Source organism: Eleutherodactylus coqui, chromosome 10 (assembly GCF_035609145.1).
Source record: "Eleutherodactylus coqui strain aEleCoq1 chromosome 10, aEleCoq1.hap1, whole genome shotgun sequence".
NCBI classification, from domain to species: Eukaryota; Metazoa; Chordata; class Amphibia; order Anura; family Eleutherodactylidae; genus Eleutherodactylus; species Eleutherodactylus coqui.
Window position 1 is genome coordinate 9,357,634 of NC_089846.1, and position 144,179 is coordinate 9,501,812.

Genomic DNA, 144,179 nt, shown 5'->3' on the forward strand with positions numbered 1-144,179 from the left:
TATTACTACTGTGGCCACTATGGGGGTCACTATTATTACTGGGATCACTAATGAGGGCACCATTACTACTACAGCTATTAAGGGGTCACTAAGGGACACTATTACTGTGAGGGGGGTCATTGAAGGGCACGATTATAGAGCACAGAGGGTGTGGCCTGTCATGACAATATGTCATGACATGCTACACTCCGCTATAGTTGTCCCTCTTTTCGTTGATCAAAAGTTGGGAGATATGGGGGAAGGGCTGATCTTTGGGGGGATGGAGTGTTGTGGGGTCACATGGTTGATTTTTATTGGAGGGGACTCTGCGGTCGTGACACGGCCCCTGTGGGGGGATCGAGGGTATCACAGCTATATTTTGGGGTAGTGTGATTGTTGGCCGCAATGGCCATAAAGAGATCATCGTGTTTTGGGGGGCGCTGTGGCTGCGTTGGGGAAGGGTTTGGCGGTCATTATCAGGACATTGTTTCTGGGGTTCTCGTCAGCGATATTTCACCCCGTCTATAATAAGATTGGGGAAGTGACTCCTGGTTGCTCAACATCCTGCTTCCACTTTACATGGCGGACACTGAGGATATGGTGAGGGGAGGAAGCCAGCCCCCTGGGAAAAGAGGAACTACAACTCCCATCCTCCAACACAAACTTACCGGACTGCGGCTAGAAGACACTCCGGTCCTCAGTGCATGTAAGGTCCTAACCCCCTAGTTCAAGCAGCTGCCCCCTCCAGGAATGATCCCCCACCCCCGACTTAAAGGGATTGTCCAGATTTGAAAAACATGGCTACTTTCTTCAAACAGAGCGCCACCCTTGTCCGTGGTTGTGCCTGGTATTGCAGTTCAGCTCCATTAAAGTGAATTAAAGCTGAGCTGCAATACCAAGCCATAAAGAAAGATGGCGCCGTGTTTGGAAGAAAGCAGACGAGCGCCGCACTAACCGCGGTACAATGGTCTTATTGATTATAATGGGAGTTCGCAGATTTTCGAGCGCTGGCTGTTCTATTTTTGCGTGTTTTTAACGCACCTCATCACCCACCACAATGACGGGGTGCGTTAAAAAGCACTGAAAACCTCTGTACAATACGTTCAATAGCGCCACGCGAAATCGCGGGAAAAATGCTGTGATTTCGCGCTGCGTTTTCTGAACACGCGTGACAGGCCTAAGGGTTTGCTACAATGTATCCAGTGCAGCAGCACAAATCTCTCTCATGCCCTTTGCTAGACTTTCCTTGGGCTGATCCTCCGTTATCGCCCGTCTTCTGCTCCAGTCACATCCAGAGCTGCATTCACTGTTAATGATGGGCTGCAGAATGTCACACTGATATAGACAGCTCGGCTTGCTGCAGTGCATTGTGGGAGATGTACTCTGTTAGTATGCCGTAACATTGTTACCTTTCAATCGCCATAATGCAAAGCATTGGAGTGCAGTGCATTGTGGGATGTTGGCTGAATTCTGACTGCAGCTGTGGATGTGATTGGAGTATAAGGGGCACATATAGTTTTGATCAGTGAAATATGCAGCGTTTTTTTAGACCAAAACCGCACACAATTACTGCGTATTTGGTCCGTTTAGTGCTTTTTGCGCACGTATTTTTTTTACAAATGTAAGATCCCTCCCACCTTCATGCGTTCTCGCTGCATATTTACGTGATCCGCTGACTTTAATTTTAATGGGTCATTTCTGTCCATATTACGTCCCAAAATAGGACATGATGCTTTTTTTTCATGTAAAGCGCAGATCTGAATGCGGTTTATCCCGCCTGCATTACCTGCGTAATACGGAGCGCAGATACACCCTTGTGAATGAGCCCTAAGGGGAGGCCAGAAGTAAACCCTGGATACAGCAGTGAAGTCTGGGACGACAGACGAGACTATTTCTATGAAGGTGGTCACGGCTCCGCCCCTACTTCTAGCATCACATTATGACCTGCACTGATTTAAAGGGGAATGCTGCAGAAATGACTAGAACTACAGGCCCCTCTGCAAAAATCTTCCGCTCTTTGCGTTATCTTATGTGGCCGCTGTTGGCACTATTATTTTGGTGTCAGTTTTCACTGCACTCTGGCATTGTATTCACGGACAATGTTACAGCACAGTGGTCCGCGGGATGGACCTGGTGACATCTGTGGTCGGGGCCCATGTTGTGGGATGATTCAGTCCGGTATCATTTCTGGAATGTTCCACCAGTAATGTATCGAGTGTAGAGTTTTCTGTTCTGGGTGTGACTTGTTACAGTTGCGGCTGCTGGTAAACTTACCGGCTGTGCCAGCGAGGGACAAGGGCACCGGCAGTCTAATCATTAGTGATGTGAGCCGGAACCCCCCCCCCCAACGCCAAATACAAGGGGGAGTGAAACCTGTGACCTTCTATTGTGCTCTCCTCACCCCTCGCCGGAATCTCCTCCTTCGATGGTCCGATTTCTGCGGAAGGCTTCCGACAGTCTAGCGTTTAGTTTTTTTAATGCGCGTAATTAAAAAAAAACAATGATCTCAGCTTGCTGTCAATGAATGGAAACATACGCTTCATTATAAGAGAGCATGCAGCACTATTATTTTGTCCAGGGGAATGCCGGGAGCCGGATGGACACCACTACAGTCAGTTCTGGTGTTTTTTCCATTTGGCTCTAAGGATGGCGCCCCAGATGCACATGTTAGCTGGACACGATTCAGCCTCTCTTTCACTGACAGCAAGCAGAGATCTTGAATGATCTGTTAGTTGCAATAAACAGAGCAGACGTGGAATAGTATAGACGACTCTTTACAAAATATACATTTTTACGATGTCGGAGAAGAACACAGACGAAAATAAAGAAACACATGAATGATGTCACGGAGTCACACACTGGTCCGGAGCCCCAAGAGCTGACACTCTAATGTGATCGGCAGCTGTACATTATAGAGAGCGATGATGGCTGGACAGTCCCTGCAATAAATAATGGCCGCTCTGCGGGCGCGTTGGAAGAGGTTTGGTCGATAGGAGAGAGATGAGGAAGAGGCGACGCCTGGCAATCCCTCTTAAGGCACGTTGCTGGTCGCAGATTTGGCGGCCGTTGGTTTACGGGAGGCTGCGGATATCTCTTTTGGGAGGTGGGCCCGCAGGTCTTGTGGGCGTTTCATTGGCTTTTCCTTCAAACATCAGGATCCTGGAAAGATGAAGAAAGGGTTAATGCTAGAAGTCCAAACATTTCGGATATTACAGATCCCCCCTCCGGGGGAATTACTTTTGGGTGCCAGATGCACTGCCCCCCCCCCCCCCCCCCCTATTATCTTGCATTGCTGGATTGGGGGCTACATGCCTGTACTCTGCAGCTACCATGGGACCTGGCTTAGACTCCCCATCCACAAAGGAATAGGGGAGGGGAACAAGCATCTGGGGCATAAACCAACAGGGGCAACTTCTGGAAATTTCTCATCACCCCCCTCTGCTCTATGGACCCCATATAATAGATCCAAAGGGGAGGGTTGGTACCATAGAGGCAGCTGCAATGGGACCCATCAGGACACGTCTCTCCATTCCCCAACAGGTGGAGAGAACTTTGCTTTTTCATAGGCTTTATGGGGATAGAAGCAAACCTGACCACTAGGTGGTGCCACCAACCTTCTGTCCTGGGTAGTGGGGCAGGAGGGCAAGCTCTAAATGGGAGGCACATGATGGCAGGGGCTCCACACCTCTGCGTGTAATCCTGTCTAGGGTACCAAGGGACCACCCAAATAAACATGGCCAATCTATTTGCCCCTTCTCGTATGCGATCATGCCAGCCTTCCTACCAGTGCCAGGGTGAGATGGGAATGTAAACCCCCCAACAGTCACATTAAAATTGGAAAACCCTCCTGAAAATGTCCCCTTTTACAGTAGATTATGGATGTACGTCTCATGGAAATATACTGGGCGTTGGATGAATAAAGTGACATTTTACACTTCGGGTTGTTATGGCGACACCAATTATATACAGAGCTTTTTTAAAATTATTTTTTCAACATCTAAATCCTTATGTAAGGGGAAAAAGTCCCCCCCCCCCCCCCTTCCCGCTGCAGGATGTAAACTTACTTCCTCTGAATGGCGCGGGTTTAGAAGCCAAGCTTGAGCCATCCACAGTAGGAGGCGGCTGTGACTGACAGCTAGCCTCTCGCTGCAACAGTGGGGATTGGTGAGAACACCAACCTATACTTTTAACCACTTATGTGCCATGATCAATGTTGATTGCAGAGTGAGGGTGCTCCCTCTGTAATGTCATCAGCCGTCCACCATGTAATGACGGAGCGCCTCATAGGTTTCCATGGCAACTGGCAGTCAAACAATGTTGTCCAGGTCTGCCTTTGCCTCTGATCACTATGAACAGCGATAAAGCATTGCAGTACAGTACTGCAGTGTATTATCAGATTGATCATAGGTTTAGAAGCCAAGCTTGAGCCATCCACAGTAGGAGGCGGCTGTGACTGACAGCTAGCCTCTCGCTGCAACAGTGGGGATTGGTGAGAACACCAACCTATACTTTTAACCACTTATGTGCCATGATCAATGTTGATTGCAGAGTGAGGGTGCTCCCTCTGTAATGTCATCAGCCGTCCACCATGTAATGACGGAGCGCCTCATAGGTTTCCATGGCAACTGGCAGTCAAACAATGTTGTCCAGGTCTGCCTTTGCCTCTGATCACTATGAACAGCGATAAAGCATTGCAGTACAGTACTGCAGTGTATTATCAGATTGATCATAGGATTGCAGGTTCTAATCCCCGCATGGACAAAAAAGATAAAAGAAACAAATACGGTAGTTAAAAAAAAACAAAAAAAACTTTTCTGTGCACTTCCCCTCTTTGTTTAAAAAAAAAAAAAAAAGCGGCCACATCACTAAGGGGTTAAACTTTTTTCTGTAAAAATGTTTAGATGCCAGAGTCAGCAATGACTGCAGCATCTGTAGGGTTAAACAGTATAGAGGACTGATTAGCTGAAAAAAATTCTCATAATTTCACTCCTTTTGTTACATCTGTGCGACGCATTAAGTATCATGCCTCAGCACGGACGTAAGAAGGTGTCCTAATAACTCCCAATGTATATGCATAGACCAATTTCACCACTCTAGGCAAAGATCGAAGAACACCTGCCCCTTACTAATCAGGGGAGGTGGGGCACCGCTGCTTAAAAGCAGGGTGATTGTCCCGATAAGGACGGCCCCACTGTCTTCATCTGAGACCCAGCTATCCCTGATTAGGAACCTGGAGAGATGCATAAAACACACAGGACACGACACTGCTCCCACACACTGAACACGACTGTTCATATAGCACATGTCTGGCCACCTGCACAGACATACTAGTCGCTGTTCACACCTACACACACGGTAATGCATACTACACAGAACAGGAATCCCACCCAGAACTCACATGCACACAGATAGAAAACCATAGCTAGTGCAAATGTCCTGACACCAAGGGGAAAGAGTCAGCCACCGTGCTGCCATAAAAGGAACAGTATCAGGAATCATCCATCTGACCATACGATACATCAGATGTCTGGAGGCCGCACCTGTCAAAGAGAGAGGGGGTCTGCATAAAATGAAGACGGGGACGACATGTGTCCAGACCATCCTCAGGCAGGGTGGGAGAAACACTACAGACCAACATGTATAACACCCAGCTCTGAAAGGGAATAACACAGGCTGCATAAAATAACCAGCATCCTCTAATCAGAGAAGCTGGTATTTATGTTTAGCAGACCAGACGGGATTGGCTGGCTGGAGAAACCCCACACCCAGCCAGCTCAATTATCCCTCACCTGTGAAGGTGTGCTCATGGAAACCTATCGAATTACAGGTCCGAGCTGCGCAACCTGACATTTTTTTTGGGAAAAAACCCATATGTGACAATCAGAGAGCAAATATGCTCTCTGATTGATGGGGGCATAATATGAACAAAAATTAATGTCACCCCTCTCCTGGGACAGGGAGAGAGACAAGAGGATCACAGAGCTTCTCTGTTACAGGCTTCACCCTCCTCTCCTCTACACACTAACTGAAAGTGATAGCTGTAAATTCAGCATTCCCGAACCCACTTCAAACGACTGCAGCTCCAATTCTGTAACGGCTACAAATATGCTGACTCTTAGCTTAAAAATGACACCAAAAGCCATGATAGAACCGGAGCTACAGCTCTGTTCATCCAAAACTGTAATGTCCTTTTCCTGCAGAACGAACAGCGTTCCTCCTAAACTGCTGGGGGGTAAACAAGTGCTGAGCCCCCTTATTGATGGATAGTGGTGGCAGGTTGGAGACCTCTACTTTGTGACCCCTTCACATGACGCAGCATGGGGTGGGATGCTGAGTGTGGTCTGTAATAAGTGTCTTATAGGGCAGAGCTGGAGCGGGCCATAATAACTGTATTACAGTGCAGTCCCAGTGCGGCCGCACTTCCTCTCATTTCCTTATTTATTTAGTGGACGTTTTTTTTTTTAAAAAAGAGGAACAAAAATCACAAACCCAAAGATGGTGCAATCCTGCGGTGATTGTCACCAGACCTCAGCCCTCTGGGTAAAAGAGAAGTAAATGTATCTGGCACTTGTGGTCAATAAAAGGGGAAATCCTAAACTAGTAACTAATATATATATATATATATATATATATATATATATATATATATTGTATATAGCCAACCACAGGTGACAGTGGTATATGTTACTGCACTACCACTGGTGACCATCAGATGGCACTGCAGCTCCACTCTGTTCTTTACTTTAACAATTTGCAGACACCTGTAGTGGAGAAGACAGTCATAAGCCAGGAAAGAGCTGAGTGTAATCTATTATCCACTGTTATCAGCCATTTCAGGCAGGGGAGAGGCTGACTGTAGTATTCTTCAAAGGGATGAATGACCAGAAATGTAGAAACCTGCCCCATACCACTACTACCATGTTTCCTTGAAAATAAGACCTACGCCGAAATAAACCATAGTGAGGGCTCCAACCCACTGGCGATAGGCTTTCTTGCGATGCGAGAGTGATGAAAATGCATGATTATGAAAGCAATGATTTTCAATGGTTTCATACTCATTCGCGTTGTGTGCACTGAAGCCTCGCAGCGTTAGGAAAAACCTGTGCTATCACCCATTGTCCTCAATGGGGCAGCGGCAGCAGTGCTGGGCCCATTTGAAAACATAGGGAGTACATCGCGTACCTCTGCTACAGCTGTGGCAGCTATGGCAGGGAATTCCTTCATCCCCGCGGGGATGAAGAATTCTCTTGCCACAGCTGTGGCAGAGGTCCGCAATGCTATCCCATTGCTTTCATTCCCATTGAATTCAATGAATGTCTGAGCGCTGCCTGTGATTGGCTGAGTGCTGTGACCTATCACAGGCAGCGCTCAGCTGTCATTCATGGAGGGCTGGGCGTTGCCTCTTATTGGTTACAGTGCTGAGCCAATCAGAGGCAGCGCTTCATAAAGGTGGGGATTTTTCAATCCCCGGCCTCCAGAAGACAGAAGACAATTGCCGGGGCCAGAGAGAAGAGCCCGGCAGTTTTTTTTTTACAGCTAGCCATGATTTTCAGGGAATGGCTTATATTTCAAGCCCTTCTCCAAAAATCATCACTGCGGGAGTTGCCTGCAATCCATTGTTTTCAATGGGGCGACAGCAACGCTGGCCCCATTGAAAGCAATGGAACAGCCTAATGGACCTCTGCCACAGTTGTGACAGCCATGGCAGGGGATTTCTTCATCCCCGCGGGGACAGCATGGATGAAGGAATTTCCTGCTTTAGCTGTGACAGCTGTGGCAGAGGTCCGCAATGTACTCCCTATGTTTTCAATGGGCCCAGCACTGCTGCCGCTGCCCCATTGAAGGCAATGGGTGATAGCGCAGGTTCTTCCTAACGCTGCGAGGCTTCAGTGCACACAACGAGTATGAAACCATTGAAAATCATTGCATTCATAATCATGCATCTTCACTCTCGCATCGCAAGAAAGCCTATCGCCAGTGGGTTGGAGCCCTTACAGTTAATTAAAAAAGTCCATTTAAATACGGTAGTGTCCAGACAGTTACATTTTTTGGAGCAAAAATTAATATTAGACCCGGTCTTGGAAACAAGGTATTTCTCACATATCTCCAATGCTGAACTGATATCAAGCGCTTTACTCATAACACTCCAGTACTGATATAACCTCCAGAGACATCAGATATGTGACTGATATCAGCCACTTCTATAACGCTCCAGTGCTGATATACGGTAACCTCCAGAGGCATCTTATATGTGACTGATATCAGCCGCTTCTCTTATAGCGCTCCAGTGCTGATATAACCTCCAGAGGCATCTTATATGTGACTGATATCAGCAGCTTCTCTTATACCGCTCCAGTGCTGATATAACCTCCACAGACATCTTATATGTGACTGATATCAGCCGCTTCTCTTATAACGCTACAGTACTCATATAGCCTCCAGAGACTGATTTTGTCCTGCAGTATACCCCAGAATTTCCCCTCATATTAGATGTTGCCCTTACAGTCTCTCTGCCCCTCGCACCGTCTCATTCTTCTGCCCCCCATGTAGACTCCACAGAGACTGCAGACAAGTGGTATGGAGGAGCTGGCAGCCCCCTCCCCGTGTCCCCTAGTCTCCTTCTCACGGAGCTCTCATTGGGGTCCCCATGGGAATGCACTGAAAGAGATTGTTCCTGCTCTAAAAAAAGCGACTTGGGGGGGGGGGGGGGGGGGGTTGCAGCAAGACACACAGAAAGCAGATTGTTGGGAGGTGGCAGTGTGCCACTATGAGAGGGTCTCAGCCGCCCCTGCTGGAGATAATGGCCGATAACAGAGAGGGATGGAGGGGGGGCGTCCTCACAAAGGGCCGCACTGTTCCCACACCGCACAGGACACAGAACCTGCTGTGTGACCCCTATAAATGGGGCTTTATCCTCGGAAAGGTGACGCGTTACCTGATCACAGTGGCCCGATGGACCGGCGATAAGAGCTGCACTGGAGAAAAAAATGATCCCACTGTAGACCTGATCCCCCTCCCCAATATCACAAGGTCACCTCTACTGAAGAGCGCACCCCTAAAATGTGACCCTCACCGGTCCTTGTCTAGTTACCGTCTATACATTCTTTGCTTCTGGTTAAGGTGGGTGACAACCAATGTGGCCGCCGTCGCACTTCCAGCTTTCAGTCTCCTGACATGTCAGACTTGCTGTTCAGGGCTGTAGGAAAGCTGTGTGGCAAGGCCTGCAGCTAAAATATCAGAGGCCTGATTGGTAGTCTCAGGCTAACCTGGGGCTGTTATGGGGTAGGGGCAACTTAGGGCAGATATTATAGACATTATTTGCGGGCACACATCAGGGCTGGCGCATGAGAGCTTCTGTGCTTTACTCATACATGCCCACTTTTGAGAATAATTTTCAAGGAGTCTTCACCTCAAGCAAGAGTTCAGGCCGCACCCCATAAGGAATGCCAAAGTGCCTCTATTAACAAAGCCATCAGTGTAGCCCAGGGGGCAGTAAATCTCCATCACACAGCCACAGATATGTGATAAGATCCTGACTACCTGCATACAGCTACTGTATACACAGCCACTAGGGGGAGCTCACTACATAGAGATCTATACAGCCACCACTAGGGGAGGCATATTTGGTATTTCAGCCGCACTTCAGTAGCGGTGAGCGATTCCAGCGACCTGATTGGTTGTTGGGTACACACACCCCTTTGGAGATGTGCACGAGTGCTACTTCACGAGACCAGCGGGGGGTTAGGTTTACAGTTTAGGGTTAGGGTTTGGGTTTAGGGTTGGGCTTAGTTGCCGACCCTCCTACGGCCATGCTGCTGCTTATTTAACGGGCCGGCCACTCGTGCACATCTCCAAAGGGGGTGTGTACCCAACAACCAATCAGGTCGCTGGAATCGCTCACCGCTACTGAAGTGTGGCTGAAATACCAAATATGCCTAGTGGAGCCCACTGCATAGAGATCTATACAGCCACCACTAGGGGAGCCCACTGCATATAGCTATATACAGCGACCACTAGAAGGAGCTCACTACATACAGATCTATACAGCTACCACTAGAGGGTGCTCACTACATAAAGAAATATATAGCCACCACTGGGGGAGCTCACTACATACAGATCTATTCAGCCACCACTAGGAGAGCTTACTACACACAGATATATACAGCCAGCACTAGGGGAGCTCATTCTATACAGATATATACAGCCACCACTAGAGGGAGCTCACTACATACAGATCTATACAGCTACCACTAGAGGGTGCTCACTACATAAAGAAATATATAGCCACCACTGGGGGAGCTCACTACATACAGATCTATTCAGCCACCACTAGGAGAGCTCACTACACACAGATATATACAGCCAGCACTAGGGGAGCTCATTCTATACAGATATATACAGCCACCACTAGAGGGAGCTCACTACATACAGATCTATACAGTTACCACTAGAAGGTGCTCACTACATACAGATCTATACAGCTACCACTAGAAGGTGCTCACTACATACAGATCTATACAGCCACCACTAGGGGAGCTCACTACACACAGATATATACAGCTACCAGTCTAGGGAGCTCACTGTATACAGCCACCACAAGGGGGAGCTCCCTAAGTACAAATTTATAAAGCAATCACAAGGGGGAGCTAATTACATACAGCCATCTATAGAGGTAATTCACTGCATACAGATTTATATGGCCACCACTAGGAGAAGATCACTATATAGATGTATACTGCCACCACTAAGGGGATCTCACTGTATGCAGCTTTATACTGCTACCAGTACGTGGAGCTCCCCACATACAACTGAAGGTCGGCTGCACACGAACGGGTCGGATTCCGTATGCGGAGCCGGCAGTGGAATCCGACCCTGTGCCCAGCCAGCTTGCGCGTACCTGCTTCTTGTGTTCTTTTCCTGTACTGCGGATGGTCCGCACGGCTCGCCATCGGACATGTTCAGTACAGTTTTTTAAACCGCTGCCTTTCCTGCGCCATCACTAGGCGATGTCATTGTGTAAGGGCCACGAGTTGGATGGTTTCCACTGAGTTCAATGGAAGCCATCTGTGCGGAACCCACACAAAAACAGAGCATAGTACAAATTTTCCTCCACTAGTGGAAAAATCGCAATTAATTTCTGCTTGTGTGCAGGAAAAAGCGCTTTTCCATAGCATGCTATAACCAGTATTTGCTGCGGAATCCAGAGGCAGAAGCCCGCTCCGGATTCTGCAATCTAAATCCGGCCGTGTGCAGGCGGCCTTATACTGCTGCCACTAGCATGAACTCACTGTGTGCAGATTTATACTGCCACCACTAGGGGGAGCTCACTGTATACAGATTTATACAGCTCCCAAGTCAATATCAGTTGTATGTAAAGGAGCTCCCCCTGGTGGTGAATATCAGCAGTTCTTGTGCAGACCTGCGGATTTTGATGCAAAATTAAAAATGGATTAAAGCCGGTGTGCAAATCCACATCCAAATCTGCAGTTAGACTTGTGGAGTTTGATGTTGTATTCTGCAGAGTTGTCTGTGTCCTGCGGTGTAATTCTATGCCGTGTGAAAGATTCCTTTCGGGGCCCAGGATAGTGGGGTGTGAAGGGGTTAATGATGCTATAGACGCTCCGTCCTATAGGGACAGTCTCCGCCCGCAGGTCTTTTCCATTGCTGCACCTGTAGAGCGCGGGAACACATCCTGCAGCGCTCCTTAGAGGAAACGTGACCTTATCTAATGACTTCTCCTCGAGTCTTAGATGTATTTAGATGTTGGCGCTGTTGTGTCTGCGCCCGAGTATTCCTCCGAGGGGCGACTAATTGTGCAGTGTCTTCTGTCAACAGCTGCGCTCCACCCTGCACATCAGCCCTGGAACGGGTGGAGTCCGGGGGCCTCTCCAAGCGAGTGCAAGGCGTGAGATTCCTGATACGCTGAGCCCAGCGCTGCCAATGTGCCGATTAACCCTTATCGGTGCCTGGGAAAGCTGGGTAGCAACTAATATGAATGCAATTACAGAGGTCGCCTGGGCGATCCAGCTTTCCTAGAGTCCTCCACAACGAGTCATAGTTACCGTTCAGGGGTTCGGAGAGTTGGGTGATGGCAGTCCTAAAACATTCGATGCTCTTATTTTTAGGTTTCTGTTTTCTTCAGTGCGACAAATGTTGCAAAAGTCATAACATTTAGCGCTGTGGGAGGGGATGTCGTCTGCAGCACCTGTTACCCACCCAACATCTCGGGGGAAGAGAGACAAAGACGTCGGTGTCGTCTCTTACAGACCCCTAGTGATGTCTCACATTTCCTGTCCCTGGCACAGATGCCTTACATGATAGCAGTTTTAGATGGTGAATCAGGGGGCGCTACTGCACGCACTGGGAGGCCAGACAGCGGTCACATAACCCTCAGCCCGAAGAGTCCTCTCAGGGTCACATGACCCTCCGCCCAAAGAGTCCTCTCAGGGTCACATGACCCTCCGCCCAAAGAGTCCTCTCAGGGTCACATGACCCTCCGCCCAAAGAGTCCTCTCAGGGTCACATGACCCTCCGCCCAAAGAGTCCTCTCAGGGTCACATGACCCTCCGCCCAAAGAGTCCTCTCAGGGTCACATGACCCTCCGCCCAAAGAGTCCTCTCAGGGTCACATGACCCTCTACCCTACTTGTTGGGCTGTATTCACATGGTGCAGTTGAAAGCCGTTATAGCGCGGTGACACTTTACTGTGATTTGCCGCGGTTCTGCGATACGGTTACTGGCCGCGCATTTTTGTATGGGTGAAACATGTGAAAGCAATGCCTGACTTAATGTGCGATACAGTCTGCTGTGTATATCAGCCTAATATGTATGATACCGGCTATTGAGTCACTGTATCTAATCCTATAATGTGTGATGCTATCTCCTGTGCTAGTGTATCTAATCCTATCATGTGCGATACTGTCTTCTGAGCTGTGTATCCAATCCTATTGTGTGTGATACAGTCTGCTGACCTATGTATTTAACGGAGAGCGTCCAAAGTGGCCATCAGGCTAACCAGGGTGAGGGATGGTGGCCCTCTGGGACCTCTGCTGCATGGAATTTACAGCAAAGGTCCTCCAGGAGTCGGGTCAGCTGCTTCTGGGGGAGACCCCGGACCTACCATTGAGGACTATCAGACACTGCGTCCCCTGGAGGAGGTAAACAGCTTTACCTCCAGGATCGCTGCAAGAACCCAGGAGTGCCGTGAGGCTGGTAGCACCATCAAAAGACTCCAGAGGAGTTACAGGCAGCCAGGTCCATGGCGAACGACTAAGGTTGAGCAAGGAGGCCCCAATACAACCAGGCCATCCAAGAGTTAAGGCCCATTTACACCAGCCGATGATGGCTCACAGATCGCTCAAATGACAGCTTGAGTGACCGCTTTGAGCGATCATTTTGCATAAACTATTAAGTAGCTACTCAGCTACTTAATAGCAATTAAGTGTGCAAATGAAGCCTTCACTGAATGCAGATAATAGCCTAAGGGCTCTTATCTGCGTTCAGATCCTTTGTTCTTCATGGGGAAACAATGCTATCGGCACTCCCCATGGAGAACTGCTGATAAGAGTGAACAACGATTTTTAGGTTGGACTTAATTTAACGATCATTGGCTGGTGTAAATGAGAGATCCTCATCCTGGTCGAGAGAAGGACGGCCAGCTTTAAAAAAGGGCATTCCAAAAAGGTGGTGGTGGGGGGATGTCATCCAGCATCGGGCGGCCCCCAAACTTTGATTGTAAGGCTGACAGGACCCAAACCAGGGCTGGAGGACCACAGGTATTGGCTATGGTTTTGTTATACAGTGTATGTATTTGGGCTGTGGGATATTGGTGTTATGGAGGTCATGTATCATTGTGTACGGTGTATATTATGTATTACACGTGGGTGGCCGGTATTATGTGTTAAGGGGAGTTGGTACATTCTGGAGGATGGGAGATGGAAGGGGAAAAGGGCACTTTGTACTTTAGTGTATGGCCTCAGGCATGCATGGATTCTGAGTGCAGAATCCCGCAGCGGATTCCTGACGTGCCCGCAGACCTGATCAAAAAATACATTTTACTCACCTGTCCGGACGCAGCGCAGGTCTCCTCCGTCGCGGTCGGATCTTCTTTCTTCTGCGTTTTTTCTTTTTTGAAATCTCCCGCTTTCCTGCGGACCCGTGGCACATCCGCAGTGTGTGCTGCAGGCGTGCCGCGGACCGGATGGCTTCCATTTACTTCAATGGAAGACGTCCCTGTGGGATCCGGCAAAAAAATGAAGCGTGCTGCATTTTTTTTCCCGTGTGCGTTCAGAAAAAAAAAAATGCTCAATGATAGTCTATGGGCATAATGAGCTGCGGATCATCCACAATTTAATTCTGCCCGTGGGCATGAGGCCTTATCTGTCTTTAGTTTATTCTTTGTGTATATTATAGATATGTTTGGTATCAGGTGTGGATATGCGTAGAGAGGTTTTGTTACTAATGTGTGTGTCTTATTTCCTTTCGGAGTGGGTCTGAGTCTGCGGCCTCGTGTGGCACAGAGGGTGAAGGCAGCAGTATGCCCGCATGGTACAGGTAGCCGGCCCAAGGTTTGCCTTCCATCCTTCCGAGGCCGGTAACATGAGCACCCAGTTTGGTGGGAGGTAATAATTACCTGAAAGCGCTGCGGAATAAGCTGGCGCCATACAAATAAGATGTATTTATTTACATAAATCAGGGGTTCTTGGGTATTTTTTTCTTTCAGAATTACATATTTTGTATAACTTAGTTGGTATAAATCGGGACCCGTATGAACGCTTATGCAGCCAGGCCAGTTGTTTTTTCATCGTGGTTATTCTGTGATATTTTGTAAGGCCTCATGTCCACGGGGAAAAGAACAATTAAAATCCGCAGCGGATCTGTGTCCCATAGGGATGCATTGACCACCCGTGGGTAGTTAAATACCCGCGGTTGGTCAATAAAAGTGAATTAAAAAATTTCTGGAGCATGAAAAAAAATGGACATGCTCCATGTAGGTGCAGGTGTCCTGCGGGGACGGCTCCCGCAGGCTTCTATTGAAGCCTATGGAAGCCGTCCGGATCTGCAGAAGACTCGTGCCTGAATTAAACTCACCTGCTGCGGGCGATGCGTGTCTTCCTTCCTTTGCGGCCGGATCTTCTTGCTTCGGCCCGGCGCATACGCGCGGCACGCAGCCAGCGTGCTGAGCACATCCGCGGGGCCGAAGAAATAAGCTCCGGCAGCGAAGAAGGGAAGACACGCATCGCCCGCAGCAGGTGAGTTTATTCTTATTTTACTGCCTCATGTCCGCGGGGCAGGAGGGACCCGATTCTCCATGGAGAATCCGTAGCGGGCCTGATTTTCCCCGTAGACATGAGGCCTAAATCTCCTGGTTTGTACTTTGACTATTGTAATTTTGATAATTTTTTGAGTTGGTGTATTAGGTTTGCAATTTTCCCGTTATTTTGTTAATATTATCCTTTAGTTTTTTTACTTTGATGATTAAAAGCTCTGCTGTATCTAATCCTACTGCGAGGTCCTGCCCGCTGAGCGGCTGTATCTAATCCTACTGCGAGGTCCTGCCCGCTGAGCGGCTGTATCTAATCCTACTGCGAGGTCCTGCCCGCTGAGCGGCTGTATCTAATCCTACTGCGAGGTCCTGCCCGCTGAGCGGCTGTATCTAATCCTACTGCGAGGTCCTGCCCGCTGAGCGGCTGTATCTAATCCTACTGCGAGGTCCTGCCCGCTGAGCGGCTGTATCTAATCCTACTGCGAGGTCCTGCCCGCTGAGCGGCTGTATCTAATCCTACTGCGAGGTCCTGCCCGCTGAGCGGCTGTATCTAATCCTACTGCGAGGTCCTGCCCGCTGAGCGGCTGTATCTAATCCTACTGCGAGGTCCTGCCCGCTGAGCGGCTGTATCTAATCCTACTGCGAGGTCCTGCCCGCTGAGCGGCTGTATCTAATCCTACTGCGAGGTCCTGCCCGCTGAGCGGCTGTATCTAATCCTACTGCGAAGTCCTGCCCGCTGAGCTGCTGTATCTAATCCTACTGCGAGGTCCTGCCCGCTGAGCGGCTGTATCTAATCCTACTGCGAGGTCCTGCCCGCTGAGCGGCTGTATGTAATCCTACTGCGAGGTCCTGCCCGCTGAGCGGCTGTATCTAATCCTACTGCGAGGTCCTGCCCGCTGAGCGGCTGTATCTAATCCTACTGCGAGGTCCTGCCCGCTGAGCGGCTGTATCTAATCCTACTGCGAGGTCCTGCCCGCTGAGCGGCTGTATCTAATCCTACTGCGAGGTCCTGCCCGCTGAGCGGCTGTATCTAATCCTACTGCGAGGTCCTGCCCGCTGAGCGGCTGTATCTAATCCTACTGCGAGGTCCTGCCCGCTGAGCGGCTGTATCTAATCCTATCGTGAGGTCCTGCCCGCTGAGCGGCTGTATCTAATCCTACTGCGAGGTCCTGCCCGCTGAGCGGCTGTATCTAATCCTACTGCGAGGTCCTGCCCGCTGAGCGGCTGTATCTAATCCTACTGCGAGGTCCTGCCCGCTGAGCGGCTGTATCTAATCCTATCGTGAGGTCCTGCCCGCTGAGCGGCTGTATCTAATCCTACTGCGAGGTCCTGCCCGCTGAGCGGCTGTATCTAATCCTATCGTGAGGTCCTGCCGGCTGAGCGGCTGTATCTAATCCTACTGCGAGGTCCTGCCCGCTGAGCGGCTGTATCTAATCCTACTGCGAGGTCCTGCCCGCTGAGCAGCTGTATCTAATCCTACTGCGAGGTCCTGCCCGCTGAGCGGCTGTATCTAATCCTACTGCGAGGTCCTGGCCTCTAAGCGGCTGTATCTAAGGGCCGGCTCACACCAGCGTAATTTCATTGCGTATTCCGCACCCATAATACGCGGTGAATGGAGTCAATAAAGGACACGGACTTTCATTGATCCATTCACACTTGCGTATATTCATTGCGTATAATAAAAGAACGCAGCGTGTTGTATTATGCGCGATGGAGCCCTATTATTCTATATGGGTGCGTAACAAAAGCTGTACATACGCAACTACATTGCATCTGTGCGATATTTATACTCGGGGCCACTAAGCGACAGAACAGGAAATTATAAACGAAAATGAAACAAGTCAGACGCCGCGTGGCTACAACACGTGGCGGTACAGCGGCTCACACCGTGCTGCACGCAGCATTTTACAGTCGCTGCAGTGTCGCTTGCAAGGTTGTGGCGGTGAAGTTCTGCGCTCGTCCTCCCTACGGACCTGGCAGCAGTTAAATGGCCCATTGTATATAAGGGTGCGGGCAGCGATTGGGGGTTGCTGTTCGCTATGACGCTATTGTTCTGTGCGGCGTGTGGGAGGCGGTGGATTGTTGCTGGCAACATTTCTGTGATTACCGCTGTATCTGCGCTATTCACCGTGTACCGCGAGTAGAACTGTTGGCGCTGCTGGCTGTGAACCAACATGGGGTATACAGTAATTGTGGGGATCGATCAGGGTGGCGCCATACAATGCAGTTTTTTGCAAGGGGGGGGTGATGCCAAGCTTCTATATACACATAGAGCCGGACATTACACAGCTCTCCTGTATACTACCTTATGTGCACGTGTATCTAACTGAGGCGGGTGGGGCTTGGATACCTCCTGTGAGGAGTCAGTAATTAGGTAAACATCTAAAATAGTTTCGCCTTGATGAGCCACAATTATCTTGTGTGCGATGTCACGGTCATTTATTACATCCTCAGCCCTGATTTGATAGCATCTTCTATTGGAATGAAAGAAAACCTTCAGGCTGCTTTTTCACGTGGCGGAATTGCAGCAGAAATTCTACAACACTGATTACGGCATGTAAGAGGTTAACAGCGGGGATCAGTGCTCTCACCAATCCCCGCTGTGGCTGCAGGAGGCCGGCTGTCTCCCGCTAGGAATGGTGTGCGCTCAGTTTTTGTGTCCATGCCATCCATCAGAGATAAGGGTCTGCCCACTTAAGGGTGCGTTCACATGGAGCTGATTTTTATGCAGATTTCCGTCAGTTTGCATTCAGTTGAAAGAGTGAAATCTGCATTAAATAAGCGACATGTGATCACACCCTAAGGGCTTATTCACACAAACGTATATCGGTTGGGTTTTCACGCCCGGCCGATATACAGGGAGTCTCTCTCTGCAGGGGGAGGTGGCTGGAAGAGCCGGGAGCTGCGCATTAAGCTCCCGACCCCTCTCCGCCCCTCGGGACTATTTGCAATGAGAGGCGGCGGGGCGGAGATAAGTCCCGGGACTTAGCTCCGCCCTTGTTTAGCCTCCTTCCATTGCAAATAGCGCTGAGGGGCAGAGAGGGGGCGGGAGCTCAGTGCACTGCTTCCGGCTCTTCCAGCCTCCTCCCCCTGCAGAGCGGGACGCCGTATATCGGCCAGCGTGAATACCCGGCCGATATATGGTCGTCTGAATAAGCTCTAAGGCTGGGTTCACACAGGGCGGATTTGCCGCAGAATTTCGTTGCGGCTGCTAATCCCGATATTAGCCAGCCATATGGACTAGATTTGTCAAAAATCTCATCCACACGGGGCGGATAATCTATCGCGGCAAAGCCAGCATTAGGTGGCGCTGTGGCGCAGATTCCAGAGATGCAGCATGTCAATTTTTTTTTTTTCCGTTGTGGCCTCGCACCTTTCTATAGGAGAGCCGTCCACAACGGAAAAGCATGTGGCAAAGCCGCTCTAAACGGTTTTGAAGCTGCACGTATCCCGCGGAAATCTCTGTGTGATCCCAGCCTAATAATGATTTTTACCACATACACAGGGGAGTTTATTTTTTTCCCCTTACCAAAAAGTAAGCAAAAACAGAACTTCTAAAACAAAGGGTTAATTTGATCCCACTGCTTTACGGAAAAGTATATGACGTTCTACTCTAGCCACAGTCAAAGCTCCACAGCAGAGATGGTCTCATATAGACAGTGAACGAACAGTGAGACGTGAGGTTGTACACCTAACAGGAAGGCCGCAGAACTGTCAGTGCAGCTTTGGATGTGACAGGAGTATAAGTCATGCTGTAACTTTTTTGGTTTTCTGCTCTGTGTGTGTGATCTCAGTGGTGGCGAGGAGGAGGTGGGCGCTGGTTCATTGTATGCGGCACTTCTACTCCACAGCTGGGTGTCACAACTAATGGCCTCGAGTTGCCTGGCACGGGTTTCTTGCTCGGTTGGCCCAGAAATCATCTGGTGGGTACATAAGAGTGGAGCCAGGCTGCTACCAGCTGCCTCCAGCTGCTCTGTAATATGAGAGTCACATGACCCAGCACATTCCAAGTGACCATCCGGGCATCCTACACGCTGGAGAGAAATGAGATGCCCACAATCCATAAACAGCAGCGGGCAGCACGTGCCAGGAATGAATGACATTAACCCCGGGTCACTGCTGTTCACGCCTCCACCCGCTCGGCCTCATTCTCTCCACGAATAAAGCCTCAATGCATATAACATTCAAATACTTTACTAACTTCGTACCGGTTATATCATGACTTCCACTCCAGCCACATTCAAAGCTGCGCCACAATTCTGCATTCAGGGATCTCTGTCAGAGCTCTTAAAGGGGTTTTCCAAGGAAATACTATTGATGACCTAGTTGATCAGCTGGGGTCTATCGCTTGGGACCCTGACCGATCAGCTGAGCGGGCGAATGTTGTCAGCACCACAATATACAGAGTTTGGAGCGGAAAACTCAGCGCCAAACTCTGTTTAGTGGCCGGCCTGTGTAACTGTAGGCACAGCTCCCATTGATTTCAATGAGAGCCGTACCGGCCACTACATGGGAGGTCAGCATGGAGACCAGCTCAAAATACACAGAGGTCGGAATGAAAGCCTCCATGCCAACATCCTTACAGTGGCCGGCGCTTGTAACTGCAGGCACGGCTCTCATTGAAATCAATGGGAGCCGTGCCTGCATTTACAACTACTATAATACTGCCCCCTATGTACAAGAATATAACTACTATAATACTGCTCCCTATGTAAGAATATAACTACTATAATACTGCCCCCTATGTACAAGAATATAACTACTATAATACTGCTACTATGTACAAGAATATAACTACTATAATACTGCTCCTATGTACAAGAATATAACTACTATAATACTGCCCCCTATGTACAAGAATATATCTACTATAATACTGCCCCCTATGTACAAGAATATATCTACTATAATACTGCCCCCTATGTACAAGAATCTAACTACTATAATACTGCCCCCTATGTACAAGAATATAACTACTATAATACTGCCCCTATGTACAAGAATATAACTACTATAATACTGCTCCCTATGTACAAGAATATAACTACTATAATACTGCCCCCTATGTACAAGAATATAACTACTATAATACTGCCCCCTATGTACAAGAATATAACTACTATAATACTGCCCCCTATGTACAAGAATATAACTACTATAATACTGTCCTCAATGTACAAGAGTATAACTACCATAATACTGCCCCCTATGTACAAGAATATACTAGAATATGGTCTCCTATGTACAAGAGTATAACTACCATAATACTGCCCCCTATGTACAAGAATATACTAGAATATGGTCTCCTATGTACAAGAGTATAACTACTATAATACTGCCCCCCTATGTACAAGAATATAACTACTATAATACTGCCCCCTATGTACAAGAATATAACTACTATAATACTGCCCCCTATGTACAAGAATATAACTACTATAATACTGCCCCCTATGTACAAGAATATAACCACTATAATACTGCCCCCTATGTACAAGAATATAACTACTATAATGCTGCCCCCCTATGTACAAGAATATAACTACTATAATACTGCCCCCTATGTACAAGATTATAACTACTATAATACTGCCCCCTATGTACAAGAATATAACTACTATAATACTGCCCCCTATGTACAAGAATATAACTACTATAATACTGCCCCCTATGTACAAGAATATAACTACTATAATACTGCCCCCTATGTACAAGAATATAACTACTATAATACTGCCCCCTATGTACAAGAATATAACTACTATAATACTACCTCCTATGTACAAGAATATAACTAGTATAATACAGCCCCCTATGTACAAGAATATAACTAGTATAATACAGCCCCCTATGTACAAGAATAAAACCACTATAATACTGCCCCCTGTGTACAAGAAAATAACTACTATAATACTGCCCCCTATGTACAAGAATATAACTACTATAATACTGCCCCCTATGTACAAGAATATAACTACTATAATACTGCCCCCTATGTACAAGAATATAACTACTATAATACTGCCCCCTATGTACAAGAATATAACTACTATAATACTGTCCCCTATGTACAAGAATATAACTACTATAATACTGCCCCCTATGTACAAGAATATAATTACTATAATACTGCCTCCTATGTACAAGAATATAACTACTATAATACTGCCCCCTATGTACAAGAATATAACTACTATAATACTGCTCCTATGTACAAGAATATAACTACTATAATACTGTCCCCTATGTACAAGAATATAACTACTATAATACTGCCCCCTATGTACAAGAATATAACTACTATAATACTGCCCCACATGTACAAGAATATAACTACTATAATACTGTCCCCCATGTACAAGAATATAACTACTATAATACTGCCCCCTATGTACAAGAATATAATTACTATAATACTGCCCCCTATGTACAAGAATCTAACTACTATAATACTGCCTCCTATGTACAAGAATATAACTACTATAATACTGTCCCCTATGTACAAGAATATAACTACTATAATACTGCTCCCTATGTACAAGAATATAACTACTATAATACTGCCCCCTATGTACAAGACTATAACTCCTATAATACTGTCCACTATGTACAAGAATATAACTACTATAATACTGCTCCCTATGTACAAGAATATAACTACTATAAAACTGCTCCCTATGTACAAGAATATAACTACTATAATACTGCCCCCTATGTTCAAGAATATAACTACTATAATACTGCCCCCTATGTACAAGAATATAACTACTATAATACTACCTCCTATGTACAAGAATATAACTAGTATAATACAGCCCCCTATGTACAAGAATAAAACTACTATAATACTGCCCCCTGTGTACAAGAAAATAACTACTATAATACTGCCTCCTATGTACAAGAATATAACTACTATAATACTGCCCCCTATGTACAAGAATATAACTACTATAATACTGCCCCCTATGTACAAGAATATAACTACTATAATACTGTCCCCCATGTACAAGAATATAACTACTATAATACTGCCCCCTATGTACAAGAATATAATTACTATAATACTGCCCCCTATGTACAAGAATCTAACTACTATAATACTGCCTCCTATGTACAAGAATATAACTACTATAATACTGCCCCCTATGTACAAGAATATAACTACTATAATACTGCCCCCTATGTACAAGAATATAACTACTATAATACTGTCCCCCATGTACAAGAATATAACTACTATAATACTGCCCCCTATGTACAAGAATATAATTACTATAATACTGCCCCCTATGTACAAGAATATAACTACTATAATACTGCCCCCTATGTACAAGAATATAACTACTATAATATTGCTCCCTATGTACAAGAATATAACTCCTATAATACTGCCCCCTATGTACAAGAATATAACTACTATAATACTGCTCCCTATGTACAAGAATATAACTACTATAATACTGCTCCCTATGTACAAGAATATAACTACTATAATACTGCTCCCTATGTACAAGAATATAACTACTATAATACTGCTCCCTATGTACAAGAATATAACTACTATAATACTGCCCCCTATGTACAAGAATATAACTACTATAATACTGCCTCCTATGTACAAGAATATAACTACTATAATACTGCTCCTATGTGCAAGAATATAACTACTATAATACTGCCCCCTATGTACAAGACTATAACTCCTATAATACTGCCTCCTATGTACAAGAATATAACTACTATAATACTGCTCCCTATGTACAAGAATATAACTCCTATAATACTGTCCCCTATGTACAAGAATATAACTACTATAATACTGCCCCCTACGTACAAGAATATAACTACTATAATACTGCCCTCTATGTACAAGAATATAACTACTATAATACTGCCCCCTATGTACAAGAATATAACTACTATAATACTGCCCCCCTATGTACAAGAATATAACTACTATAATACTGTCCTCTATGTACAAGAATATAACTACTATAATACTGCCCCCTATGTACAGGAATATAACTACTATAATACTGCCCCCTATGTACAGGAATATAACTACTATAATACAGCTCCCTATGTACAGGAATATAACTACTATAATACAGCTCCCTATGTACATGAATATAACTACTATAGTATTAGAGGGGTTTTCCATACTATTGATCGGCCAGGGTCTGTTGCTCGGGACCCCAACCGATCAGCTGGGCGGGCGCATGTTGTCAGCGTTGGAAATAAACAGAGGTTGGAGCGGAAGTCTCCACGCTGACATCTGTGTAGTGGCTGGCACTTGTAACTACAGCAGGCTCCCACTGATTTCAATGAGAGCTTTGCCTGCAGTTACCAGTATCGGCCACTACGTGGGAGGTCGGGTCAGAGACTTTCGCACCGACCTATGTGTATTTGGAGCAGAAGTCTTCGCGACGACCTTCTATGGAAGCCATGGCTGCTGTTACAAGCGACGGACCCCGGATGATCAACTATTGATGACCTATCCTGATGATAGGTCATCAATAGTATTTGCATGGAAAACCCCTTTAAATGGTTTGTCTAGGGTTAGAAATGCATGGTTGCTTTCTTCCAAACACAGCGCCACCCTTGTCCATAGAGTTATGCCTGATATTGCAGTTTAGCTCCATTGAAGTCAATGGGAATTGAGCTGCAATAACACACAATCTATGGACAAGTGTGGTGTTGTGTTTGGAAGAAAGGAGCCATGTTTTCCTAGCCCTGGGCAACCCTTTTAGGTCACATGTATGACAGTATAGTGAGGATGAACTAGAGTCTAAGGGGTGACTGCAAAAATGTGAATGCAGCTTTGGGTGTGACTAGAGTATAACATGTCATTCCTTCTGCAGACTTGCTGCTGCATCCAGTGTTTTATGGTTGTAGGCCCGAGGCTGCAGGGCCCATATTCTAGCATTTCTCCACCTAAATAGCTTTGTGCATCCTTTTTAAGGCAATGACTGCCATTTTGTTTAACTCTGTCTTGCCCAGGTATAGTTTAAGAAGTTCTCACCCGAAGTGCAGCTGACCGGCGGGCAGTCCTGGGGAGGATCACTCTGAGGGTGAGTAGTAAAAGTTTGTGAAGTTTACATGACACAGGCGGCTGCAATGAGACAAGTGTCATGCAGCAGATGTGCAGGCCATGATGTGACGCTGCAGAGCAGCTGCTGCCCTGCACCACCTGTCACCGCGGGGAAACTCTCTGATGATTTCCACCAAAATTCTCAACCCTGAACCCAGGAGTTGTGTTACCATCACCAAGTGTAAACAGCAGGTGCTGCCAGCTGCCCCCACACCCCAGAATACAGGGGAAAATAGGCTTGTGCTAATCTAATGCCAAGGGAAAGCATATGAGGTAGGTCACATGACATCTATAGGATGACAGTATTATAGTAGTCATATTCTTGTACATAGGGGGGCAGTATTATAGTAGTTATATTTTTGTACATAGGGGGGCAGTATTATAGTAGTTATATTCTTGTACATAGGGGGCAGTATTATAGTAGTTATATTCTTGTACATAGGGGGTAGTATTATAGTAGTTATATTCTTGTACATAGGAGGCGGTATTATAGTAGTTATATTCTTGTACATAGGGGGCAGTATTATAGTAGTTATATTCTTGTACATAGGGAGCAGTATTATAGTAGTTATATTCTTGTACATAGGGGGCAGTATTATAGTAGTTATATTCTTGTACATAGGGGGCAGTATTATAGTAGTTATATTCTTGTACATAGGGGGCAGTATTATAGTAGTTATATTCTTGTACATAGGGGGCAGTATTATAGTAGTTATATTCTTGTACATAGGGGGCAGTATTATAGTAGTTATATTCTTGTACATAGGGGCAGTATTATAGTAGTTATATTCTTGTACATAGGGGGCAATATTATAGTAGTTATATTCTTGTACATAGGGGGCAGTATTATAGTAGTTATATTCTTGTATATAGGAGGAGTATTATAGTAGTTATATTCTTGTATATAGGAGGCAGTATTATAGTAGTTATATTCGTGTACATAGGGGGCAGTATTATAGAAGTTATATTCTTTTACATAGGAGGCAGTATTATAGAAGTTATATTCTTGTACATAGGAGGCAGTATTATAGTAGTTATATTCTTGTACATAGGGGGCAGTATTATAGTAGTTATATTCTTGTACATAGGGGGCAGTATTATAGTAGTTATATTCTAGTACATAGGGGGCAGTATTATAGTAGTTATATTCTTGTACATAGGGGGCAGTATTATAGTAGTTATATTCTTGTACATAGGGGGCAGTATTATAGTAGTTATATTCTTGTACATAGGGGGCAGTATTATAGTAGTTATATTCTTGTACATAGGGGCTGTATTATAGTAGTTATATTCCTGTACATAGGGGGCAGTATTATAGTAGTTATATTATCCTGGTCTACAGTTTTCAGATCAGTTCTATACTGGTGTTAAATTAGGGTCACTTACATCCTAAATATTGAGTTTCTTTTTCCCAGCAACATCTTGATGAAGTCTCGATAGCCGATGGCGTCGCTGCACCCTCCGTTCACTTCATCTATCATCTTTTTTACTTCGAGATGTGTTTTGGGAACTCCGAGCTTCTCCATCATCATCTTGAGTCCCATTATGTCTGGAAGATTTGTCAGTAGATTAGTAGGGAGCAGTGCTGTAACCTCACACAACAATACACACAGATCCAAGCAGACTGTTGGTTGTAATTTGGGGGATGTGGGCAGAGAATTTCCTAGTCACATGATGCAGCTTCCCATTGTGTTACTACTTGGACCACTAAGACATTTTGGAGTCCTCTGTGCTATGAACACCTGAGAAACATTGTATCAATCTTCTGTAAATGGAAAGGACATGTAACGGGTAACAGTCATCAATATATTTATGGGGGCAAACATTCTCTGACGTTTGGCAAGATTCAATTCTCTTTCTGGAAAAGCTGAATGAAAACCAGTAAGGTCCCCATGGCGGCTCCCACCCGGGCTTAGGGCTCATTCAAATGTATGCAGTTCTGGACCGTGAAACTGCTCGTATTTACTGCATATTTGGTCCCTTCTGCTTTCCTTTTTTTTTGTATATGTTTTCGCTGTGTTTTTTATGTAAACCCCGCAGGAAGGACCATTGGATTTCTCTTCTGTAAACATGCAGTGCCTACGCACGTATCATATATATATATATATATATACATACTGCATATTTCTAACGCTCCCATAGACTTGCATGGGTGATTTTGGTCTGCTGCTATTTTTTTCCACCTGCATAAAATACATACGTGAAAAACATATGTTTGCATACCCCTATAGAATTCTATGGGTTTATGCTGTCCGTATTACATGCGTATAAAATATAGATGGCAAATATGCCCATGTGAGTGAGCCCTTGGCGTTCAGGAATGCACACGTATCACTGTGTACAATGTATAGGGACACCTATTATTCAGGGGTTTGGGGAGTCTGGGTAACATGGCATGTGGGATCAGTGATGGCGGTCGTTGTTGTTGGGGAATAGGCCGGTTATGGCGTCACTTACCGATCTCTCCTTGATCGTTTAAGTCAAATTCCATAAATTTTTCTAGAAGAAAGAACAGTTGATGATGATAATTAGTACACAATGAATCAACTGGTAAACATTGTTACATTGTTTCCTGTTAGGTCACATTTCTTGCGATCGGCTCCTCCCCTCCACACATTCTCGCCCTTATAGCTCCGCATTCCCTGGTTGATACACTGTAGCAAGTCTCTCCAGAACAATGTAAATGACTCCATAATCCTTGATGTGACAAGTATATAAGCAATTAGTACGGGAAAAGCTTGTTATGGTCGCCGTACGAAACTGTCGGGAGCAATGAATCAGTGTGGACGCGCCTATACCACAGACGGCATCAGCACATAGATATGTCAACTGGTGTGTGCGCTATAATCTAGATCTGCGCTTCCTGATCGCTACTTGTCATCCACATTGAGTCAATATATCGAGGGTGGCGGATGCGACACAGGTTACGGGAATACGATGCAGAACATGGAGGTGCAAAAATAGGAACCAATGACCAATGAACTGAATAGGAACAGGGGCAAGCAATTTAGGAAAAGAGTTCGGGCGAGAATAAACCGCCGCGGTACCATAAATAATCCTTAGTCTTAACTAAGGCTAGTAATGGCTGCTGCATGTTTACCTTAGGATAACAATATTTTATGCTTCACATAGAACAGTTTCCATGTTGGCATTACACAACCGTAATAAAGCAGATTAAACTTCTACGCAACGTGTGTGCCACCCCGAGGCCCGCGGGCCGAGTCCGGCCCACCATGTCATTTTATGTGGCCCACGACAAAGTCCAGATGCAGAAGGAGCGGCCCTCTACTTTCAAGAAACCAATGTAATCTTGTAGATATGATGCCTTTTAATGGCTAACAAAAATACATGATGTTACAGCGAGCTTTCAAACCTCTCAGGGTCCTTCCTCAGGTGTAATGGAACAAATCTAAAGACTTCGTTATATTAAAAATGTGTATATGATTTAGTATAACTACATCTTTAGATTTGCTCCATTATGCCTGAGGAAGAACTCTGAGAGGTTCGAAAGCTCGCTATAACATCATGTATTTTTGTTAGTCATTAAAACGTATATCTACAAGATTACTTGGTTTTTCTTACCGAGAACAATCACATTTAGGGCACATTCACACGGACGGATGCATTTACGGTCCATGAAAAACTGAAGCTGTGTGTAATCACTGTGTATTTAGACCTACTTGCTTATTTATTTGCAGGTGCGCAAAAAAACACAAATAATTCAATATAAATCAATGAGGATTATGCTGTCCATGTTATGTTGACTGTGAAAATGCGCTTGACACCCCTGGTCTACACAGAACAGTCTGTTGCAATCTAGCGCACACGATTTGTAAATAACAGAAGACTTCCCACACTCGGCGCAATCCTGTTGCAAGATGCAGATACTCAGAAATTGTCAGGCTCCATATAAGAGGAAGCCCCAGTCTGGAGCTCGCTATTTATTATTTGAGCCTTCCTAATCTGCCCCCAATAGCCAGCGTTGTCTCGCTACCCTACTAGCAGGCCTGCTAATCCTTCAAAGTCAGGCTCTGATCAGCTTTTAGCCCCTTTACACCCCAGAGTCTACATTTACATCCTGGGTGTGCTGGGTTGGTATTAAACAGGGCCAGGAGCCGATCCCGCTCCATATACGGTGGGTGCCGGATGTCTTTTAAGAGATAACACTCGCCCACAACAACCGCAATCTGCATGAACGCTGATCGTGACTGTTAACCCTTTAAATGCCACTGTCAATTCTGACAGTGGCATTTAAATGTCCTGATCGGTAAGCAGACCTCCATGATGAGATTGTGAGGTGACGTTCGGCTGCCATGGCACCCTGGGGCTTTCTGAAGCCCTACCTCTGACGTGGTATAATGCAATACTATGGCCGCCTGCAGACAGCCGGGTCGGATCCGGCTGCGAGAATTCTCGCAGCGGGCCCCGACCCGAGTGCCTGCAGAGAGCAGCGGGGGCACTCATCTTTCCCGCGGCCGGTGAGTGAAGTTTCTGTGCGGGGCTCTGCCAGCCCCGCACAGAAATAGAGCATGCCGCGGTTTGTTTGCCGCGCGAGATTTCGCGCGGCCAAACCGCGGCCGTCTGCATAGGATTGCGTTTGTTAACGCAATCCTATGCAAGCTTCCAGCGGCGGAAATCCCGCCGCAGACTTTCCGCCCGTCTGCAGGCGGCCTATGGTATTATGTTATACTGCAGGAGCAATCAAAATATCACAAGTTCAGCTCCCCTATGGGGACTAAGAAAGCAAGAAAATGTAAAATAAAAAATAAAAAGAAAATACAATGTAATAAAAGTTAAAAAACACCTTTTTTCTCATATTCATAATAAAAATCAAACAAAAAAAACCCCATTGTTATTGCTGCATCCGTGAAAGTCCGATCTATCAAAGTAACGCATTACTTACCCCGTACTGTGAACGCTGTCAGAAAAAATATACACAAGGCTGGAATTGCTTTTTTTGGTTGCTCCGTCTCTAAGAAACTTTTATATAAAACGCAATCAAAAAGTCATATATACTCCAAAATGGTACCAAAAGAAACTAGAGAACATCTTGCAAAAAAAAAAACAAGCCTCCACACAACTACCGGTATACTGACCGAAAAAAAGTTATGGCGGTCGGGGGATGGTGGCGGAAAATAATCAGACTTTTTCCAAAGACATTTTATGTTTTAAAAGTAGTACAGCAAGAAAAAAAAACGATATAAGTTTGGTATCGTCGTAATCGTACTGACCCACAGAATACGGATACGTCATGTATGCCCTTTCAACACCTTCACAATCAATCATGTGACCCTGCCACTCCCTACAGCTCCACCCTCAGACACAGCTGGGACCAATCCACCTGCTTCATGGCAGATGTGCCAGATTGGGAAAGGAGTAGAGTCTAAGGGAGGACCTTTCAAATGTAACCAGGGGTGCCCCAGGTGTGAAATGGCATCCACCGCTCCCCCCCCCCCCCAAAAAAAACATCCCCACTCATTTTACCAAACACATATCTGAACCACTACCACTGAGACTTGTATGAAGTGACAAAGTAATAGTGCCCCCAGTAGTAATAGTGTCCTGCATAATCTACCTCTAGTTGGGCAGCGACCAACAATCACTCACCCCGTTGCTCTTGATCGGAAGTGGTTGCTACTAGGATGATCAGTGTGTGACCCCTGACCTCTCTGACCAGAGTCTGTGCTGAGTTCAGGCCGGAATCTACATGCAGGAACGCAGATGCAGGGGGGTGTAGATGCTAGGAGTCACACTTTGATCACCATAGTGGCACCCGCCAGATAGGAACAATTGGCCGAGTAATTTGAATGCTTGTTGGGTTGTTACCTGGCGGACTCGCAGGCGCTTCTGTCAATTTTTTTTAAACAGCCATTAACATGGCTGGTAAAAAATAATTACTGGCTGCGTGGCAACCCAACACCACCCCTCTGAGATCCTGCAGACCACTGGCCTAACTATAGAGGATGCAGGGGATGCGGTTGCACCCGGGCCCAGGTGCCTTAGGGGGCCCATAAGGCCCAGTACTATGAAAAAAGCATTATAGTTGGGGGCCCTGTTACAGGTTTTGCACTGGGGCCCAGGAGCTCCAAGTTACGCCTCTGCTGCAGACTGAGGTAGCGGGCTCAGGTCACCTCGTGATAGGGGCTCCCCTGCGTGTAACAGAAGTGTTTTGCAACATGCAACGGAATTTGATGCTATAGAAATCCGCACACGTCTGACTGCAGATTGTGATGCAGAATTTTCTGCATGACTGCAAATTCCGCTGTTCCATGTATAAGCCAGAGTGCAGTTGTTTCAATCACATGATGCTTGTCTGGGACTGTGATGTGGAACAATGGTGGTCACTACCAAAGATGACCAGTATTTTCAGATGGCGCTGTGGTCATATGACTGTCAGGGAAGCGGCAGAACAGAACATCTTTCCCCCTGAGAGGTCAGCCCTAGGTAAGTAGTGCAGACGTTGCTTTACATACCACAGAAGGTTTACCTGGAAAACCCCTTTAATGACTGTTAAAGGGAAAGTGCAGTTGAGGTTCTCATATTTCCCATTTCTCTCTTTCTTTCATTGTCGGCTGCCTTTTATACGCAGTGTGCACTCGCAGGTGCGAATGGAAGAATGAAAGTCCATAGTCTTTCATTGCCTCCATTCATCATGTATTACGCAGGGGGGAAAAAAACGTACATAATACGCGGTGACAATCCGCCCGTGTGAATGAGCCGTTAAACCCAGGATTTTTACGATGTGATGCATTTTGCAAGAAAATCACATCCTAGTTCATGCGAATTCACATTCAATAGAAAAAACTTTTCATCGCACTCATGTGAAACTGTCAAGTACTTCCGAGTGCGATGCAATGTTTAACTTGTCCATAGCCTATAATGCGCAAGTTTTCTGCAATATCACAGAAAAGTAGGGCATGCTTCAGTTTTTCTGTCTCGCACTATTAGTGCAAGCGAAAAAATGCCCGTGTCAATTAACCCCTTACTACAATGCACAAGTTCTGTTTTTGTTGCCCAGCATATACATGTTCCCTGAGGGGTATTAGGAGCTGGACACATTACCCTGCTGGGACTGTGAATGAGGGTCCTCTGTGAGGCGTGAGTGGCGATGCGGGCACATGCCCCAGGAACATCCAGTCATGTTATTCCAATGGAATAGTCTTGTATTCTACACTGAAGCGCACAAACAATGGCTGGCATCCCCCGCCGTCCTCTTCAGGCCGTTTCCAGTCCTTGTGAATAATTTGGCGTTTGTTCCCCGTGAGCCGGTGCTGTGAGGTCATGGGGAGAATGAGGGGAACGCTCTTATGTCGGGCCAAGAAACTGGAGATGTGGGCAAGAAAAAGCATACTGAAAAGGATGGGGATTCTTTGGAGTGCTTAAAGGGATACAAACCTGAAAAATGATCCACTCTGACCATTATTTCCTCCAGTCACGTGATCCAGCTCTGCCAATGTAGCGTGTCCTGGATGGGAATTAGTTTGGCGCGGGGTGCCGGCTGCTTTAGTTCCAGCTGAGAAGGAATCTTCCCTTACTATTTTGCCTGCAAAGGAATCCTATAGTCCCCACGCCTAATTAAACCCCGCCCCCGCTTATTTTTATTTTACTTTTTACTCCGTTTTTCGTTTTTTTAAATATTTGTGCCGGTTGTTCTCCGCCTCAGTGGTAATCAGGCGTCATTAAATATGAAAATAACAGCATTATAAACCTGAAGGTGCGGGCGCTGCGGACAGCGAGCTGATAATATCCGCACGACTGGAGACATGCGAAGATCACTACTGACCACGGGCAGCCAAATAATAATCCTCTCCATAGCCTGGCATCTGAAATGCATGGAGAGGTCAATCACACATAGGCTTAGATACAGTAGCTCAGCAGACTGTATCACACATGGTGGGATTTGATACAACAGCTCAGCAGATGGTATCACACATGATAGGATTAAATACAGAGCTCAGCAGACACCATCACACAATAAGCTTAGATACACAGTCAGTATCACACAAGCCAGATGTAGATACAGCAGACAGTAACACCTATGGTAGAATTGGCTACAATAGCTCAGTTGACAGTATCACACATGATCAGATTAGATACAGCAGCTGAGTAGACTGTATCACATATGATAGGCTTAGATACATTGGCTCAGTAGACTGTATCACACATGATCGGATTAGATACAATGGTTCAGCAGACCGTATCAAACATAATATGATTAGATACAACAGCTGAGGAGACAGTATCACATATGATAGGATTAGATACATCGACTCAGCAGATAGTATCACACACAGGCTTAGATACATCAGCTCAGCAGACACTATCAGTATCCCATATAATAGTGTATCGTCACTTAGATACATTCGCTGCTAGTACGGCACTTTGCTTGTTACTGGTGATCTTAAAGTGACCCTCTGGGCCTGGACTAACAAGGATGGCGACGCGGCTTCTCTGACTACCTGATGCACACCTGAGAACACCTGAGAAAAGGTTTAAGTAAACTCTGTCTGCCAGTAAGTGGGTGATGCCTTCCAAGAAAGCAGAACTGGGCAGCGCTCAGCAATTCCTTGAAGGGAAGTCTGGCTCTGCTATAAGAATCAGCAGAAAATGAAAACTTCTGTAACTTCCTCAGTTCATCTCCATCCTCTGCTGGCTGTCAGTGAAGGAAACCTCCTTGTTTATAAGCCATCCTGACATGATGCTTCTCACAGCTGGGGGTTTGGTAGTGTTCATTCTCACGTTATGGGTGCTTAGCAGTGGATTTCATGATTACATCCTCATCAGATCCGCTATCATTTCACATCCACAGCAATGCACAACACATTAAATCTCATCGGCGAGCGGTATGAGCTCGTTCTTCTCACTAATTCCACGCACGAAAATTGCAAATAAACACTGTTGAATTCGGCTAATCTCATGTGGCTCTGCTGGCACATGTTAGTTTTCTGCCACAGACCCACATGTACGTGGGATTGTCACGTCTGCTCACCTTACTATGTATCCAGCCTAGACAATCCCCTGTGGACTGCAGAGTGCTACATGTTCCCTGCACTGATACATTGTAGCAGTTATCAGCACAGATTCAGGGGATTCCTGGACTGATGCATTGTAACAGTTATTGGCACAGGTGCTGGGGATTCCTGCACTGATACATTGTAGCAATTATTGGCACAGGTACTGGGGATTCCTGCACTGATACATTGTAGCAGTTTTCAGCACAGGTTCAGGGGATTCCTGCACTGATATATTGTAGCAGTTATTAGCACAGGTCTTGGGGATTCCTGCACTGATACATTGTAGCAGTTTTCAGCACAGGTCTTGGGGATTCCTGCACTGATGCATTATAGCAGTTATTAGCACAGGTCCTGGGGATTCCTGCACTGATACATTGTAGCAGTTCTCCGCACAGATCCTGGGTATTCCTGCACTGAAAAATTGTAGCGGTTATCAGCATAGGTCCTGGGGATTGATACATTGTAGCAGTTATCGGCACAGGTTCAGGGGATTCCTGGACTGATACATTGTAGCAGTTATTGGCACAGGTGTTGGGGATTCCTGCACTGATACATTGTAGCAGTTAACAGCACAGGTCCTGGGGATTCCTGCACTGATACATTGTAGCAGGTATTGGCACAGGTGCTTGGGATTCCTGCACTGATACATTGTAGCAGTTATTGGCACAGGTGTTGGGGATTCCTGCACTGATACATTGTAGCAATTATTGGCACAGGTATTGGGGATTCCTGCACTGATACATTGTAGCAATTATTGGCACAGGTGTTGGGGATTCCTGCACTGATACATTGTAGCAGTTATTGGCACAGGTGTTGGGGATTCCTGCACTGATACATTGTAGCAGTTAACAGCACAGGTCCTGGGGATTCCTGCACTGATACATTGTAGCAGGTATTGGCACAGGTGCTTGGGATTCCTGCACTGATACATTGTAGCAGTTAACAGCACAGGTCCTGGGGATTCCTGCACTAATACATTGTAGCAGGTATTGGCACAGGTGTTGGGGATTCCTGCACTGATACATTGTAGCAATTATTGGCACAGGTGTTGGGGATTCCTGCACTGATACATTGTAGCAGTTATTGGCACAGGTGTTGGGGATTCCTGCACTGATACATTGTAGCAGTTATTGGCACAGGTGTTGGGGATTCCTGCACTGATACATTGTAGCAGTTTTCAGCACAGGTCTTTGGGGATTCCTGCACTGATGCATTGTAGCAGTTATTAGCACATGTCCTGGGGATTCCTGCACTGATACATTGTAGCAGTTCTCCGCACAGATCCTGGGTATTCCTGCACTGAAAAATTGTAGTGGTTATCAGCATAGGTCCTGGGGATTGATACATTGTAGCAGTTATCGGCACAGGTGTTGGGGATTCCTGCACTGATACATTGTAGCTGGTATTGGCACAGGTGCTGGGGATTCCTGCACTGATACATTGTAGCAGTTATTAGCACAGGCGCTGGGGACTCCTGCAGTGATACATTGTAGCAGTTATCAGCGTAGGTTTTAGGGATTCCTGCACTGATGCATTGTAGCAGTTATTGGCACAGGTGCTTGGGATTCCTGCACTGATACATTGTAGCAGGTATTGGCACAGGTGCTGGGGATTCCTGCACTGATACATTGTAGCAGGTATTGGCACAGGTCCTGGGGATTCCTGCACTGATACATTGTAGCAGATATTGGCACAGGTGCTGGGGATTCCTGCACTGATACATTGTAGCAGTTTTTAGCACAAGTCCTGGGGATTCCCGCCCCACACTACTGCTCCCATCCTCCAGTAACCGGCTTTGTCACAGTGCAAGATTTTGACAGTGGATTCTGATGAACAGTGACATCTGCCATTTTTTACAAGCAGTTTGCCTGTGGATACAGTGTCAGCAGTCAGCCGGAGTAATGAGCGAGCGGCCGCACACTGCTCCGGGCAGCACCGCGACAAAGATGCTGTTCATGTAAATTAATAGCACATCAGTCAATGTCCTTCATAAACCGGATGCATAGAGCGCGGTTAACCTATGGTATTCCAATATCTCAGCAGTCCATCTATATCAGGGTGTCAAACTCCTTTTCACTGAGGGGTATGCTAGCCTTACGGGCCAATTATAATGATATAGTAAGAGCTCGTTTACGTGAGCGTATTTGCACAGCGTATTACGCGTTCAATTTATATGCACTTATTACGTAGTGAATTGAACCCATTGATTTCAATAGGTTTGTTCACATGAGCGTGTTTTTTGCACATGATTGTGTGAAAAAATACATGGCATGACCGATTTTGGTGTGTTCTACAAAAAGCCATTAAAGTGAATATACGAGCGCAAATACACAGGAAGCCTGTATATTAACTGTGTATTAGCGCACAATTTCAATGGGCCTAGCTGTTCTTTATTGCGTGCACAAATGCGCAGTGAAATTGTGCAAATAAAAACACACACCCGACCACCCGAAAACACGGGCATAAGCGGTGTTCAGTTGTATAAGGCTGCTTTCACACGATTTTGTAGACCACACTATAAGGATGGATTTAGACGAGAGTATATCGGCTTGGTTTTCACGCCGAGCCTATATACGGTGTCCTCATCTGCGGGGGGGGGAAGGATGGAAGAGCCAGGGGCAGGAACTGAGCTCCTGCCCCGTCTCTGCCTCCTCTCTGCCCCTCTGCACTATTTGCAATGAAGGGAGGCGGGGCAAAGTTGTGAGAATTAGTCCCGCCCCCATCCCGCCTCTCCCCATTGCAAATAGTGCAGAGGGGCGGAGAGAAGGCAGAGAGGGGGCAGGAGCTCAGAGCACTGCTCCTGGCTCTTCCAGGCCCCCCCCCCCTGCAGAGAGAGACGACGTATATCAGCTGGGCGTGAAAACCGAGCCGATATATGGTGGTCTGAATGCACCCTAAAACACATGTATGTGAAGTCATTGCTTTCCAATGGGTTCTTTCACATGAGCGATGTTTTGTAGGCCGCTACATTGCGAGAATACACAATCGCAGCATGCTTTATACAGCCGCGATGCACAATTATTTTTGGTAGCCCATGTTTTCCTATGGAACCTCTTTATTTATCGCATTGCACAAACTTGCGCTTTTCGTGCGATGTCATTTTAACATTAGAAACTTTTAACTTTCTCCTGACAAAATCGCGCAAGAAATCCCGAGTAGCCGCGGCATGATGCTTTCTTCTTGGGAAAAACGTAGCATCACTGATGCTACAAAATTGCTTTTACATACCAGCGACATGGCAGCGATTTTTTTTTTTTTAAATTTTTTTTAGCAGCGATATGGCTGTGGCCCGTGTGAAAGAGGCCTAAATGTAACTCCACATGCAGTCTAGAAGCTGGAAGCACAGCGGCGGCTCTTGAATCTTCATTCATTTCAGTGACGGGTACAGAGCAGTCATAATATTATATTAGGACGTGCAATTTTAAATAAAATATTGTAATAGTGCGCCGGGGGGCGGCAAGAATCACAGAACTAATAACTGGAGATCTGCTGCGTCGTATCTTTCATTTTCAGACCTTCTTGCTTTTGTAATCAGCGATCTGAGAATTCGCCCCAAGATGTGGTTTGTAGCCCTGTATCAGAATGGGGGGGGGGGGGGGTAAATCTTCATTTTTTGCTGGATTCATGATTTCAGAGTTGATAAGTTTTGCAGCAAGTTCAGTTCTGCTATAGGAAGCACTTTGTCACCTCTGCACACCCAGGAAACACAACTGAGCCGAGAGAGTTTGTGCGTCTGAGGTGGGAAAATCTGCTATGGGGAGTAACCTGATGTGACTCCCTTCCTTCGCCCGGACCCTCATGTCTCAGTGCTGCTCTGTAAGGGCTCCTGGCATAGGTTATAGTAAAGTTGTCAGGTAGTGGACAATGGTAAAAGCAGCGTAAAAATGTGTATAGTTTTTGAACAATTCTGGCAAATTCAACATGCATCAGAATACTGGGGTGAAGTCCTGCTAAGTTCCCCTGAGGGGGTCTAAAAGCTGCAATGTGACCCCAACGTGTAAATACTGTACACACCAAGACTTACTTATCTCTTCTACTGTAATATTTAGTCCAGGTGTTCTAAAAATGTACCAGATTTTTCACAGCGGCCTATTGGTTGGCTTAACCCCTTGGTGATGCGGTCTATTTCGGACCCAGGGACACAATGATTTTTGGGGATTTTCATCTCCACTTTTCAAATGCCAGACCTTTTTTTACTATGAGGGCTTGTTTTTGCGTGGTGAGCTGTAGATTTTACTGATACCATTTTTGGGTTCCATATAATGTATTGTATAACTTTTTTAAAATGTATTTTTATTTTTTGAGGGCAGGGAGAAAAAACACATACATTTTGCCATTGCCTTTTTGCGGTATAATTACATGTAATCACACTAACCTGCACACAAAATAAATTTTACAGGTTGTTACGGATGAGACAATACCAAACGTGTCTTGAAAATTTTTTACGCAAAACGGGGAAAGGGAGTAGAAAGGTATTTTTTTGCTATGTTTAAATAATTTTGTTTTTGATCATTTTAATTTTTTTTTTTACATTCCTGGAGCAAAGTTTAACCTGTGATCTCAAGATTACTCAGATAATACACTGCAGTACTTCTGTGCAGCAGTGTATTATCACTATTCCTGCCTATGACAAGCAGACACAGACACCATTGACTAGAGTCCAGTTGCCACGACCCTCTGTGATTTTATGGTGGAGGACCAACAACATCACAGAGGGATGTTAACATCATGCATGCTGCAGTCAACATTGATTGCGGCATATTAGGGGTTAACAGCTTATATTAATGTTCTCACTGATCCCCGCTGTTGAAGTGGGAGGCCAGCTGTCAGTCACAGCCAGCTCCTGTTCTGGATGGCGTGGGCTTGGCTCCTGAGCCTGTTTAATCCATATGACATAACCATATATGTCATTAAAAAAAAACAAAACATTCCTACCGTGGGGAGGGAAGGGTTTGAACCACGTCCAGGTCATTTGCTACTATAGGGGGTGGAACTATGACAATCAGTTAAAAAGGTTTTCCAGGGTTAGAAAAACATGGCTGCTTTCTTCCAAACACAGCGCCACCTTTGTCCATAGGGTTGTGTGTGGTATTGCAGCTCAGGTCTATTGAAGTGAATGGGGCCTGAAATACCAACAACAACTCTATGGACAAAGGTGGCGCTGTGTTTGGAAAAAAGCAGCCATGTTTAACTAACCCTGGACAACCCTTTTCAGGATTTTCATGAGCAAGAGACTAGTTGCCACCATTGCAACCGTCCTTCCTACCCTGCTGAGTACTGGTCTATCGGTAGGGTATGTCACTAAATATTGCTACATGTTACCTGCACCGCTACATTTTAACAAACTATCTGGAATGCATATTAATTTGTAACAAACCCTCAGCTGTGAAAAAAGAAGTGTTAGGTCAGGACAAGTATAGTCCTATTCACTGAAAGCAAGCAGAGATCTTGAAAATGGTAAGGAATTAAAAAACCCACAGTCTATTATAAAGTTGTAGAGGTTTTCCTCTTTGCAGAACAATCAAGATTTGGTTACATAAAAATGAACCGGTTCAGTGGAAAAAGGGGCTATTGGGCTGTGCCCCGTTCTGCCCCGGATAAATGAGGGGATACTGTGATGTTCCTCCACATGAAGACCTCTGTGGAGTAGATTATGTACCGCCCCTTTAATTCCTTATTACTACATAAGCCAGTTCATTGGCTGGGATGATGTCACTACATTAGGCATGATGATGTCACCGTTGCCAGTTTGAGCCCCCTTCCCTCTCAGACGTGGCTGGAAACAGTCTGTAATAGTGATCTAAAAAAAAAATATGTGAACCCCCAGGGAACAGCATCATGTGACGGGACCTCACAACAAGAGAATAGCACAGGGACCAGCGGCAGATGTGAAACAACACTCTCATTGTGCTGCTGGACCTCATGCCTGCCTCATGTCCGGCTTCTCTCGTCCCTTCCCCAGTGGATGCAGAAGACTCCGGGCCTTGACCTGCCCGATCCAGCATTGCAGCCCCAGAAGACGGAGCAGCTGAGAGTTCCACTGTGGGTCATCGGAGTCCGCACAATAAGGGTCTTGTGGAACCGCACTCAGAAATCTTGAGAAAAGGCAGCACTAGTCAAAGCATCCAGTGTGTGATGGCGCCAAACTCCCCACCTACAGTCATAATGTTACAAGAGCTGCAAACACACTAAACCAAACTGGTCCTGGAGCAGAAAAAGGCCGTAATAACGTGTATCAGCTTACATACACAGGATGCAGTCAAAAAGCCAGACCCGGCGCTATATCTCAGACCTGGTGTCCTGTAGTGAAATAACAGTAGTATACTTAAATGGGAAGACAAGGATGCGCTACACAATGGGATGGCTCATGGGTGACCGGGGGCCCCGGAACATGGATTCGTATTTTGTAGTGTGGTTCCTGTAAGAGAGAAAGAGTAATACCCAATTGCAAACTTGAAGAGTAGCATATGAGAAGCAGAAATGGACTTCCCGTGTATCTCCAGGTGCCGTTGGGCCGCTGCTAGGACAGCAGTAAGGAAAGTGTACTGGAAGCCGCCGCCTCCTGCTACGATAAGGGGAGATCATCCAGGAACTCGTCCACCATCATCTGCAGGGGATTCTGATACCGATTTGTGCTGAGAATCCCTGGAGTGAACACAGGTCCAACGAGGTAATTGCGCCAAATTCTACCCCGCATGTTCACGCTGAAATCTGCATTGTCTTCTGCTTAGGTCGGCTCTTACTAGTAACTTGCATCGCATCTGCACTGAATGACCTTCACTAATACGGTCCCGCTATGATAGGGTCGGCCCTGGACTGCACTGTCCAGCGGCTCCATGCCTGGATCATAGCAGAAGGAGGCCACTTCCAGTGCACTTTACTGCAGTCCTAGCAGCGGTCCCACCGGACTTAGAAGTCTTGTTCAGATGAACGGAATTTTGTCGCAGCTAGCCTGAAGCAGCACATTTACACGGTTTTTCCACACACAAGACGCAAACGTTTTGCATGGCTATTGGTGCACGAAAATCACGTCCCTCTAAATGAGGCCAGAGAGACTTGCAAAGCAGATTTCTGCCTCTCACATGCTGCTCTTCTACCATGCAGTTGGGTTTTACTCTTTACTTCCTACAGGAGCTTCAATAAAAAATTCAAATCGATGTTCCGGCCCCCCAGCGGCCTGCGCACCGTACCTCTGTGTAGAGCATCTGTGCCATCCTGTTCAGGTCTGCTATTCATATATTACTATAGGACACCAGTATTGAGAAATAGTGCTGGATACGGTTTATTGACTACACCTTGTCAACAGAAGATGCCCAGGTTTTACAAGCTCTACATATATAATTATATACAGCAGATCCCCAGGTTATACCAGCATGGTCCATATTACTATATACAGGAGATGTATAACTTATACCAGCTGTACATATATAATTATATACAGGAGATACCCGGGTATACCAGCATGCTCTATATCACTATATACAGGAGATACCCAGGTTATACCAGTATGGTCCATATCACTATATACAGGAGATGTATAACTTATACCAGCTGTACATATATAATTATATAGAGGAGATACCCAGGTTATACCAGCGTGCTCCATATCACTATATACAGGGAGATGTATAACTGATACCAGCTGTACATGTATAATTATATACAGGAGATACCCAGGTTATACCAGTATGCTCCATATTACTATATACAGGGGATGTATAACTTATACCAGCTGTACATATATAATTATATACAGGAGATACCCAGGTTATACCAGCATGCTCCATATCACTATATACAGCATGTATAACTTATACCAGCTGTACATATATAATTATATACTGGGGATACCCAGGTTATACCCACATGGTCCATATCACTATATACAGGAGATGCATAACTGATACCAGTTGTACATATATAATTATATACAGGAGATACCCGGGTATACCAGCATGCTCTATATCAGTATATACAGCAGATACCCAGGTTATACCAGTATGATCCATATCACTATATACAGGAGATGTATAACTTATACCAGCTGTACATATATAATTATATAGAGGAGATACCCAGGTTATACCAGCATGCTCCATATCACTATATACAGGAGATGTATAACTTATACCAGCTGTACATATATAATTATATAGAGGAGATACCCAGGTTATACCAGCGTGCTCCATATCACTATATACAGGGAGATGTATAACTGATACCAGCTGTACATGTATAATTATATACAGGAGATACCCAGGTTATACCAGTATGCTCCATATTACTATATACAGGGGATGTATAACTTATACCAGCTGTATATATATAATTATATACAGGAGATACCCAGGTTATACCAGCATGCTCCATATCACTATATACAGCATGTATAACTTATACCAGCTGTACATATATAATTATATACTGGGGATACCCAGGTTATACCCACATGGTCCATATCACTATATACAGGAGATGTATAACTTATACCAGCTGTACATGTATAATTATATACAGGAGATGCCCAGGTTATACCAGCATGCTCCATATCACTATATACAGGAGATGTATAACTTATACCAGCTGTACATGTATAATTATATACAGGAGATGCCCAGGTTATACCAGCATGCTCCATATCACTATATACAGGAGATGTATAACTTATACCAGCTGTACATATATAATTATATACAGGAGATACCCAGGTTATACCAGCATGCTCCATATCACTATATACAGGTGATGTATAACTTATACCTGTAGTACATATATAATTATATACAGGAGATACCCAGGTTATACCAGCATGCTCCATATCACTACATACAAGATGTATAAGTTGTACCAGCTGTACATCTATGATTATATACAGAAGATACCCAGGTTATACCAGCATGCTCCATATCACTATATACAAGAGATGTATAACCATACCAGCTGTACATCTATGATTATATACAGAAGATACCCAGGTTATACCAGCAGGTATAGGTTATCTGCTACGTAATAAACAATATGTATTATAAACAAGCTCAGTAGGAACCAGTATGTGGGGAAATAATTCCCATTCTATGGCCACCTGCACACGAGCGGAAATCCCGCCGCGGGATTTCCGCCGCTGAAAGTTTGCATAGGAGTGCATTAAAATACGCACTCCTATGCAGACGGCCGCGGTTTGGCCGCGCGAAATCTCGCGCGGCAAACAAACCGCGGCATGTCCTAATTTTCTGCGGGGCACGCACTCACCCGGCCGCCGGCTCCGGTCTGCGCATGCGCCGGCTGCACGGCAGCCGGCACATGAAAGAGCCGGGGCCGCCAGGCGCGGGTGATTACGCGCTCATCCCTGCAGGCGCTCGGGTCGGATCGCGCGGCGAGAATTCTCGCTGCCGGATCCGACCCGCTCGTCTGCAGGCAGCCTAACAAGGAGAGACTATAAGTAAGGCCTCCTTCACACGGGCTACAAAACACGTGCTTTTTTTTTCCCAGCGATGTGGCAGCGCTACAAAACGCATGTTTGTGAAACCCCCCGTGCTTTTCAATGGTTTCCTTCACATTAGCGATGCTTTCACTGATGCTATGTTGCGAGGAAAAAAAAGCACGGCCTGCTCTATCTTTTTTTTATATCTCCCATGTTTCTCTATGGAGCCTCCTTGTTTATCGCATGAATGTGCAGTTTTCGTGTGATGTGATTTTAACATTAGAAACTCCTATTGACTTTCGCGATAAAAAAAAAAAATCGCTCAATTCTATTGCGGGCAGCGAAGATGCGAGATTATTCTCAAGAAAAAGCATCACTGACGCTACAAAATTGTGGGAACGGAGCTGTGACATCGCCGTGATTTTAAAGCGGAAATATCACTATCACCTGTGTGAAACAGGCCTAAATGAACCCGCTGCGTGGGAAGTATTTGGGGGCGGAGCCTATATAGTGCCTTCTCACCTGACTACCATTAATTGTAGGGTGATACTTGCACTTACTCTTATACGATGCCATTTTTTCCTCAAAGTCCTCCACATCTGCGTACTTTTCATCTGCAAGGAATTCCTGGGGAATAGAAAAAATAATTACATTTCCTCTATGAATCCTTGAGCCTTCAAGATACATTATAATAATTGCTTTGTTACAGACTGTGCGCAGCTCTTGTCTCCAGAGTAACAAGTAGTCCTGAGGATATTTGATATTAAATATTACAGTCTCTGTCACCTGCTGTGCCTCTTTGCACCACTTTGTCAGTAAGAACTTTTTTTCCAATGGAACCCCATGCAACAGCGCCCCCCTTCTATGGACTAGTAATTGCATTGATTTTCAAATTGCTATAAAGTTGGAACGAAGCGTCACTGGGAAATATCAGACACCTCATCATAATTAGCAGGAAGAAATCTATAATGAGTTCTTCATAAGCAGATAGAGTGTGCTGTCCCTTTAATAGTCACATATAAGCCTGCTGTTTCCTAATGGGGGCTCTAGTAATTCATTAAACCTGAGTGTACAGAGATAAGGACTTTGTTCTGCTTCCTTCTTTTTGATGTGAGATCCTCTTATAACTTCACTTTAATCAGCAGTAAAGAGAATCAAAACAATAAAAACAAAAAACCCTTTAATCCACGTGATGTGGAAGCGAGGGATTAACTCCGACAACAAATGGACTGAGCATTAAAAAAAATCTATAACTAGAAGTTCTGGACCCAACTTCTGCTAATGAGCGGTGATTTACCTGATTTGGTCTTTTCTTAGTTATATGCTATTCAGTACTTCCAACGTCTTGACAATGAAGAGGGGCAATTTATTATACCAAGCCCCACAGTGAACCCCTCACAGTAATCCGGTAGTGCCCCACAGTGAACCCCTCACAGTAATCCGGTAGTGCCCCACAGTGAACCCCTCACAGTAATACAGTAGTGCCCCAAAGTGAGCCCCTCACAGTAATACGGTAGTGCCCTACAGTGAACCCCTCACAGTAATACGGTAGTGCCCCACAGTGAACCCCTCACAGTAATACGGTAGTGCCCCACAGTGAACCCCTCACAGTAATCCGGTAGTGCCCCACAGTGAACCCCTCACAGTAATACGGTAGTGCCCCACACTGAACCCCTCACAGTAATACGGTAGTGCCCCACAGTGAGCCCCTCATAGTAATACGGTAGTGCCCCCACAGTGAACCCCTCACAGTAATACGGTAGTGCCCCACAGTGAACCCCTCACAGTAATATGGTAGTGCCCCACAGTGAACTCCTCACAGTAATACGGTAGTGCCCACAGTGAACCCCTCACAGTAATACGGTAGTTCCCCACAGTGAACCCCTCACAGTAATACGGTAGTTCCCCACAGTGAACCCCTCACAGTAATCCGGTAGTGCCCCACAGTGAACCCCTCACCATAATACGGTAGTGCCCACAGTGAACCCCTCACAGTAATACAGTAGTGCCCCAAAGTGAGCCCCTCACAGTAATACGGTAGTGCCCCACAGTGAGCCCCTCACAGTAATACGGTAGTGCCCCAAAGTGAGCCCCTCACAGTAATACGGTAGTGCCCCACAGTGAACCCCTCACAGTGAACCCCTCACCATAATACAGTAGTGCCCCACAGTGAACCCCTCACAGTAATACGGTACTGGCGGCCCCAGCTCTTTCATGTGCCGCTTGCGGCGCAGCTGGCGCATGCGCAGACCGGAGCCGGCGGCCAGGTGAGTGCATGCCCCGCACAAAAATAGGACATGCCGAGATTTCGCGCGGCCAAACCACGGCCGTCTGCATAGGAGTGCGTATTGTAATGCACTCCTATGCAAACTTTCAGTGGCGGAAATCCCGCGGGCAATACCGCCGCGGGATTTCCGCCCGTGTGCAGGCGGCCTTAGTAACCCTCAGAGATTCTCTCACAGTAGCAGTGCCCCTCAGGTACGCTCTCACAGTTATAAGACCCCTCAGTAACCCTTTCATAGTAACAGTGACCCCCTCACCGTAATGGTGCCCCTCAGTGACCTCCTCACAATAATAGTGCCTTCAGTGACCCCCTCATAGCAATAGTGCCCCTTAATGACCCCCTCACAGTAAGTGTATTGCTCAGTGACTTCCTCAGTAATAATGCCGCCATATGCCTCCCACATGTCGTCTCTCAATAACAATACCCCTGCTCAGTTCGACACCCCACATGCTCCTTAATAATGCTGCCTCAATAATAATGCCCCCTTTTATGCAGTTAAATAATAAAACCGCCTATACTCGCCCTTTTTCTTTCTCCGCTATTCCGCTCCTCAACTAATTTCCAGGTAGCATGATCACATGATCTCTGCGGCCAATCCCGGCCTCAGCATTAGTATAGCTGAGACCAATGAATGGCTGCAGTGATCACACTGCCCAGAAGTAAGTAGCAGACTGGAGCGGTGTGGACCAAGTAGTGGGGAGAGCGGAACGGTTGAGTTTAGGCTACTTTCAGTTTACTTCTGCCTCTGCAGGACGACTCCCAACATCCTCAGAGTAATAGTGCTCAACAGTGCCGTTCTCAGAGTAATAGTGCCTCGGCTTGATAATAATGCCCACCCCTGCCCCCGCTCAGTATTATTGTCCAGCTCAATAATGCACACCTTTATACAGTAAAATAAAAGAAAACTGCCTATACTCACCTGTTTGACTCCTCCCATTGCGCAGGTATATACCCATCTTGTCTCCTGCTCACTTCAGGGTAGCGCAATTACATTCTAGTCGACATATGATCACACTATTTGTTCCATTCTGCACCTGCAGGACACGTCCGCTGTCTCCTAGAACAAGTGGGACTGCCCTCAAAATCCGGGACTGTCCCACCGAATCTGGGATGGGTGGGAGACATGCTGTTTCTGGGAAATCTGCCTGATAACCAATCTGGCCGCCATTACAGCTCTGCAACGGTTCCCCTACTTCTCAATGGCAAATTTGGCAAGGTAGTGTTGTCATTCAGGAAGCTCTTCTAAAGGGGCCTCACCCAACTTTTCTGGACTGCTGAGTGGCAAAGCTGCCTAACTATAGTATGTAACCAACTTCCATCTAGGGCTCTAGAAAACTTGGGTTACTACCTATGCAAGCTGTAATGGACACCATATTTAGAGCCACCCAGCTTTCCCAGGAGAAGAAAGGGGCTTGAATTTTTACAACTTGGCAGAAGAGGACGAGTCAAGAACTAATACTTAAGATTTTGTGATTTGTTATGGCTGATACTGCGGAACATCACCACGTCTGTGGTCCATCTCAGTGGGGTGTGAAGGGGTTAACTGTAAAGACTCTGTCTCTTGGGCTATTCTCATTGTGGCTGGCATACATTAATGCGCACGGCGGTCTCTCGGACACGGTCGTATCATTGTCTCCTCCTGCTATTCACAGTCCCTATTCTTGCATGGTGGCGGCTGCTGGCGGGGGTCTACAGCGAGACTGTGGGAACGTTCGATGTCCTTAGATCCATGCACAAACTTCCCTGTATATAAACCCCTTCCCTGTTCTTTCCTGTACAGCCAGCAATGTGACCCTAGGCTGGTATAAATCACTGTGCCATGTTGGTCAGTGGGCATAGAGGTGATCGTGGTGCCAAAAAATTAGGGTTGGAGTTGTAGCTCTATTTATGCTGAACTTCTTGGTCCATGAATAGAATGCAAGAAGTGCAGTGAAGACTGACACAGGCAGAGCAGTAGGGGGCAGGATGTAATGCTAATAATAATGCTGATGTATATGTCATATAGAATGTGCGGGCAGGTAGGCGACCACCACCACGGCGGCCATTAGCGATTGTCGCACAGAATCTGTTACTGGATGGCTATTTTGATGTTCAGAGGTTATCGGTTGCGCCACCTAAAAACCACAGCATGTTTCCTGAGACCTTCATATTTCATCTATGTCTAAAAATAAGAACCTTTAATTCAGCGTGAAGTAAAAATAGAATTTATCTGACAGCGGTTTCCTTATAAGCGCAAGATTGGCGCGTTCTGGGCCTTCGCAGATTACCGGATTGCCTGGTTCTCCTCCACAAACAACAGCACGGATAAGCCCAATATTCTATCTCGCCACCAAAGATGCGAATTAAGATTCCTTGCTGATAACATTTTGCGGCCCTAAATATGTCTGCCGACTAAGAGGATAACCACCAAAAGCCCCCGATAATGAATCCCCAATGTGGGGGGTAAGGAGCCATAGTTGGCTCAGGTCTGCCGCTATGGACTCGGGCAAATAACAAAGAACGCCAGAGAAATGGCGCAATTAAGCAGATAACTATACTGAACGGAGTGTACCCTGTTTTTAATGCATTTCAACACTTTGTGACAGTTTTGACTAGGTTTTGGAAGAGGTATGATGGCCGACCACCATATTGGGATATTTGTCGGACATAGGGTTGACACCTTCATCACAAAAAAATACCGTCCAAGGTAAAAGGGGGGAAGGGCATAGTTTAGGGGTGTGGCTTGTCACAACATAAGCTTTTACCTCCATTATTCCAGTGGTCCCAGTAGTATCATGTTTCCCCGAAAATAAGACAGTGTCTTATATTATTTTTTGTTCAAAAAGGTTTACCTTTTTTACATGTATAGCTGCCTGGACACTATTTAAATTGACTTTTTAAATTAACTGTCAGCAGGGCTTAATTTTGGACTAGGGCTTATATTTCAAGCATCCTCAAAAAGCCTGAAAAATCATTTTGCATTCTCAAAAATTCTGGAAAATCATGCTATGTCTTATTTTCAGGGTATGTCTTATTTTTAGGGAAACATGGTATTAGTGTCCCATTTAGTGGCCCCAGTAGTAACAGTGCTCCCTCTTGCTAGTCCAAGTAGTATTAGTGCCCCCTTTAGTGACCCCAGTAATATGGCTCCTCTCAGTGCCCTCCTCTCACCATGGGCTATTACTTACTTGCACTGGTTTTAATATATAAGACTACAACCAATCAGGAACCAACTCCTATTTATTCATCCTAACTTAGAAAATGAAAGCCATGATCTGATTGGTTGCTGTGGGTTTTCACCAAACGAGCCCCCTATCCCCTCACCCTGCTTTCTCCTCAAGCAGGGATATGGCCATTTTCCATATAAGGAACCGGGAGCTCGTATCCTCCTGGGATTCAGCTCCTTTCTCTGGCTGGAATCCCAAATATTCCGACTTCACAAAAGAATCTCTTCCTGAGAGAAGCCGCCAGAATAACGGCGTCAATCACCTCTCAAAGCCATTAACTGTGTATTTTATAATTACCCATATTTACAGTATAATATGATGTACTCTTTGTCAAAAACACTCCCGCCCCTAGATGAGTTGTCATTTTGCTGCATGCGGTTCCATCTCAGACAGATCTGTAAATGATGAGAGTTGTGGTGATTAGATGAACTGTCTTGTCACCGGAGGCCCTAAAAGTGCCCCCCCCCCCCGGCCTATAAGAGGCTCTCGGAGGCTCCTTGTGTGTAGTGACCTCTTCTTCCACTTGTAGAGCTTGTTGGCCACTAGACGCCTCTACGACGCAGAGAAGAGATTTCACCCCGTTACCAGAGGGGGGCGCATTATTGGGGTGGGAGAAGCTGGATGGTCGTATCCATGAATTGTCCCCCACCGGGCCATTCTGACCAGACTGTTAGGGGGTGTTGGGACCAGTGGATGGGGGCATACAAGGTGACTGGGCTCAGGACCCCCCTACAGACCACCAGTAGAGAGGAGTGTCTGACCAGACTGTTAGGAGGTGTTGGGACCAATGGATGTGTGAGGGCACACAAGGTGACCGGGCTCAGGACGCCCCCTACAGACCACCAGTAGAGAGGAGCATCTGACCAGATTGTTAGGAGGTGTTGGGACCAGTGGATGTGTGAGGGCACACAAGGCGACCAGGCTCAGGACCCCCCGACAGACCACCAGTAGAGATGAGCATCTGACCAGACTGTTAGGGGGTGTTGGGACCCGTGGATGGGGAACACACAAGGTGACTGGGCTCAGGACGCCCCCTACAGACCACCAGTAGAGAGGAGCGTCTGATCGTCAGACAAGCACCAGCAGCTCCAACAGTTTCGATGTCTGCCATCCAGAGACAGGGGGCGCCATCGTTACATTGGTGTCTGTCGGAACCATTTCCAGGCACTTGGCTGAAGGTCATTTGGTCTCACGGCCCCCATTACATGTACGGCCTCTGACACCCACCGTCACCTCTGTTTGCAGGGATGTTGTGAATGATGAAACTGGATGCTACGGAGTACAGGTTTAGTTTGGGCGCTGAGGGCGGCCGTGTTTGTGTCTGGAGACCTTGCGGTGATCGTCCTTTGCTGTGGGGTGGCACACTGCCCCCTGCTGGTGTGATGCTCTGGGGGGCCATCGCATACGACAGTCGGTCCCCCCTAGTAGTGGTACAAGGGACAATGACAGCTCAGGGATATGTTCAGGACATCCTGCAGCCACATGTGTTCCTCAGCAGGATAATGCTCGGCCGCACACACAAGGGGGTCACAGGAGCCCCCAGAATATTGTGACACTTCTGTGGCCGCCCGGTCACCAGATGTATCACCAGTAGAACATGTATGGGACCATCTGGGGCTCCAACTTCTACAGCCTACGAGTTTGCACGACCTAGAGGCTCAGTTACAGAAAATGTGGAACCTCTATTCCCATCGATATCACATCTTGTATCCAAGCTAGAGGTGGTACAACAGGGTACTAGAGCCTCCATGTCTGCTAGCATCACATCTTCTATCCAAGCTAGAGGTAGTACAACAGGGTACTAGAGCCTCCATGCCCCCCGTATCACATCTTGTATCCAAGCTAGAGGCAGTACAACAGGGTACTAGAGCCTCCATGCCCACCCGTATCACATCTTGTATCCAAGCTAGAGGCAGTACAACAGGGTACTAAAGCTTCCATGCCCGCTCGTATCACATCTTGTATCCAAGTTAGAGATGGTACAACAGGGTACTAGAGCCTCCATGCCCACCATATCACATCTTGTATCCAAGTTAGAGATGGTACAACAGGGTACTAGAGCCTCCATGCCCACCCATATTACAACTTGTATCCAAGCTAGAGGCGGTACAACAGGGGACAACCAATATGGCCACCATTGGTTTCCACAGTGATTCCCCCTATTTTTGCAGTCCTGAGTCCGCCGCACTCACAGGGCTGCACATTTCAGCCATTCAGGGATACAGAGGAAACTCCCCTTGATCACATCATTTTTTTTTACACTTTTGTCTTTGTGCGGTTTTATAAAACTTTCTTTGAGAATCTGATAATCCAAAGCTTGGTAATGATGCCAGAAGAATGGAATTTTACTGTATTCCGCAGGGTGATCCCAGGCTGGATGGGAGGGATGTGTTAATAATTAATGGCATGGCGGAGCCCGATCATTATAGAGCGCAGCTCTGGGGAAGGTGCAGTCAGTGAGCTGTGGCTTCATGGGCACCAAGCGCTTTTTGCTATAATTAGTAGTAGTAATAATGTGTAATTAGACATTGTAGCTCTATGGTTGACTTTATTAATATACTGTATATGGTTTATTATAAGACATGTCTCCTGATGAATCACTGGGGGGTCTGATAATCCATTCGGCGGAGTTATATTAGTCGCTTATAATGGGTGACCCTCTCAGTGCTTGCACCCAGCTTTCTATAGACTCTAAAGGATCTATAAATCTACAGTATATTATTATGTGAATTGAATCCTCATCCACTCCATGTCAGTCTTCACTATAGTTCTGAAATTTAATTCAAGGAAGCTCAGGATGATCATGGAGAGCACTGGTTTGCAGGGCCTACAATACAGTGAATATACACTGAAAGGCCCCTTTATTACAGCCCCCTGCCCTTTCCTGATTGGTGCTTCCCTATATGGTAATTCTCCCCGTGACCCCGCAGTGCGGCATAAAATCACATAACAAGTTTTCCGTGGATCAGTTTCAGTGTGAATTCACATTAGATGGGAAAATCCAGCGATCGGAGAGACTTCCAACCAGGCTGGTCATTGGTGATGGACTAGACGGGGTCTCACTGCCAAGCACATAGGGTTCTCTCATGTAACTGTGTGGGGAGTATACGGAGAATGGTGTGATGGAGGAAAAACATCCAGCAGAAGGGGATTCTGTGGATGGAAACAACTCATCACTGAAAGGGGTCGGAGGAGGATGTCAGGAATCGTTCTGACCAACAGGCTGCACAGTCAACCGAATACAATGCTGGTGCTCCGACTAATGTGCCTGAACACACAACTCGCTGTTCCTTCGCATGCATGGGTTATAACAGCAGATGACTAGTTCCAGTGGCATTGTGTGCAAGAAAAACAGAAATGCCAGACGACGGGGAAAAGGGGCACAAAACTTGTATCACTCAGAAGCGGAAAAACATCTCCTGGTCAGATGGATCCAGATTTCTGTGCTGATGAGAGATCAGAATTTGCTACAAGCAGCAGGAATTGGTGACCCCTTCCTGTCAGCTGATCAGAACATGTCAGCACCGCCATCTAATCCGCAGCAACTACAAGAAGCTTCCTGTCCGCAGGGGCCGATATTCCTGCAGAGTCACTTATGTCCTAGTCAGTCTTTTTCTAGTCACATCTGTGACTGGGTGACGAGGAATGCGGCCCCATTCCACTATACAGCTACATAGTACACTGTATTATTTATATACTGTATAACCCTCCTTTACATGAATGGCATTCTGCGAGGTTGTGGGCGGGGCAAGTAGGTTTCAGCGGTATGAGTAAGTCAATAATTAAAAGCTATTATGCCAGAATTAACCGCTGGTGGAGGTATAATTAGTTTATAAGATGATTACGATCATTCATAGCTTATACAGTACCACAGGCATTGTAAGGCAGAATGTCATTCCATAAAACTCCATCAGACACCAGTGAGCGGAGCGATCGGCCAGCAGACCGGTGACAGATGCCCCTTATATACAGGGTTACACAAACATCTACCGATGACGGCCAATTAACCCAATGTTATGTACATATAGTCTTTTTTATTATTAAATGAAGTTCTGCAACTTACATTTTCTTTGAAGATCTCTGCTTGCTGTCAGTGGATGGGGTCATTCTTGTTTACATTCAAAGGCTGAAAACATGATCTCATACTTCTCACAGATGAGGGTTTGTTACAGTTGTATCCAGTCTACATGATCCTCTGCCATGAATTTGCCGGCGAATCACGTAGGCTGGAGCGGGCTGAAGCTTTCCATAGCGTTGCTATGGAAAGCGCCGGCTCCGTGTCCACGAGCGGAGAGTCATTGTGATTCTCCGCTCGCGGTGGGCAATTCGCAGCATGCTGCGAATCGCTCAGATTCTCCGCGGGCAGCGGCTCCTGCGGCGGAGATTCTCTATACTGGATACAATTGTAACAAAACCTCAGTTGTGAGATGTAGTAGGCCAGGACAGGTTTTAGCTTCTGGATATAAATAAAAAATGTTTCAATTCAGTGACAGCAAGCAGATAGAGGAAATGAAACAAGAAGTCGATTAGAAAGTTGCAGAAGTTTTCATTATGGATTGATTAGACGTATTCCCAGTTATTAGAACCCCAAGTCATGTGACCACACAGCTGATGGCGTACACAGTCACATTACGCAGATGTCACAGTTTGTATAATGCAGTCATACGACGGATGGAGTAATCTTTTGAGGTGTGTGCCTGGTAGAACAGCGGGAACAGAACCTTCTGCCTGTGGGCAGGTGCGCTTCCCTGCAGCATTCCTCTGGTTAGTGCTCATCCTGCCATGTACTAACACTGTGACCTTGAGCAAAGCGCTCCTTATCCCTGTACTCCAAGTTAACCGCTTCACTGCCTCTTATCTGCAAAGTCTCTCTCTATTGGTCACCAGCAATGTACATGTGACCTATTGTCCGCATTGGAAAATCTGCAACAATTCCGTGTTAAATACGTGCATTTTCTGCAGATTTTATCCTCTCATTTAGAGTTGTAGCATTAATTAATTAACCCGCCGCAGGTTTACAATCCGCACCGGAGATCAGTTCACACTTCAGATTTTGTCTGCAGCGTATTGATGAGCTTTCTCGCCAACTCACCCACTTGGTTTGTACTGTAGTACATTGTGTATTTTCTGCATGCAAATCCGTGGTGGAAAATGTGCAGCGTATACGCCGTTCAAGAACATAACCTAAAAGTCGTTATAACCCAAACGATATTAAAGGGCCGGGCCTCTGCACACGGAAAAGTTCTGCAACTTTTTAATATACTTTGGGGGGCATTTATCTAAAACCAGTGTTTACACGCCGGGCTTAGATAAGTGTTGGCACAGTAAGACGTGCCAAATCTAGTAAAAAGTCAAAGCCTCGGATTAGATTTGGTGCATCCTTTGCCGGCCGTGCGCCACTTTCTAAAAATCTACGGCAAATAAAACCTGCTGTAGATTTACATTATAATTTACACCAATTTCTGGCGTTAATTATAGCGCATTTAATGGGCTGCGGCCGGCTCTGCCGTTCCCATCAAGCCCCACTAACTTTTTACAAACGTGGCGTAAAAAGCCGAAAAGTTGTACAAATTTGCAACTTTTCTTCGCCAGAATAAACATGTTTATGAATTCCCTCCTTTGTGTTTCAATTTCTTAAAATTTTCGAGATTTCTGCTCGCTGACACAGAATGAAATATTGTTTTATTATTGACCTAGTCCTGTTCACACAGCTGAAGGTTTGTTACTATTGTATCCAGTTTAGCCAGTCCTCTGTGCCCTCCACACTGATACATGGTGACTTCACTGATACATTGTAACTAAATATTAGGACAGGAGAAAGATTTATTTTGTTGCTGTAGATCACAGAAGATTGTCTGGGCTGATACACTGTAACGAACCCTCAGCTGTGAGATGTATTAGATCTGTATGGATTTTCAGCATCTAGATTTTATCAAGAATGTCGTGGTTCTGACAGTGAATAGACATGGTGAAAACAGTGAGGAACTGAAACACAGAATCTACCAGCTATTTGCAGAAGTTTTCATTATCCGCTGCTTCTCGCCCGCTCTCCCATACAGGGTTGTGTGCGCTCCCTCCGCCGGGTGCAGGAAATCTCTGCGCAGTCCTCATGAATACATTCATGGCTGACACTGCGCCTGGCTGGTATCATCTGACAGGTCCAGGGCTTCAGCTGCTATTGTATTATGCAGGTGAAATCTTTGGCGCGGGTCATGTACGCGGGGCAGGACGTTCGGAGATGGGATGAGTGTGAGAAGGTATAGATGCACCAGAGGTGATGCTGATGTAGGCTGAGCGAGAGCTCGTTAACCTGTCACGTCGCTTGGTTTTTAGCAGAACTATCGGCGATTTTTGGAGTGACTCCTGTTTGGGCCCAACGTCCACAGGCGGATTTTTTCTGCGGCATCTGTAGCGGTCGTTGCGCTCCGGATTCCGCAGTAATAATCCTACATAGCATGCTATGGAAAAATGATTTTTCATGTACCCGAGCGGAAACCGATTGCCGTTTCTGCTTGCGGATGAAAAATGGCAGTATGCTCTATTTTACTGCGGTTCCGGCATGGCTTGCATTGAGGTCAGTAGAAGCCATCCGATCCGCGGCCCGCCCGTAGTGACATTGCGGCTGTAACGATCCTGGCCCGCTCTGCTTCTGTTCACTGAATGACTATGGCTTCTGTGTAAAGCACATAAGAGATACTTGGGCGGCAGTCCGTGGGACGGCCGTCTGCCGCTCATGTAGCCGGTAGTCGTCCCGTGTGAAGTCATGTTGTATATTTAGCGCCACGTGATGTAAATGACCCATCCGTAACTTGTGGTTCAGGGATGTGGACCGTCACAATCAGCAGCGTATTCCACACATAACCTTACGTGTTTTCAGCAGTGTCTCCCGCGGACGCAGAAGGGGGTGGACCGAGGCCATGGCCTTGGACTCCATGCGTTGGGAAGGATTGGTACCTCATAAGTCACCTCTTCCGGCTATCAGGCCGCACGGCGGCACCTCGGCCCTCGTCCTTGTTAGGATGTAAAGATGTTTGGTAGCGAATATGACCGTATTATACTGAATTATATCACATCATATACAGGGCGGCCGCGGAAATGGAGGCCGGCACCACACTATTGTCTAAAAGAAAATCTGTCTGTGTTGCCCCTAGCAACCAATCGCAGCGCAGCTTTTATGTTACCTCAGCAGTATAAGAAATAACAACCAATCACAGCGCAGCTTTTATGTTACCTCAGCAGTATAAGAAATAACAACCAATCACAGCGAAGCTTTTATGTTACCTCAGCAGTATAAGAAATAACAACCAATCACAGCGCAGCTTTTATGTTACCTCAGCAGTATAAGAAATAACAACCAATCACAACGCAGCTTTCATTTTACCTCAGCAGTGTAAGAAATAACAACCAATCACATGGTTGTTATTTCTTATACTGCTGAGGTAACATGAAAGCTGCGCTGTGATTGGGTGTTATATATTTTACTGCTGGGGTAAAATGAAAGCTGCGCTGTGATTGGTTGCTATTTCTTATACTGCTGAGGTAACATAAAAGCTGCGCTGTGATTGGTTGCTATTTCTTATACTGCTGAGGTAACATAAAAGCTGCGCTGTGATTGGTTGCTACTTCTTATACTGCTGAGGTAACATAAAAGCTGCACTGTGATTGGTTGTTATATATTATACCGCTGAGGTAACATGAAAGCTGCGCTGTGATTGGTTGTTATATATTATACTGCTGAGGTAAAATGAAAGCTGCGCTGTGATTGGTTGCTATTTCTTATACTGCTGAGGTAACATAAAAGCTGCGCTGTGATTGGTTGCTATTTCTTATACTGCTGAGGTAACATAAAAGCTGCGCTGTGATTGGTTGTTATTTCTTAAATTGCTGAGGTAAAATGAAAGCTGCGCTGTGATTGGTTGCTACTTTTTATACTGCTGAGGTAACATGAAAGCTGCGTTGTGATTGGTTGTTATATATTATACTGCTGAGGTAAAATGAAAGCTGTGCTGTGAGTGGTTGCTATTTCTTATACTATTGAGGTTACATGAAAGCTGGGCTGTGATTGGTTGCTACTTATACTACTGAGTTTATATGAAAGCTGTGCTGTGATTGGTTGTTATTTCTCTTACTGCCGAGGTAACATGAAAGCTACACTGTGATTGGTTGCTATCGGCAGGTGCCATTAGAGTGTGGTGCCGGCCTACATTTATGTGACCCAGCCTGTGTTATATTATGCACTGCATCATACAATATCCCTTCATAGCATATTATGTCGTACGGGTGCCGTGGTGTAGCTATAGGGGTCAATGGTAACCCGGCCCCCCTCGCCACAGTAAGTGATGCAAGGAGTTCGGAAGGGGACGCTGTGATCTGATAGGCTGCAACAGTCACCTGACCTCCAATGGCAGAGGATGGGGACGGGGCAGCGGAGATGGTTAGCGGTGACTAAGGGGGCCAAAACAAGTGACTATGTGCCATTGTATTGATCCAGTATGGTTGAAGATAGCGGGGTATTTGTGTTCCTTGGTGACTCGTAAGTCTATAGGGAGTAGCGTTGGGTGTTGGGGGGCCCAGAGCTGAATTTCTGCACCCTGGCCCATGAGCGTTTATCTACGCCCCTGTCAGGGTGGCTCTACAATTTCTGCGCCTGACAGCCCTCCCTACGCCTATTGCTCACGTGCTTTTACACAGAGGCGATAGCGGTTCAGTGAATAGAGGCAGAGCGGGCCGGAGACCTCTTCCACCTCCATCCACTATGAACAGGCAGCCCTTCATCTTTGAATGACTGCCTGTTCATACTGAGAGAGAAGTCGCTCACTGGTCACTTTGTATCTGATAGCTGAAACGACTAGCGACTACGGGCTCCGTACCCTGTCAGGTCCGTATTTACATGGGACTACTACTGCTGAAAATCGCTCATTGGAGCAATGATAGTTGTACCATGTAAAGCCGCCGCCATACACAACATACATGTCATACTGTATTATATCACACACTACATTACAGCCTCACAGAGAAAACGCCATGACGATCTGGTTGCAGCATTAGGCTGGCTGCACACGAACAGGTGGGAGCCCGCAGCAGACTCCGACCCTGTGCTCGGCCGGCTTCCATGCATACCTGCTTCCAATCTTCTTTTCCTGTACTGCGGATGGTCCACGTGGTTCGCCATTGGACATGCACAGTCTAGTTTTTGTTTTAAATCCCTACTTTTCCGTGTCGTCACTAGGTAACGTGACGCAGGTAACCGCGACCTTACCACAATGTCAATTGCGGAGGAGCTTCAGGTCGGACAGCTTCCATTGACTTCAATCGTCTGCGCGGAATTCGTGCAAAAATGGAACATGCTGCGATTTTTCCGTGAGTAGAAATTGTAATGATTTCCGCTCGTCTGCAGGAAGAAGCGCTTTTCCACAGCAGGTTATGAACGTATTTACTGCACATCCGCGGTGCGGAAGCCCGACGCAGGTTCCACAATGCAAATCCATTCGTACGCAGCCGGCGTTATACAGTTTTCAGGGTGCGTCCAGCAAAACAAGTTGATAAATTCATGCAGTTTCGGCCTAATCACGTGATCTGGGGCATGAAAAACCAATCCACCCACTTGGGCACAATGTCGCGCCCAGGGAAACTGCTTTGTGGCATTGTTTTTTGTGTCTGGATAGAGATAAAGGAGTGAAGACGCCTCTCGGGGAGGCGCACACATAGCAGAGAACTCCAAAGCATTTGCCGGGCTCACATGGGCGGACCGGATTCCACATGCGGGAGGCCCGCAGTAGATTCTGGGTGTGAGCCCGGCCAGCGACCCTGCGTACCTCCTATTTCTGTATTGCATATGACATTTTTCCCAATGTTTGTATTTCCCGCGCTATTGCTTAGCGATGACGCCGGTACCCGCCGCCCATATGCCATGTTAATTGCGTGCGGGCTGCAGGTCGGACGGCATCCCTTGACTTCAAAGGAGGTCGTCCGCGGCAAAATAGATCATGCTATGATTTTTCTTCTGCTCACGAAAAACGTAATTTTTATCCACAAGTGTGAACGAAAAAGGGCAAGTACATGCCTTTCAATGTTTGCGTTTTGCAGCGGATCCTCTGTGCGGCACCGATCGAGGATCCCACAATTGGAACCCGCCTGTGTGAGTCTGGCCTAATCCACAGTATTTCCACATCAAAAACCCTATAAAAATTCACACCATTAATGCGGATTTTGACTCAAAAATCAGACGCGCGCTTCTCTCCTCCCATTACTTTGCGCTGCTGTAACCAAAGCGCAGCGCACACCGGCAACTGCTGCTTAACCCACTGTGGAGAGCCACTTCATCAAGTGGATGAGTTCAGTCAAGGCTTCTTCGTGGAGCTCCGTGCAACTGGTTGCTGTTTCCAACATTTGCAGCAGAAACTCATCGGGAAACCACAACTGTGGGTGGAATTTGAAGACTGTGGTCAGCAGACCGAAATGTGCATTGTTGTAGCGGAACTGGAGCCCTGACATGAAGGTCAGCGCACACATCACTATCACTATCACTACTGAGGTTACTGGGGCCACTCTGCACATGGCAGCATCAAGCTGACATGGGCCTCATGTCCACGGGGAAAAGAAGAATTAAAATCCGTGGCGGATCACCCGCATGTGGATCTGCGCCCCATAGGAATGCATTGACCACCCGCGGGTAGATAAATGCTCCATTTTCGTGCAGGTCTCCCGCGGGGACGGCTCCTGCAGGCTTCTATTGAAGCCTATGGAAGCCGTCCGGATCCGCGGGAGACCCTTACCAGAATTAGACTCACCTGCTCCGGACGATGCGGCTCCCTTCTTCGCAGCCGGATCTTCTTTCTTCGGCCCGGCGGATGTGCCCGGCGCATTTCCGAGCACATCCGAAGAAAGAAGATCCGGCCGCAAAGGAAGGAAGATCCGCATCGTCCGGAGCAGGTGAGTGTATTCTGATTTTTAGGCTTCATGTCCGCGGGGCAGGAGTGACCCGCTACGGATTCTACAGGAAGAATCCGCGGAGGGCCTGATTTTCCCCGTGGACAGGAGGCCAAAATCCGTACCATGGTGTGGATTTTGATTTTAAATCAGCCGCATATCTACAGCTGATTTCATACTACTACCCTCGCCTCCTCCGAAGGCTTGCCGCAGTCATCACTCCCCGACTTCTGGTTCCCAGCGGCCTGATCAGGTGAGGCCACTACAGGCTGCTGGGAACCGGAAGCCAAGGAGCGCTGACACCAGGACGCCCTCGGAGGAGGTGAGGGGAGCGCTGCATATATGAAATTAGCTGCGGATACGCGGCTCATTTACACTCAAAATCTGCAGCAATGATACGGATTTTGACTGTTTTTTGGATGCAGATATGCTGCGGAATTTGCTCTCTGTCGTTTTTTTGAAACGGCGCTGTACTTTTTATAACTATGGAGGTAAAATCACACGTCGGGATAAGCTCCACCCCCTGACCACACCCCTTTGTCCTGCTTTGACTCTGGGAAAATCTGGTCACCTTGGTTAACGATTGTATTGCCCAACATGGTGGCCCCATTACTTACTGATCATCCCATTTATCGGGGCGGCAGGAGACGTGGAATTGTTGGAAATTAAAATTAATTGTTTAGAACTTAATTCTCTATCTGTGTGTTGAGTTTCGTCGCATTTTGAGCATCTCTCTGTGAGGCAGTGTGCTGTATATACACTACATTCTATATTGTATATACTGCATCATACTATGCCATACTGCTTGTATCAACCAAACATACTATATTAAACCCTCCTGTATTATATTTTGTGATATACAATATAAGACACACTATATCACATCATACTATAATATGCCTTTCTGCATTATAACATATCCTATCATATCATGATACTGTATCATACCAAAGCATATTATACATCACACTATCCCATATCATATCTTACCATACTATGTCATATCACACAATATGATACTATACCACACCATACAATTATTAGAGAAGTTCTCTGGGACTTTTACTACTGATGACCTGTCCTCTAGGTAGGTTATCAAGCATTCACTGGCAGGGGCCTGACAATCAGCTGATCCCCAGGCCCACTGTCAGTGCTGAAAGCAGATAGTGCTGTCAACATTGCTGCAGCCTGGCTTGATATTGCATTGAATTCAATGGGAGCTGTGTCTGCAGTACCAAACCCGGCCGCTGCACCACGGACAGCACTATCTGCTTCCAGGACTGTCCACAGTGCTAGTGAACCAGGGATCAGCTGATCAGCGGGAATCCCAAGCAGTGGACCCCAGCTGATCAAATATTGATGACCTGTCCTGAGAGAGCTCAGTAAAAGTCACAGACATCCGCTTTAAGAAAAACAGGCAACGAAACTGTATCTCCCAAACCTGTTAGGGAAATGTCAGATCACCTCACCCCGTCATACTATACCATATCATACCTTACTACACCAGTTGGTATAACATTATATATCATTCTGTACTATTTTATACATCCTATACAATAGCATATCCTACCACACCATTGCTTACTACTCCACACGTACCATATTTTATCATTTCATACCACAATCCACCGTACATTACAGCCTCATATCATACAATCACATGATATCATACCAAATCATGTCATATCATCACATATCACCCTATCATCTCCTACAGGTACTAAGCAAAGTCACTCATATCCCCAAACTTTAATAGCATTAGAAGCCTTGTAGTACCCGGCAGTCCCAGAACCAACATAGGTGAGAGGTCTAGGACCAAAAGTAGAACTTGTACCCAGCACAGTGCCCTCATCAGACACTTTACAGAAAGTCACAAAAAGTTTTCCCAAACCCCATCACAGTGCCACCCAGTGTGCCCACCACCACCTCACCTTGTTCACCTCCTCTAACCTCTTCTCTTGCTGCGCTTTAAGGAGGCCAAAGGCTTTCCCACCTGTGTGCAAGGAACAAGAGGGAGAATAAGGGAATCAGACACAGCACTTCTCAGCCCAGGACGTTTGTGTGTCTGGACCCAGTCATTGATTTCTTAGGACACTTTGCAGAGTTGCTTTTACCTTGGGTCCTGTTGTTGTTGTTGGACGTCATACTGAGCGTGTGCAGGGACTTCCTTCAAGACTGGATTATGATCTTCTGAGCCGCTTGATGCAGATGCTTCAGACTCCTTCACTCTGGAGCAGATGGCTACAGGAACCCGCTAAACCTTGGTTGTTGTATGCAGCCCTGCCCAGCCCGGCTAACTCAACCCTCATGCTTTCTTACTCATCCTCAGAGCTTCTTTTCCCACTGCATTAACATACCACCTCCTGCTGGTAAAAGTACAGATTGCAACCAAATACCTAGAATTCTATTCACTGACACAAATTATAATTGTGATTAATATTCAAGGTGACCTTTTATTCTTTGCCGGCTCTGCACATTTTTGTGGGCACTCATGGATACCTTAACATGGCTGCTTTGTGCCCTTTTTCTCCATGGGTTGTGAGTTGAGCTGCAATATCGGAAATAACTCATGAACAAGAGCGGCACAGTTTCTGGAGGAATGTAGCCATGTTTTTCCCCCTTGGGTTCTGTCTTGTGGGGTTAGACAACTGATGACCAAACAAATAGCATTCCCTCAGATGGTCCTGTCTTCCATGTGTGTCTCCTCACCTCTCATTTGTCTATTCATCTTTGCTGCCACTGTCTTCTGCCATCTTGGCACCAGTTTTCTTCACTCTTTTTGCTTTGATGAGCAAATGGACTTTTCTTATGACCGGCGGTGGCTCATCGTAACAAAGATTTTTAAAGAACTGAACATTTGGCTTGCGCCTGGTGTTAGACCCCATTACAGTCCCCTAAAGTTAACTTGAGGCTGCCATTTCCAAGAACCACGTTACTCCACTGTGAGGCCACAGCCAGTACATGATCACCAAGTGACAAGTTCATGCTCCACCCAAGAGTCTACATAGGACCAGGGGCGTAACTATAGAGGGTGCAGGGGATGCAGTTGCACCCGGGTCCAGGAGCCTTAGGGGGCCCATAAGGCCTCTCCTCTCCATATAGGGAGCCCAGTACAATGTTAAAGCATTATAGTTGGGGGCCCTGTTACAGGTTTTGCATTGGGGCCCAGAAGCTTCAAGTTATGCCTCTGTGCAGCATGGTTTAGGTATGGGTACGGGTACAGATACAGATAGAGGGGGGGCCCCAGCTCACCTTTTGCATCAGGGCCCCTGAGCCTTTAGTTACACCCCTGCATAGGACATTACCTGCTTGACAGTGCAAGGAATGTTTATTTCAGATTCCCGGGAGGCTCATTATAAGGTTGCACATTGGTCATGGAACTAAGACAAACCTAGCTCTAGCTTCACTGCCATTACAATCAATGGGCACTGAAGCAGCGATTACACTTTTGAACCTTTCTGCCTCCGACACCAGGGATGGGTATGGAGCTGTGATAACTGCTTCAGCTTCCATTGATTTCAATGGCAGTGTAGCCAACAATTCCACTTCCGGTTCTATATCCTATGAAGCACTGACAACTGGGCTGGGCAATCAGATCATCGCCGAGGTCCCCAGCGATTAACTATTGATGAACTATCCTGAGGATAGGTCATCAATAGTTTTTGCCTGAAAAACACTTTTAATGCCTTCGAATACCCAAGTTACAGTTAAAGTTACCCCATGAATTATTTGCATACCAAAAGTGTTCTAAAGAAATTTATAGTGTTTATAGTGTTTAAAAATACCTTTTTTTCTGTTTGCTTCCATATCTCCACGTTGGTGGCGGTGCTGCTGCTAGTCTGTGTTGCTTGACAGAATCAGTCTCCTTTCACCTCTGGCAGTTGATATAGTCTTTTCTTGCTTCCAATGCAGGAGTCTTTACAGCTGTACGGCCATATACTGCAAAACCTGCTCCTATCTGACAACCAGAAATCTATTTCTATTGCATGCCTTGCAGTGAACAGAGGATTACTGGGCAGAGAACTGATTGTGGGGAGAGTGACTGAGCATGTGTATCCTCCAGCACTGCACTCATCAGATCAATGTGCACTGTCAACACCAGGGGGGCCTGTACTATGTAAGTAGATATCAGAATTCTGCACTGGATGGAACAGCATGAAAGTGGCAAACATTGTTATTTTTTATGAGTCACTGTGTACATACATTACTTATCCGCTACTGATCCTGAGTTACATCCTGTATTGTACTCCAGAGCTGCACTTACTATTCTGCTGGTGGAGTCACTGTGTACATACATTACTTATCCTGTATTATACTCCAGAGCTGTGCTCACTATTCTGCTGGTGGAGTCACTGTGTACATAGATTACGTATCCTGTACTGATCCTGAGTTACATCCTGTATTATACCCCAGAGCTGCACTCACTATTCTGCTGGTGGAGTCACTGTGTACATACATTACTTATGCTGTACTGATCCAGAGCTATATCCTGTATTGTACTCCAGAGCTGCACTCACTATTCTGCTGGTGGAGTCACTGTGTACATACATTACTTATCCTGTACTGATCCTGAGTTACATCCTGTATTATACTCCAGAGCTGCACTCACTATTCTGTTGGTGGAGTCACTGTGTACATACATTACTTATCCTGTACTGATCCTGAGTTACATCCTGTATTATACCCCAGAGCTGCACTCACTATTCTGCTGGTGGAGTCACTGTGTACATACATTACTTATCCTGTACTGATCCTGAGTTACATCCTGTATTATACTCCAGAGCTGCACTCACTATTCTGCTGGTGGAGTCACTGTGTACATACATTACTTATACTTACTTTATAACAGTGTAGAGGTATATAAGGTAGAGGAATGGATATCACACAACTGAAAGAAGCAGTGCAAAACCGAAAAACATGGAGGGAGCCCGCCTTTAGGGTCGCCAAGGGCCGTGAACAACTAAACGGCTAACAGCAAGAGGTATATATGTTATTCGGGGTATGTGAGAAGCTTAATGACGCCTCCTGTTGGCAGCTTACTGGTTTTACCCGGCATGTATTTGGTGAATTCATGTGCTCCATTTACAGTAAGCCGGGATAGCTGATAGTAACAGTCGCGGGGTGCGGGTTGGGATCTGTGCGTCTGAATCCCCCCATGTCAGCGACTTCGTTGTTTTTTTCATGGATGCAGCACAATGTCCATGAACAACTGAGTGTCCGGAAGTTTCTGTAATCTACATTCCGCCAGGAGCATTCATGAATCAGGTGTGACTCACAGATCCATCACTGACTCCCCACAGCTGACTCCTCATCTGCACTGGAGATGACAATGAGCCGTCCTGGCCGCACGTTTAATCTGACACTTTTTGGATTAGTGAGCATCTGTTTGCATATATTTTGGCGCCCGGCCGAGAGCAGTTCTTGGAGTTTGAGCAGAGGGCGCAGAATATTGTTTGCTGGAGGCGCTTTAATCGGGGCTGCAGTATAGATTGTCAGAGCTGTCCTCTCTTTATCCTCAGTGCAGGGATTAGAGCCTTGCGTGATCTCCCACGCCTGCAGCGGAAGGGGGGTGACAAGGACGAGGGCACCCGACACAAGTTTCTTCTAGGACACTTGGTACACGAACACTTCTTCATCTGTGTTGTTTATAAAGTATATATACAAACGCCAACAGGTTTCAGACATTAAAAAAGCAAAACTCTTAGATTCCAGCATGTCAAAAAGTTTTTATGCTTTGCCTTGTTGAGGGGTGTAACGTAAGGCCCCTGGGCCCTCATGCAAGATCTAGGACGTGGTCCTCTAAGTTTCACCATCTATGTACAATAGCTGTTGGGCTCACTGAGGCTCCAGGGCCTGCATGCAACTGCAAACTGAGCGGCCATGGAACCTAGCATCTTCTTAACCCCTTAGTGACCACAATACGCCTTTCTACTGACCTCTCTAATGGGCTTTAAACTTGCACATACATTTTTTAAGGTGGTGGCTCAGCTGACTACTGACAGCCAGGCTCCTGCTCTAACAGCCAGGAATGCAGAAACCTCAAATCCTGGTAGTTTAACCCCTTACACGCCACAATCAATAGCAACTGCAGCATTTAGGCCTCCTGTCCACGGGCGATATTTCACTGGGTTACCCACAGCGATAAACCGCATGTCGATAACGCAATGAACACTTTACATAGGATAACTATGGAAAGCGCAGCCCGACGTAGACGAGCGGAAAATCGCTGCGATCTTTAGATTTAGGTTCATCGTGGAAAATCGTGGTGACTTTAGTTCTCCCCTGGCGCTATATCGAAACGCCCGTGGACAGCGGGCCTTAAGCAGATGACGGGGGAGGGGGTTCTTTCTGTCACCCATCAACATTCTGTGTGATCTCAAAGTAACAATGGGTACCCATGGCAGCCAGAAGCCTGACGAAGGAATCCATGTCTGCCATATAACTGAGTCTATTAGGCCCCCCCTCTGGTAAAGTCTAATAGGCTGCTGTCATAGGCTTAGTAAAATACATTATATAAGTATTGCGATGTACTATCCAAGTGATCCGAAGATTGCATCTTCAAGTGGCCTTGAGGGACTAAAAAAATAGTGTCAAAGTTCAATAAAGTTTAATTCAAAGAAAAAACATCCAGTTTAAAAAAAATACACATTTTTTCCTCACAAAAACTTGATTTAAATGGGTAAATTACAAAAAGAAAATGTTAAAATATGTATTATCGCGTTCGTAACAAACCAGACAACGAAAATGTTTTATTATTTATCCTGCACGGCGAACGCTGTAATAATAATTTTAAAAAGTAATGCCAGAATTGCTATTTTTCTTTTATTTACCTCCAAAAAAACCTAACAAAACGCAATCCAAAAGTCACACGGACCTCAAAATGGTAAAAACTGACCAATCAGTGCCTGTCTGTATAGATTTATTCTGGTTCCTCCTCATCAAGGACGCTGGTTATACTTTTAGTCTGAAGGTTTTTCTAGTGCTGTCCTATTACACTGTCAGATAAGTTTATGTTAAGACTGTTTGGGGTGTCATAACATCTATCATAGCGGCTTGTTTTACATCCGTACCATATATATTGTTGTAAACTAAATTCAGGGTCGCCCAAGTTCATGACGTGGGGTTGTCTTCATCAGGGCGACTGCTCCGCTTTTAGTTAGGGTCTCATCTCATTAGTAGGTTAGGGTCAGATTTCCCATTCTCCCACTTCTTGCGTCCATTACAAATGTTTTGCGTTCTCCGTGTTAGGACATTGCGTGTACACTCGTTCTTTTGGACACTAAATTATGTCCCATTCGGATGGGATGTTTTGCGTCGAGCTCTGACGTAACACACGGCTTTATTTGGATTGAATTAAAATCCCTTCAGGAAATACATAACAGATGCGTCTGACGCGTTTCAGGCTAGAATATAGCCCTTAAGGTCTCTTTACAAGGGACAACTGTTGGGGTATAAGCACCAGACAGCTGTCCCAGGGGCCACGCCTGCTTTACACGGGAGAGCTAGTCGTTTAATGAATGGAGGTGAAGCAGCTGGTGATCATACCGGCCCGTCCGCATCCATTCACAATAAACAGGAGGTGCTCAAAGTTTGAGGGAATCCTGTTTACGTGGGCTGACAGGTGCTTTGTTTATAGTTTTGCTAAAAACCACGCAACTCCAACGGATAAGCGATTTCTCGTTTGGCCCTGTTGTACCATCTCTAGCTTGGATACAAGATGTGATACAGGCAGGCATGGAGGCTCTAGTACCCTGTTGTACCGCCTTTAGCTTGGATACAAGATGTGATACAGGCAGGCATGGAGGCTCTAGTACCCTGTTGTACCGCCTGTAGCTTGGATACAAGAGGTGATACAGGCAGGCTTGAAGGCTCTAGTACCCTGCTGTACCACCTGTAGCTTGGATACAAGATGTGATACGGGCGGGCATGGAGGCTCTAGTACCCTGTTGTACCGCCTGTAGCTTGGATACTAGATGTGATACGGGCGGTCATGGAGGCTCTAGTACCCTGTTGTACCGCCTGTAGCTTGGATACTAGATGTGATACGGGCGGTCATGGAGGTATACAGGTTCTGTATGGTATCCTGAGGCATATCGCTCCACATTTGCTGTAACTGAGCCTCTAGATCGTGTAAACTCGTAGGCTGTGGAATTTGGCGTCCCAGATGGTCCCATACATCTTCTATTGGAGATAAATCTGGCGACCGGGCAGCCCCGAAGTGTGACCATGTTGTGGGGGCTCCTGTGACCCCCTTGTGTGTGCGGCCGAGCATTATCCTGCTGGCATGAGAGGAACAACTGTGGCTACAGAATGTCCTGAACATATTGCTGAGCTGTCATTGTCCCTCGGACTACTACTAGAGTTGACCGACTGTCTATGTGATGAACCCCAGACCATCATACCAGCAGGGGGCAGTGTGTCACTCTACAGCAAAGGCAGGATTGAGGCGCTCACCCCGAGGTCTCCAGACACAAACACGGCCGTCGTCAGTGGCCAAACTAAACCCGGATACATCGCTGAAGACAGCCCGGTTCCACTCCGTAGCATCCAGTTTCATCGCTCACAACATCCCTGCAAATGGGGGAGATGGTGGGTGTCAGAGGCCGTACATGTAATGGTGTGTCAAGGGTGTCCTGAGCCTGATCGACTTGGCAAAACAGCCCAGGTGGGGGCAATTCGTCGATACAACAATCCAGCTTCTCACATCCCAATAATGCGCCCCTCTCAGACTCTGTTAACGGGGGTATATCTCTTCTCTACGTCGTAGAGGCGTTTAGTGGTCAACAAGTTCACAAGCGGAAGAAGAGGTCGACTAACTTTATAGGCCAAGGGTGGAACAACCTTTCGGGCCTCAGGAAGCAAGGCCGTTCATCTAATCCCCACAACTGTCATCATCTACATATCTGCCTGAGATAGAATGCATGGCCAGTTTTGCAGCAAAATGACAACTCATCTAGGGGCGGCATTGTTTTTTTGACAAAGAGTGCTCAAGTGATTAAGTAATTAACATACGTGGTATAGTAATTAATATATTGCTTAATACTGAAGTTATTACCGGTAAGACAAGATGCATTTGGAAACAGTCATAACTGAACAACAGATATATCTAGAATGACCACATCGATATAAACCTGAACAGGACAAACCGGTGGCTGTGGGCTTAAAGGGGTTGTCCAGTGGTGAAACTATTGAGGGCATTTCCACAGAATGACACTAATCTACCATTGATGACCTGTTTTAAGGATAGGCCATCAGTAAATTAAAAGTGGACAACAGATACACTTATGTGTTTGAGTTCCTGGGATAGCGGTATGTACATGATGATAAAGTGGTGTTACCCCAGGTGATGCTCGGGAGCGCCCCCATCTGGATAAGTTGTGATTTGTTATCTCGTGAATGTGGTTGGACACTGAACAGTGTCCTCATAGCAAGGTGACATTAGTTGTCGTAGTTGGAATGAGGCGCGATAGTGGGCGCTAGATGGATGAAATGTTCCATTTCTGAAGTTGTATGGACATTTGATATTCCTCCATCCACAGTGTCACGTGTACCGAGAATACGTCATCAAGGCCTTACCATCCACAGTGGACAGCTCCGCTCCACTCATGGGTGCTTACTGATTGCAAGCGGTGGCATCTGTCTAGAATTGTCCGTGTGAATTCCGGCAGAAATCACATCCACATTTGGTGCAGGAGGCCCCACATGTATATCCCACAGGTCAGCGTTCTTTAGCTTCCATGGGATCACAAGACCCACCAGAGCGCCTCTGTTATCACCACAACACCAGACGCAGCGCCTCACCTAGGCTCATTAGGTTGTATCCAGACTCTAGGGGACTGACGATACATGGAGTGGTCCAATGAGTCACGAATTGTGTCGGGTTCATGGTAGGGTTCGTGTGTGGTGCCGACCCCATGAAACTCAGTTGTCAACAAGACGCTGTGCAGGCTGGTAGGGGCTCTATATTGGTGTGAATGTGTTCTCATGGCATGGGTTGGGTCTACTTGTCCTTCACGTCATTGACCAGTGGCCACTATGTGTCATTGGTGACCATCTATAACCCTTCATGTCCCTTCCACAATGATGGAATAAACAAGAAGAATAATGCAGCTTGCCATCAGACCCAAGTTGTCCAGAATTGGTTGGAGCAGCATTCCGGAAAGTCCCTATGAATGTTGCGGCCTGTGCGTTCATCCAACAAGAGCCCAAGTGAGCATTTATGTGATGTGGTGGAATACCCCGGGGCAATCCAGATGGCTCAACATCCACCCAGATATCTTCCACTTACTTGTGGAATCGATGTCATGTTGAGTTGCTACACTTCCCCGGGCTAGAGGGGGGTCTTACATTATATTAGTTTCTGTCCCATGACTCCTGGAGATGGTACATGGTCAGAGCCCTTTTTGCAAGTCACTTCCAATTACTTTAGATGGAATAAAACACTGAATCGACACATATTATCTGGATGTCCTTATTCTTTACTATCTTACAGATTTCAGTATACGAGCTCGCATTCATAGCTGTCAGCCATAGAAAAAACAATCAAGGGATCTTGTTTCTTTGTACCAACAGGGAACGCCGAAAGTTACTCGAAGCGATCTGTATTGGAAGCAAAAGTCCTAGCCCTGTTTAATATCCATGACGGAAAATTGGGCTTAGTGACTCGATCAATAGTTTTATTGCTTTCATTCATAAACGTCTTTGGACATGAGCAAATCCATTTAAATCGAAGGACTTTGCCAACAGGAACGCTCTGGATAGTGTGTAACGGATGGCAGGAGGAAGCATGCAGCACCGCATAACCAGCCGCGTCTTACGGTAAGTTGTGTTAACTCATCGATGGCCAATAACTGCTGTTAATGATAAATCTAAGATATATCTAATAATCTAAGAATGGAATGAAAAAACAAACGAGTCCAAAAGGATTATTAACCCCTTCACACCCCAGGACACACATATATATATATACATCCTTGGTGGGAAGGGGTTTCCTCAAAATGTATTTATTTCACATGGATGGTGCATTGGGAGCCAGCTGTGATTGACACATCATGGGTAGACAATGTCCATCTAGTTCAGCCTTCAGTCTTTTTGGGTAGGTGTCTACCAGCATGGCGCATCTTGACTTGGCAATCTTTGTCCACTCTTCCTTGCAAGAATGCTCCAAATCTGTTAGATTGCGAGCGCATCTCGTGTGTAGTGCCATCTTCAGGTCAACTCTCAGATCTTCAATGGGATTCAGGTCCGAACTCTCGCTGGGCCATTCTAAAACTTTAAGCTTCTTCTGGTGAAGCAATGATTTGGGTTGTTGTTGTTCATAGTTTCCTCCACCTTGACTAATGCCCCAGTTCCAGCAGTAGAACAGCCCCCCACATAATGCTGCCCCTACCATCTTCACTGCGGGTCTGGTGGTCTTCTGGTGATGGCCGGGTTGACTTTACACCAAACATACCTTTTGGAATTATAGGCAAAAATTCCCCCCTCAGTCTCATCAAGCATAACATGTTCTCCACAGACTTCTGGCAGACTTGATGGCGGTTTTGGCAAAATGTAGCGGGCTTGGATGTTGTTCTTAGTTAAAAAAGGCTTCTGTTTTGCGCCCACCCCCTCATCCACAGCCCAGACATATCAAGAACACAGGAGTCATGTCATATGACTACACAACAAATATTGCCAGAAACTCCTGCAGCTCCTTTAATGTTGCTGTTGGCCTTTTGCAAGCCTCCCGGACCAATTTTCTTCTGGTCTTTTCATCAGTTTTTGAGAGACGTCCAGTTCTTGGTGATGTCACTGTTGTGACGGATTAACCCCTTAGTGACAGCCCTATTGCCTTTTTACGTCCTGCTTAAGTGGGCTTTAATCCTCAGGGACGTAAAAACATGCTTCTCCTGAGGATCAAAGCCCTGTGGGCTGAGGATGTGACGGGTCCATGCTGTCGGCTCCCGGAGGTAGCCGACAACCTGGAGCTGTCATGGGGGGGCCGCGGGAAGCCCCCAGCGGTTATGCGATCAACACTATATAATGGATAGGAGGATGGGAGGATGAAATTACATACCTAAAGCCTCGAATTTATCCACGTACCTTAGCCCCGCCTCTGCGCATGCGCCTGTCGCTGAGATGGCAGACGTATGCGCAAAAGCCGCGTAATGCCTGGGTAATTAAAAAACTTCTTCCTGCTCCTGGCTACCAAACATAGCCGAGAGCCTGGGGATTTCGCGGGGTGCTGCTATACGTGGTTCCTTGTGACGTGATCGCTGCTATCCAATGGATAATGGGGATCATGTAAAAGTAAAAAAAAGGTAAAATTTTACCTCAGGTCACGGATTTGATGCATGAGGAAAAGTGAAATTAATTACCTAAGGCCTCCGGCGATGTCCTCCCGACAGGATCTTTATCCGCAGACCATTCCCCAACTTTGGCGCATGCGCCCATTGGCAAACTGGCGGACGCAAGTGCAGAAGCTGGGGAGGGCCTGGGAAATTTAAAATCTATTTGCTCCTCGCTTCTAAAGGTAGCCAAGAGCCTGAAGCAGTGACTGAGGGCCGTGGTGAGCGGTTCTCGGTCACATGATTGCCATTATCCAATGGATAATGGCGAACACGTAAAAGGTAAAAACAGTTGAACTTCAATGCTCCTTTGTTTGGGCTCGGTTTGGGCTCCGTTGTGCATACAGACATAGGGCCACAATGTGTATGTTTCTGAACACAGGACAAACTGGGGTATCCATTTTGGGGTGTAAATCCTCATTTTCATGTGCACTATGTTAAATTTGTACATCTCCTAAATGGTTGAAAAAAAAAAAACAACGTTTTTCCAACGTGCGCCCAGAATAGAGTAAACAGATGGAAATACATATAGATGTGTACAGAGTGTTTGCACATATTTCAGATATTACAGTTGAAAATGAGAAAAAAAAAGATCGAAAATTATCCCAGTTTTGGCACTTTTAATAAATATACACAAATTCTATCAGTCTATTTTTACCACCTAAATGAAGTATAATATGTGATGGAAAAACAATGTCAGAATCCCTGGGATATGAAGAACCTTTACGGAGTTATGCTATGTTAATTTGAAACATGTCAAATTCCAAAATTTGACTCCGTCACTAAGGCGCAAACAGGCTTCGTCACTAAGGGGTTAAATCCACTTCTTGCTGACGTCTTCACTGTGCTCCATGGTAGATGAAATGCCTCGGACATGTTTTTGTCTCCTCCTGACTGATAACTTCCAACAATCAGACCTCTTTGATGTACTTTAAGCTCTTTACGGACCAACTAAGAAAATTTCAGGAAAATCCTCCTAGAAGAGCCGAACTTTATATGGGGGGGGAATGAGAATCCCTGTAAATAATGGCAGCGGAGCACTGACTACTGCTTATCAGGAGGGTACATGTGATCGGCTAATGCTGAACATGACAGCATCCCCAAAGAGGGTGTTTTGAGGGGCATTTCTTGACCTCAGTGGCGCTCTGTGAACCTTCGCACCTCCTCAGACTCGTACATTTGCTGAGGTGCGTCGGTCCCACACAGAAAGCGCTCAGCAAGCTGCTCCTGGAACTGGAAATTACGTTGGCATTACAGGTAGCAATCTAAATAAGGCTGGGCTCACACGGTTGTATGCGGAGGCCTAGAGCGGATTCCAGCTGTGAGTCCGGCCGTGACCCTGCGTAATGTACTGAATATGATCATGTACTTACGCAGGCGGTCTGGCGCAATACATTTTTTTTGGTTTTGTTTATATTTTCCCCTCCGTCGCTTAGCAATAGCCCGGGTACCCACAGCCCATGCGCAATGTAATTGCATATGGGCTGTGGGTATAGCCACGGTCATAGAGAACAATGGGCTCTATATCGCGGATATCCGTGGTAAAATAGAACATGCTGCATTCCATTTTCTGCGATCGAAATACGCAATTAAGACCCGCTACTGTGAGCGGACTTATCCAGTGCATTTGATTGGTCCATGTATTACAAACACTCAGGGAATCCGCAATTCCTATCCGGTCATGTGAGACCAGCCTAAGGTAGATGACTACCTTTTTATGCTATTAGATAATGGCAATTATGGGGCCGGGGACTGCTCAAGGGGGCCTTTGATCACTGCTCCAGGCTCTCTGCTACCTTTGGTAGCTGAAAGCAAGAGGATTTTAAATATTCCTTTTAAATAAGGCCTTCCCGGGCTTCTGCGGATGCATCCACCTTTTTGCTGGCAGGCGCATGTGCATAAGAGAGGGAAGGTCCGTGGAGGATAATCGCGTCAAGAGACAAATCCGGGGGCCTCTGGTAAGAAGTTACATTTTTTTTTAACTTTTATGTAATCACCGTTATCCATTGGACCGGGACCGCTCACCATGGTCCCCGGTGACATCTCCTGGCTCTCAGCTACCTTTGGTGGCAGGTAGCAAGGGTATTTTAAATTAGCAGGACTATCCCCAGCTTCTTTGCCGGTTGGCACATGTGAAGAAGTCAGGGAAAGGTTCTTGCAGGACGAAATCGTCAGGGACCTCACGGAGGCCTTAGGTGAGATGAAACTTTAATGCTGAAAACTTTTTTAAAACTCCGATAGCTGGGAGCTGTCACACTTTCAGACCATGGGGCTTTATTCTACAGGGCCAGAGACCACATGTACAGTATGGGTGGTCACTAAGGGGTATAAGTATAGAGACTGTGTAGGCCATTCCATTCTTTCAATCCTACTGGCTTCTTCTTGTCTTTTTAAGTAGTTCTGACATTACCTAGAAGTATGTTTTGGATCATTGTCTTGCTGTAATATAAACCCCTGACCAACTAGGTGCACACCAGAGGGTATTGTATGGTGAATCAAAATGCTGTGTTGGCCCTTTATGTCCAATGTGCAAGTTGTCAACTCCAAACCCAACAAAAGAGCCCAAACCATCATGTTCGAGAGTTGGTGTCACACACTCACTATTGCTACTGGGGCCATTATAGGGACACTATTAGGGCTTGTTTACATGGGCGTAAGCGCATATTGGCTGCGCAAATATGAACTGTATTTGCACAACCAAAGAAGAGTGTAGACTGCCCCATTGAATTGGTGCTTAAATACGCAGTGAATACGCAGCTTTCTTGCGTATTTGCGCTGGACCATTAACTTCAATGGCTTATTGCGGTGCGTCATATGTACCAAAATAGGTCTGTTGCGTATTTTTTCATTCAAAACGCATATTGTGTACAAGAATACGCTCATGTGAATGAACCTATTGAAATCTATGGGTTCTTTTCACTGCATATTACATGCGCAAAAATTGCTCATGTAATGTATTTCACCAATACACTCGTGTGAATGAGCCCTTAGTATGCAGTCTTATAATTACAATGGGACCTTTGAAGGCAGCCATAAGGCTGATGTCAGTCTCAGTGCAAATGAGTTTGACACCCCTGCCATATAGAAAGTGTTCCCAATGTGCACCCATACAGAAATAGTGCGGCTTTTGGCCTGTATGTAGATATAGTGCCCACATATAGAAACTATCCCTATTGTGCTGCCATGTAGAAATAGTGCCCCCATTGTGCCCCCTATATTGAAAGCATTCTTGTTATACCTCCATATAGAAAATGTCCCGGTTGTGCTCCCTTAGTGAAATTAGTGCACCTGCTGCCTCATATTGAAATAGTGCTCCCATTGTACTGCCATGCAGAAATAGTGTCCCCAGGGCACCCCCATATAAAAAGTGTCCATATAGTGCACCCATAAAGATATAGTGCCCCCATTGTACTCTGTATTGTGGACACCATATATAGGGTCCCCATTGTGCCCCATATAAAAAGAGTATCCCCACTGTACCCTCTATATAGACAGTGTCATTCTTGTGCCCCTATATAGGTATAGTGCAGTGGTATGTCCCCATAGTGTCCTCATTGTACCACCATACAGAAACGTAAAAAAAGTGTGAAGCCCACCTATCCGTGTTCCTACGACAAGCAGACTGAAGGCCGTTGTAGGCGCCATGATGCACTGATGTCACTGCGCTCCCTGCGTCTCCCAGACGCCAGACAGTTCTTAAGTCCCATCCATGTAAGTGGCCGACTCTCTCCATCATTATGTTCTGACAATACAGATTCAGCTGTTATCCATACACAGGGATATATACTGCTTGGAAATGCCCTTTAAGAAAGCGACTCCGCTCTCAGTACAAACAGTGAGGCTGTGAAGAGCCAGAGAGTTCAGGCAGGCATCCAGAAAGTGAGGCGATCACCCAGGGGGCTCCAGCTGATCCGAGCTCCTCTCCACCCAACAGATGTTTAAACAAGGCGTCAAGGACCTTAAAGTGTTGTGCGTTTGCGAGCTAACACGTCCCCTGCGCCAGTAAACAGCCGCACAGCCTCCAGCTATTCATTCCCTCTCACTTACATCCACCCTGAAGACATGAGAAATGACCTCAAATAGGGAGTGAACACAAAACAAGGGCGTAAAGTATAAAAACGCACCGAGGTGAGAAATGGCCAATGCCGTTAGAAATTCCGAGCACGAAGCACAAAACACTGCGAAGTAGAGAATAAAGAGATGCGAGGCTGAGAGCGCCTCAAATATTTACCAGGAATCACAGTCAGGCTCCAAAGTAGACGATGCCCGCACAGAAAGCAACAGGCGCCGCCAGAAGTCCTACAGTAACAACTGGATGCGGGGACTTTGAGAAGAATCGATTATGGGCTTCGCCCACAGAAGACATGGCGTCAACTCAAGGGGATCGAGCCTTTACATACTATACAGGTGAAGAGTTTATGGGGTCACCAATGTATACTTACCAGCTGTCCGGCCATTATATGGGGCATGGTATATGCACATTTATTTTAAAGGGAAATTCATGGCAGTTTGGGGCTGTTCCCTAGTGTTAGTATAATGCCTATGGGATCAGTAGGCTCCATTATGTATGTCTGAATGGGCCCCATTGTGACATAAAGGGCCCTATTTGCTCAATATGGTAGCAGCACAAATCACTCACTTGCTCTGGAACTTTTTCAAATACATTAAAGGCGTTGTGCCAAGATAGTATCCTCCTTTTCCGATGCCATTTGAGGCCAGATTCCCTATTCTATGACCGGAATGGAGAGCTAATCCATAAGAGCGTCTCCCATCTAGGTGGAATGTGTGCCGTCCTTATACACTGACGTGCCAAAAGTCATGGGACAGGAACTAATATTAGATAGGACTCCCTCTAGCGTGGTAAAGTTTTGTAACTGGACGTGGCATCGATTCCACAAGTGGACGGAAGACGTCTGAATGGATGTTGAGCCATCTAGATAGCCAACCACAGCTCTGAGGTATTTGTAGGATCTCAGGTATAAATGGATCTCTCCATCACTTCTCATAAATGCCTACTTTGGCTCATGTTGGGGGGACATGCAGGCCACATAATTCATAGGAACTCTCCAAAATGCTCCTCCAACCAATTCTGGACACCTTAGGCCTGCTTGCAAGGTGCATTATTCTGCTGGAATATCCATCACTGTGGAGTACATGAAGTCCATGAAGGGCTGGAAATGGTCACCAAACAGTAACACATGGTGGGCACCGGTAAATGACATGTTTAGGCGGACCAGTGAACCCAACCTATGCCATGAGAATGCCACACACCAGTAAGGAACCACCTCACAGCGCCTTGTTGACAGCTGACGTTTATGGCTTCATGGGGTGTGCGCCACACACGAAACCCACCATCAGCCCGAAACAATTGGTACCATGACTCATCGGACTGCGCCACATGTTGCCAGTCTTCTAGGGTCCAGTTAGTAACTTCAGGAACCCAGCTGAGGTGCTGTGTCCAGTGTCATGGTGATAACAGAGGCGTTCTGGTGGTCTTCTGCCCCCAGGTCCCATGGAAGGTAAAGAACTCTGACCTGCGGGATATATATGTATGGGGTCTCCAGTCCTGAATGTGGATGTGATTTCTGCTGCAGTCGCTTGTCTGTTCACACAGGCAATTCTAGCCAGACCCTGGCGGCCACGATCAGTAGGCACCTGTTGGCAGTCACTGTGCTGTCCACTGTGGCCGGTAATGCCTTCTATGACATATTCCCGGTACACGTGAAACTGTAGATCGGGGAATGTTAAATGTCCACACAAATTGAGAAATGGAACATCTCAACTGTCTGGCACCCCCTACCGTGTCTGGTTCAAACTCCAATAACTCATTTCGCCTTGCCATGAGGACGCTGTTCAGTCTTCATCCTCACTCACAAGATAATGCCTCACAGCTCAGGTGTAGGAGCTCCCAAGCATCACCTTGGGTAATGCCACTTTATCATCAACAATCAATGAAAACAGCCATATACTTACCGATACAGGAGGCCAAATAGGTGCACCGCCTCAACATGCAGGCTGCCAAACTATCAAATGAGGGAGCCAGATACACCTGTGGAGGATGCTGATGAGATAGCCACTCACACAACCTCCTATATAGAGGGGGGTGGCTACTTGGTTAATATTCCTTCACAGAGTAGATACAAAGTGTCAGACCATTCTGATACATGTGGTGCATCATGCAGACTAGCAACCTATTAATGACACCATAATAGTTCGGCGGGCTGGCCTGCATCTCAAAAAGTGAACCATACTGTCACCCTGGGCTCCTCCAGCCTTTAAAAGCCACACTGCATGTGAATAATACATAATAAATGTGAGGTATTAGTTGGATTTTGGCCAAAATACCTGAGCTCACAAACCAGTCATCAAGGCTCCTCGCGTTTTGTGAGTCCCTACACTAATATAAATGTATCACAGAAAGGGAAATATAAAAACAATCACTGAAAATGGCCATATACTTAAAGGGGTTGTCCCGCGGCAGCAAGTGGGTCTATACACTTCTGTATGGCCATATTAATGCACTTTGTAATGTACATTGTGCATTAATTATGAGCCATACAGAAGTTATAAAAAGTTTTTTACTTACCTGCTCCGTTGCTAGCGTCCTCGTTCCCATGGAGCCGACTAATTTTCGCCCTCCGATGGCCAAATTAGCCACGCTTGCGCAGTCCGGGTCTTCTGCTCTCTTCAATGGAGCCGCTCGTGCAGAATGCCGGCTCCGTGTAGCTCCGCCCCGTCACGTGCCGATTCCAGCCAATCAGGAGGCTGGAATCGGCAATGGACCGCACAGAAGAGCTGCGGTCCACGGAGGGAGCAGACCCCGGCGGCCATCTTCAGCAGGTAAGTATGAAGACACCGGACCGCCGGGATTCAGGTAAGCGCTGAGCGGTTTGTTTTTTTAACCCCTGCATCGGGGTTGTCTCGCGCCGAACGGGGGGGGGTTAAAAAAAAACAAAAAAAAAACCCGTTTCGGCGCGGGACAACCCCTTTAATGATACAGGAGGGCAAATAGGTGCACCACCTCAACATGTAGGCCGCCAAATTACCAAATGAGAGAGCCAGATACACCTGTGGAGGACGCCGATGAGACAGCCACTCACACAACCTCCTAATATAGAGGGGGGTGGCTGCTTGGTGTATACTCATTCATAGAGTATTAGAATGGTCTGACAGTATCTACTCTGTGAAGGAGTATACACCAAGCAGCCATCCCCCTCTATATTAGGAGGTTGTGTGAGTGGCTGTCTCATGGGCGTCCTCCACAGGTGTATCTGGCTCCCTCATTTGGCAGTATGTCTACCTGCATGTTGAGGTGGTGCACCTATTTGCCCTCCTGTATTAGTATGTATATGGCCTTTTTAGTGATTGTTTGTTTTTATATTTCCCTTTCTGTGATACACCACCTTATCATCGATGTGCACACCGCTATCCTAGGACTTCTGGCATGTGAGTGTGACACTAGAGTATCTCCCTCTGGCAAAATCACTGCATGCTGGAGGGTGCTGAGAGCGGGACCAGCCGATTTTTCCAGGCCCTACATTCTCAGAGAGATCGTTCATGTTGATAGAACCCCGGTTGTAGGAGTTATGTAAACGGCATCTTACACGGTCCCCAATGGTGTAAAATAACAAAGCAGCTTATACATCACTGTTCCCTACTGGTGCTCTACCGGCCGCTCCGAGTCTCTGCTGTTCTGTTTGTCTACAGGCTGCAGTCATCCAGTGACGTCCCATAAACCTGCTGCTGTAGCCAATAACAGATAGCTGCAGTAGCTTGTTTGGAGACAGGTCAGGCTGACTGCAGCCTGTACAGATGATGTTAGCATGGAGACTGGAGGCCATAGGGAACGAGTGGGGGGCGTTGAGAATGAGCTGCTTTGCTATTTTAAATTACGGGGGAGCCCTCAAGATGCTGCTTACAACCCCTTTGAGTTTTATTTCTTCACAATTTTCAAGACCTGTGCTTGCTGCCAGTGAATGAGAAGATTCTTGAATCTCTGAAAATCCATGCCGACATAATACTTCTCACAACTGAGAATTTGTTACAGTTGTATCCAGTCTGGACATCCTCTGGAAACTTAATACATCAGTAGCACAAATCTCAGTTTGTTACAATATATCACTGCAGGTGAAACGTATCATTCTGGAGTCATAGAAGATTGGATGAAGTCTAACAAACCCTCAGCTGTCAGAAGTATTATAGTTAAAGGGGTTCTCCAGTTGTAAACTATTGATGGTCTATCAGCAGGATAGGTCATCGATAGTAGATCGATGAGGGTCCTTTGCCAAGGTCCTCAAGCAATAAGCTCTTCTCTGGGGCTGTGTACTTGTGCACTGAGCTGATTTCTGCAGAAATAGGGTTTGCCATTTGGGACCCCTGCTGATCACTTGTATGCTGGGTACTTGTGTTCCTATAATGACATTATTTCTGCAGGAAGTAGACAGCTCTGTTCTCACTGCAGTGGCCAATCTTGGTAGTGCAGGCCCAGCTTGCATTGAAATAAATGCAATCTTGACCTGCAGTAACAAGCTCGCCTACTGCAGTGGAAACTGAGCTGTTTGCTTCCTGCAGAAATTGACTCATTGTATCAGAACAAAGGCCCAGCTTACAACTGATCAGCAAGGGTCGCAGTTGGCGACCTCCATGATCTATAAAAGATGATCTATCCTGCTGATAAGCTATCAATAGTTTACAACTGAACAGCCCCTTCAATAAAGATAGTGAGGAACTGAAACACAGACTGTTTTAGAAAGTAGCAGAAATGTTTCCGGACCCAAGGAGAGGCAATATATTAGCAACGTTTTTGCAACTGTCAGTACCCCCGTATTCTGCTTAATTTAGGGGTTGTGGCGTTTTTTTAGGTGGAGCGCATATGGGCCATCAATAGCAAGTCCACATAAACGTCATTAGTGATGTAGCAATTGATGTGAATAGGGATTAGATTTTAGGAGTATCCCTATAACAACTCTGAACTAAACAAAGCACAGAACAGAAAAGTTTTGTCATGAGGACACAGGAGATTTTCCACAATATTTTTTTGTAATTACCGCTATGAAAGCCTTACTGAAATACGATGGCTGAACAGCGCGCATGTGGTCCTGCAGGGACATTCGCAGTGACGGTAAAATGCAGAACCACAGAGACTACATGAGAATATACAAATATCTGGACTCCAAATTGTGAATCTCCAGCTGTTGGCAAACTACAAATCCCAACATGTCTGACAGTCGGTCAGAAGCTCCCAAGTCATGCTGGGTAAAGCTTCATTATTGAATGCTGTGTTCCAGACAAGAACGTGGGATGAAAGCTTGTGAAATGCGTCGACAGCAGAAATCTCTCTTGGTTTTCATTGTCACCCACATGCTGTGTTTTTTTTAGCTTTATTCAGGTCACTCATTTTCCATCTTTCAGTATCTACAATAGCCAAATACACCTTAAGTACAAATGTTCGATGTCTGCACCACGCGAGGCGCTGCTAATCTGTATAATGACACTATTATCCCCGGATTGCAGAGCTGGCCTCTCTGCCTGCTAACTAGATTTAGGATTTAGTGTCAGCTCTCATGAGATGCAGGGATGCTGAGACAAGACACCTCTCCATGGAGAAGGGGGGAAGAGGTGTCACCACCTGTTCAGTCTGAGAGCTGCTTTTCCAGTCTGCAGAGACAACTACACATGGAGTAATTACCCAACACTCACAGACTAATGACTGTTCATACCTTACAGAAGTTGGCAGTGGAGAACCACTACATGTAGTGTACAAGCAAGACAAAAACATAATACTGCCCATGTGTGTCCCTATGTACAAGAAAATACTACAATACTGCCCCTTAGTAAAAAGAATATCAACTATAATACTGCCCCCTATGTACAAGAATGTAACTACTATAATACTGCCCTCTATGTACAAGAATATAACTACTATAATACTGCCCTCTATGTACAAGAATATAACTACTATAATACTGCCCCCTATGTACAAGAATATAACTACTATAATACTGCCCTCTATGTACAAGAATATAACTACTATAATACTACCCCCTATGTACAAGAATATAACTACTATAATACTGCCCTCTATGTACAAGAATATAACTACTATAATACTGCCCTCTATGTACAAGAGTATAACTACTATAATACTGCCCTCTATGTACAAGAATATAACTACTATAATACTGCCCTCTATGTACAAGAATATAACTACTATAATACTGCTCCTGTGTACAAGAATATAACTGCTATAATACTGCCCTCTATGTACAAGAATATAACTACTATAATACTGCCTCTATGATCAAGAATATAACTACTATAATACTGCCTCATAGGTACAAGCATATACCTACTATAATACTGCCCCTTATGTGCAAGAAGAGAACTACTATGATACTGACATCCTATGTACATGAACAAAATTACTGTAATACTGCTCTCTATGTACAAGAATATAACTATTATTATACTGAACACCTTATGTATAAGAACAGAACTACTATAATACTGCCCACTATGTACAAGCATATAACTACTATACTACTACCCCCCATGTACAAGAATAGAACTACTATAATACTGCCCCCTATGTCCTAAAGTATAACTATGTTCTGCTCCTTTATATAATTACTATAATACTGACCTTCTATGTACAAGAACAGAATTACTGTAATAATGCCCCCTATGTGCAAGAATATAACTACTATACTACTGACTCATTTGTACAAGAATATAACTACTATGATACTGCCCCCTATGTGCAAAAATAGAACAAATATAATACTGCTTTTATGTACAATAACAGAACTACTAGAATACTGCCCCCTATGTACAAGTATATAACTACTAAATTACTGCCCCCTATCTACAAAAATATAACTAGTATTATAATGTCTCCTACTATAATACTGCCCCCTATGTACAAGAACATAACTACTATAATACTGCCTTCCTATGTACAAGAATATAACTGCTATAATACTGCCCCCTATGTACAGGAATATAACTGCAACAATACTGCCCCCTATGTACAAGAATATTACTACTATAATACTGCCCCTATGTAGAAGAATATAACTACTATGATATTGACCCCTATTTACAAGAATATACCTACTATAATACTGCCCACTATGTACAAGAATATAATTGCTATAATACTGCCCCCTATGTACAAGAATATAATTGCTATAATACTGCCCCCTATGTACAAGAATATAACTGCTATAATACTGCCCCCTATGTACAAGAATATAACTGCTATAATACTGCCCCCTATGTACAAGAATATAACTGCTATAATACTGCCACCTATGTACAAGAATAAAACTGCTATAATACTGCCCCCTATGTACAAGAATATAACTGCTATAATACTGCCCCCTATGTACAAGAATAAAACTGCTATAATACTGCCCCCTATGTACAAGAATAAAACTGGTATAATACTGCCCCCTATGTACAAGAATAAAACTGCTATAATACTGCTCCCTATGTACAAGAATATAACTGCTATAATACTGCCTCCTATGTACAAAAATATAACTGCTATAATACTGCCTCCTATGTACAAGAATATAACCACTATAATACTGCCTCCTATGTATAAGAATATGACTACTATAATACTGCCCCCTATGTACAAGAATATGACTACTATAATACTGCCCCCTATGTACAAGAATATGCATACTATAATACTGCCCCCTATGTACAAGAATTTAACTACTATACTACTGCCCCCTATGTACAAGAATATAACTACTATACTACTGCCCCTATGTACAAGAATATAACTACTATAATACTGCCCCCTATGTCCAAGAATATAACTACTATAATACTGCCCCCTATGTACAAGAATATAACTACTATAATACTGCCCCCTATGTACAAGCATATAACTACTATAATACTGCTCCTATGTACAAGAATATAACTACTATAATACAGCCCCCTATGTACATGAATATAACTACTATAATACTGCCCCCTATGTACAAGAATATGCATACTATAATACTGCCCCCTATGTACAAGAATTTAACTACTATACTACTGCCCCCTATGTACAAGAATATAACTACTATAATACTGCCCCCTATGTACAAGAATATAACTACTATAATACTGCCCCTATGTACAAGAAAATAACTACTACAATACTGCCCCCTATGTACAAGAATATAACTACTATAATACTGCCCCTATGTACATGAATATAACTACTATAATACTGCCCCTATGTACATGAATATAACTACTATAATACTGCCCCTATGTACATGAATATAACTACTATAATACTGCCCCCTATGTACATGAATATAACTACTATAATACTGCCCCCTAAGTACATGAATATAACTACTATAATACTGCCCCCTAAGTACATGAATATAACTACTATAATACTGCCCCTATGTACATGAATATAACTACTATAATACTGTCCCCTATGTACAAGAATATAACTACTATAATACTGCCCCCTATGTACAAGAATATAACTACTATAATACTGCTTCCTTATGTACACGAATATACCTACTATAATACTGCTTCCTATGTACAAGAATATAACTACTATAATACTGCCCTCTATGTACAAGAATATAACTGCTATAATACTGCCTCCTATGTACAAGAATATAGCTACTGTAATATTGCCTCCTATGTACAAGAATATAACTACCTTTAATACTGCCTCCTATGTACAAGAATATAACTTCTATATTACTGCCCCCTATGTACAAGAATATAACTACTATAATACTGCTCCCTATGTACAAAAATATAACTACTATAATAGTGCCCCCTATGTACAATATAACTACTATAATACTGCCCCCTATGTACAATGTAACTGCTATAATAACCCCCCTATATACAAGAATATTACTACTATAATACTACCTCCTATGTACAAGAATATAACTACTATAATACTGCCCCCTATGTACAATAATATAACTGCTATAATACTGCTCCCTATGTACAAGAATATAACTACTATAATACTGCCCCTATGTACAAGAATATAACTACTATAATGCTGCTCCCTATGTACAAGAATATAACTATTATAATACTGCCCTCTATGTACAAGAATATAACTACTGTAATACTGCCCCCTATGTACAAGAATATAACTACTATAATACTGCCCCCTATGTACAAGAATATAACTACTATAATACTGCCCCCTTTGTACAAGAATAAAACTACTATAATACTGCCTCCCTATGTACAAGAATATAACTACTATAATACTGCCTCCTATGTACAAGAATATAACTACTATAATGCTGCTCCCTATGTACAAGAATATAACTATTATAATACTGCCTCCTATGTACAAGAATATAACTACTATAATACTGCCCCCTATGTACAAGAATATAACTGCTATAATACTGACCCCTATGTACAAGAATATAACTACTATATTACTGCCTCCTATTTACAAGAATATAACTACTATAATACTGCCTCCTATGTACAAGAATATGACTACTATAATACTGCCCCCCTATGTACAAGAATATAACTGCTATAATACTGCTTCCTATGTACATGAATATAACTACTATAATACTGCTCCCTATGTACAAGAATATAACTACTATAATACTGCCCCCTATGTACAAGAATATAACTACTATAATACTGCCCCTATGTACAAGAATATAACTACTATAATACTGCCTCCTATGTACAAGAATATAACTACTATAATACTGCCTCCTATGTACAAGAATATAACTACTATAATACTGCCTCCTATGTACAAGAATATAACTACTATAATACTGCCCCCTATGTACAAGAATATAACTACTATAATACTGCCCCTATGTACAAGAATATAACTACTATAATACTGCCTCCTATGTACAAGAATATAACTACTATAATACTGCCCCTATGTACAAGAATATAACTACTATAATACTGCCTCCTATGTACAAGAATATAACTACTATATTACTGCTGCCTATCTATAAGAATATAACTACTATAATACTGCCCCCTATGTACAATAATATAACTACTATAATACTGCTCCTATGTACAAGAATATAACTACTATAATACAGCCCCCTATGTACATGAATATAACTACTATAATACTGCCCCCTATGTACAAGAATATGCATACTATAATACTGCCCCCTATGTACAAGAATTTAACTACTATACTACTGCCCCCTATGTACAAGAATATAACTACTATAATACTGCCCCCTATGTACAAGAATATAACTACTATAATACTGCCCCTATGTACAAGAAAATAACTACTACAATACTGCCCCCTATGTACAAGAATATAACTACTATAATACTGCCCCTATGTACATGAATATAACTACTATAATACTGCCCCTATGTACATGAATATAACTACTATAATACTGCCCCTATGTACATGAATATAACTACTATAATACTGCCCCCTATGTACATGAATATAACTACTATAATACTGCCCCCTAAGTACATGAATATAACTACTATAATACTGCCCCCTAAGTACATGAATATAACTACTATAATACTGCCCCTATGTACATGAATATAACTACTATAATACTGTCCCCTATGTACAAGAATATAACTACTATAATACTGCCCCCTATGTACAAGAATATAACTACTATAATACTGCTTCCTTATGTACACGAATATACCTACTATAATACTGCTTCCTATGTACAAGAATATAACTACTATAATACTGCCCTCTATGTACAAGAATATAACTGCTATAATACTGCCTCCTATGTACAAGAATATAGCTACTGTAATATTGCCTCCTATGTACAAGAATATAACTACCTTTAATACTGCCTCCTATGTACAAGAATATAACTTCTATATTACTGCCCCCTATGTACAAGAATATAACTACTATAATAGTGCCCCCTATGTACAATATAACTACTATAATACTGCCCCCTATGTACAATGTAACTGCTATAATAACCCCCCTATATACAAGAATATTACTACTATAATACTACCTCCTATGTACAAGAATATAACTACTATAATACTGCCCCCTATGTACAATAATATAACTGCTATAATACTGCTCCCTATGTACAAGAATATAACTACTATAATACTGCCCCTATGTACAAGAATATAACTACTATAATGCTGCTCCCTATGTACAAGAATATAACTATTATAATACTGCCCTCTATGTACAAGAATATAACTACTGTAATACTGCCCCCTATGTACAAGAATATAACTACTATAATACTGCCCCCTATGTACAAGAATATAACTACTATAATACTGCCCCCTTTGTACAAGAATAAAACTACTATAATACTGCCTCCCTATGTACAAGAATATAACTACTATAATACTGCCTCCTATGTACAAGAATATAACTACTATAATGCTGCTCCCTATGTACAAGAATATAACTATTATAATACTGCCTCCTATGTACAAGAATATAACTACTATAATACTGCCCCCTATGTACAAGAATATAACTGCTATAATACTGACCCCTATGTACAAGAATATAACTACTATATTACTGCCTCCTATTTACAAGAATATAACTACTATAATACTGCCTCCTATGTACAAGAATATGACTACTATAATACTGCCCCCCTATGTACAAGAATATAACTGCTATAATACTGCTTCCTATGTACATGAATATAACTACTATAATACTGCTCCCTATGTACAAGAATATAACTACTATAATACTGCCCCCTATGTACAAGAATATAACTACTATAATACTGCCCCTATGTACAAGAATATAACTACTATAATACTGCCTCCTATGTACAAGAATATAACTACTATAATACTGCCTCCTATGTACAAGAATATAACTACTATAATACTGCCTCCTATGTACAAGAATATAACTACTATAATACTGCCCCCTATGTACAAGAATATAACTACTATAATACTGCCCCTATGTACAAGAATATAACTACTATAATACTGCCTCCTATGTACAAGAATATAACTACTATAATACTGCCCCTATGTACAAGAATATAACTACTATAATACTGCCTCCTATGTACAAGAATATAACTACTATATTACTGCTGCCTATCTATAAGAATATAACTACTATAATACTGCCGGCTCTGAATAAACGCAAAACAATCTAATTGCAGGAATACAGCTTATTGTGGAAAAACTTGCTTTTTATTTTCTTTTTGGTGCTTGAATGATACAGAGAACGCGTTTCGGTTATGAAACCTTGTTCACCTCTGACTAACAAAGCCATTATACAAACCTTAAAAAGGTTTAGTGAAAATAAGTGAATTAAAAACACATGTGCAATTAACCCATGGCAGTCTATTATTTCAATTACCAAAACCTGTCCATCCTGCAGGAACTTGTCTTGGATGTTATATATATGCATAATATATTAAATGATATATAGAAACGAACATACATGTATTATATGCTCCACTCAATAACATAAAATGTGAAATCTATACATCATCATTGCAGAAGCAAAAATAAAAATAAAAATAAGAATAAGAATAAGAATAAACCTTCTGACAGCAACATAGAAATAAAACACAAATTATTGGTATATAGTAATGCAGGCAGCAACACATTATAATTAATGACAGTACATCATACATTACTGATAAAGTGGAATTATGTTGGAATTAATATCCATTTTTTGATGAACAATATTTACTGCAACTAATAAATGTATAAAAGGTCTGTTTTATAATTCATTCCTTTCGGGAATCTTGTGTTTAAGTTTAATGTCCAAAACGCTTCCCTTTTAAACACTTTATCCGGGTTAATTGTTCCTTTCTTTTTGTTTATGACTTTTTCAATACCACAGAATGAGAAACTATTTAAATTTCCTTTGTGTTTCTCACAAAAGTGTTTTACCGCACCTGAACTATTCACATTATCCTTTTTAATATCACGGATATGTTCGTTGATTCGCGTCTTCAACTTTCGTGTAGTGCAACCTATGTAGTTCAAATTACACTCTCTGCAATGAATCATATAAACTACATTAATAGTGTTGCAGTTAATAAAATTGTAAATTTTCAGAGCCAGAAGTAACCGGATGGCAACAGCTTGTGAGTATACTTGCTTGCGGAACTGAGGCTTGCAGCACATGAAGATAAGGTGGGACTTTTGTTTTTTGTTTCCTATAATACTGCCCCCTATGTACCAGAATATAACTACTATAATACTGCCCCCCTATGTACAAGAATATAACTACTATAATACTGCCCCCTATGTACAAGAATATAACTACTATAATACTGCCCCCTATGTACAAGAATATACCTACTATAATACTGCCCTCTATGTACATGAATATAACTATTATAATACTGCCCCCTATGTACAAGAATATAACTACTATAATACTGCCCCCTATGTACAAGAATATAACTACTATAATACTGCCCCCTATGTACAAGAATATAACTACTATAATACTGCCCTCTATGTACATGAATATAACTATTATAATACTGCCCTCTATGTACAAGAATATAACTACTATAATACTGCCCCCTATGTACAAGAATATAACTACTATAATACTGCCCCCTATGTACAAGAATATAACTACTATAATACTGCCTCCTATGTACAAGAATATAACTACTATAATACTGCCTCCTATGTACAAGAATATAACTACTATAATACTGCTCCCTATGTACAAGAATATAACTACTGTAATACTGCCTCCTATGTACAAGAATATAACTACTATAATACTGCCCCCTATGTACAAGAATATAACTACTATAATACTGCCCTCTATGTACAAGAATATAACTACTATAATACTGCCCCCTATGTACAAGAATATAACTACTATAATACTGCCCCCTATGTACAAGAATATAACTACTATAATACTGCCTCCTATGTACAAGAATATAACTACTATAATACTGCTCCCTATGTACAAGAATATAACTACTGTAATACTGCCTCCTATGTACAAGAATATAACTACTATAATACTGCCCCCTATGTACAAGAATATAACTACTATAATACTGCCCCCTATGTACAAGAATATAACTACTATAATACCGCCCCCTATGTACAAGAATATAACTACTATAATACTGCCCCCTATGTACAAGAATATAACTACTATAATGCTGCTCCCTATGTACAAGAATAGAACTACTATATTACTGCTGCCTATCTATAAAAATATAACTACTCCATGCTTCCAGGTCCTTCACAGACCAGCACCAGGTCTACATAGACCTCAGGCCCCACGGGCCTCAATGGATCTAAGCTCCACAGGCTTCAAGGACCCCGAGTTTGTGAAAGAGGGGAAATTTAATCTGTGTAGCTGCACCCTTGCAGGTGCAGGTTAACTAAATCAAACACAGTGACTGTGCTCAGAGGCCCTCTACAGGCCACTCTTGCTACTGCACTGTCATATATCCCTCTCCCCATGACAAAGACCATCAGTCTTTTCATAAGCAACTTAGACCCAGGATCAAATACTTGCTGAGCTCCAACAAGGGGCCTATGCTGTCCCTCAACATTTTATTTTATTTGTCTGATAAGCTGTCTTTTCTTGTCTTCAGCCTTAGCACGTATCTGCACATCTCTCTCAAACTGCGCCCTCACAGCTTGTGGGTTAACTTCCCATTGCCACTTGGCATTCCCTGGGATTCAAACCGGATCTTCAGTTTTCCAGCACCATACTGGTCAACCATTTCTCTCTCCAGCTGCTGCAGGAGTTAAGACTTTTCTGCATCTTCAGCAGAGATGGCTTTCTTCTTCATCATCTGACAGCCATCACTCACAAGTTGCCAGCCCTCTCTGTTATATTGCTCCCTAATCTCTTCCCCTGGCTTAGGCAGGGCCTCACCGGCTTGAATGGTGGCAGCTTCAGCAGCTCTCTTACAGACATACTTCTTTATTCCTTCAGCAGCTTTTACACCTTCTTGTGACCTCATATGATAAAGGGAGAAGGTTAGCTGAATGGAAGCATAAGTACTTCTGCTGTTGTCCAGGCATGGAACACGTTTCCTCCAACATGCGACTTTCTATAGTCACACTTAGCTCTTGGAGAAGTATTCTGCACAACTTTCTTGAAGTCTTTTCACTCTCTGCAGAGGATACATTCATTTCATTCTCAATCAGTCCCTTCAGCCACTGTTGATATTTCTGATCAGTTGATGAATGGCCCGAGAACCCTTCAATGGCCTCTTCCTCACCTTCCCTGTATATGTTCAGGAACTCTTGCTGTGTCTTCAGGCCATGTTCACACTCCTTCATTGAGAGTGCATCTTGCACAGCTTCTGTGTTCGCTATACAGAGAACTGTTCCCCTCTGAATGGTCTCCGCATATGAGATAGTGAGAACCGCTAACACTCTCCCAGTTATTCCATCTTCCTCTCATTGTGCCGTACTGGATTCTAACCATCCCTTTTCCACCACAACTAGAGCATCTTTACTTCTGCCACTTGCAGTCCCACCAGCGAGTTGATCTCTCTCCTGTTGAGCTTGTCTTCTGGCTCATTCTTCCGGTGCAAGCTCTTCCTGCATCTGGGTCATCTCTATTCCATCTGCTGGTTGGCTACCATCAGGTCTGTCAGTTTTCTCTGCAACCTCTGGACTTCAGCCTCTTTACACTTCATCAAACCCTGAGACTCTGCAAACCGTTCACTTGCTTCTTGCCAGGTCTCTTTCCACTGATTCTGCTGCCGCCTCTCCTGCTCCAGAAGACGACATACTTCATGTAACTCTCTCTTCAACTCTTCAGTGTCAAAAAGTTTCTCCTTGAATACCCCGATCTCCATTTCCTTTTTCTGCATTGCATCTGTGAACATCTCACTCAATGTTCTGGATTCTTCTAGAACACGGTCTCCATACTTTTGGACCGAACACATACTCTGAGTAAAGGCTGCAAGCCTTTCTAGATTTTGATTTAATTTGTCTTGGAAGTCAACGAACAGACCCCTTAAGACCTTTGTTTTCTTGTTGTAGAGCCTGTATGTCCTGCTGCAAATTCTCTATTTGTTTCATCTGCTTCTGTTTAAGCTCCTAGACTTGAGCTTCATGTATTTTAGCTTCCTCATATAAGCGCTTTTGTAGCTGGCATACCTCATCCAGCCATTGGAGTTTCACTTTATTTTCGGCTTCCTGCCTGGCGTTCTCAGACACTGCCGCCATAGCTTTGACGTTCTCCATCTCTGGTTGTACCTGTGACAGCTGGAGTTTCACCTGATCTATGCCTACTTGCAATGCTTGAATAATAGCACACTGTCCCTTTAAGTCCTCTGACTTTCTCTCAAGTTCATCCTGAAGCCTCTCTTGCTTCTGTTCCTCCATACTCAGTCTTGAAGACAACTCTTGCTCATGACTACTTTTCAGCAGCACAACTTCAGCTACCCATCTCTGCTTTAGCCCAGCAGTCTGCTGCTCCCAGGTTTTTCTGGAATTTTCCATAAGTTTCTGCCATACCGCATTCACACGAACAACCTCTTGTCCTAAGCGACTGTCTTTATCATTCAATTCTTCCTCCAACCAGCTGATGCATTCTCTTGCATTTCCTTCCACCATGTTGGATTCCTGTTTCTCCACCAATAACTCCCGCCTGAGTTGACTACACTGACCTTTCAATATTGCAATTTCGTTTCTAGCAGTAGAAAGGTACTTTACTTCTTCCTGCAGCTGAACTGAAGTGTCAGGACCTGAGGGGCTAATCTCTAACTCTAGGTGTGCCACACAGCACCTTTTCATGGTTGTTATCTAGTCTTACCATGCCGGAGCAATTCCCCACATATACATTTTTAGACACCCGTTCACATTGTGCAGACTTCCCTTCATTACCATAAACATTTCTACTAGACATATGTTCATATTGTGCAGATTTCCCTGCACCAACCTGCAGCAAAAACATTAGGTACTTCATACGACTTTGCATTATCAGAATCTTCCAGTCCATTTGACCCCCTTTCATCAGTCATCGGGGTGCTCTCCTCACTCCCCCAAGTTGATGTGTGGCACTGCAGCTGCTCCTCTGGGCACACTGGTGACAGTCTTTGAGCGCTGTCCACACCTGCAGTTTTTGTATGAGACTGCAGTGAATCCTTTCCCTTCCACAGAAAAAAAATGGGGAAAGTCCATGCCCAACACAAACTCCATTTGCAGACTCACATTTAGTCAAGTCCCAGGTCACAGTGCCACATGGAGTCTCAAAGGTTAGACTTATCACTTTGTCAGTCTTTGGACCGCAATGAAGAAATGGCAAGATGTCTGGGATAACTGCTGACCTGTCCTGCTATGGATCCAATTCCACCAACAGTGGGATCCCACCCACTATTAGCTGGCAGGTTCTCACCTCCACTTGCACTGGCCTCCTGGCCACTGGATTCTCTGGTGTACTACCATCCATCTGTCTCTTGGCAATCGCCGTCTTTTGCCCATGGCTCTTTAGCTGCACACACAAAACTTTACTTTAAATTGGCCTCACTGGTGTAAAAATTCACTGCCTGCATCCAAACACCATATGTGGTAAGTTGGGGATACTTGCCCGTGATTTCCTGCTTACTTTCCCCCTGCCCAGGGGTGGCAGAACCACAATGATGTCCAGGAACACAACGTAAAGTCCAAATGCAGGTTCCTATAGTGTTTATTTTAGCCTAGCAACGTATTCGGTATACATACAGTCCAGCATGTCATATGCAACTTCACACTGTTGTCCATCACAGTGCACACAGCAACGCAAACCGCTTCTACAAGCGGACCTTCCAGGAAGGTGACTTCGCCCCGACAGGCAATGAGCGAGGGGCCCCTCACAGACCAGCACCAGGTCTACATAGACCTCAGGCTTAAATAGATATAAGCTCCACAGGCTTCAATGTGTAGCCGCACCCTTGCAAGTGCATGTTAACTAAATCAAACATAGTGACTGTGCTCAGAGGCCCTCTACAGGCCACTCTTGCAACTGCACTGTAACACTACTATAATACTGTCCCCTATGTACAAGGCTATAACTACTATAATACTGCCCCCTATGTACAAGAATACAATTACTATAATACTGCATTCTACATACAAGAATATAACTACTATAATACTGCCCCCTAGGTACAATAATATAACTACTATAATACTGCCCCCTATGTACAAGAATATATCTACTATAATACTGCTCCTATGTACAAGAATATAACTACTATAAAACTGCCCCCTATGTATTAGAATATAACTACTATAATACTGCCCCCTATGTACAAGAATATAACTACTATAATACTGCCCGCTATGTACAAGAATATAACTACTATAATACTGCCCCCTATGTACAAGAATTTAAACACTATAATACTGCCCCCTATGTACAAGAATATAAACACTATAATACTGTCCCTATGTACAAGAATATAAACACTATAATACTGTCCCCTATGTACAAGAATATAACTTTTATAAAACTGCTCCCCTATGTACAAGAATAAAACTACTATAATACTGCCCCCTATGTACAAGAATATAACTACTATAATACTGCCCCCTATGTATAAGAATATAACTACTATAATACTGCCCCCTATGTACAAGAATATAACTACTATAATACTGCCCCCTATGTACAAGAATAAAACTACTATAATACTGCCCCCTATATACAAGAATATAACTACTATAATACTGACCCCTATGTACAAGAATATAACTACTATAATACTGCCCCGTATGTACAAGAACATAACTACTATAATACTGCTCTTATATACAAGTATATAACTACTATAATACTGCCCCCTATGTACAAGAATATAACTACTATAATACTGCTCCCTATGTGGAAGAATATACCTACTATAATACTGCCCCCTATGTACAAGAATATAACTACTCTAATACTGCCCCCTATGTGCAAGAATATAACTACTATAATACTGCTCTTATATACAAGAATATAACTACTATAATACTGCCTCCTATGTACAAGAATATAACTACTATAATACTGCTCCCTATGTGCAAGAATATACCTACTATAATACTGCCCCCTATGTACAAGAATATAACTACTATAATACTGCCCCCTATGTACAAGAATATAACTACTATAATACTGCTCTTATATACAAGAATATAACTACTATAATACTGCCTCCTATGTACAAGAATATAACTACTATAATACTGCCTCCTATGTACAAGAATATAACTACTATAATACTGCTCCCTATGTACAAGAATACAACTACTATAATACTGCTCCATATGTGCAAGAATATAACTACTATAATACTGCCCCCTATGTACAAGAATATAACTTCTATAATACTGCTCCCTATGTACAAGAATATACCTAGTGTAATACTGCATCCTACATACAAGAATATAACTACTATAATACTGCCCCCTATGTACAAGAATATAACTACTATAATACTGCACCCTATGTACAAGAATATACCTACTATAATACTGCCCCCTATGTACAAGAATATAACTACTATAATACTGCCTCCTATGTACAAGAATATGACTATTATAATACTGCCCCCTATATATAAGAATATGACTACTATAATACTGCCCCCTATGTACAATAATATAACTACTATAATACTGCCCCCTATGTACAAGAATATATCTACTATAATACTGCTCCTATGTACAAGAATATAACTACTATAATACTGCCCCCTATGTATTAGAATATAACTACTATAATACTGCCCCCTATGTACAAGAATATAACTACTATAATACTGCCCGCTATGTACAAGAATATAACTACTATAATACTGCCCCCTATGTACAAGAATTTAAACACTATAATACTGCCCCCTATGTACAAGAATATAAACACTATAATACTGTCCCTATGTACAAGAATATAAACACTATAATACTGTCCCCTATGTACAAGAATATAACTTTTATAAAACTGCTCCCCTATGTACAAGAATAAAACTACTATAATACTGCCCCCTATGTACAAGAATATAACTACTATAATACTGCCCCCTATGTATAAGAATCTAACTACTATAATACTGCCCCCTATGTACAAGAATATAACTACTATAATACTGCCCCCCTATGTACAAGAATATAACTACTATAATACTGCCCCCGATGTACAAGAATATATCTACTATAATACTGCTCCTATGTACAAGAATATAACTACTATAATACTGCCCCCTATGTATTAGAATATAACTACTATAATACTGCCCCCTATGTACAAGAATATAACTACTATAATACTGCCCGCTATGTACAAGAATATAACTACTATAATACTGCCCCCTATGTACAAGAATTTAAACACTATAATACTGTCCCTATGTACAAGAATATAAACACTATAATACTGTCCCCTAAGTACAAGAATATAACTTCTATAATACTGCTCCCCTATGTACAAGAATAAAACTACTATAATACTGCCCCCTATATACAAGAATATAACTACTATAATACTGACCCCTATGTACAAGAATATAACTACTATAATACTGCCCCGTATGTACAAGAACATAACTACTATAATACTGCTCTTATATACAAGTATATAACTACTATAATACTGCCCCCTATGTACAAGAATATAACTACTATAATACTGCTCCCTATGTGCAAGAATATACCTACTATAATACTGCCCCCTATGTACAAGAATATAACTACTCTAATACTGCCCCCTATGTACAAGAATATAACTACTATAATACTGCTCTTATATACAAGAATATAACTACTATAATACTGCCTCCTATGTACAAGAATATAACTACTATAATACTGCTCCCTATGTGCAAGAATATACCTACTATAATACTGCCCCCTATGTACAAGAATATAACTACTATAATACTGCCCCCTATGTACAAGAATATAACTACTATAATACTGCTCTTATATACAAGAATATAACTACTATAATACTGCCTCCTATGTACAAGAATATAACTACTATAATACTGCCTCCTATGTACAAGAATATAACTACTATAATACTGCTCCCTATGTACAAGAATACAACTACTATAATACTGCTCCATATGTGCAAGAATATAACTACTATAATACTGCCCCCTATGTACAAGAATATAACTACTATAATACTGCACCCTATGTACAAGAATATACCTACTATAATACTGCCTCCTATGTACAAGAATATGACTACTATAATACTGCCCCCTTTATATAAGAATATGACTACTATAATACTGCCCCCTATGTACAAGAATATAACTACTATAATACTGCTCCATATGTACAAGAATATAACTACTATATTACTGCCCCTATGTACAAGAATATAACTACAATAATACTGCCCCTTATGTTCAAGAATATACCTAGTGTAATACTGCATCCTACATACAAGAATATAACTACTATAATACTGCCCCCTATGTACAAAAATATAACTACTATAATACTGCTCCCTATGTACAAGAATATAAACACTATAATATTGTCCCCTAAGTACAAGAATATAACTTCTATAGTACTGCCCCTATGTACAAGAATAAAACTACCATAACACTGCTCCCCTATGTACAAGAATATAACTACTATAATACTGCCTCCTATGTACAAGAATATAACTACTATAATACTGCCTCCCATGTACAAGAATATAACTACTAGAATACTGCTTCCTATGTACAAGAATATACCTACTATAATACTGCCCCTATGTACAAGAATATAACTACTATAATACTGCCCCTATGTACAAGAATATAACTACTATAATACTGCCCCCTATGTACAAGAATATAACTACTATAATTCTGCCCTCTATGTACAAGAATATAACTACTAAAGTACTGCTCCTATATACAAGAATATAACTACTATAATACTGCCTCCTATGTACACGAATATAACTACTATAATACTGCTCCTATGTACAAGAATATAACTAGCATAATACTGCTCCTATGTACAAGAATATAACTACTATAATACTGTCCCCTATGTACAGCTACTATAATACTGCCCCCTATGTACAAGAATATAACTTCTATAATACTGCTCCCTATGTACAAGAATATAACTACTATAATACTGCCCCCTATGTACAAGAATATAACTACTATAATGCTGCCCCCTATGTACAAGAATATAACTACTATAATACTGTCCCCTTTGTACAACTACTATAATACTGCCCCCTATGTACAAGAATATAACTTTTATAATACTGCTCTCTATGTACAAGAATATAACTACTATAAGGCCTTAGACAGACGGGCGATTTTTCGCGCGATTTGCGGATCGCATGACGGATGCGCATTCGCAAATCGCGTGACCGGTGCGCGCAAGTCGCCCGCAAATCGCCCGAAAATCTGCTCCTAGCCGCGTTTCATTAGAAACGGGCCGGAGCTGTCCAGCGCATTGCATTCAATGGAGACGGCAATACAGCCGTCTCCATTGAAAGCAATGCGCTGCGGGCGAGCCCAGGATGAATTGTCGGTAAGGGCTTAAATATATAAGCCCTTCCCTGCAATCCATCCTAAAATAAAAAAAAATTGTATACTCACCTTCTCCCTTCAGCCGGAGCTCCGCGTGGCCGTCCTGCAGTGGGTGTGAAGGGGGTGTGAGTCAGACCTGCCCCCTGATTGGCTCAGCGCTGAGCCAATCAGAGGCATGCCTCACTCACACCCATTCATGAATTCATGAATGGATGTGAGTCAGACCTGCCCCTGATTGGCTCAGCGCTGAGAGGCAGCAGTCACTCACCCATTCATGAATTCATGAATGGGTGTGTGAGTGTTTTCAGCCTCTGATTGGTCAGGGCTGTGACCAATCAGAGGCAGATCATTCAGCAGGCGGGGATTTTAAAGCCCCGCCGGCTGAATAGTGCCAAGGAGCAGTTCAGGAGAACTGACAGCGGCCCCGGCTGGACTCCGGCTGCAGCGGAAAGGTGAGTATACATTTTTTTTTTATTATAACACATTTTAGAATAAATTGCAGGGAAGGGTTTATATATTTAACCCCTTCCCGACAATTCACCCCGCGCACGCCGGCAGCCCATTGCTTTCAATGGAGCGGCTGTATTGCTGCTCCATTGAATTCAATGGGCAAACATCGTTCTTCTCTGTCACAGCCGGCCCCATTGAGCGCATATAGAGAAGAGAACAGGAATCGCAGATCGCAGATAGGTGCGATCTGCGATTTTTTGTTCTATAATTTATCGGACGAGCGCATAAAAAGTGCTCATGTGTCCGATACCATTGCAAAGCAATGGTTTTATAAAATCGCCGGACGCATGCGCAAATCGCACGAAAAATCGCCCGTCTGACTAAGGCCTAATACTGCCTCCTATGTACAAGAATATAACTACTATAATACTGCCCCCTATGTACAAGAATATAACAACTATAATACTGCCTCCTATGTACAAGAATATAACTACTATAATACTGCCCCCTATGTACAAGAATATAACTACTATAATACTGCCCCCTATGTACAAGAATATAACTACTATAATACTGCCTCCTATGTACAAGAATATAACTTCTATAATACTGCTCCTATGTACAAGAATATAACTACTATAATACTGCCTCCCATGTATAAGAATATAACTACTATAATACTGCCCCCTATGTACAAGAATATAACTACTATAATACTGCCACTATGTACAAGAATATAACTACTATAATACTGCCCCCTATGTACAAGAATATAACTACTATAATACTGCCCCCTATGTGCAATAATATAACTACTATAATACTGCCCCCTATGTACAAGAATATAACTACTATAATACTGCCACTATGTACAAGAATATAACTACTATAATACTGCCTCCTATGTACAAGAATATAACTACTATAATACTGCCCCCTATGTACAAGAATTTAACAACTATAATACTGCCTCCTATGTACAAGAATATAACTACTATAATACTGCCCCCTGTGTGCAAGAATATAACTACTATAATACTGCCCCCTATGTACAAGAATATAACTACTATAATACTGCCCCCTATGTACAAGAATATAACTACTATAATACTGCTCCTATGTACAAGAATATAACTACTATAATACTGCCCCCTATGTACAAGAATATAACTACTATAATACTGGCCCCTATGTACAAGAATATAACTACTATAATACTGCCCCCTATGTACAAGTATATAACTACTATAATACTGCCTCCCATGTATAAGAATATAACTACTATAATACTGCCTCCTATGTACAAGAATATAACTACTATAATACTGCCCCCTATATCCTGAAGTATAACTATGTTCTGCTCCTTTGTACATAGTACGATATGACGGTGCTTGTGTTATTCGGTGCCTGCGCTGTGTTCTGTTGGTCAGGTGATGTCAGGGTAGATTCAAACATCACATCTATTTAGCTAGAACAAGAACCCTCTGACACAATCGGCATATGGAGCAGTGAGATTCATGGTCAGTGTCAGCAGGTAGCAGCTGGGGTCTATATCTCTTTCTGAAGCCCTACCTGTTATTTATGGGCCTTTTTTGAGCCGCGAGGTATGGGTAATGTGGTCTTCCAGACTAGCAGAGGGGTCGGCCACCGTTCGGCTGTGCGTTCTTTATTAATCTTAGTCAAAGCGTCACTTTGAGTAATGGCAATCTCAGTTTTACCACCCAGCTGCAGTATTTCCATGTCAGGAGTCGGACCTGATCCCATATATTTGACATAGGGCCACGGATGGAATTTCTCCGGATGGCAGAACCTCCTTGGTGGAATTTTCTCTATTGCACAAATTACTGCCTCCTCGTAATTCTGCGCTCTCTGTTTTAACTTTTATCGTTGATTCGCCACTGGCAAAAAGTACATTTTGTCCTTGTTGGCTGCTGTCTATATGTAGAGAACATTCAGGCAGGAGCTCTCTTTGGCGGCACTCTGCTAACAGCCTTAAAGGGATATTCCGATCAAAACGAAAAGTTCAGCATTCATTTTATTGATCTGCTGTCCAAGGTTTTACTTACCAAAGGTCTTTATCCTGCTGCTAAGGTCATTTCTTTCTTCGAAAGCGCCTACCCACCTACAACAAGATTGAGGGAACAGAGTTGTCAGACGTTAGCTTCTGCCCCTCTCTTAAAGGGATAAAGAGTCCACAGTGTTCAGGACAATCCTGCAGACATCGTGGAGGGACTGCAGAAGTTTTATCAGGGTGCATCTGACAACTATATTCCCCAATTCTTGCTGACGTCATGTGAACTCCATAAGGCAGCCATAAGAACATCAGTGATATGTGCAATTAGGGCCACTTCAACCATAGCATAAATGGTGCACATACAGTAGACCCCACTGGCAGCAGTCAGCAGTCCTAGTTTTAACTGCATTTGTGACCTCTGAATGTTAATATGGTTGAAAACGTGTAGAAAAGATGGCGGGGATGGGGGGGGGGTGTGTGGAGTCTCACTGCCATGCTAATTCTTCTTTATTGAGCTCTTTGTTGACACTGTTACTACTTCTTTAGCACCCTGGTCTGTCACACATGGAGGTGCGCATTCCAGCAGTGTCTGTATCTACAGTTCTTTTCACCTGTCTCCTGCTCTCTGCTTCCTTCTAATCTGAGCAGGAGACAGGAGAGCAGAGCTGTAGATGCGGACACTGCTGGGATGTGTACCGCAATGTGTGACAAACCAGAGTGCTAAAGAGGTAATAACAATGTCAGCAAGTAGCTCATTAAACAAGAATTAAGACAGCAGTCAGGTGATAAGTAGGGGCACCAGTGGGGTATCCATAGGGGGATTTATTACTATGGGGTCACAGAATGGGGCTTATTACCCTAGGGGCACAAAGGCAACAAATTATCGTGGGGGCTCGAAGACTGTCTTATTATAGTGAGGGCACAAAGAGGACCAATTACTCTTGGGGCAAATAGGTGGGATTATTATCGTGGGGGGTTCAAAAGGAGTCTAATTAACTGGGGGGAACAAAGGGGGTTTTATTACTGTGGGGGCTCATAGGGGGGCTTAGTACTGTAAGTGCACAGAGACAACTTAATATTGTGGAGGGCTCAAAGGGAATCTTATTACTATGGCGGCACGAGGCTAATTACTGTGGGAGGTAGAAAGGGGGTCTTATTACTTAGTGGACACAGAGGGTACATATTACCATGGGGGACACAGAGAGAACTTATTTCTGTTGGAGTACAGATGGGCTTGTTATTGAAGAGGGCACCGAGGAGGCTTATTACCCTTGAAGCACAAGAGGGGGCTTATTTCTGTGGGAGCAGGGGCATAGCTAGGAGTTGGGGTACAGAAGTTGCAGTTGCACCTGGGTTCTGGTATAATACCCCAGAGTTGGGTATGCCAACACTCTCCGGTTCGGTCCACTACCAGGTCTTAATGAAATGTATAATGAGTGTGAAAAGTTATCATTATTCTTCCATTCTTTAGGTGTGTGACTTTAAATGGTCAATAATGGGTTAATAGAAAAGTGTTCCTACCACCTAATCCTGCATCTTTGCTGAATGCACTCTAACCTACTCTAGTGCCTGTCAATCACTCCTAGCTAGTTATGGGATTTGATAATCAGATTTTCCCTAGCTCAGGATAGGGTGAGAGAGATGGTATAAGAGAGGGAGTGGGTGGAGTTAAGCCTGTCTAGGCCTATAGAGAGTCTAGTCCAGGGTAGCCTGAGACAGAGACCAACATCCAGTGCGGTGGAAGCTTTAACGTCTAAGGTGTGAGTACTAAAAGCCAAGTTAGCCTGGAGAGCTAGTAGATGAGGAAGATAGAGAGAAAAGAGAAAGAAAAGTTCAATAGAAAGAAACAGAAGCCAGAGTAAAGAAGCAAGCCAGTAATGCTCATGTTTATCTACTTCAGGCAACAGTAATGTGAAGGCTGTAACTGCTACCAAGAAAAGAATGCTCTCTCAATAAAACTATTAAACTGCTTTTACCATCCAAGCCTGCTTCCTGGAGTACTTCCCTCCATCCATAACATCAGAACTGAGGTACCACACTCCACCCAGAACAGCCAGCACTACTACCCCATTTTTGTTTATTTTCTCAACATTTTTGTATTTATTATTTCGCTTGGAACGGGTCCCTACCAAACAACACCTTACCCTGCCCGACCCAGTGGGCAGTGCCCAAAGAGGCCGAAGCGTATTTTCCAAGCTGTATACCACTTCCATGAGTGACGTAAAGCATCACAGCCACCGTGACCACGATCTTGGCTGCTCACCTCGCTCCTGGTCTGGCTGTTTGCTCTGGAACTTTAGGGACCCATAAGGCCTCTCTTTTTTCCACATAAAGACACCAATACTATATTAAAGCATTATTGTTGAGGGGGCCTGTTATTTTGCATTGGGATCTAGCAGCTTCAAGCTATTTTTCTGGGTGGGGTCACAAAGTAGGAGTGAGATGAACCATGGCTGGAAAAAGTTATCATGGTGGTCTGGATCAGATAGAGAGTAGAGCCTGTTCAGAACCTTGTGGTGAGCAGCTGACTTGCAGTGGAGCAGGCAAACAGAGAAAAGGGGAGTGGTGTGAGGAGCAGAGCAGTAGCACTGAAGGAAGATGGAGCAAAAGGCAAGCAGCAGTGTCCAGGGAGGCAGAGTATCAGTGTTAGTTCACACCTGGAGAGCACCAGGTCAGCAGGACACTGTGGGTATTAGTGCAGTATGTCTCCACTGAAAGTATGGGTAGAGACATGGGTTGGCCGGCCTGAGTTAGAGGGAACGCTCAGGTTACGCCTACAGCATCCCCCGTGACAGTTCACACATGTCCCACCAGTTTCCGATGTTCACTTCCATCCCCCCGCTGGACCCGCTGCCACTGTGAATGCCTCCTTCTCAGTGAGGCGCGCTACAGGTCACACATGTCCCCGCCGAGCCTCCCATGTCTGCTGTCATCGTGCATGCCGCCCCTCTTTTCAGCCTGTAGTTTGCTCTCCCCACTGGCCTCCTTCTCAGCCAGCCACACTCTTGTCTCTGCTCCCGCACATCCCTGCCGGGTCACAGACAGCCGAGGCTCACCCACCGCTGCCGCAACGGCCACTGGTGCCGCTCTTCAGGTTTGCGCAGTCAACCAGACAGGAGGAGAAACAGCAGTAGGAGGAGGAATAGGATGGAGACTGTACACCGCCAGGTGGCATATATCTATATTACACTCAAGTTCAGCACTATGAAGCAATTCCAGCAACCTCCTTGGTTCTGATTCACAATTCCAGCAACCTCATTGGTTGTTTGGCTTGTCTGATTCAACCTCATTGGTTGTTTGGGTTCCCTGATTCAACCTAATTGGTTGTAATATAGATATATGTCGCCGGGTCAGCACCGTCACCGCTGCCACCGCTGTTCTCGTTTCGCTGCAGTTCAGCGAACAGGGAGTAATAGGAGGAGGAGAAGGAGCATGAAGGCTGTCAGGAAGGTGTGTTTACAGGAGCCAATCACCAGCTTTGGCCATTACATGGGCATTCCCTGTAAGTTAGCCCAGCCAACCCATGTCTCCACTCATACTTCCAGTGGAGACATACTGCACTAATACCCACAGTCTGCTTGGTCCAGTGAGTATAAGTTTTTATTATTTTTTTAAAGCACAGAGAATTTGCCCCAGGCCTAATGAGGTATTAAACAGCCGTACATGAAATTCATTTTCTATTTTGGGTGTCATTTCCCTTTAATGATTTGGAGTGGGGGGGACAGGGTGCGCCATAAGTTATAATACGCGGTTTCTTTCTCCTGATCGGTAGAAGCACTTGTATAATTAACGTGTCATTTTACCCAATTATGAAATTCTTAGTACGTGATCTAAGCCACAGGTGGTGGGGATTGTGTAGTATGAATGACAACCGCACTGCGGTTAAGTAATGGCCAGGGGAGAGGGAGGAGCTAAAAGAGCGACAACTGCTGCTGAGCACGACATGTACAATGTCGGTATTATTAGCAGGCATAAGCACATGGAGTATGTATCCGGTTTTACCGTGAAGGTTCCAGGAGTGGAAAATATTGTTACGTCCATCGGATCAGCGCTAAAGGGGATAAACGTCCGGTTGTTTTACTGTTGAGTTGATATTTTGTGATGTGATTTCGTTTCTTCCATAAGACCATTTACACATAGCGATTATTGTTACAATGTAACATTATCTGACGCCTTAATAATGTTGCGTTGTTTACAAAGTTGCATTAAAATAGCATCACCTTGGCAACTTTAGTCCGCTGTCGCCCTGCTGTGCCGCACAGTGGATGACCCATGATGGCACGCGGTGCTGTGATAATCCACCTTGAGGTGTCCATGCCAAGATTTAAGTGGTCGCAGTACTTGACCTCTGATCATAACCTCCTTTGGCACCGTTGCTCCAGTATTACAGTCATGCTGATTTTGCCCCCTTTATTCTCCCTTCAGATAAACCCCCTGCCCTGATGTTCGTGTTCTGCGCTCTCCATGGTGCTCATTCTTAAGCTGATCGACGTCCTTGTATTAATATTCTTTGCCCTCTCCACCCTCGCCCCGATTTCCTCTCCTCTTTGGGAGTCATAACTCTCATCCTGACATATCCTTATATATAACACTCCCTGCCCTTGCTCCTTACAATTCATGTATGGAATGTATACATTGTGTCAGCTGACTTCCTGCTTTGAATTTCAACCCATGTGTACATGATTGCAGCTGCCTACGGGTGTCAGGTCATGCTGGGAGTTGTAGTTTTGTGACAGCTGAAAAGCCACTGGGTGGTCATTCTAGCTTTAATGGTTCTGAATAGTGACAACCTTTGCGAGGCTTACTTCCCCATTGTCCACAACTGGGGGCAACAGTGAGAACAGGATAAGGCTCCTCCTACAGTACGGAGAGTATTAAATCCATGCTCCAGCCTGAGGCCTGATGGGAGTGATTTTCAGTATGAAAAGGAATGGTATAAGTAGTTACTAAATAATTACTAGATCGCTGTCACCGTGTAACTGAGGAGGATTGTGTTAATATCAGCAGTGAATGGTGTTGCCCTTTAAGACCATAAACTCATTTTATGGCATCACAGCAAAGTGTACAGAGAAAGAAGTCACAAGAGACCAATACAACTTCATCCCACTGTCCTCAGCAGATTGTCAATCCTTTCCCTCGGTCTCTGGATTGGTCCCTGGAGCTCACTGGTATTTCAGTTGCTATTTATATTCGGTTCCACTTAAAGTGATAGCACAGAAAACAATACCAAAAATAAGAAAATGCATTACTAAGTACTGCCTGTATTATTCTTCAGAGCTGCACTCACTATTCTGTAATGCATTCATGCAGGCCATGGTGGAAGTAACCTACCCGGATGCACCCAAATATGGGCTGGCTGGAAAGCATTGGGATAGGGGAACATGCGTACACACTGAACACCATAGCAAAGTGAACTGCAAACGGGACTTGCAAGTAGACATCCAACAACGACTGACAAACAGAACACTTACCTAGAATACTAACATGCATAAGCAGATGGAATAGTTAAAGTACATACGAGGCATTGGTGTGTATTTTGGCTAAGATACTTAAGCTCACGAGCCCACGACAAGGGGTCCTTGTGGTCTTGTCAGAGTAGGCAGTCACAAGACCCAGGGAGTCGTGCCTGCAAGTGGGGTGATCGTCCCATAGGGATGGACTCACACTGGAACCTAGGGGCCTGGCTCACAAGAGATTGTAAATGGCATACAATCTGAACAGGACACAGTTCACACCAACAGACAAGGGAATCCCAACCAGAACCTTATGCATGCAGCAACACCAAGCAAAAATTCATGATTCCAGACACCAGAGTTCAGAGAGGGAATGAGGAGTAAGATAAATGACCAGCAACCTCTATTAAGAGTGCCATGGATTTATGTGCAGCAGACCGGTGGTGATTGGCTGGAGAACTCCATACCATCAGTCAGCCAAATCAACCATACCTGTAGCAGAGTGCTCCTGGAAACCCAACCGAACCACAGGAGCACAATGTGACATTCTGCTGGTGGAGTTACTCTTTACATACATTACTTATCCTGTACTGATCCTTAGTTGTATCCTGTATTATACTCCAGAGCTGCACTCACTATTCTGCTGGGGGAGTCACTGTGTACATACATTACTTATCCTGTACTGCTCCTGAGTTACATCCTGTATTATACTCCAGAGCTGCACTCACTATTCTGCTGGTGGAGTCACTGTGTACATACATTACTTATCCTGTACTGATCCTGAGTTACATCCTGTATTATACCCCAGAGCTGCACTCACTATTCTGCTGGTGGAGTCACTGTATACATACATTACTTATCCTGTACTGCTCCTGAGTTACATTCTATATTATACTCCAGAGCTGCACTCACTATTCTGCTAGTGGAGTCACTGTGTACATACATTACTGATCCTGAGTTACATCCTGTATTATACTCCACAGCTGCACTCACTATTCTGCTGATGGAGTCACTGTGTACATACCTTACTTATCCTGTACTGATCCTGAGTTACATCCTGTATTATACTCCAGAGCTGCACTCATTATTCTGCTGATGGAGTCACTGTGTACATACCTTACTTATCCTGTACTGATCCTGAGTAACATCCTGTATTATACTCCAGAGCTGCACTCATTATTCTGCTGGTGGAGTCACTGTGTGCATACATTACTTATACTTACTTTATAACAGTGTAGAGGTACTGAGTTAGATCCTGTGATCTCCTCTACAGCTGCACTTACTGCATGTTCCAGAGCTGAAATCTTCAAACATAGCCTGCTCATTCGGGTTATTTGCATTCTGAGAGGTGTCCTCTTTACAGCAGCCCCTCTACAGTCACCTTATGTTGGTACACCTAACTGCCCCTCTACATGAAGGAGCATCTATACACTTGCTTATATTGGAAAAGCTCTCTGCTCTGGCACATTTCAATCCTCCCATAGCTCATGTAAAAAACACCAGAGCTGCAGTGAAGACTGACTGTAAGTGACCCACTAGAGAAGGAGGCAAGGCTGAGGTGGGGCAGAGTAATGCTATTTACTGATGCCCATTTATATGCCATTTAGGGTATGTGAAAAGCTGGAAAACCACCCTGGTGTAGACAGTGATGGATGAAATTTGAGGCTGCTGTGTTTGAAGAATGGCCAGTCTTAGGTAAGCTTTCATTCGGACTCAGTTTGTCGACCTCGCCAAGACAGAGTGCCTCAACGGCGCCCCCTAGTTATGCTTTCTGTGTGCAAATGGCAGAACCTGCATCTTATATTTACAGATTAATGAGGAATCCTGCGCCGTCAGTGACCAAGGCATTCCATCATCCGACCGCCTCCTGTACCTGCGCGCCCGCATCCCTCCACCAAATTCATTGTCCTGCTCTTCCCCGGCTCCAGCTGAGCCATCTGATTGTAATGTTGAGAATGAATGTGATTTACTGGTTTAATCTCTCACTGTAATCTCCTGGGCGCCATCGTCACCGTCTCTGCATTACCGCCTTTTATTTTTTGTGTTTTGCTCTCTGTGAAGAGCCATTTTCGGATGTTCCACCCTCCGGGTTGTGGTAGCTGCACAACACCCCATATTTATTAGATTCTCATCACCCGCTTTGCCCACCGCCCACTGCCCCGGGATGGTAATGCAGATTTTTTTCCTTCCAAATACTGACGGATGAGGTAGCATGGTGCTTAATGGCAAGCGCTGCACGTTGTACTCAGCCGTAACACCTTCCTCCACACTGATTCCTGGCGCATTTCTACGGCTGATCACAATACAGGGAAAGACCCCCTCATTTCCAATGATAACACATAGGGTGAGTGGAATTGTGGAGCCAAGTGCAGTATGAGCTGTGACCAGCAGGTGGCGGGGTTGTGCCACACATCGGCCCCTCCAGCTGCAGACCTGCACAATGGCTCTTTGGGGACCAGTCAAATAAAGACCTTTGTCACTGATTTGGAAGAAGTCTTGGCTGATTCCTTCCTGCAGCAGTAAACTTATTCACATTCACAAACCATTTGTTTTCCTGCAAGCGCTCAATCTCCCGGAATTCTAGTTCGCGATGATAGTGGCGGTTGGAACGTTTGGCGAGGGAACCTAGTGTCGCACGTCTCATTCACACTCAGGCTCTAATGTAATCTCACTGTGCGGAATTTGATTTGTTTCAATCACATAAATGTATCATGACAACAAGAAGAGAAGACGGCGAATGTAAACCGCAGGACCGGAACAGGCGCAACATAGTGTCATACTGGAAATCGAACGAGAGGAGGAGATATTTGGTTGAATACTGGAGACAATCATATCCCAAGAGCAACTGCAGCCATAGATAAAAATACTCCAAACTGTACATAGGGGACAGTAAGAAAGTAGTTATGTTCTGGTACATAGGAGGCAGTATTATAGCAGTTATATTCTTGTACATGGGGGCAGTATTATAGTAGTTATATTCTTGTACATAGGGGGCAGTATTATAGTAGTTATATTCTGGTACATAGTGGCAGTATTATAGCAGTTAGATTCTTGTACATAGGGAGCAGTATTATAGTAGTTCTATTCTTGTACATAGGGGGCAGTATTATAGTAGTTCTATTCTTGTACATAGGGGGCAGTATTATAGTAGTTCTATTCTTGTACATAGGGGGCAGTATTATAGTAGTTCTATTCTTGTACATAGGGGGCAGTATTATAGCAGTAAGATTCTTGTACATAGGGGGCAGTATTATAGCAGTTAGATTCTTGTACATAGGGGCAGTATTATAGTAGTTATATTCTTGTACATAGGGGCAGTATTATAGTAGTTATATTCTTGTACATAGGGAGCAGTATTATAGTAGTTATATTCTTGTACATAGGGGGCATTATTATAGTAGTTATATTCTTGTAAATAGGGGGAAGTATTATAGTAGTTATATTCTTGTACATAGGGGAAGTATTATAGTAGTTATATTCTTGTACATAGGGGGCAGCATTATAGTAGTTATATTCTTGTACATAGGAGGCAGTATTATAGTACTTATATTCTTGTACATAGGGGGCAGCATTATAGTAGTTATATTCTTGTAAATAGGGGGAAGTATTATAGAAGTTATATTCTTGTACATAGGGAGGAGTATTATAGTAGTTATATTCTTGTACATAGGAGGCAGTATTACAGTAGTTATATATAGGAGTTATACATAAGAGGCAGTATTACAGTAGTTATATTCTTGTACATAGAGGGCAGTATTATAGTAGTTCTATTCTTGTACATAGGGAGCCATTTTATTGTAGTTATATTCTTGTACATAGAGGGCAGTATTATAGTAGTTATATTCTTGTACATAGGGGGCAGTATTATAGTAGTTCTATTGTTGTACATAGGGGAAGTATTATAGTAGTTATATTCTTGTACATAGGAGGCAGTATTACAGTAGTTATATTCTTGTACATAGAGGGCTGTATTATAGTAGTTATATTGTTGTACATAGGAGGCAGTATTATAGTAGTTATATTCTTGTACATAGAGGGCAGTATTATAGTAGTTATATTCTTGTACATAGGGGGCAGTATTATAGTAGTTATATTCTTGTACATAGGGGCAGCATTATAGTAGTGATATTCTTGTACATAGGGGGCAGTATTATAGTAGTTATATTCTTGTACATAGGACGCAGTATAATAGTAGTTATATTCTTGTACATAGGACGCAGTATTATAATAGTTATATTCTTGTATATAGGGGGCAGTATTATAGTAGTTATATTCTTGTACATAGGGGGCAGTATTATAGTAGTTATATTCTTGTACATAGGGGGCAGTATTATAGTAGTTATATTCTTGTACATAGGGGGCAGTATTATAGTAGTTATATTCATGTACATAGGAGGCAGTATTATAGTAGTTATATTCTTGTACATAGGGGCAGTATTATAGTAGTTATATTCTTGTACATAGGGGCAGTATTATAGTAGTTATATTCTTGTACATAGGAGGCAGTATTATAGTAGTTATATTCTTGTACATAGGGGGCAGTATTATAGTAGCTATATTCTTGTACATAGGAGGCAGTATTATAGTAGTTATATTCTTGTACATAGTGGCAGTATTATAGTAGTTATATTCTTGTACATAGGGGGCAGTATTATAGTAGTTATATTCTTGTACATAGGAGGCAGTATTATAGTAGTTATATTCTTGTACATAGGGGCAGTATTATAGTAGTTATATTCTTGTACATAGGGGGCAGTATTATAGTAGTTATATTCTTGTACATGGTGGGCAGTATTATAGTAGTTATATTCTTGTACATAGGGGGCAGTATTATAGTAGTTATATTCTTGTGCATAGGAGGCAGTATTATAGTAGTTATATTCTTGTACATAGGGGGCAGTATTATAGTAGTTATATTCTTGTACATAGGGGGCAGTATTATAGTAGTTATATTCTTGTACATGGTGGGCAGTATTATAGTAGTTACATTCTTGTACATAGGTGCAGTATTATAGTAGTTATATTCTTGTAAATAGGGGGCAGTATTATAGTAGTTATATTTTTGTAAATAGGGGGCAGTATTATAGTAGTTATATCGTTGTCAAAAGGAGCAGTATATTAATAGTTATATTCTTGTATATATTTGTAGATAGGTGTTATATTTTTGCACATACTGTAAATTGCTACTTCATATAGTGTTACACATCTTACTTTATCCCTTCCCCCTCTATGACCCTATATACCCGACCAACGATTGTCTGCTTTGCGGTTTCTTGTAATTTCCCAGCCGAGTTCCTTCTGTTAATCTAATGAGCTGATTACAAAGTTGTTTTACCATGGAATAATTATTTCAGTGCCGGTAGCTGCTTTACTGTAATTGAGTGGAAAACATAAGCAGGCAATGTACTGCAGGTGAAGTGGATGATGGGAGGAAGATGTGAGGAGTCCGCAACATCCGTAGATAATTTTGTTACTTATGTGTTACTGATGTTCTTGTTCTATAGATCAGCGGTCAGAGAATATTGGGAAACGTCTTTATATCGTGACTGTAGGAATCTGGGGCAAGAAAAGCAAGGATGCAGAACAAGTTCACCGTACAGAAGACTAGGGAGGCTAAATACTGACTCTACCCTCCACCCGACCCCAATTTGGATGTGTTTCTTATGGTGGGAATCCCATTTTTAATTTTTTTTGACAGTCGTGTTGGCCTTTACAGAAGCAGCACCAGCCATGGGTTTTCACAAACTAGCAAAAAAGCTGCAAGATTTATTGCGCTCTGTCCCTCAATGGAATGTCTTCAGGAGTCTTGTGCTGAATCTTGTATTCTGAGGAGGCTTTGGGGCCGGTTGCCGGGACACATTCTATTCAAAGTGAAACACTTGACGGCTTCAGAAGAGATTTTCCATCAAATTAGATGCTTTAGACTGGAATGTTCTCCTCCGCACCTCCATTAGATAGGTGAATGTATTTTGCTGTGCCTTTGAGGACAATATAAGCGGTTCCTGCCCGTGTTTCCAAGACATGTAGGCAAAAGCAAATGGCGCCTGGATGGAAATTGTCTCTGATTGGTTATAGTCTGTAACTTGACCATCATTACCCAAGAAAGGTGGCGGATTGTTCCAAGATTGAATCCATAGGCTGTAGTCTGAATTTGCAATTTAGCAATTATGCTACTAGACGCCACCCAGCGCCAATCCAACTGCAGCAGAAAAGTTCTCGTCCATAAAGGCGTAGGGAAAATGTTTTTTACGTAAACCTGCATAGAAGGTTTATCGCCCTGTGGCAGCCATTGTGATCCTGACCCGGCTGACTGCCGCAGCGGCATGACATGCTGCTGTCCATGTGATCAGATGATAAAGGAACCGGCTGTGTGAATCACATTGGACGCAACCATAAGGCAGCAGCAAGCAGAGGCAGAATCACAATGGCCGTACATAGGCTGCTGAGTCATGGAACAAGGAAACAGATTTGCTTTTTTAAATATATTTCTAGTTTTTCAGTCTATTTGATGATTTAAGTAGCTTACAGTTGCCGCACCTCCCAACTTTTGTACAATCCTTGCCTCGCGCTGTGTGCGTTGTGGCCTAATTTTTACATAGGCCATGCCCCTTGTACAATAAACCACGGCCTCTGTCCCCTGACAGTAATGGTGTCTATTAGTGAAACTCTCACAATAAAACCACATTTCACACGGTCAAGAAAATCGTGCAAGATTTGTGCATTTGCGAGACGCGAATATGAACCACATTCTTTTGATTGGGGTCACATACATGAGCGTTCCCCCCCCCACCACATTGCAGTGTGGGTAACAATCGCGGCATGTCCTATATTGGAGCGTTCCCTCGTAACGCCTCGCCCATTGTTTTCACCTGTGTGAAATGAGGCTGACTTCACACGGGCGAGCACGAAATGGGGCCCTGAATCCCGCATCCATATCACGCTCCCCACCATGTGAATTCCCCGTGGATGCAAGGCATTTTTATGTCAAAACAGCCCCGCATCATTTTGGGGATGAAGGGTTCCTCCGCTGATAGCTGCAGCAGAGGATCGTGCAGTTTCTCCCATTGTTTTTAATGGGAGACATCACATCGCATGCACCGCTGACCCCATGGAAAACAATGTCTTGCAACGAACAAATTCTGCGCAATTTTCTCGCCCGTGTGAAGGCAGCTTTGGCCTACTCCCTCAGTAATAATGGTCCCACATACACCCTCCCTTTAGTAGTAATGCCCCTTCATGCCTCTGCATGTCCCCCTCAGTAATAATAGTATGTAGTGATCATGCAGCAGACAGTGCAGTGGGGACCGAAGCTGCAGACCGGAACCGCAGAGGGAGTGAAAGGCGTAGGTATAGGTCTATATACTACTCCATGTCCAGCAGCCTCTGCGGTACGGGTCTCCTGCACCCCCAGGACGGTGGGACAGCTCCCAAAATCTGGGACTATCACTGAATCCAGGACAGTTGGGAGACATTATAAGACATTGTCCGCAATATCTTATGGTCTCAGAAGGGGCACAGCTATAGGGGGTGCTGGGATCGCATGTGTACCCAGTGCTGGTGCCTGAGGGGGTCCCAAATCCCCTCTGCCACCTAAGAAGACCCCAGTATGATAAATGGCACATGGTAGCTGAAAGTCCTGTTACAGATTTTGCACTGGGGCTCAGACTGGAGCCACAAAGTCTCCGTGGACATCTCAGGGATTGCGGCCTTTTCTGCAGCCTTGAGTGGAATGTAGCGTAAAACACAATGCATTCCTATGGGAAGCAGCCGCACATGTCACGCTCCATCTCGCCGCACACGTAACTGTCTAGGTCTAGACATCAGGGAAAAAAGGAGCAAAACTCTCATTTTAAAGGGCTGGCGCATGTTATATCTCTGCTGTATGCATAGTCCTTTATAAACCTTTTATCAACCACTTTAGGTGAGCCTAACCATCATCCGTCGTCGGGTAAATTGCGCCATTTTGTGTCCGATAGCATAAAAAAGCATAAAGTTCAATGTTATCCTGCAATGAATGTTTGCCGTCTGGTCTTGGGTAAACGATTAAGTGCTGATTGCGGCGTCCATAGCGCCATTCCATTAAATGCACTACTATAAAATGGCGATGTCCTCAGGAGCTGACTGTATTGGAATGTTGTGATTGCGGCTCTAATGGGTTAATGGCGGCGAGGACAGGACAGATGCTGTGGACCGCTCGCGTGAGATAAATCCGTTTCAGCGTTGATGATCTGGGATGCAGCGCAGCACCTGAGCTATGAGGATCTACACGCTCTCATGCACTGAATTATTCACGAAGCTGAAAGGAACACACAGTGCCGACCGCACGCTGCCACCAACCCCAAGAGCTGACAATCCACAGGCAGCTGACTGTGGAGTAATATGTCACTAACACAAAGCTCCAGAATGTAACACTGTAACGAGTCGTTTCACCCCCTCATTACCTGCAGCCTCTGCGCCGGCAGGGAAGACACAATGTTTGTGTAAGACAATCAGGTGGCACATGTGGTGAGGGCGCCCTGGCATTAGATGGCAGATGTAGAGGAACATCTGGCGCCGCAGGCTGACATGTGACACCATGCACCACCTGCTCTGTGGCATGGACTTATCACACACAGCTGCCACGTTGTCACTGTGGCCCTTGCTGGAGTGGTGGGGGGCTGGTACATATGCATAGCTCAGACGTCTAGATGCAGCTCTAGGCACGTAAGAACTTCCATCATCCATGACCCCAGGAGCTCACAATCTAATCTCTGTATCACACACAATGTATCACTCCCATCCTCCCTGACCCCAGGAACTCACAATCTAATCCCCCCCATCACACACAATGTATCACTCCCATCCGCCCTGACCCCAGGATCTTACAATCTAATCTCCCTATCACACACAATGTATCACTCCCATCATCCCTGACCCCAGGAGCTCACAATCTAATCTCACACACAATGTATCACTCCCATCATCCCTGACCCCAGGAGCTCACAATCTAATCCCCCCATCACACACAATGTATCACTCCCATCATCCCTGACCCCAGGAGCTCACAATCTAATCTCCCTATAACACCCAATGTATGACTCTCATCATCCCGGACTCCAGGTCAGCAGTCACAGACTCTGCACTGCCGCCACTTGACCGCTTCGGATGTACAATTCTTGTACTGATGTCACTTCCAGAGACATTATTGAACTCCGTTGTTTGGATGATTAGAATGCCCGTTAGGTTGCCGCCCGGCTGGTGGGTAACTGAAGGTGAAGTGGTGGGCCGGACTCGGCCGGTATGCCATGTGTTGTCTACAGCTTATGTTTGGTATTGAAACTTGGCACCATTAAAGTGAATGAAGCTGAACTGCAATACCGCATACAACCTGTGGAGAGGTGCGGCGCTGCCGTTTGTAGAAAGCAACCATTTTTTGCTAATCCTGGACGCCCCCTTTAAAGGGCACCTCCACTCACATCCTGCTTAGAAACAGATACAACTGCATCACCCTCTTCTTGCGCTTTTTTAGGACCATCATACTTTGCAGCAGAGATCTGTGATCCAGCTCATCCTATTTTACAGACTGTTGGAGGTGACAACCGCTCTGCGCTCATAGTAGTAGCAGTTGTCACTCTCTGCCCCTCCCCCATTCCACTCACATTACGCCATCCATTTTCAAATGGCCGAGAAAATCGTGCGAGATTTGTGTGTTGCGAGCTGCACAAATCCTGCGCGAATAAGAATCCCATTCTTTTGAATGGCGTCATACATATGAGTGATTTTTTTTTCCTGCATCGCTCCGCAATTCGATGCAGGAAAACAATTGCGGCACGCATTATCCTCGGGCAAGCCCTCGCATCACATCACTCATTGTTTTCACTGGGGCCGGCGGCAGCATCGCACCGCTGCTGGGTGCGATCCTCTGCCACGGCTGTCAGGCTAACGTCACACGGGCGACTGCAACATCGGTACTTGAATCGCGGCCTGATTTCGCGCTCACCAACATGCAATTTCCGCAGGGATGCGAGGCGTGTTTATATCAAAACCGCCTTGCATCACTTCTGGGAAGTAGCAATCCTTCGCTACTTGTCTTCAATGGGGAGACCTCGCATCGCACTTGGGTGCACCCAGCACGTGGCGCGTTGCTCCCGCCGGCCCCATTGCACACAATGGTCCATGGGAAGCAAGGGCACACCCAAAGGAAGGACGTACCCTGATTTGTTTCCTGCATTGGTCATGTGTATGACCCCGTTCAAATTTTGCTCAATTTTCTCGGCCGTGTGAAAATGGCCGCAGTTGCGGTGGAGGATCACTACTTCCCTAAAGTGATGCGCGGCGGTTTGGAGATAATAGTCCGCGGGGAAATTGCATGTCGGCGAGAGCAATATTAACCCCTGATTCACCCGCCGATATCGCACTCCTCCGTGTGAAGTTAGCCTTAGTCAGGATCTGATTTGCTTAAATCATTGAGACCCCCAAATCCAATCTTGACCCGATGACTTTTTGGGATGCGGCGACAGCAAATAATCACCGTTCCTATTTGCAGACCTGCCATTGGTAATAAGTACTTGGCTCACTTTTTCTGTGCTTGCCCCAGTGCAGAGGTAGGAGCCCTCCCCCACAACCGGAAATATTAAGAGCAATGTCATTATAATGGGCGCACGTTGCCCTTTTAAGAGGCGCCTGTATAGAGAGCCTTTTGGCCCTTTCTGCAGGATGTGCGGTGCCACCGTCCTATCTGGGCCGCAGCAGCTGTGTGCACCTGGCATCCAAACCTGGCACCCCGTGAGCTCGTGTGACCCATCCCGGCGAACGACCCATAAGTCATCAGGTGTCACCTTTTAGACATCCAGACACATTAAGCAGCAGAAGAGACAACAGGTGTTGAGTGTTTAAGAAGAGAGACAGGGGGCGCCCCCCTCCCCCACCTCCGCCGCTCATCTGCCAACCAGGGAGCCATAAGCAATTCATCTCTCAGAGCTCGGACTGGCAGCAGCTCAGGCTGTCAGAAGCCGGCTCAATATATGCTAATGGGGCTTTGAAAATGTGGAGCTGTGGGATCAAGCTTAGGAGCTCCCTAATACCTTTATAATGCACGGACAGCCCCCTCCCTCTTATACCGCCGCTCCCTGGGCGCCGGAGAGACGCACCAAGCAGGAAAAAAGTTGGAAGAAGAGAAAGTGGGAAAAATAAAATAAAATTAGAGATAAGAATGAAGACGAGGAGGGGTAAGGAAATGAGCGGCAGAGATAACGTGGAGACGATATGGCGGAAGGGAGATTGGACCAGCGCAATCACCGCAATGTCGCTGGGAAAGATAATGGGGGACAGAGTGAACGCGGCTCCGTTTGAATAATTCAAGAGCTCCGATTCTACTTTAACCGCAACCCTAGGAGCTGACAATCTATTGGGAGGGAGTTTGTAAGGGACTCTGTGAGGGTCAGTTAGAGAACATTTCCACCAAAACCGTGTAAATAGAAGTCTAAAGCTGGGTGGAAACGAATATGGACGCCATTGCTACTCCCGAACAGGGTGTATCCAACATTGCCTTACAGTAGACTTATATATATATATGCGTCTGGTGATTTGCCATTCAGAACTGTAGGAAAGCTGGGTACAACTAACCTTATAATCACAGGGGTTTATTTTAATGGGTGGGGGCTCTTTAATATCGCCTTGTAGGGATCCAGCTTTCCGGTGCCTGAGAAATGGTTAAGATGAGAAGAAGTCGATACAGGAGGATGAGAGCGGAATAGAGATAATGAAGTGTGAGGCTGCAGGGAGGAGACAGAGCCGGGGATTAAGAATGAGAGAAATGAACGAAGCATCAAGGAGAAGGATGAGAGAGAAGAAGACAAGGAGCTAGAGGGGGACAACTATTGGCTGATGCTGTCCTGGAACCCGGGGCCAGAGCCCCTCACCCAGGGCTGTACATATAGGGGAAGCTGCCCCGGGCACTGATGCCGAATAATCCCCAATCATTACCTCAGCTTCTCTTTCTTGATATTGATAGTATAAAAAATAATAGTGCCATATAATGCCTATATAATACCTGCAGATCCCATATAATAGTGTTATAGATTGTAGTATTAATACTGCCATATGGTGCCTACATAATAATACTAGCAGATCCCACGTACTGTAATAGAACTGTATAGTGTTTTAACAAAAGTGGTATAAAGTGCATACAATATCAGCAGATCCTATGTAATAGTACTATATAGTGTCCTAATAATAGGGCCCTACATAACCTACATAATAATTTTGCAGAACCCACATAATAGTGCTGTATAGTATCATAAAAATAGTGCCATACAGTGCCCATTTAATAATTCCTGCAGATCCCACATAATAGTGCTGTAGTGTTCTCACAGTTGTGTCATACGGTGCCTGTATAATACATATAGATCCCCATTAGTAGTGCCACACATAACATATAGAATGATCTTGCATATCCCACATAATAGTGCCATACAGCACCTATGTAATACCTACAGATCTCACATAGTAGTGCCATATAGTGTCCTAATAATAGTGCCATACAGTGCTTGCAGATCTCACATAATAGTCTTGTATTGTGCCCTAGTAATAGTGCATATGGTGCTTGTGTAGTGCCCAAATAGTACCCCCATACAGTGCCCATGTAAGACCTAAAATCTAAAAAAAATAGTGCTATACAGTGCCTTGTAAAACCTATAATACCCAAATTATAGTGCCATAGAGTGCTAATGCAATGCCCTTAGTACCCAAATAATAGTTCCATTTTAATGCATATGGTGCAAAAAGCCACTGAAATCAATGGGTTTTAGTCACTGCCTAAAAATTGCGCACATAATACTCTGCACAAATACGCTGATGTGAACGAACCCTTGGAGTGGAGTTCCCCTTTAAACCACTAAATATAGCAAAAAAGCTTAACAAACAGAGCCAGAAAGGACGAGGCGCGAGAAGTCGTGTGCAAAGGAGGACGAGGCGCGATATAATGAGGGATCCAGAGAACCTAAGTTCAGATCACACACGGATAGACTTCAGAGGGGACGGCCATGAGTAAATGAGGAAGAAAGAGAAAGAAAAGGAAGGAGAAGGGGCACGGCGAACCTCCCGTGTGGAACATGGACGGGAATTAACCGGAGAAAGCACCTGCTGAAATAATGAGGAGACCGTAAGAGGGGAGGGGAGACCCCCGCGCAGCAGGGAGATAATGAGGAGCCTGCGCTGAACATCATCGTGCCGCTGAAATCTACATCATGTTGTACAATCCACAGCTTTACCCATCTCCTGCTGACCTTGGGTGCTATTAGGACGGATCCTCCAGTTGCATCCAAAGCTGCACTCACAGTGATGCCAGCTGCAGTCGGAATCTGCCAGCACATTGTTGTCACACGGCTCTGGCACTGAGCATGGGCATAGGCACTACTAGTCCAGAGCAATATAAGTAGGTGGTTAAATGGGCTTTCCAGTATTGTGTAAGGTCGGCTGCATGCGTCCGCCTCCGGATTCCGCAGCAAATACCGCCCATAGCATGCATGGGAAAACGCTTTTTCCTGCACACGAGCGAAAATCAATTGCGATGTTCCAGTCGCAGAGGAATGCTCTATTTTTAAGCGGATTCCGCTCAGATGTATTGAAGTCAATGGAAGCCACCCGATCGGTAGCCCTTCTGGAAATGACACTGCGGAAAGGGTGCCTAGTAATGACGTGGGAAAAGCAGGGGTTTAAAAAACAGAATCTGCACTGCGCATGTCTGACGGCTCGCCGCGCGGACCATCCATGGTACAAAAAAGAAGAAAAAGTGAGAGGCGGATGCCGGCCGGGCACAGGGTCAGAATCCAACCAGCCCGTGTGCAGCTCGCCTAAGGTTCCTAGCTCACTAGTGTATTCTGGGACTGTGTTCTTTCCATGCAATTGCAGTGGATCGCGGTTAGGCACCTGGGTTGCAGATACCTGATGGTGCAGCAGCTATCAGGTGGAGATAAAGGCAGAGTTTTTGTTAAATCAATAAACATTACTAACAAGAATCATGGTTTTGTTTCACTCTTTAGAAGGCCATGAATTACTTAAAGCGGTGCCCCACTTCTAGCTGTTTTGCTACAGGAAGCAGACAGCGTTGTACCTTGTGCAGTGGCCAGGGTTGGTACTGCAGGCTGTGTCCACTTTACTTTAATAGGTCTCAAGCCATAGGACAACCCCTTTAATCGCTTCGGGTTATAACAGAAATTTACACTTAGGTCTCATTCACATGAGCATAAATATTCACCGTATTACGTGCATAATATAGAGGGAATAAAGCCCATTGACTTCAATGGGTTTATTCACATTTGCATATTTTTCACACAATTTTCATTTGCATGAAAAAAACCCACAGCACATCCTCTTTTGGTTCGTATTGCGGACTGAAATAGCCCTTATAAATCAATGGTAATGTGCAAATATGCAGTGAATACAGATGATTCATGCATATTCACTGCATATTTGCACTTGAAATCAATGAGGTCCTACGACCTGAAGGTTGCAAGTTCAATCCCTGCATGACTCAGGTAGCCGGCTCAAGGTTGACTCAGCCTTCCATCCTTCTGAGGTCGGTAAAATGAGAACCCATTTTGGTGAGGGGGTAATAAATGCTAATTACCTGAAAGCGCTGCGGAATAAGTTGGCGCTATACAAATACCAAGATTTATTTATTTTTTAATGAGGCCTATTGCGGGTTTTTTTCTATGTGAACGAACGCAAAAAAAGCAGCACGCACAGAATACGCTGCATATTCACGGACCGAAATCTGCATATGTCCTTGGCATTGTGGACTTAACGCACCGTAGGCTCAAAAGTCCATCTAAAGGTCGCACAGAATGCAGACTCCTCACTCCCACCTAACAGGATACAAAAGCTCTACATATAATTAACATCACCTACTTCCTCATGTTGTCATTTACTAACACAGTACACTATAAACATTGCGCCCAATCCCCATATGCCTACTCTGCTAATTCACATTCATCTGTCATCATCCCTCTAGTGCACACACTAAAATGTCAGAGACCGGTCTCATGTGTCTGGCAGCTTTGTCCCTTTCTCGGGTCATGGCTCCAACAGCTTCTTCTATGACCAGTCCTGTACTGGTAGGGAGACTCCCTCTCCTTCCATGCGGCTTGTCGCCATCTTCAGCCCCTGAGTCATCAGGGCCCTCTCGGTATAGCACCTGCTGCTCCCATTGCGTCCAGATGCTGCATCACTCAGGCCCTCAGGAAGCTACTCAGCATGGGCAAACTGTGTGCAGTGCTGCCACTCCGCCACGGTCTCTGCCACTCTAAATGGCTTGTTTGCAGTGCTTCTTCTCTATGCTGCTGCCCTGCTCTCTCTCAGCTGTGGCACAGCTCCATATCCTTTTATAGTGTGCCTTCTGGTGCCTAGAACCTTTGGGCTCCTCCTACATGGCTATGCACATGGATGTACTATTTTTATGTGTTTTAAGGATGATGAGAGTTAGGAAATGCCAACGTGTGTCATTGTGCCATCTCTGTGTATATCAGACAGCATGCGGACTGGTGTCTGTGTGCTCTCTGATGAGAGTTGCGCCCGAGTGTCTTGGGTGTAGCTCACAGTTATGGCTATTGTGCTCCTAGCCTAATGGAAGAGTTTGTGAAAACCCTGATGACCCAATACTTCTCACAGTTGAGGGTTTAATACAATTGTATCTTGTCTAGATCTAGATAAAACTCCGGAATGATACAATAGGATATTGGTGGGAGTCTCACCACTGATCCCAAGAACAGGCATCCCGTGTGCCCTTTTCCGCCTCACTGTGTATTTGCTGCACCTACCTGCAGTGACATGGAGAGTGAACGGAGCAGCAGTCGCTCATGCGTGGTGCCACTCCATTCATTTTCAGTGGGACTGCTGGAGATAGCCAAGCACTGGTACTCAACTATTTCCTGCAGCCCCACTGAAATAAATGGAGCGATGCTGCACACATGCAACTGCCACTTCTTTCACTCTCCACGTAACTGCGGGGGGTGCAGGGAGCTCACAGCGGGGTGAAGAGGGAGACAGGGGACCTCAGGGGTTAGACCTCTAAAGATCAGACTTTTATACCCCATCCCTTTAACTGCACTGATACATTGTAACAAACTATCAGGATAGAAGACAGTTTTGTGCTGTTGATGTATTCACTTCCCCCAGGATAACCAAGACTTGATACAATGTTTGTTACAATGTATCAGGGCAGGTAACATGTATTAATCTGGAGTCCACAAAGAATTGTTTACACTGGATACAACAGTAACAAGCCCTCAGCTGTGAGATATATTAGGTTAGGGTGAGTTTTTAACCCCTCGATGTAAACCAGAGTTCTTCCATTCACCAAGAGCAAGTAGGTATAATGAACCACAATACCAGTGGAGACTGAGGTAAGGGGGAAGAACAATGGCAAAGAGAACCAATGGGAACCCGAAATGTGTCAAGAATGGAGAGAGATCAATAAGAAAAGACAGGATGCAGTCACTGAACTTCAGCAGAGGATGTAGAAGAACTGGAGAAAGGTCGAGGAATGGGGCCAAAATATTGATGAGCCAAGAAGGACCAGGAAGTAGACAAGGAATGGGGGGACAGGAGATGGAGAAGTTTCCCCCAAGGTTGACCATACCATGCAGAACAAGGGCCACCAGTACACTTGGACCCATGGGAGATGTCAACTTTTCAAAAGGATGGGGGTGTGCAACAAGACATTCTGGACCCTCCTTCACAGGCAAGAAATGGTAAAAGCCAGGACAGGGATCAATAATAGGGACCTGAAGTGAATGGGGAAGACAAAAAGAAAACCAAAAGATGCAAGAGCCGGATGAGTAGAAAGGTGGGAAGATGAATAACAACTCTTACAAAGGAGCAGTGGAAAGGAAGGGGCATCACAAAGTCACAACCACGGAGAGCAAGAAGCCGAAAATAAGACGGGAGGAGGCAGCAGCCATAGGAGGCGCGATTACATTATAGATTAAGGTTATCTGTGCTCCCCGATTCCTTGGCTACAGAACAGAAAATCCAAGCAAGTTCTGTGCATTCTTGAAAGAACACGGCAAGAAACCCCTGGGGGTAACAAACAAGCAATCACACACGCTCATTCACACTGGCGCGCTCGCTCATACACACAGGCTATTTTCCCAGCATCTGAAGGCTACAGTAATCACACACATACCTGTTCAGCATTACACCCACTCACAGGCTGCGGCTGCATCACATCACTCGCTGTTGTGCGCTGTCCTCTAATCCCCCCTCCCCCAACACTGTCCCAAGAGCCAAAGGTTGTAGCAGCCTGGATAGTCTTTTATAAAAAAAACTTTGTATAACCCCCCTCCCTCACACACACACCCCTCCGGTAGCAAAAGGGTTAATGAATTATGCATAGATTTCATGAAAAACGTCTCGTACAAAAGCTTTGTGGCGAAAATTGTGATGACTGTGTGTTTGGATCCCACTGGTTTTCACACAATCTGATCATTTCTGACCATGATATTTGCATCAGATCAATCATTTACATGGACGATGTCACCTCCGTGGAATGATGATCCCATCGCTTTTCGCAATTGTCTTGCTAGTGGCGTTACAGAAGGCTTGCAGTGTGTTGCCCAATCCGTGGTGTATCAATAGGAATTCCCAGAAAGCAGAGCGCTGTACATGGCATCTTATAGGTAGCATCTTCCACCAAACTCCTCTGCTCATGCTTTGGACTTGGGTCATCAAAGGGCCAGTCAACAATCATCTTGTGGGCTCTGTTGTAGGCTGCGCCTTTCAGAGGGTCCTTTAATAGCCCAGACCAATCTTGCCCCAATCGGTCAACCTATGGGTCTCCACACTGTTGTAGAGGGTCATGTTGATTCTTCTGGTGGCCCTAATCTTCACTAGTGCCCACCACTGTCTCCCAGAATGCAGGACCACACCAAGGAACTCATTGCTTGTACTAATTCTCCCAGTGGGCAAGAGGTCTTGCACCATTTCTTGGTAGTCCTAGTCTTTCCATCCATTCCCTTCACCTGCTTCTAAGGTCTCCATTAGTGTTGAACAAATCGAAATAGTAAAACCCAAAGTTTTCCAAAAGTTCGGTTCTGCAAGAACCTGACCCTAGGGCAGTTTGTTTCAGCTGAACCCACTAAAAGACGGAGGATGAGAAAGAAGGAGAATAAAAAAGAAGAATAAGGAAAAAGAAGAAGGAAAAATTAAGGAAAAAGGAGGTAAAAAGCTTTTTACCTTATTTTTCATTTTTACCTTTTTCTTTTTGCTCTTTTTTCTTTCTTCTTTCTCCTTATTTTTCTTCTCCTTCTATTTTTTAATTCTTCTTCCTCCTTCTTACTTCTTTTTCTTCTATTTCTCCGTTTTTTCTCCCCCCCCTTCTTCTTCTTTTTCCTCCCCTTTTTTTCCCTTTTTTCTCTTCTTCCTTTTTAACTCCTCCTTCTTCTTTTTTCCTGTTCCTCCTTCTTTTTCCTTCCTTTTCTTCATTAACTTTGCGCTAAAAACAACTGAAAACTACTTTTATTGACTTCTAGATGACCTAAAAGTGTTAGACAAGGCTTTATACAGTGTTATACACCATTTTAGGGGGATTGGGGAAGTTCTGGTTTAGTTCTAACTTGTTCGGACAAACCAAACTTTTTGCCGACAATCAGTGAACTGACCAAACTGAACTTTTTAGAAATTTGCTCATGACTAGTCTCTATAGATCACGTGGTTGTTCCATACAAGTCTCATTTACAGCAAAAGGAATTAAGATGCTTTGGACTATCTTGAGACACAAATGACATTTTCACTAGTAGAGCGCCCCTGTGGTTCTCAACTCCCTTGCCTCTCACATTGCAAAGGACATCACTGAAATAGAAGAGCCGTTCATGCTAGAAGAAATACTTAGCACTGACAGCTGAGGATTGTGATGCTTCCTCTGGCCACTCTCACACATGCATTCAGAAAACGCTGCTGGAAAGCGCGGCATTTTTACCGCAATTTTTAGCAGCTTTTGTAACGCATTTCACAGCATTTAACAGCACTTTTTAACACACTCCATCATTGTGATGAGTGATGAGGTGTTAAAAAGCGCTAAAACACGGGAAAATACAACGGACAGCGCTCGAAAAGCCCAGCGTTAAAAATGCCATGTTCGAGCGCATGTCGGAGAGGCTTCATTGAAATCAATGGCAGCGTTGTATCGATGTTAGCGCGGCATGTGTGAGAGGGGCCTCTCTATAGATATCTAGAATATTCCATAGCCACCAATTCCCGGAATTAGGGATGCTACATCTACGTCCTTCTTCTGTGGGGATTCACCTGTTGGACATTGAATATTTGTTGGCTTCCATTACTGTGAAGATACAGATCTAAGCGGATAAATAAGAGCCACCAGAAGCCTCTTTGTGGGGCCGTCAGGCGTGTTCTTAACACGTCGATCTCTGTAACGATTTTATTTCAGGCTCCTGATGTCAATGGTTCAATACCATCAGTTTCTGCCATTCACCTCATTGTTGGGAGTAGAGAAAGGAAGCAAAGGAGAGCGGCAAAAATCCCTTACCTTGCAAGAAAAAGGCATCCTAATTAGCTCCAGGCTAAGTAACGTCTTCAGGGAGCGAAGAACTGATGATGATGACCTTTATAGACATCAGTACTACAGAAACCGCTATGGAAATACCGCGCATTACAGAGGAACTGGGATATATACTGTATATACTGTACATTCCATACAGGGTGAGGGAAAAGACAGGAACCGATGCTTCAGCCCAGCAGTCAAATTAAGGTGCATTAAGGTGCAACTGTACATTAACTGCAATCATATTTAAAGGGAATCTCCACCTTTTATCATCTGCTCGGTTTTAGGTCCCACATTATGCGTTGAGTAACTATATATTTTTGCAGTGGACGGAGCTTTGTTTCTTATGCTACAGAGCTCCAACATCACTGCTTGGTCGTAGAGATACATGATAACATCCTAACCACTTGCAGCCACCACTAGGGGGAGCTCATTGCTCATATGTATATACACTACAGTGTGTGAATGTGTGTGTGTGTGTATATATATATATATATATATATATATATAAATATATGCAATGAGTTCCCCCTAATGGTGACTGCAGGTGGTTAGGATTGTTAATATATATTTGTCCACTACTAGAGCAAGGTCTCTGAGAACAGATATATTCAGAAATCACTATGAGAAGCTCAATATATACGGATATATACAGCCACCACTAGAGGGAGCTCACTGCATACAGCTATATACTGCCACCACTAGAGGGAGCTCACTGCATATAGATATATACAGGATATATACAGCCTCCACTAGAGAGTTATCTCTGTATATATATTTATACAATAACTGCTAGAGGGAGCTCAGTGCATACAGATTTATACAGCTACCACTAGGGGGAACTCACTGTATACAGATTTATACAGCCACCATTAGAAGGAGCTCCATGTATACAAATGTATACAGTTACCACTAGGGGGAGCTCAATGTACACTGCGTTATTATTGTGTTCAATATATAAACAGTCTTTAGTGAGCTCCCCCTAGTGGTAATTGCAGATAGCCAGAATGCTATCATTTATCTCTATGTGTATGCAGAGGATCTGGTGTTTTGTGTGAAAAAAGAAAGCTCCACCTCAACCAAGATATATTATGAAATTAATCAGCACGTAACGTTGGATCTTCTCATAGTTACAAAAATGGCACTCGAGCGTCCTGTAGATATTTGGGTGTTTCCTGACTTTTGACTCGTCCTTCTCTTTATGAGCGACTTGCACTGACTTCCTGCTGGTGAGATGATATTTATGCTGCAGGATTTATTTTATTTTTTCATAGCATCTAAAACAATTCCTTGCCTGATTAATCTGCCTCATGGCGTAATAACACGTAAATTATATTTTCCATGGCGCGGTCTGATGATAAATGTGGGGGAGGTGATTTCCCTGTGAACAGTGAATTCCTTTCTGTGTGGTGAGGAGCCGGAATTGTACAGGAGACTTCTAAATCAAATATAATTGGTTCGACAGGGGAAGATGCGTTTTATTGATTTGTAAATTAAAAAGCATTGGTACCGAGCGAGGGAAGTCAGAGAGCTGCACTCACCAGACGAGCGCTCAATCCACCAGGCACTGACTACTTATTTACATCCATAAGTGCCCCCCCCCCCCCCCCCCCAGTAATAACTTCGTATCAGGAGCCACATTTGTAATTACGGCTGCATCAATAAACACTTACTGGCCCGTTGCATGGTGTCGCAGCTTCACCATCCTGTGTCTGATGGTGCTATTTTGTTGTTGCATTGAAAGAGTTAACAGAGTTAAGTCAGCATTTATTATGACATCTTTAATGAACATTAATTAAGACAGAGGATGGCAGAATCCCCAGGGCTGGAGAAGACGGAGCGCCCTTAATTATATCTAGGGGGGGCTGAGATGTGGACATGTGCAGCAATGATGGGAGAAGGAAGTGACGGAAATATGAGGAGAGATGGAGACATCACAAGCAGAGAGATGAGATATTAGACCAATAAATGTGGTGTCAGGACTGAAGTAAAAGCAGGAGATTGAAAGGGACGAATGGAAGATTGATCATTATGACAAAGCAAGAGAAGGAGGGCGGCTGGCATGGAAAGTGGGATAGACAGGTAATGAGAAGGAGGGAGAGATAACGGACAGGTGACGAGGAGAGGAGATGATTGACAGGTGATGTGAAGGAGGGAGAGATAACGGACAGGTGATGAGGAGAGGAGATGATTGACAGGTGAGAGAAGGAGGGAGAAATGATTGACAGGTGATGTGAAGGAAGGAGAGATAACAGACAGGTGATGAGGAGAGGAGATGATTGACAGGTGATGTGAAGGAAGGAGAGATAACGGACAGGTGATGAGGAGAGGAGATGATTGACAGGTGATGTGAAGGAAGGAGAGATAACAGACAGGTGATGAGAAGGAGAGAGAAATGATTGATGAGTAATAGAAATTATGGAAAGATGATTGACAGGTAAGGGAATGAGTTAGAGATAATAGACAGGTGATGTGACAGAAGGAGAGATAATAGACAAGTGATGAGAAGGAGGGAGAGATAACAGACAGGTGATGAGGAGAGGAGATGATTGACAGGTGAGAGAAGGAGGGAGAGATAACAGGTGATGAGGAGAGGAGATGATTGACAGGTGATGTGAAGGAAGGAGAGATAACAGACAGGTGATGAGGAGAGGAGATGATTGACAGGTGAGAGAAGGAGGGAGAAATGATTGACAGGTGATGTAAAGGAAGGAGAGATAACGGACAGGTGATGAGGAGAGGAGATGATTGACAGGTGAGAGAAGGAGGGAGAAATGATTGATGAGTAATAGGAATTATGGAAAGATGATTAACAGGTGAGGGAATGACTTAGGGATGATAGACAGGTGATGAGACAGAAGGAAAGATAATAGACAAGTGATGAGAAGGAGGGGGAGATAATGGACAGGTGATGAGGAGGGACAGATGATTGACAGCTGATGTGAAGGAGGGAGAGATAATGGACAGGTGATGAGGAGGAGATGATTTATAGGTGATAGGAATGACCAAGAGATGATTGACAGGAAATGAGGAGGCAGAAATGATTGATGAGTAATAGGGATGAGGGAGAGATGATTGACAGGTAATGTGAAGGAAGGAGAGATAACGGACAGGTGATGAGGAGGGACAGATGATTGACAGGGGATGAGAAGGAGGGAGAGATAATGGACAAGTGATGAGGAGGAGATGATTTATAGGTGATAGAAATGAGCAAGAGATGACTGACAGGAAATTAGAAGGAGGAAGAAATGATTAATGAGTAATAGGAATGAGGGAGAGATGATTGACAGGTGAGGGAATGAGGGAGAGATGCTTATGATTGCTAGGTGATGAGAATGAAGGAGAGCTAATTGACCAGAGATGAGAAGGAGGGAGACATAATAGACAGATGACATGACTCAGATTTGGTTGACAGGTAATTCGAGTCCAAGAGAAATGAGTGACAGTTTAAGGACGTGAGATTATCTCTAGTGACACAGGTGATGGGAAGGAGGGAAAGATAACGGACCAGTGATGAGGAGGGACAGATGATTGACAAGTGATGAGAAGGAGGGAGAGATAACGAACAGGTGATGTGAAGGAAGGAGAGATAATGGACAGGTGATGTGAAGGAAGGAGAGATAATGGACAGGTGATGTGAAGGACGGGGAGATAATGGACAAGTGATGTGAAGGAGGGACAGATGATTGACAGGTGATGTGATGGAAGGAGAGATAACGGACAGGTGATGAGGAGGAGATGATTTATAGGTGATAGGAATGAGCAAGAGATGATTGACAGGGAATGAAAAGGGGGAAGAAATGATTGATGAGTAATAGGAATGATGACGAGATGATTGACAGGTGAGGGAAAGCTAATTGACCAGAGATGAGAAGGAGGGGAGAGATAATAGACAGATGACATGACTCAGATTTGATTGACAGGTAATTCGAGTCCAAGAGAAATGAGTGACAGTTTAAGGACGTGGGATTATCTCTGGTGACACAGGTGACATCTGGTGACAATGAGGGAGAGATGATTGATGAGTGATAGGAATGATGGAGATATGATTAACAGGTGAGAGAAGGAGGGAGAAATGATTGATGAGTAATAGGAATGATGGAGATATGATTAACAGGTGAGGGAGAGCTAATTGACCAGAGATGAGAAGGAGGGAGAGATAATAGACAGATGACATGACTCAGATTTTATTGACAGGTAATTCGAGTCCAAGAGAAGTGAGTGACAGTTTAAGGATGTGAGATTATCTCTGGTGACACAGGTGACATCTGGTGACAATAAGGGAGAGATAATTGATGAGTGATAGGAATGATGGAGATATGATTAACAGGTGAGGGAAGGAGGGAGAAATGATTGACAGGTGATGAAAAGAAGAGGTGACTGGACGGACAGGTAATGAGAATGAAGAAGTGATAATTGACCGGTGATGAGAAGGAGGGACAGATGATAGACAGATGACATGACTCAGATTTGAATGATAGTTAACTAGAATCCAAGAGAGATAAGTAACAGTCTAAGAATGTGAGATTATTCCTAGTGATACGGTGTACGGCTGTATATATACACGTGGTGGCCCAGGGTGGCCTAATATATTACATGACCCCTGATATGATGTAGTCACTGTCTGGTGTTCAGCCACGTTAGATATCCCCCTCCAGGGCGCACAAGTCTACCACATCCTATGTAGCGCAGTCTGCCACATCTTCTGTAATGGATATTCTTGTCTGTATACAAACATTGAACGCAAGTTTTTTTCTTCTTCACACAAGGTAAACAACGTAGCATGGAGACATCAAACACCTGCTGGAATAACGGCACGACGAGCCCTATAAATCATCCCCGCAATGAAGCAATCACTAAAGGATGTTAACAAAATATTTCTTGCTATAACCAGAATCTCATACTTGACAAAGAGCGTCCCCGAGAGACCACTAACTGTAGATACAAAATAAGCAGTGGGATGGGGAACGCAAAACACTCATGAAAGAGACAGACGTGACGGAAACAGTGAGAGAGAGATCTGATAGATTGAAAAGAGAGAGAGGTGATAGAGGAGAGATAGGTGATACAGAACAGAAAGAGAGAGTTTATAGATGAGAGAGAGAGGTAATAGAGGAGATAATCAGAGAGGCGATAGAGAGGAGAGAGCAATTATAGAGGACAGAGGTTAAGGAGAAGAGAGAAGTGATAGAGGAGAGAGAGGAGATACAGAGGTGATAGGTGAGAGAAAAGATAGAGGGGAAAGAGGAGAGAAAAGTGATACAGAAGAGAAAGAGGTGATAGAGAAATGAGAGAGGAGAGAGAAAGAGGTGATAAAAGAATGAATGAGAGAAGTGATAGAGAGGAGAAAGAAATTATAGAGGAAAGAAGAGTGGTGATAGAGGGGAGAATGAGAGAGGAGGCAGAAGTGATGGAGGAGTGAGAGAGAGGTGATAAAAAAGCGAGGTGTGAGAGGGAGAGAGAGGTGGTAGAAAACAGAATATGAAAAGAGAGAGGGGTTAGAGGAGAGAAAGATGAGAAAGGTTATAGAGGAAAGAGAGACATGATAAAGGAGAAAGAAGTGACACAGGAAAGAGAGAGAGAGTTGACAGAGAAGAGTAAAAGAGCTGATAGAGAAAAGTGAGGTGAGAAAGGAAAGAGAGAGGTGATAGAGGAGAGGTAGGTGTTAATGAAGAAAGAGAGCTGATAGAGGAAAGAGAGGGTGATAGAGTAGAGAGAAGTGATTGGCGGAAAGGGGTTAGAGGAGAGAGGTGATAGAGCACAGACAAGTTAGAGAGGTAAGAGGTGATTGAGGGAGAGGTGATAGGGGGGATAATGAGAGAGGAGGCAGAAGTCATGGAGGAGAGAGAAAGGTCATATTATTGGAAAGGGTGATAAAGACAATAGGTGTTAGAGGGACAGAGGAGTAAGATAGGGAAGTGAGAGGTGGTGGAAAATAGCAGATGAAAAGAGATAGGTTTTAGTGGAGAGAGATGGATTAGAAGAGAAACACAATAGAGGAGAGAGAGGTAATAGAGGAAAGAACAAGAGAGGCAATAGAGATGGCAGAAGTTATACAGGAAAGAGAGGTGATAGAGGAGAGACAAGTTTTAGAGGTGATAGTGGAAAGAGTAGGGTGATACAGGGAACAGAGGGGTAATAGAAGACATAAGTGATAGAGGAGAGAGAGAGAAAGAGGTAATACAGAGAGAGGTAATAGAGAGAGGTGATAGAGAAAGAGGTAATAGAGAGAGGTGATAGAGGACAGAGAAAGGTGATAGAGAAGAGAGGTGATACAGAAAAAGAAAGAAAGAAAGGGGTGATAGAGGGAAGAGAGAAAAGTGATTGAGGGAAGAATATGAGAGGTGATATAGAAGGAAATTATAGAGGAGAGAGGGGAAAGAAGAGAGAGGTGATAGAGGAGAGAGATGATAGAGGAGAGATAGGTAATAGAAAAAAGAATGAGAGAGATGATAGAGTGCAGAATGAGAGAGGAGGCAGATGTGATGGAAAAGAGAGAGAGATGATAAAGACGAGGTGTGAGAAGACTAGAGAGGTAAGTTAGAGGTGTGAGAGGTGGTGGAAATCAGAAAATGGGAAGACGTAGAGGTTAGATGAAAGAAAGCTGAGAAAAGTGATAGAGCCTAGAGAGACAGGTGATAGAGGAGAGAGGTGACGGAGGAAAGAGAGAGGTGATATAGAAGAGAAAGAAAGATGTGATGGAGAGAGAGGTCATAGAGGAAAGAATGAGAAAGGTGATAGGATAACGAAATTATAGAGGAGAGAGGTGAAAGAAAAAAGAGAGAGGTGATAGAAAAGAGAGAAATGATACAGCAGAAAAAGAGAGGTGATAGAGGAGAGAGGGGTAATATTGGAATGAATGAGAGAGGTGATAGAGAGGAGAGAGAAATTATAGAGGAGGAGAGGTGAAAGAGAAGAGCGAGATGTGATAGAAGAAAAATAGATGTGATAGAGGAAAGAGAGAAGATACAGAAGAGAAAGCGAGAGGTGTAAAAGGGAAGTGAAAGGTCATAGAGGAAAGAATGAGAGAGGTGATAGAGAGAAGAAACAAATTATAGAGGAGAGAGGTGAAAGAGGAGAGAGAAAGAGGTGATAGAGGAGAGAACCATAGAGATCATAGAGAGGAAAGAGAAGTTATAGAGGAAAGTGAGGTGATAGAGGAGAGAGAGCAGAGAGGTGTTGGATGAGAAAGGTAATAGAGGAGAGACAAGTTAGAGAGGTGATAGAGGAGAGAGAGAGGTGATACAGAAGAGAAAGAGAGAAAGGTGATAGTGGAGAGAGAGAGCTAATACAGGAGAGAATGAGAGAGGTGATAAAGGAGAATGAGGTTACATAGGAGAGTGAGAGACGTGATAGATGAGAGAGGTAAGAGAGAGTTGATAGAGGAAAGAGAGAGGTGAAAGAGAGAAAAGCAAAGTTATAGAGGAAAGTGTGGTGATAGAGGAGAGAGAGAGTTGAGAAGTGTTAGAGGCGAGAGGCCATAGGTGATAGAGTAGAGACAAGTTAGAGGGGTGACAGAGGAGAGAGAGAGGTGATAGACTGAAGAGAGAGGTGATTGAGAGAGAGGTGATGGAGAAGAAAGAGAGGCGATAGTGGGGAGAATGAGAGAGAAGGCAGAGATGATGGAGGAGAGAGAGGTCATATTGGAGAGAGGTGATAAACACAACAGGTGTGAGAGGGAAAGAGAGGTAAGATAGAGCAGTGAGAGGTGGTATAAAATAGAAGACGAGAAGAGATAGGGGTTGGAGGAGAGAGAGGTGATGGAGGAGAATGAAGGTAATCAAGGAGAGAGGCCATGCTGAGGAGGTTGTGTGCGGTGGTACCTGGAAGTCAGGAGGGTCAGTGCAGTCTGTACATACTGTAGTTTTCTTCTTTTCTGGTCTAGTCTGACTTTTGGGGTTTATTCTGTTTTCTGGTGATTGTAGAGTGAATATAGAGAGGCCGGTGATTGCGGAGTGAGTAGAGGGAGGCCGGTGATTGTAGAGTGAATATAGGGAGGCCGGTGATTGTAGAGTGAGTAGAGGGAGGACAGTGGTTGCAGAGTGAGTAGAGGAAGGACGGTGATTGCGGAGTGAGTAGAGGGAGGCCGGTGATTGTAGAGTGAATAGAGGGAGGCCGGTGATTGCAGAGTGAGTAGAGGGAGGACAGTGGTTGCAGAGTGAGTAGAGGGAGGACGGTGATTGTGGAGTGAGTAGAGGGAGGCTGGTGATTGCAGAGTGAGTAGAGGGAGGACAGTGATTACGGAGTGAGTAGAGGGAGGCTGGTGATTGTGGAGTTAGTAGAGGGAGGACAGTGATTGTGGAGTGAGTAGAGGGAGGGGGGTGATTGCGGAGTGAGTAAAAGGAGGACGGTGATTGCGGAGTGAGTAGAGGAAGGACAGTGATTGCGGAGTGAGTAGAGGGAAGACGGTGATTGCGGAGTGGGGGGGCGGGGGGGGGGCGGTGATTGCGGGGTGAGTAGAGGGAGGAAGGTGATTTCGGAGTGAGCAGAGGGAGGACAGTGATTGCGGAGTGAGTAGAGGGAAGACGGTGATTGCGGAGTGGGGGGCGGTGATTGCGGGGTGAGTAGAGGGAGGAAGGTGATTTCGGAGTGAGCAGAGGGAGGACGGTGATTGAGCAGTGGGGGGGCAGTGATTGCGGGGTGAGTAGAGGGAGGAAGGTGATTGCGGAGTGAGCAGAGGGAGGACGGTGATTGAGCAGTGGATTCTGGAACAACGTGTAATTTAATGTGCTATAGATAAGTGACTGTCAGATAAAATAATTGAGAAATCAGTGTCATGTCAGATCATCGCTGTCATTGTGTTCTATGGTCGATGCTGCATTTGTTGGATTTTTTCAGTAATCGGCTGAGAGTCCTCCAAGTCTACCCGTTCAGAGCCTCCAAGGTGGCTGATTACAGAGAGCAGTAGCATCTACATATCCTATACCTCCCCTCTCTGTATCAGTGATGCTCAGGTATATAATATGCTGTATTATCTTACCACGGGGTTAAGCACAGCCGCATAAACAACATTAGTGCAGGGTAAAAATGGTGTGATTAGGAATTACGACTGCCAGATAGAAGATTAGGGTGCGTTCTACAATGTAGGCTGGTGGTGAGGGGCGGCCATGATAGAAGATTAGATAAATGTCCCTTTCTTCCGCACAAGTAATATGCGCCGTTTTCCATTTGCTTAATGGAAGTTTGTGTAACGACTATTCTTGGCAGGTATAATTTCGCCGTTTTCATATGCGGACGCCTCCTGTACTTGGTGAACGCTGTATTAAAATGAGATAATATTGTGTTACTTTACATACTGGAGGAGGAAATCACATTTTTCTTCAGATCTGTATGTAATGACGGTTACTGGAGGATTATGGTTACTTTGTGAGCTATTTGTGTCTGCAGCAGGAAGCCATTACCTGCGCCAATGTTATTACAAATCCAGGAGGGAGGGAGGGGGTGACGACCGCGCCGATAGGAAGCAATGTAGCCAGAATACACATAAACAAAACATACAGGGGGGGGAGAAGGGAGTAACGTCTGTACACCCCCTAGTGCCACATAACAGTATACAGGTCAAATAATACTGCCATATAATGAGAGTTGAATAATGCCATTCAATGCCTTAATAACATTGCTGATAAATGATACTGTGTATTGCAGAAAAGTGAGTGCAGCTCTGGAGTATAATACAGGATGTAACTCAGGAGCAGTACAGGATAAGTAATGTATGTACACCGTGACTCCACCAGCAGAATAGTGAGTGCAGCTCTGGAGTATAACACAGGATGTAACTCAGGGTCAGTACAGGATAAGTAATGTATGTACACAGTGACTCCACCAGCAGAATAGTGAGTGCAGCTCTGAAGTATAATACAAGATGTAACTCAGGATCAGTACAGGATAAGTAATGTATGTACACAGGGACCCCACCAGCAGAATAGTGAGTGCATCTCTGGAGAAGGGTGTGTGCTGGTGAGCTCTGCTGAGATCCAGAGGGTGTGGTCGCCTAAGGCACAGCTCCAGAGTTTCGGCCCAGCAAGGCGTGCAGTTTCTGGGGCTTCCAGGAGCAATGGAGCCCCTGACCTCCTCCCTCCGGCTTCGGTCGGGGGGAGGGAGGGCTGAATCCCAGGAGGGGAAGAAAGCCAGTCGGGGCAGCAGCAATGTCACCCCGACACCCCGGGTGGATACGGAGTCCAGGAGGACCAGAAGCCAGGCTAAAGAAAAGCAGGTCAGTGCCAAAAGGGAGCCTGTGAGTTGGGGCGAATGCCAAAAGGGAGAGTCTGTAGAGGAGCTGGCATCCCGCATCGCCACCCACATGCGGGACTATGAAGAGGCCGGGAGGGAGCTTGTAAAGCAGCGTAGAGAGCTCCAGGCTGCCCGCTGTGACATGGAGCGAGCCCCCCGTGGCAAGAAAGTGCCAATAAGCCAGAAAATTAAAGCTTGTGAAGAAGCAATAGAAATGTACGAGGAGGAAAGAGAGAGGATCCTGAGGACCAGCGGTCCCTTCCGTGAAAAGTTGCTTAATGACAGGCGGTTCTCCCAGATGGCAGCCAGGAGCCCTGGCAGCAGGAAAACTGGGGGAAAATACCAGCACAGCAGCTCGGAGGAATCAGAAGCTTTGGGGGGGCAGGCGGCATGTTCTGCTGAGCAGCAGTCCTCGCTGCAACCGGGAACGGGCACCAGCATCCCGGCGGAGCAGGTTTGCCTGCCCTCATCATCAGATGGCAGTGATCCAGATGGCAGTGACTATGAGAGCAGCAGCAGCGGACAGGGGGCGCTGTTGCTGCAGCAGATCATGCTGCAGGAGTCCCCTGCAAGAATGCAGGCAATGCACTTCGGTGATGAACTACCACCAGAAACAGCAGCGGGGGGAAAAAAGACCAAGAAAAAGAAGAATCAAGCTTACATCCAGGAGAGGTTCGTTTACGTAACCAAGCACCCTGGCCTGGCTGCAAAGTCAGGCCAGGGAGCTAGCCCTGGGCTCCTAGACCCGGCCTCTGTTGTGAGTCCGGTGCAGGGGACCAGGGAAGAGAGGGTTAATGCGACCCAAAACTCCAAGGCCGCTTGTGCCAGTAGTGGGACTGGAGGAGTTAAGGAGGCAGAAAAGGTTAAAATGAAGGGTCGTGGCCAGACCGGAGGCGCTGGCGCTGTTGGTCGCAACCCAGTGGGAGGGGGAGGCGATTCGGCGCCAGGTACCATCAAAAAAGATGACGGCTTGGCTGTCCCCCCTGTGTCCCTGAAGTGTCTGTCGGGCGCTGAGGGGAAGCAGTGGGTGGTGGTCGGGTCGGCCAATCCTCCCACCCTTCCCGGATGTCCCGCTGCAGATCCCAGTGTCGCTGGTGTGGGCGGAGCTTCAGCAACAAAAAATCCATCTAAATTACGCACGGCGGACACGGGTTTGCAGCCTCAGTCGGCTGCTGAGGTCGGGGACTTGCCCTCTGGCAAAAAACTAAGTAAGCAGAAGACAGGTCCTGGTCAGGAGAAGGGTGTAAAGAGTGTGAATGTGAGTACCCCTGTTGCCCCCGCTGCTGCTGTTGTTTCTATACCCCCAAATGTCCCCAAACCCCCAGGTTTACCGCCTGCTGAACAAGCAGGTACAGTTTCAGTAGATGGTCGGGGGGTGGGACAGGATCCAGTTGGCCCTCCAGCGGCGACAACATCTGGCAGAAGTTATGCCAGTGTCGCCGCTGGGGGGAGGGGAGAGGCGTCCTCCTTGTCTTTGGGCTCCGGGGACGGTGTCTTACAGCGGCGTCTCCTGGAGGCTTTGAGGAGAGGGGAGAGCTCAATGACTGTAGGAGGTAGAGTTGTGGACTTGTCTCTTTGGGTAGAGAGACATGGACTTGGAGCCTTCCGAGAGCAAAGGGGGGAGACTGTATGGTCCCTGCCGACAATCGGGCAGGACGTTGGCCGTAGGAATGTGGCTCGTCTTCAGTGGAGAGGCAGTGATGCATGCCCATCGAGGGGCAAAGTGGTTGAGCTTCTGCTGAGGATGGGTTTTAGGGCGCAGGACATCTATGCCCTTATCCACCCCTACGGCACGTCTGAGTTCGACATCAGCTTTGCTCGCCCAGAGGGCCTTGAGCTCTTCTGGGGGAACTAAGAGCTGATGAAGGACGAGCCCGGCTGGCGTGGTTTTACTGCGCAAGTGGTAACCCGCCAGACTGGAGTGAAGAGAGTGACCGTTTTGACCCGTAATGAGTCCCTCTCTTGCTATGACATCATGACTTGGCTCAGTCGCTACGGTGAGGTAGTGGATATGCCGCAAAAAAACAGAGATGAGCACGGCATCTGGTCCGGAGCCTGGACATTCATGGTAAAACTAAAGCGTTCAGGGAACTCGGTGGCCCACATACCATCTGCGGCTTTCCTCGGTAGGGATCGCATTCTGGCCTTCTACCAGGGGCAACCGAAGCTCTGTCACAAGTGCGGCAACCCCACACATTTGAGTGCCGCCTGTAATGTCATCAAGTGCGCTCTGTGTGGCGAGGTAGGTCATCTTGCGGCATCTTGTGCGGAGATTAGGTGTCACCTGTGTGGTGACCTCGGTCACCCATTCAGCCGCTGTCCACGCTCTTTCGCCAATGCGGTCATGGCCCCAACGGAGGAGAGCCATGAGGTTGCCTCTGCAGGGGAAGGGACCAGCAGAGGCGGAGGAGTCCAGGAGCCTGTGAAGAACAAACATGTTGGGGCTGCTGCACTAAGGCGCCAAGAGAAACGCAGAAAGAGCAGAGAACTGGTGGAGACCCAGGTGGCAGGTGGGTCAATGCTGGCACCTGTTCTGGATGCGACTCGTGTGGCTGAGGCTCCAGGGGAGGGCGAGTTGGATGAGGAGGTCAGAAGGATCCAGAGGGAGGAGGCTGCCACTTCTTCAGATTCCTCCCACTATGAAAGTGTGGATGAGGATGGCAAGGAGTGGCGACAGAAAAAGCGAAAGCAGGGCACCGGGGGAAAAAAGAAAAAAATGCGGGAAAGAAGAACTTCCCCTATACTGGCCCAGGTGCAGGAAGGTAAACCAAACTCGCCTCTTGTTGAGCTCTCCAACAGGTTCCAAGCTCTCTCCTCTTCAGAGGAGGAGGTGGAGGGTGAGGATCCTGGGGCAAGTGTGCGGCCTACAGGGGGCGCCGAGTCTTCCTCTTGTGAGCGTACAGTAACCTCCAAGGGGAGGGCTGGCCCGGGGCCCGGTGACAAGGACGACGAGGTTGAGGAGCCCCTTGCCATGGACCTTTCGGTGTCAAAAAAACGTGGCAAGGGGTCTTCCTCAGACCCTGAAGTGAAAAGGGGGGGGAAGAAGAAAGCCATTTAACTCAATCGTCAAAGATGGCGGCACCCGCTCCGTTGACTCTGGCATCAATTAACGTTGCCAGCATTAAGTCAGATATGGCGAGATTTGCGGCCTTTGATTTTCTCGGCCGTGTTGAAGCCGACATTTTGTTTTTGCAAGAGACCAGGCTGCCAAATTTAGCAACCATACATAAAGCAAAGAGGGAGTGGAGGTCAGGCCCTTCCTACTGGTCTCTTGCGGCCGAGCCATATAGCGGAGTGGCGGTACTTTTTACTGCAGCGGTTGAATGCCGACGGGTTATTGAGTTAGAAATAGGGAGGTGCCTGATCCTGGATGTTCTCATGAAGGGACAAGAGCTTCGGCTAATCAACATCTACGGTCCCCAAACCAAGCGGGACCGCAAAGATCTCTTTATGAGGATCAAGCCGTACCTTTTTACCAGTCGGCAGGTGATCTTTGGGGGTGACTTTAACGCAGTCACGAGGACCCGTGACAGGGGAGGCTCCCTAGGCAAGCTGACTTATGATAGCGTCGCGCTTAATAGCATAGCTAGCGAAGCTCGCCTGGTGGATGTCCACATCCGGCACACCCCAGGCCACGCGGGTTTCACCTATTATAGAGGCGAGTGCAGGTCTAGAATAGACAGGTTTTATTTGAAGGAGGAAGCCATCTCTTCACCAGTGTCCGTTGTTGAGGTGGAATTCTCCGACCACTGTCTGATTTTGTTTTCCCTGAATGTTGCAGAGACCCCCCCGGATGGGTAGAGGCTTATGGAGGCTGAATTCATCACTCCTGGAGGAAGCGGAGATAAGACAGTCATTTGAGGATTTTCTGCAGAGCCAGGTACCATTGCTGGATCTTTGTAGCAGTAAGTCAGAGTGGTGGGAGATGTTCAAGATCAGGGCTGCGAGGTTCTTCCGCCAGCTCTCTAGCCTCAGGAGCCTGAGTAAGTACCGTCTTTATCAGGGCCTGAGGAGGAAACTCGAGCATCTCGTCTCGACTGGAGGTAGCCGCGAGGAGATCTCCAGAGTGAAGTCTTTGCTCAAAGGGTGTCAGTATAATAGGCACGCATCTTTGGTTTTTGAGAGGGACTTCGGGAAGTACCACTCGCCCGACCCTTACAGAAACTGCAAGATGTCAGTGAATCGTAAAGTTGTCACTGGACTGATCGACGGTACGGGATCTCTGAACAGGTCCAGATCAGGGATTCTGGAAGTCATCAGATCCTTCTACTCGCACCTTTTGAGAAAGAGGGATCTAGATCGAGATGTGATGTCGGCTTTCCTGGCTGAAGCTGTTCCTGAGCCAGGGGATGACATCTCCCTTAATGTTTTGACAGAGGAGATCAACATAGAGGAAGTTAAACTGGCGATTGATGGGCTTGCGCTCAAAAAATCGCCAGGACCGGATGGCTTAACATCCGAGTATTATAAAACCTTTAAGGACCTCTTGAGTCCCCTCTTGACTGAGGTTTTTAATGAGTGTCTTTCCTCGGACACTCTCCCAAAGTCAATGAGGAGGTCGGCTTTGATCCTTCTGTCAAAGGGTAAAGACTCGAGCCGTATTGAGAACTGGCGTCCCATAGCGCTTCTCAATACGGACAGGAAGGTTCTGGCAAAAGTGCTGTTTAATCGGCTGGTCAAGTTTGCGCCCCGGCTCCTCTCGGGCGCCCAGCATTGCTCTGTTCCAGGCCGTAGCACCTTTAGTGCTGTTCTAGGTGTCAGGGAGGCAGTGGAGCAGGGTAGGGCTGGTCACTGGGAGGGGTACCTGCTGTCCTTGGATCAGGCCAAAGCGTTTGATCGGGTTAATCACGAGTACCTCTGGTCTGTTCTTCTGAGATATGGCCTGCCAGTGGGGTTTGTCAATTGGCTCAGGACATTGTACGCGGGGGCTGAGACTTTCCCGCTAGTGAACGGTTGGGTCAGTCACCCATTTGAGGTTGGGTCTGGCGTCCGTCAGGGTTGTCCTCTGAGCCCCTTGCTGTACGTGTTTGCCATTGATCCCTTCCTTAGGAGGATTGATGGTGGGCCTATGGCAGGGGTCGGGATGGATCGGACGGTGCCGGAAGCCACCCTCAGGGTGGCAGCGTACGCTGATGACGTCACCGTCTTTGTGTCCTCGAGGGGGGAGGCAGAGTACGTAATGTCAGAGGTGGATCGCTACTCGGAAGCATCCGGGTCCGGCATCAACTGGGATAAGTGCGAAAGTCTCTGGTTAGGAAGGGGAGATCCTACATTTAGTCTCCCGGACACCCTTCCAGTGCCCCAGGACTCGGCTAAAGTTCTCGGCATCAAATTTGGCCGGGGAGATTACCCCATGCAAAATTGGGTGGTCAGGCTCGATGGTGCCACTCAGAAGGTGGCCCAGTGGAAGGGTTGGTCTTTGACCCTTCGGGAAAGGGTTAACCTGATCAAAACATACCTGCTCCCTTTATTCATCTACCTGGGCAGCGTATGCATTTTGCCAGAACCTCTCTGGACCCGGGTCTACAACCTGTTCTTCCTAATGTTGTGGGGGAACAGGTTGAACCTAATTAGGTGAGATGTCACGTACCGCACGAGGAGACTAGGGGGGTTATCTATGGTCAACCCCGTGGTGTTTCTCGTAAACACCTTTGTTAAGATCAATATAGGCAACCTCTGGCAAGAGAGGGCTCCTCCGTGGGTATTCTCCTGTTGGGGATGGCTTCGGCCTTTCTTCCAGGAATGGGAGACAGGAGGGCGAGTGAAGGATCTTCGCACGCCGCACGGGCATCTTCCGGCTTACGCTACCGTGGTTCTGAAGATGATACGTCGGTGGGGTCTGGGGATGTGGGAGATCAGAACTCTGTCGAGGAAACTCCTCGATAAGGGGGTTCTGTTGACCCATTTCCAGAAGCCCCTGGCGCTCAAGGACTGCCCAAGTCGGGACCTGGAGGGAGGGTTACGTTTATTGAATTCTGACAGGATCCCCTTGAAGTTTTGGGACTTGACTTGGCGCTGTTTCCACGGGAGACTGTATGTAAGGGGCAACTTGAAGAGCAGGCCACTGGTGGATAGGGGTTGCCCCCGCCAGGAGTGCAGCAACGTACTGGAAAGCATGGAGCATTTCCTGCTTCAGTGTCCCTTTAATACAGAGGTGTACAAACGGGTGGGAGCCTCCATTGGTTGGCCCAGGTTGGCACGCCTCTCGTATGCGGAATGGGTCTATGGGGCATTCGGGGACCTTGGTGGCAGGGACCGGTGCACTTTATTCTTAGTCAGCCTAGTGGTCAGGTTTCACATTTGGAACGCACGGTGTCTAGTTTCGACGGAAGAGAAAATCCTCCCCGTGGATGAGGTGAATAGAAACATCCTGGGTGACCTGGTGAAGGTGCGCTCTCTGGATTATGAGAGGTTGGGCACGACTAAGGCCTCTCTCCTATGGAGAGGGTTTGTATTTCGTTAGGGACAGTCTTCTTATTGTTAGGGTCTTTGTAGGGACAGAATAGGGAGAGGTAGGGACAGTTTCTCTGAGGGTAAGTTTTAGGGAAGGAGTAGGGACATTGTAGGGACAGATTAACTATAGGGATAGTTTTTCTCTATTTGGTCGGTGCCCAGTTTATCATATCCAGTCCTGGTGGAGGGCTGTGTGTGACACTAGTAGAGTTTTTGTTTTCGGTCAAAGATCAGGTATGTACGGCTGCAGGTAACTGAACCTTAGGCTTTCGGGTATTAATATGTAGTGTTGGTTTGTAGTTATGTAATATGAGATGTTATATGTTTTGTTTTGTATATAGGGCTAGGGGTTATAGATAGGTTGGGTGGGGGTTTATTGGGGGGAGGGGGGGGGGATTTATGCCTCAGCCGTAGCTTGACACGTCCCGGACAATGAACACTGGGCACGGACTGTTGGTGCGGGCGTGGCCCTCAGGCTGCGGCGGGCAGGGTGTGTGTATGCGGTGCAGCTCGGCTCGTCCTGGACATAGACATTGAGCACGGACTTGGGATGCAGGCGTGGCTCCCAGGCTGCACCGTAGGGGGTTGTTTGGGGTGTGTGGTGGTTTGGTCTGGATATAGGGTTAGTTTAGGATTATGTAAGGTTTTATTCTTTAGGTGGTGGGCATTAAAAAAAAAAAAAAAAAAAAAAAAAAATTTAAAAAATATATATATATATAAAAAAAAAAAAGGTATTGCGTTGTTCTTATTGCTATTACTTTTGTTATTGTTGTTTGCATTATTTTTATTATACAATTGCTTCGTTTATTAGTCGTTTTCTTTCTTCTTTTTTTGGGATCTCAGGCTGGATCCTGTGAGTTAAGGATGTTTTCTTACATGTGTTATATGTAGTATGTAGCGTATATGTATAGGTGAGTATGAGTGAGTGTAGTTTGGAGTGCAGGTTGGTGTAGTGTGCTGTGTGTATTGTTTGGACCAGATGGACCTTTTGCTTTTGTCCCCTTTGTCCTGACGTAAGGCAAAGTACAGATAACACAAGTGATAATTTGGTTTTGTTTTATGTTTGTCTTATGCCAAGTGAGCGATATTTATGTTCTGTTTATTGTTATGTTTTTCACTTTTATAATAAAAAAGATCTACAGGATGTAACTCAGGAGCAGTACAGGATAAGTAATGTATGTATCCAGGGACTCCAGCAGCAGAATAGTGAGTGCATCTCTGGAGAAGGTTGGGTGTGTGAGAGCTCTGCAGGAACCAGGGTGTGGTCAGCAGTGAGAGGAATCTTACCCAGCCAAGTCTACAGGTGCTGGGCTTGCTCCAGCCATGGAGTCCCGGACCTCCTCCCTCCGGCTTCGGTCGGGGGGAGGGAGGACTGCACCCCAGGAGGGGAGAACACCTGGTCAGAGTGGCAGCAATGTCACCCTGACTCCCCTGGAGGAGCGCAAGATGACTCGCAGCCAGAGGAAGAAAGAGGAGGATCATACTGAAAAACAACGTATGCAGGCAAGTTGGGCTGATCGCAAGGAGGGCGAGTCAGTGACCGGTGTGGCAACCCGTATTGCCAAATATATGAAAGACTTTGGGCATGTCGGGAGGCAGCTTAATAAATACAGGCAGGAGCTGCGCGTTGCCCGCTATGATGCGGAGCGGGCCAGATCTCGTACCAGAAAATTGGCCATATCACGGCAGATTGAAGCCAGTGAGGAGGCTATTGACTTTTATGCGGAGGAGAGGGAAAGGATCCTGGAAAGAAGTGGGCCTTTCAAAGAAAAACTCTTAAATGATGAGAGGTTTATCAAAATGGCGTCTGTGAACAGCGCTGCTATTAAAGAGCGCTCTGCCAGGCGCTCAAGCAGCAGCACGGGCGAATCGGACGGTGCTCAGGATGGGCGAGCTGGGTGCTCTGGTGAGCAGCAATCTTCGCTGCCAGGTGGGACTACCGGGCCCAGCATCCCAGCTGAACAGGTGAGCCTGCCCTCCACGTCGGGTGAATCTGACCTGGAGGACAGTGATGACAGCTGCAGCAGCAGTGGAGA

At 45.0% G+C, this 144,179-nt stretch overlaps 1 protein-coding gene across 1 annotated transcript; it reads right to left on the reverse strand.

Annotated features, from left to right (window-relative positions):
* Nucleotides 1-2,737: 2,737 nt before the first annotated feature.
* Nucleotides 2,738-61,459, reverse strand: AIF1L (allograft inflammatory factor 1 like). The gene is made up of 6 exons (XM_066580207.1): nt 61,303-61,459; nt 61,120-61,181; nt 43,330-43,396; nt 26,792-26,833; nt 25,721-25,883; nt 2,738-3,138 (listed from the first exon to the last, which is right to left on the reverse strand). The coding sequence occupies exons 1-6, from the start codon at nt 61,331-61,333 to the stop codon at nt 3,051-3,053; spliced, it is 453 nt and encodes a 150-aa protein (XP_066436304.1). The 5' UTR covers nt 61,334-61,459; the 3' UTR covers nt 2,738-3,050.
* Between the last annotated feature and the right edge of the window lie 82,720 nt (nt 61,460-144,179).

Excerpts from the sequence above, each read along its gene's own strand:
- AIF1L (XM_066580207.1), bottom strand. The coding sequence starts at position 61,333 with ATGACGTCCAACAACAACAACAGGACCCAAG. Across the intron at positions 61,182-61,302 it reads CAACAACAACAGGACCCAAG|GTGGGAAAGCCTTTGGCCTC; the intron begins GTAAAAGCAACT and ends CCTTGCACACAG. Across the intron at positions 25,884-26,791 it reads AAACGATCAAGGAGAGATCG|ACATAATGGGACTCAAGATG; the intron begins GTAAGTGACGCC and ends CAAATCTTCCAG.